Source organism: Amblyomma americanum, chromosome 8 (assembly GCF_052857255.1).
Source record: "Amblyomma americanum isolate KBUSLIRL-KWMA chromosome 8, ASM5285725v1, whole genome shotgun sequence".
In the NCBI taxonomy this organism is placed as follows: Eukaryota; Metazoa; Arthropoda; class Arachnida; order Ixodida; family Ixodidae; genus Amblyomma; species Amblyomma americanum.
In genome coordinates this window covers 11,274,504-11,396,399 of record NC_135504.1, presented here as the reverse complement: position 1 = coordinate 11,396,399, position 121,896 = coordinate 11,274,504, and the positions used below count along the sequence as shown (strand labels likewise).

The following is a 121,896-nucleotide window of genomic DNA, read 5'->3' as shown; positions in this document are numbered from 1 at the left end:
GTGCAGTGAAGGGCTCCAGATAATTTCGACCCCCTGGGGTTCTTTAACGTGCACTGACATCACAAAGTACACGGGCCTCTAAGATTTTACCTCCATTGAAATGCGACGACCGCAACCGGGATCGAGCCAGAGTCTTTCATGTCGGCAGCCGAGCATCTTAACCACTCAGCCACCATGGCGGGTCAAGAAAATTGTGAACGGGACAACTCAAATGCAAACACATACGGAAAAAAAAACAAAACAAAAAACTACACAAGTGAAGAGTCAGAAACAGAGATTCATTACCATTTTCGAAGAATGGCCGTTACGCTTTTGAAGTCATCATTATTAATCACACAAGCATTTGTTTTCCCTTAATAAAAGCTCAGTGCATTGTGCTTTAGATGTACAAAGGTGAGTGCACTTGCCTAGAGTGCTCGAGTAATGCTTTGTGGAGAAAGGAAGTGAAATTTTGAACCAGGCACCGAGTTTCACAGACACTACTTGCGCTCATGCGAAACTGAATGAACATACAAACAGTGCTGGCACAAGCATGATGCACTTAACAAAGAAGCTGCATTGCAACTTCACTTTATCTGCTCTGTGGCCCACTGTTCGACTGCTCTAGACAAGTATGCTCGCCTCTATATGTACAGGGTTATAAACTGGTGGAGTGAACATAGGAGCAAAGGGTGGGCTAAGCGAGAGCTCTGTGCTGCAGGAGAGTAACGCTCGAAAAGCACAGGAGCCATGATAGTTTTTGAAGGTGCCTGCCTTTGCTCACTAGTTCCAAGTAATTAATATGTGGCCTACCCGTGTGTTCCAAGTAATTAATATGTGGCCTACCCGTGTGTTCCCCGCCAGTGGACGATCGATGTACTACTCACATTTTATTTGTTCCACACAGTACACAACCACAGCCCACATGTGGTGTTCCACGATAATAAAAAAGTACATCACTTGGAGATAAAATGTGTTTTATAATGCAGCAAGGAAATGTGGATGAATGAAGTGAGAGGGGAGACTTTCCCTCTCTGTTTCCTGGTGTCCTAGCTCCAGTCGTCATTTTCCTCAAACAAATTTTGCGTGACCGTGAGCTCTTTGGGACTCTTCTTCAGCAGCTTCTGCTTGGACCCATCTGCAACGAGTGACGGCATGTTTTTCTTTAATGCTTCACGATGTCACCACGACCTCTGGCTCCAAATGCTTACCATCTTCTTCAATTTGCCTAGAAACAGTGAACACGAAAACCAGCCAAAACAAGATGAGTGGCTACAACGCTGACGCACATGAGCCCACGAAAGCCATGCACGTCTGAATATGACCACGTGAAACAAGTAACACAAGGCTGCTGTGACAGCCACGATTAGTTAACCCTTTGCAAAACTCTGGAAGTCAGCGGGGGGTTTGACTCAAACTGCTAGCTGGTTACCCAGTGGGTTTCTCAAATGGATACAAGCCATCGCCCGGCCTGGTGCTCGGCTTCCCAGGGTGCATGGCTCCGGAAAGGAGCTTGCGCGTTCAAAACCCATCACTATAGTCTTAAACAGGCATTTCGAAAGCACCATTTTTTTTCTAGTTTATTTAAGACAATAATACATAATTTTCTTTGGGGACGTGACTAAAGCCAGGAAACTGGCTGACGCTGTCACGCCACCCTGAGGCAAGCAGCGGTTGACACTCATGTACAGATAAAGAAGAAAAAAGAGACACTGTTTGGAAATGAATGAGAAACAAAATAAACATGTTTTACAGAGCACTCCCGAAGAAAAAGACAATATAAACCCGCCTTTTTAACACATCAAAAGTCTCTCCAGGCATAAAATACAAACAAGATTAATTATACAGTTCCACAAACAACGTATGGCTGGAAAAAAAAATCCAATATACACAACACATAAACAGAAAACATCCAAAATACATAAACATGACTGAAACTGTCGACTTGAAAAAAATTGTTAAAAAAGATTAGAGCGCTACTCTTCCTTCAAAAACATATTCTTCAGTATTTTCTTAACTTGGTTTAGAGAACGAGCATTTGTTAATACATTTTTAATCATTGGATAGTGGTTTATCAGATCTGGTATCTGATAGCTTAATCTTTGGTACACATAGTTCGTTCGCATTTGGAATTGATTATGATTATAATATTCTTCCTTAAGTCGTATGAGCTCCTTTTTTCATAATATTTTGATTCAAAAGCCTTTCATCGGACCGGTATTGATGATAAATTTCAAGTGTTAATTTGTATTTGTAGAGCCTACGTATTTCAAGAATCCCGTACGACTTGAAGTAAGGCGTGCAACTTTCCGACAGCTCTAAGTTACCGATAGCTCGTATTGCTCTTTTTTGAATTGATAGCAGGGAATCTAAATTTGTTTTAATTGTCGTTTGCCACACGAGTGAGCACTAGCAAAGGCGTGAGTGGATAAGAGAATAGTATATCTGTCGTTTGATACCAACTGGAAGATAACACCTTACTCTATTTAAGATTCCTAGAGTCCGAGAGAGATCAATTCTAAGTGCGTTAATATGCGCATTCCACAAAAGAGTTTCCTGGAAAGTAATACCTAAGAATCTGGCAGTCGAAGACTGATTCATGTCCATACTTTAAGCTTTAAAGATGGAAATGTATGCACTGTAGCGACTTTAGAACGGAATAGTACGTATATATTTTGTCTTGTTTATGTTCAGTGCGAGACGGTTACATCCCAGCCATGAGGTTAAGCTCAACTTCCAATTGTTCGCCTCCATAAATAATGCCTCTAAATCAATTCCAGAGAAGAACATATTCGTGTCGTCAGCACATAGCACCAGATTTGAAGTGCCCGGTATTATAACAATATCATTAATATACAGAAGAAATAAAACTGGCCCTAGGATGGACCCTTGTAGTACTCCGTATGACACACTGTTTGTTACTGCACGCGAGATTAAATAACTCCTAAGAAGGTTCAAAGCTGTACCCCTGATGCCATAATACGGAAGTTTTTTTAGGAGTATATCATGCTGGACGCTATCGAATGCTTTCTTGAAATTGAGGAATATACCAAGAGTTAATACTTTGTTTTTGATATTGAGCAGAAATTCTTCTTTTATTCCAGGTAGTGCTGCTTCAGGTGACTTATTTTTCTGAAAGCCAAATTGCTGCCTCACTATAATATTTTGCGAGGTGAGAAATCCAACGAGCCCTTTGTTTATAATGTGTTTGGCTATTTTGGCGAATACAGAAAGCACGGAGATTGGCCTATAATTGTTCAATTTATCAAATGAGCCTCCCTTATGTATAGCTGTCACACGAGCAAGTCTCATTTGGATGGGAAAACTCCCGTTGAGATAATTCGATTACAAATGTGTGCAATAGAGGTGCTCACTCGTTGACTCACAGCCTTCAGTGGTTTCGGTTTGATGTCATCACTTCCAGATGCACATCCGTCTGTTAGAGACATGATTGCATCATGCACCTCGCTGGAGTCAGTGGGGGATAAGAATATTGTATTCGGGTTGTTTGGAGTAATGAAACACTCACACGACATGCCAGAAATTGTATAGGTCCCATTGCTGGACGGAGCACCAGCAGCAAGAAAATGTACGTTAAACATGTTTGCTAGCTCTAGTTCAGATAGATCGCCATTCTGAAATTTCACTTTGTTAGTTTCTGCGTTTTTATAGATTATTTCTCTCACGGTTTGCCATACCAACCAAGTATTACCATTCGCCTGAAAAATATATACGAATAGTATTCAAACTTTGGTTACTTTATGTCCGAATTTAGCATGTTTCGTGCCTTCTTAAATGCGCGAGTCACTTTCATCTTTGGTTAGCAAGAATGTCTGGAAGAGTCTGTTTTTCTGTTCGATTCTTTTAAACAGTTCACGAGATATCCAGGGCTTGCATACTTTTTTATGCCTTTTACGAAGCCTAAGAGGAAAACATGAGGCATAAGCAGATACAAAACATGAAAAGAAAGCATCATAAGCGGCATCGGGGTCCAATAACTAAAGAAATGTTCCAGTTGACCTTGCTGAGCATGTCCTTAAACTTGTTAACATTGGGCTCGAAAAAGTCTCTAATTTGTGCTTCATATTCGGGGGCGATTGGGTGTTCGTAAGGTAACACACAATATATTGGCAAATGGTCACTTAAAAAGCTCACCGAAGTGCCCTATTTTATATTCTCGTGAGAAAATCTTGTAATACGTAGAACAAGAATGCTTTGGGAGGTTGATTGAATTCTAGTTAGCATGGTGATCATGTGGCGACCACCATGGCCTTTACTGCACAATGTGGAGTTCGGTCCCCCGCAGACTGATTTTCCATTGAGGGAGGGAAACTCGCTAAACCGTGGCAGCCTGGCATGTTTTGGGGGCAGAAATTAGACACAGCGCTGGATACTTCTACAGTCAGGATAATGCCGGGCATGTTTTCTGCATGCTTCTGCCATGCGTTGCAGGAGCAACGAAGGATTAGGCTCCTTGCCAAGTGTGAGCAGGGAATAAGGCTTTCAGTAGGTATGCAACGCTGCACCCAAAGCCTGCCGTTAATTCATGCCATGGTAAAGAGGTTTTTAGTATGCAGGGATGCCGTCTTTCGGAGTTTTGTAAAGGGTAAAGTTTATTACCTGTGCAGAGTACTTGTATTGGAATTTATGAATATAATTATTTCACCCTCCTGCCTTAAAAGCCAGCAGAGAAATCAATACTAAGGACACAAAGCACTTTGACTTCCATGGTTAGTTAGCTGGTGGTAAATTACCCAAGCAGTTGCCTGCAAAGTACAGCACAGCGAACTCATGCATTATTATTTGGCACCTCTGGCCTCCACACTAAAAGCTAGCAGAGAAATATGAGTACCAACCCACAAGGCACTGCGCTTTACATGGTTAGTTATCTCACTATCTACTGAAATATCTCACTAGCTAAAGAAATACTATGTAGCTGAAATATGGCAGAGGAATTAGACTTGAACCATGTAATACACACACCAAATGTCTGATGATCTGTCAGAATGACAAAGCAAACACCACAGAAAAGGATTATGCAATAAATGATCACAGAAAAGGTGTAACTGGAGGCCATAAAGGAAACCATTTCGCCACCAATTACAACTTCTGCACTTTTGCTCTGAAAACAGTGTCTTGTTTCTTAGAAAACAAAGGGGCACTGATTTTCCTGAGGAATATACTTCCGTTTGTTTCAAGGAAATAATTAAATACTTATTTTCTCATAAACAACAGATACAAACGCTATGACAAAACTAGATCGTAGAGCACGTTCACAGCTACAGCCTTTTATTCTTTGACCTGGTTCCGAAAACTGGCTGGGCACCAATGATGGGGTGCATGGTGGCACCAAATGATAGGAAATTGTTCCCCCAGGAACTATACTCTCCATTGCCACCAAAGGGATAAAAGTCACAGTGATGGTGCAGTCTGCGAAACTAGCAACTTGAGATTAGTGGGTCCTCATAAGCTTGCAAACTGCACTCTTTCAGCTTGTGCGAGTATATTCAGGGAGCCACCCACGTGACACCCACCGACTCTAAAATGCTAGCTTGATTGCTTAGCCTTGAAACACCACTAGCCTTGAAACGCACATTAGAGGAGGAAAATTGGGGGACACTTAAGTTCCACCTTTAAGAGTATGATGCGACAGCGGTTCCTCTTGCCCACGCAGACACGGACACTGTTGCCTCTTTCACAGTCACATTCATTATGTGAAAGACCACCGGAAATACAAATAAAGCCCGGCTTTAACCAAGCCGCACGAACGTGTCTGACTCGCAATCCGAGGGCCTGGGGGTCAGCGGTTTCGATGCGCCGCTGATGTGGCTGATTCCATCTATGAAAGCAATCGACTAGTCCTAATTTTTCTATCACGCTGATGGCAACGTCGACACCGGATTTTCTGCCAAACGAAACCTTCACGCTTTTGCATAAGAAACAAAGAAGAAAGCACACGAATGTGTCTTCCCAGCTGTTGCAACCTGGCAATAGGGAAGATTAGCCCTCGGAACGTGCTAGTGAGGCTGTTCATTATTTTTTTCTAATGTGTACTTTTCACAAGCATGTGCTCACCAATTTCATCTTTGGGCGCCGAAGCAGTGAAGCTAGGCACCGAGGAGCTCAAGGATGCAGACCTGCAGAAAAAGAAAGAAATGCTGCTTTGTACAGAGCCTTCCAGAAATGAGAGTCCCTCTGAAATAACTGCAAAAGCATGATTGTACGAACACATTTTACAGCGTTAGGTTTTCATACCCCCCCCCCCAATTTGATAGTCACTGTCTGCATGAAATGATGTCATATCATAACAAAACATGACATCATTTCATTCAGCAGCAGCTGTATATGTCAGGGGAATGTGGAAGAATGTGATGTGAGAATTATGTTCAGGATTCAGTCACATCACCTGTTAATGTGACGTCATGTGGCCCATGACTCGTGTGCACCATAGGTCATGTGAATTGCTATCCGATGTGCAGTCGTCCTCCGCACGAAATGTAGTCATCTCATTACAAGTCATGCCGACTCATACGTCGGGTGACTTGTTATGCGACGCCATTTCATGCACAGGATGACCATGCATCCCACAGCTAGTCACAGGACCTATGGATCACGAGTCATGGCTCAGGCAACTCTGGTCATGCAACTCAAGTCTTAAACACACTGTCTTGTCACATTCCCTCCTCCACATCTCCCTTACACAGTTGATGCTGAAACTAAGATCACATTGTGTGAACACCCAACTATTTAAAAAAATGTTTTAGCACAAATTGCAGGCACGTTAACTGCAGAAATTGAGGCATGTCATTATGTCCTCAGTAGGACAAAACAGACTGAAAAAATTCTGCACATATTAACAGGTTCTCATGCCATTGTCCTGCCACGTGCTTGCACCACTATGTTTCAGCACTCTTTCTTGGATATGGATAAAGCGGGTAGCAAAAGCATTTGAATACAGAAAACGTCATCTATTCCCACTTTGCTGTGTGATGTCAGTGCATGTTAAAGGTCCCCAGGTGGTCGAAATTATTCCCCAGCCATCCACTATGCAACCTCTTTCTCTCCCTCTTCTTTAACTCTCACCTTCCTCCCTTCCCTCACAGCACAGTTGAGCAGTCCACCAAGAAGTGAGACAGTTACAGTGCCATTTCCTTTCCTCAAAAATCACCAATTTTCACCAAAAATAAAGGAGTGTGACATCAAGTTCTGCATTTGCTTTAGTACAGGTGCAGCCATTTCTCAGGGGTGAGAGTGTGTTGCAGCCGCAAATAAGTCAGTCAAGGCAAAGCTATGCTATCAATACTTCTGTGTCAATGTCCATCAGTACTTTTTGTGCAAGAGCAGCAAAGCACTGGCACAGTTGCAGCTTCACCCAACAGCTTTTTTCCTTTGTCTGTTATTCACAAAGAACCTCTCCAACTGTTCTCACAACAGCAACACCCATTACTGATGGGTTAGTAATAGCTCCGTATACAGTTAAACCTCGCTACAATGAGGTTGAAGGAGCCCAGAGATTACTTCGTTATAGCTCGTGTTGATCAGCTTCCAAAGGGAATCGTTATTCCTTCGCTATAACGAGGTTCGGCTGTATATAATTACACCACCCCACTTAATACTAGAGTCACAATCGTAAATGCGTCTGCTGGATCGGTGTGTCGCCTAATTCTTCAACATCAAAGCTGTTCTGCCACTTACGACTGTGCCTGGCGTATGAACTGATGAACTGTACCTGGTTCACAGTGCACTGCTGACACTGTCCTCCCAATGTTTTGCAACATTGCACATTCAGCACCTCTTTTTGTGCAGTGTGACAACATTTAACGCAGATCAACAACATCAACAAAAATCGCGATTCTGAAACGTAGCGATAACACTTGAAGAAAAATGTTGGCATGTATACAGCTTGCAAGCATACATATACAGGGTTTGATTCAAAGCACACGCATGCAAACCTAGCCATCAAGGAATGCGATGTCCACAATGAACAGTTCTTCTGCAAGTACCATTCCATTTCTAGTCCACTCACTGTGTTTCTTTACACACTTCGATGCTAGGGAACAAATTATAAAGTCCATAGCCTAGATGGCTACAGCTCGACGCCACCTCGTTGCCAGCCGTTTCCTCCTCCCTGTGTGACCAACTTCAAATGAACTCCGGGGAAAAAAGAAGCTGGCTTGTATCAACAGGCCACCGCGATGTAATCACAAAGAGACCACTATGACCGAAACATGAGGTTTTGTAAGCTAGAAACAGCCATGAAATGAAATACAGGTATCGCCGTCATTGGCCGATTTCGACAGTAAGATGCATGCGTCGACGCCGATTTTCGGGCACAGATCACAGCGGCTATGCTACACCACCATTCACTTCAAAACAGTGAAAAACCATCCTTTTTGGTAAGGATGTCACGAGTTTGAATATACTGGCGGGAAGATTTGTAAATCAGATTCTCCTGCTGATAAATGCGTTGTTTGCTGCCAGACAAACATTAATGTTATCAGAAATTGCCAGAGAATTCATTTTTACTGAAAACTATAATCAGATGATGTTGCCCTCAGAGTCCCTCTAAGTAAAGGGACTATCAGGACAACTTAATATAATTTTCTCTTAGCAAAATTTGACTGCTTGGATTTCTATGGCTCTGCTAATGTTCGTTGGTAGCAAAAAAACATTTTCCTGGGATATTTAGATTAATAAACGAAAAATTTTCTCCCTGGCACTAGATTCAGACTCGTGATGTGGATGATGTTGAGAGAATTATCGACTGCGTGATCACTGCTCCAAAATGGGCGGCGGTGTGGTCTGGCCTCAGAGATCTGCAAGAAAGAAACTATATTTACGTCATCACAATTTGCTGGCGAAAATGGCTTACGGTGGTGATGACCAGTATTTATGTTTTTACAGCTTTGTCTTGCATTTTCGGCTTTTTATAGATAATAATAAAAGCTCTATTCTCAGAGAAAGAAGCTCCTCTGTCGTTAAAACATGGTAATCAATCGATACAAGCCAACCTCAACTTGCCTTCACTGTCCCCTTTAAGCAAACTGCAAATTTCCAGTACGCCAAGTATACTTTTTACTTGTTGCCATAGCAATTGCTTTACTATATGACCACCAAATGCTGTATGAATAATGAGAGGACTGATCTGGGCCTCTGTTGGCCCAGATCACGACAGGTATGTAAACAGGGAAAAAGACAAATGAACACAAGAGACAGACAGATGCCAACATGCCAGAGAAAGATGCCTAACAGATACTCAAGAGACTCATAAAAAAACATGACATCAGAGAAAAACGGCCATCCATGCATCTTTTCAGTGTCCTTCATCTGTACTTGTCTTTTGTGCTCTTTTACATTCCAGTGTGAATACAGTGCCATTGGCCTCTGCATTGCTTCATGTGCCTTGGAGCAGCGCGGAGTAGGGGCAGATAAGCTGGCCGCCTGGTGTGCTGACCTGAAACTACTAGCCCCTCTGAGAGGGCATCATCTGGTCATTGTCATAACCATTCCCTGACTGGAGCTCCACGTCTCGCCGCGAGAGGTGCGTCCTGATGGTGGTCCAGATACAGTCAATGAAGTCGTGATTCGGCACTGCTTTGGGGGGCCATGGCATCGAGGAGGAGTTCGAGCAGAGCTGCTCGAGTCTCTGAAGACACGCTTCCCTGGAGACCAAGAACAGGTTAGAGAGACTCCGGACGTTCCGCCATTCCAGTCAAGTCAAACAAGGAGCCCCAACTGTGCATGTCTGACAAAGTTATCAGAGACTGTTATGAAAGAAGTTGGCCTATTTGGTTCATTACATACAAATAAACATACAACAATCAACACGATAAAAAAAAACGGGACAAAGAGATGCAGAAAACAAAGGCACTCATGCTGTGTGCACCTCTTTGTACTGTTTTTCTTGCAATAATTTCATACGCAATGAAAGAACAAGTGGCACAAAGTGTTATAGGCAGATAAAACTCGAGAACAAAGTGGCTAATGCCCCTCAAAAGAGGCCCCCCCCGCCCATAGCACCCACTGAATGCCATGTCATCATGGTTATTCCTGCTGCAATTGCCAGCCACCTGCGAAGCCACACTAGCAGGAAAAGAGATGAACCACTAAGCCATCACAACCAACTGATGTCACTGGCTGCAAGGGCTTCATTTGAGAGGCATGAGCCGCTTCGCTCCTGAGTTGTATCTGACTACAGTTCGATCACATACTTACACATTATACTTCCCTATCCACCTTACTTAAAGGAATAATGAGGATCAACTGAAGTTTGCCTGCATCAATTATTAAAATCTAATGACAAGGAGACCACTCTCCTTAAAAATTGAGCACCGGTGAGCTAGAAGAGGCTAAGAAATTCAAATGCACTCTAAACGCACTGGCTACAGCACTACAGTATGTCTATGTTGTGTGACATAGAACAAGTTGGTATGCATGGCATATAGCATGGCACCTTGAAAGCCCCGTTAAACACAAAACAGTGGCGACAAGCACTCTGCAAGAAGGGATGGAAAACAATCAACTTGACTGTTGCGCAGCCGGTGGTAATGATTCATAGAGCTGCCCCTACTCCTTTGAGGGAAGTTTCCTAAAGGTGAAATAAATTTCCTATTCAGGGAAGTAATTAAGAACAATTATTGCCCACATCAGAACAGCCATGCAGTTGCGAGGGAAAGCTGTACAGCTTTTCTTCAAAAACTGACATATGAATTAAAATTTACAGAACTTCAGGACTCGAGTCAATGACAACTGGCTCACATGCAGGCTCTGCAACTTCATCATGAACAGTGTGTCAGAAAGTGGTCTACGCCTAAGCCTCCTTTATCACAGCATTTTTTAGAGTTTAAGAGGAAAGGCCATACTGAAAGGAAAACGGTTTAGACATATCAACATGCCAGTGAATAACTCCATGAAATACTAAACCAATGTCCCCTGCTGTAACTTGCTCTACCCACAGACCAGGGACCTTTATTGTAACATTGGTGCACCCCATTGACCATTCCAGCGCCTTCTCCAGGCCAATGCTGTTGTCAAGAAAGGTGGCTGTAACCGGTTATACCACACAAGAGATACTGAAGGTTTCTTTTTTTTTTTTTGTAGCAGAACGAATCACTGACCCATCATTGAAATAGCCTGGACAAAAATTAGTTGGCACCATCTCTGTCATGCCCCTTGAAAGCCAAGCTACCTGCCAGGGGACGTGCTCGTAACGTGAGGAAACCACTTTTCAAGGAAAAACTGGAAGGTCGGTTTCCAGTGGCCCCAGAATTCGAGCCAAGCACCTCTCACAAATGGAGGAGGCAGACACATTACCACCAGGTCATTAGTGCTAAAGCTGCTAGCAAATGTGCTGATTGTGTCTACCAGCTTCAACTACACATGTCACTCAGTGCAGTTTCAACAGTGTAACATGCCGTTATGTCACTCAGCAGAGTTTCAATAGCGTAACATGCCATTCTGCTAACATTTAATTCCTTTAGTGCACCGGCATATCTCATTAGGGGGAGTGGTTCCAAAACACACTGCCATTCTGGAACCCTGCCCCTTTTGAAACTGCCCTAAAGAATCCCTTTACCACTTGGTGTGCATGGAATAAAGGAATAAAAATCAATTTCCCCTTAGAACAGTACTTATCCTCATCATGAATGTCCTAGCACACTAAATTCATCTCCTGCACAAGTCATTAAAATTTTGGGAAACTTCCAAACAACCACAGTGTAAACATAACACTCTGCACCAAACGCACTTCTAAAATTGGCATAAATTTTTTGGCAAAAATGTCCATCAGGCAAACAAATATGGCATGTATGCATATCCACATTCAGGCAGTCCTGACTATCTGTAGCAATAATACACCGTGCCATAACTGGTGGTGGTACAAGGGCCTGTTCAGACAATTCACTCAGCACGACATTCTTAGAATTAAGGCAGTGAAATTAAAGCAGACGGAACAGGCTACAGGCGTCCATTTTGGTGCTTGAGGAACCCATTGTAGAGTCTATGTAACCCAGTTTGCAAACCCTAGATTTAGATAAACATCTGCTGGCATTTCACGCTAGGATATCTAATAGAATAAATACTGTCTATGGAGAAATGTCATCAGATGTTCAAAAGGATCTCCTAAAGATGTCATTGAGATTTATAGCCAAGTAGACTATTTTCGGGCCAAATAGGATAGGAATAACTTTATTAAAATGCCAGCAACCGATGGTTTAACGCGTCAGATAAACACCTGGCATTACACAGGCCACCAGCAGGGGTCGGAATTTCAAATGGAATGGACTCAGCAAAGAAACCTTCATCTGCTGGAATTCAAAAGGCTCTCCTACAAACATCTATAGAATATTAAACAGATAGACTGTCTTTAGAGAAACATCACTGGTATTCAACAAACACTCATAAGGAACTCTATAGAATTTCAAACAGAGTGGACTCACTTTAAACGGAAACTCAAGGGACTAGGAAAATATGTTCCTTTTATCAGGAGTTCCATTTACAGAGAGAGCAAGCAGAATGGCATATTAATAGCACAGCCTTGTTTTCAAAAGGATACGCAATGCATATGAATGTTTATTACAAAGTGCTGAAAATGACAGGAAAAAAATGTCTAATGCAAAACCACTCTTTCCACTTGTAAAGTATAGTGTAAATGGCCACTTATTCAGCAGTGAAAAAAAAAAAAAAATTACACAAACTTTTTGCTTTAGCTCTCACAGCCATTTTTTCTGAATGGTATCACCCATACTTGGGAGGCTTCACAAAAACAGCTCTAAGATTCGCTCTTGCTAAAGGAAGCTCTTCAGCATTTGTGCTGCCAATCCTGCTTGTACTGGAAAGGAAAACCGGATATAACCATGATCGATACCAAAATGGCACTGAGCTTTCCGAACTACCATATTTACCCAATTCTAAAGCGCATTTTTTTTCTTACGAAAACCCAACTTCAGAACACGATGCTTGTTATGGTAAGATACAAACCTGAAACAATGTTACAATCAGTCCCAGCGCCATTGCCATAACAACATGGCAGCTAAGCTATTTTCATCCTTTTCTGTTGAGATGTTACGAGAAGTTTTCAATTCGCATAGTTGGAAACTTAGTGACTTTAGGCCCAACAGAACATGTTTCCGCGCTCAGTGGATGCAGTGGAAGCCCCGAGGGTGAGGCGCAAGGCTTTCAGAAGCGCACTCTTATCACGCTCTCACGAGGAAGAGAGATAGGCGTTTAAGCTGGTGGCGCACGCCCGTAGCTTTCGCTGCATAGCCACAAAAAGCTGTCCGCGAGTATAGTACCTGCTTCCGCTAAGTTGCATAAAACTCCATGTGCTAAAAAAAAAGTAAACACATGTGGAGATCAGTTCCGTTAACAAAAATTGAAACTGCGCACTTCGGTCCGCTCACCATGGTGGCCACTTTCCCAGAAATGCGGTAGGTAGAGCAAGAAAAAATTTCTGGTAAATGACTTTACTTTACGTAACCTCTGGACAGTGCGCCGCGCTCCGCAGTTTTGGTTTTGTTACTATTGAGTGCCGTTTTCACTAGGCTTCGATCTAAAGGAGGCGCTATCTGGTGGTGGTGTAGCTCAGTAGTTTCGATTTCGACACCTTGTCACTATGCTGACCTGACCTTGTGATGCCCAGGACAATCGCACCTTCCATGGTGTCAAGACCGCGAAAGCAGTCCTTGGCTGCTTTTAGAAGGAAAGTAATCATAGCTGCCGAAAGCATTTGTTCCGCATCAAGCGCTGCTACATGGTCTGGATGAGATAGGGAGAGCTGCAGCTACTGTCGCCGGACAAGGGCATCTCTAGCCACACTGTGCAGTGGTGGACACTTGGGCTAGCATTCCCAGGGAGCTCGCCGGTTGTAATTTCAAGAAATGCGAGATATCAAACACAGTCGACAGTACCGAAGACACGTTTTTTTGGAAAGATGTCTGACAAGGGCTTTTTGGAAGACACTACACCCGACGACAACTATCACTTAAGCACCAACTACGGACACTTCCGAACCGTGCGTGTCTGCATAGCCTACACGCCCGCGTGCGTGCCGGAACCGGTTTGCGCATGCTCGCGGCGCAGGACACGAGTAGGCACGAGTGCGGCGCCCTATGTTGATGTGTATCTCGCAGATATTTGCCGCTTCTGCTACACGCATTGTATCTGGCGCGCTGGCGTACACAAATAATTGAAGTACGTTCAGCTTTCGGGACTTCCGGAGCATCGTTGAGCTGTCTGCCTTAGTGGCATTATATGCGGATCAAACTTGAAAATGAAAATTGGTTTTTGGGGAAAGGAAATGGCACAGTATCTGTCTCACATATCCCCAGAAACCTGAACCATGCCCGTAAGGGAAGGGATAAAGGAGGGAGTGAAAGAAGAAAGGAAGAAAGAGGTGCCGTAGTGGAGGTGCTCCAGAATAATTTCGACCACCTGGGGATCTTTAATGTGCACTGGCATCCTACAGCACATGGGCACCTATGCGCATTGCCTCCATCGAAATGATGCCGCCGCGGTCAGGTTCCGTTTTTGCTATGCCCAAATTACACCTCGTTTTATATGCAGGTCCGTATTATGCGCAGGTTTTTACAGTAACATGTAAAGCGAAAGCAAGGATGAACAAATTGTGCTCTTCTATTTTCTCAAACATGAAAATCAGGCACTCGTTGGAGTGGGCAGTGCATAAGAACCAGGCAATTTTGGTAGCTGAAGTTTCGGGTCTGCTTCTAGTTTCCTTTTAGTAGATGGCAAAAATATTCTGTTTCCGATCAATTAGATTTTATTTTACACTAAGCAATTTACATCTATTGAAATTCTCCTGCACATTAGACTCTCTTCAGGGTAATGTCTGCTGGTATTCAAATGGCTCTCATAAAGAAGTCTCCACAGAATTTAAAATACAGTAGATTGTCTTATGGACAGCCGCTGGCATTCGGCAAAATCTCGAACAGGCATAATTATGATTTGAAATCCACTGACTTCCGATGCTGAATCTTATGTGAAGGTAAGGTCGGTGTTCACCCACATATGAACAGCAACCTGTGGAATGCAACAACATACCTCTTGCGTTTGCGTGCTGTGCTCAGGTCTTCTTCCACAGGTGGTGTGGCATCCCCGCACGAGGGCGTCTTGGTCCTGCTTAGCGCCACGGTGGGTGCTAGCGGTGGTGCTGCTGCTGTTGTCGCTGCAGCCGCCATCGCAGGCGCACGTGATGACCTGGTCATGTAACTGGTGTAGCTCTGCAGCCGGTAGGGGTCGTGGGATGACGCCTTGCCACCCAGTTTCTTCAGAGCTGTCATTTCAGATGGTCACCACGGAGAGATGCAAGCGGAAAAAAGAAAAAAAGAATGTTGTCTGACATGAGCAATTTTATGCACTGGAGCTATTATGAAACACATGCTGCAAGTGACTGAACTCCACAATCCACCCAGTGATGGAACTGATGGAACTCAGCGCTTTCCATGCGCGTTCTCATGAAAGTGCTTATTCGTTACCTTGTGTTGCTAGGGGGGTGCTAGCCATGGCCACAAATGCTTGAGTGCAGTTGATCCAGTGGATTACAATTTGACCTGAGACAAAAAAAAACAACATTTCACTACAGTTCTCATCCACTTTTTGTATGCTTAAAGAAAGACAAAATTAAGAGAAAAGCAAGAAGTTAAAAACAATGCAGTGGATCTTTTGGTTTCTGCTGGTTCTTGCACCACATACAAATGCAAGTCATGTAAATACCTTCGCAGTACAGCCTTTCTTCTATATATTATTTTCTCTTTGTGAGCCAAGAAATAAAAGGAATACTTATGACTTACCAAAGCTACAGAAAAGCTGGTTGAGGTCGCTGGCACGCCATTCCATGGGAAATGTGATGTGCAGCACATGGCTGCGAGATGGAATCACTGCAAATGTCAAACAAGAGACAAGAGAGAGTTACTGTATACCGTTAAACGCGTGTAAGGGCCGCACTTTTTTTCCAGATATGAGGGCCAATTTTTGGGGTGTGGCCCGTACACGCGATTTACGAAAAAAAAAAAACTTTTTAAAAGTGGAAAAACATCAATCAGGAAATCAGCGGCATTTATTCTATGTTCAATCATCCCTCGTGGCGTATTCCCACTCCGAGCTGGTGCTGTGCTCCAGTGCACGCTCATCCCACAAGTCACGCAGCACGTCCGCTGTCAACGCGTAGCCGTTGTTCCGCGCTTCCACCACTAAGCAGAGCAGCTCTTCTTCCAGTTCAGGAAACTTGCAAGGCTTGCCTCGGAAAGTGCGCTTTTTGCAGCTGGTGTTCCTCAATGCGTCCTTTTGGTTGCACCATCGTCGGACGCACTTCTCGGCCACATCGAATTTCCTGCCCGCCGCATGCTTGCCGTATTCGATAGCAAACTCCCAGCCGTGTAGCTATTAAGGCGCTTGCCTTATCGTGCTAAAACTGCTAAAACTACAATGCTCTGCGGCAGTACACGAAAGCCACAAACCCGAGCCTTTGACAGCAACAAAACGCAAGAGCTGCTGATACTGATGCCGATATCCGTGGGCGGCACCTGGAAGCTCCTGTGCGCATGCGTCGCCTCCTCGATGAAGCGCACCATTGCTTACAGCCGAAGTTGCTCGCGGAGACCACGGCACATGCATTTCGAAGGCTATTCCCGCATGGGTTGTGTGGAAAGTTTGGGTGCGGCCCTTACAGGGATATTATTTTTTGCTAATATTTCCTTCTGGAAAACAGGGTGCGGCCATACTCGGGTGTGGCCCTTACATGCGTTTATATGGTATATCTATGACACTCTTTGGCCACAGATGCCTTTGCACCATAAAATTCTATAATAATCAGTTACAGTATACAGTGTACAGAGATATACACAAAGGGTTACCTTATGCTTAAAAAACCATGCTTTGCACTGTGCTTGTCCCAAATGCTGCTACATGGTGAGTCACTGTACGTGCTCCTCAGGTTGCAGACACACATACAGCTCTTAGGTACACAAGGACAGTTGTGCTGCCAATATGGCCAAGTTGGCAAAGTTTGAAAACATTGGCAAACATCGTGGCGTTTTTTAACGGGGACATCTCGGACTTGTTAGGTCATTTAACCTGCTCTTTCCTCACAGAAAAGATTGCCAGCACGCAACAGAGGTGACCGCACAGTAATGCTAGGCCTTGCGTAAAGCAACCTGCCAACGGCCACCGACATTGGCCGCGGTGCGCTTGCGGGTTGGAAAACTATGTGCAGTACCACGTGGCATGTCACTGCGTCTTGCCACGGTGTAGTTTACAGCTGGCGACAAATGTGAACTGGCATTCATATGGGCGCCAGCGATCCTCTCGTTTCCCGTCACTGTTTTAAGACATGCGGTGCGTACAGAAGCTGGGCTTGCTGCGCAGTGTGGCCAGGCTACGATTCCCTTGTTGAAGTGTGATGGTTGAGTTAGGGTAGACGGTAACTTACAGATGATCTGGTGCTCGAGTCGTACCCCATTCCCAGGATTGAGGAACTTTTTTTGAGGCTGACAGCGGGCAAGAATTTTACAAAACTCGATTCACACAAAGCCTACCAGCAGATCCCGTCAGATAAAGTGTCAAAAGCTGGCCACAAGCAATGCTTTAAAAATTTGTACCTATTCACAAGGCTGCAGTTTGGTGTTTTATCAGCACTGGCTCTATTTCAAGCGAGAGATATAGGAAAGCCTCCTGCACGACCATGATTACACTGCAGTGTACTTTGACAGTTTCCTGATCACATTTCCAAAGGCAACAACCAGTGGGCAAATGTGTACAGTCTTCGACCACCTGAAAATCATGGTAATGCAATTGAAGTCATCTGAGAGTTCTCGAAGCCAAAGGTACAGTACTTAGGCCATATCATTTGTGCAGCTGGGCTGCGATCAAGCCCGTCTAAGACTGAGGCCATGCTGAAAAGCCCGTGCACCTGGAGGGGTCAAGGAGTTACCACAGGTATGTTACTTTTACAGGCTTTTCCAAATCTATCACCGCACTACATCCTCTCCAGTGCTGTGGCAAGTACAGCATTATGGTCAGGATGTCAGATCAACCTCGGGCCACACAGAAAACAGTACAACGTGTGTTTCCATGAACTCGGTGTCCAAGGGAACAGTCACTGTGCCAACATCCCTACAAAGTGAAGCTCTTTTTGCTGCACGAGGCACTTTGGGGTGTCCGAAACAAAGGCCGTGGCAAGTAACCATGAGTGGTGGCCCACCTTGAATAGCAACATAGCCAGTCATGCCCTGGCCCTCCGTGGAGGAACCTTGCGTGTGGCCTATGCAGGGCCAGACAGCTAGTTTTTTATTGCAGTGGGAGAATTCTCAAAATGAATGGAAGTACAGTTAAACCTGGATGTAATGAGCCTCTATGTACAGAATTCCTGGATTTAACGAAGTTTTTGAATTCCCCAACGCTGCCCCATTGAAGCCCATGCATTTTCGACCTTGATGTAACGAACGCGTTGCGGCAGTTAACCTTGATGTAACGAACTTGCAAAACTGATCAGTCATTACTTTTTGCACTTTTAAGGAATATTCAGCCGAAGAAATGCACTAGATTAGTGAATATTAATACTGTAAGGAGCCAGCAGCTACGCGAACGCCTGGGATTGCTGCGACTGAGAAAAGTTAGCGATGATGATGGCGGCGGCTAGCGCCGCTCCGTGTCTAACGTAGCAGCCTTTTCAGGCTTTGCTTGTCTAGCGTGACATGAGGTAGCATTTGTAGCAGCAGTTGATTTCTTTGCAGCATTTTTTTTGTATAGATTTGAGGACAAGCATTCTTATTTTTTGATTTTCATTTGTTTCAACGGCTCAGACACTTTCTGTATAAGAATGCACTTTAAAAGCAACGCTGATGGCCGGTTCTTTCATTGCCAGGATGGGGGAAGGGAGAGGGGGGAGCGACTATGCGACAACAACGACGACGTGTTGCATTCACCATTTTGCATGTTGTCCCTCATCTGTAGGGTGGCTAAAACGACTAGCCACCTTAGTCTGCACGTGTGCGTGTGTCAACTGTTCTCTGGTGCTGGTTCGTCAAAATTTTTTTTTGAGGTGCTAGGCCTGCCTGTCGGCGTGCAGTCATGCGTCTCCGGTTGTAACTGCGTCGTCAGTTGGTCGTGATAAGTTCTACTGCCAGAAAAGGAAAAGTTCTGTCTTTTGATGACAAACTCGCAATTTTAAATGCAGTCTCCGCGGGTGAGAAGAAGGACATTGCCGCCCGTTTCAGCATTCCAGCGAGCACCCTATCAACGATTTTGAGTGCGGAACACACCATAACGATTCTGCTGTGCCCCAACCTCGACGGCACAGACAAGCGAGTCCCGCTAGTTGTCAGCAAAAGTGCCCGTCCCAGGTGTTTTAAGGGAACGAAGCATATGCCCGTGAAGTATGTGGCGAATTCCAAAGCTTGGATGACTTGGCCAATATTTTCTGAGAGGTTAAAGGAATTTAACCAGGAAGCCAGGTGGCAAGGCCGTCAAGTTTGCCTACTGCTGGATAATTGCTCGGCGCACCACGTCGAAGGCCTGCAGTTGTCGAACATCGAACTGCATTACTTCCCGGCCAACTGCACGTCCCTAATACAACCCCTGGACAAAGGGGTCATTAACAGTTTTAAATGCTGTTACCGGCGCTGAATAATCCTGAAGATACTTCTTGACATCCGGCTGGAACGAAAGATGAAGACTGACATCTATCAAGCAGTCGAGATGCTTGCTGCCTCCTGGCAAGAGGTCACGGCAGAAGTTATCGCGAACTGCTTTTTAAAGGTCGGAATAGCCAAAAACGCACAGGCTAGTGCCGAGGAGGAGGAGGAGGAAGACCTTTCTATTCCGTCTGATCTGGCCGAAGCGTGGAATGAGCTACACACTAACGGTGGTGTACCCGACGACTTTGAACTGAGCGACTTTTTGTTTGCTGACAATGCCGCGATGGCTACAGAAGAAATGACGGATGCAGCACTAGCTGAAAGCGTGCCAGATCCCTATGGCGGTGATGATGGTGCCTGTGAGGCAGATCCGTGTGACGTGCCTACTGCAAAGGAGGTGATGAACGCAATGGACGGTTTGCACCGTTTCGTCGGCTCACGCGACGATGAAGGAGCTTTACACGATTTAGCTTTTTAGAGCGGCGTGTTGTGCCTTCACTCGTGCAGAAAAAAGCAAGCAGAAATTACGCAGTTTTTCACTGTAAAATAAACACTTGAAGGGCAAGTTCACCTTCACGGATATCTTGAGCCGTTTGGTTTCGTTTCTGCATCAGTTGTACGAGCCTGTATGTAACGAAAAATTGCGAGCTTTTGTCAACTTCGTTATATCCAGGTTTAACTGTATTTCCAGTCTCTACACCATCTTCTAAAGTGGTTGTTGCAAGCAAACAGATTGTGGAGTAGTGATCCCTGCAAATGATTGCGAAAGACTGGTCCTGGGGATCTTTGTACTTGTATTGCCGCATGCTCTTAGCTGGCAGGTCTACACCTTATAAGATTGCTGCCTTCAGAGTTCTTGATAGGGCGGATACTGAAAACTGCATTGGACCTGCTACACCCAGACCCCAAGGCTAAGATGCCACAGAAGCAGCTTAAGCAGGAGATCGGATAAGATCCAGGGGCAAAAGCCAGACATTTGGGCCAACCTGGAGTGCGGGCGTTTACAAGGAGCTTCAGTGCTGATATGTCCTGACTACCTGCTGTCATCAACGAGCAACGCAATCCTTCCGTGGATGTACTAAAAGATGGACAGTGTTTGACATGAGATGTAGATAGTCTCCATGGTGATCTAACACCGTCCACTCCAGCAGCCCCCATAGCCCTAGATGTCGCTCCAAGCCCCAACACAATTCAACAGCAACTTACTTCAGACTGCCTTGAACATACCAATTGTGGGCACGAAGAGAAACCACTAAACTCACTATTACAGCACCCAGCACTATTGTTTCACGTTGAAGCACCAGAATGCAATGACCTGTTTTGTGCCGCTGGTCTTGACACCGTTTGGGCTACTCTAATAAAAGGGGGGCAGGATAAGTCTAGTTTGCTACTGCAGCTTCCAAGGGCGTCACTGTTTGAAGGAAATAAATATGGCACACATGATCCAGCTTGGTAACTAACTGCCTTAACCTGTCCCAGCTACACGTGTGTGTCACTTTCAGTCTGACGGCGGCTGGCATGGCCAGAGACTATGTTGTCAGCTTGGTGCACTTTGTCGGGAGTGCCCTGTACCTTGCCCCTCTGATAAATGACTACTGACGTCACCCCTCCAGTAAGGAAGTATGGTAGCTCTACAGCAGCTTTGTCATGTCAGAATTATGTGAAACTACCGTACTAGGCACTTTTTCGCTCAACTTAATAAAATTCAAGGATCAGTCTGCAAAGTAGAGTTTGTTACTGCTACATGGTTCCCCTTCTTTTATTTAATGCCTGGCTAAGTCTTACAGGTACAGCAAAATATGCTGATCATGGGCGAGAACAGTTTTTTTGCAATGCATGCATTATTTTTGCGTGCTTTGTGAGGGAAACGGTTGTTTTTAGCTCAAGCTACATACGTGCATGAATATTTAAACTATTCAGAAGTGCTGTGTTCGAAACTACAGCAGAATCTCAGTGATATGAACACGGCTGACACGAATTTCATGATGATACAAATTTGCAAAATTCCCCGGCCAAATGTATTGTGTACAATGTGCAGAATTTCGGATGTTGATACGAACACGCAAACCGCGACCGCACCCCTGAACATTAAACGCTGCATGCACACCGCTGAAGTCACGATTGCTAATCGTGCGGTACACACAGTGCGCATGGAGCGGTGGTGCGCGGCCCGCACATCGCCAAAGTCGCAATCGCTAATCGTTCGGTACACACTGCGAGTAGCGAGCTGTGGCTGCATAGCAGTGAATAAATCCTGTGAGCTGAAAACAGATCTGTGCGAATGCCTTTTTCCATTCTCTCGTTCCTACCACTCGAACTCCTTCCTCGGCACATCTTAATGTTGCCAACATCTACCACTGGAGAGAATAAAGTCATTCTTCCGCAACATATTTAATGTTCGGACAGCAGTCCCCCCCCCCATCACAAGAATGGCAGAATATGTGCTTTGCTGGATGCAATGATGCTGCTTCTAATAAATCACCAAAATGTATAAATGCCACTATCCACATGCAGTCAATGAATGAGTAATTCACCTTCGTTTCCAGCCATGTTCAGGGATGGTATGTCTTGTGAGAACATCATGTGGACCCTGGAATGTGCACACGCAAAGTAGAAGTGAAGTTGAAGTTTCCAAACAGCAAAGAAGGGCCTCTAGAGGTACTGCTCATGCACGGAAGATCAAACATTTAAAGTGTAGCAATACGTACCTGTTTATATATGGCTTCAAGATGGGACTGCTAGCCTTTAGCTCTGTCGTGTGGTCCTTGCTCTTGCCTGCAAGGATAGAGGGATTTCGAAAACAAACCCAAAAACTACTTTTCTGCTGGCAGTCGTTCCTCACATCGTACATAATAGGTCCTAGAGATGATGATGATGTTTGATGCAGTGCAGAGCCCAACACCCCCTTAGATATGGCAGGAATTCTCAAGGTTGGTTCCTTTTAGAAAAGGAACTGAAGAAGGGTGGTAATTTGGGCCTGTTGGCCTGAATTACCACCCTTCATCAGTTCCTTCTGGAGTGCTTCTAGAGTGATTTTCAGGTTCCTACAAAGTCCTAAATATATCTATGCTCAACCCTCACCTTTCCTTTAGCCTGCTTTATTATTTTGGAACTGACCATGATGTAGTTGCTTACAGCAGACTTTATAACTACAGAGCCAGTCATTATTATTGAATTTGGCCATCTTTTTTTTTTAAGCTGGCTGCGTGAGATTAGCATGTCTGCGGGGATGGGTGGCCATAGCTGGCGCAGGACAGGGTTAACTGGAGAATAGTGGGAGAGCCCTTTGTCCTGCAATGGACATAGTTAGTACGATGATGATAATGATGATGACGAAATAAGCTGAACTCCTCAGGAGATGCAGTAGCATGGGGGGACCATTGGGCCCACTGCGTCGCACTCACCCAGCTGGTGGCAGAGGCCCATGAAGCACAAGCCTGTGACGAGAGCATCATAGCCCGCCTCGTGGAACTTGGCGGCATTCAAGTCATAGCCGTAGCCAGGATCGTGCTCTGGAAAAAAGGGGGGAGGGCAACAGCCGAAATAGTTGGTGGTCTCTGCTTCTTCTATGTAACCAGACTCAAAATGTTTCACAACGCAAACCCTGGCCTGCCTAGCCTCAAGAACTGGAGTGACAACAAATGAAGAAGCGGCAATCGCATAGCAGTTTTTTTCAAGCTTCGCGTGACGTGTTTTGAATGTTAAGTCACAGCTACCGTTTGGCTGTTAAAACCGGGTCCCAAACAGCACGAATTTCAATTGTACATTAGTTGGTGGGCATAGGTGAATACCATGAGGTCATCCATGAATACTGATCTCTTGTGCATTTTTACAAAGAAGAAGACTTGCACCCAAAGCCTGGTGTCTACACTCCTTTGAACACCGACAGTTGCACAGGTTTTTCTCTGGGTTGCTTTCAACTTCTATTCCACTAGATGGCACTGCAATCACAACTTCTCGAGGGTGGCTCCATTGGGCTTCAATGGTCTTGGATGGCCTCTTTTGCCCCCCAAGACCATTCCAGCAAAGGCACGGCACTATCGGGGCACCTGCATTCCATGCACCTTTGAACAAAAGGATCCATTTCTCAAAGGGCTCTGCGGTGCCCGTTGTCAGGAGTGCGAGAGTGAACTGCAGACAGGTCATTAAAAAGCAACTTCCTTTCTCACAACCTAAGATGAGAGACCGCATAAGCTCATCATTGTGCCAAAAGCATAGACAACAGCAATGTCCACAGAGGCAAATCCAAAATTCCAATATGAGAATTGGTTTTTGCGGAAAGGGCACAATAACTGTCTCCTTTCTCCATGGACACCTCAAACGCGATGTGAGGGAAGGGAAGAAAGTGGTAGTGAAAAGTGAAAGAAGAGAAAAATAGAATATTTTCGACCACCTGGGGATCTTTAATGTGCACTATCATTGATTGACACCAATAATGGCGCTAATAACCAGCCAGCAAGGAGGGATGTCCTCTGTGGCTTAGACGCCACTGCCTTGCATAGAATGGAAAACAGGGAGGAGGTCGGGGATTGTCAGAGCTATCTGCTTCCCAAACATTTTCTTTAGGCCCGCTTGCTAATCGTTACCCCAGGAACAAACTTTCTCCTTCACTTGCGTGACGTGCGTCTGCCAAAATCTTGCACAGAGCAGGTTTCTACAGTGGTGGCAAGGGGCACGCATTGCAGCATGGTGGCACGGAAATACTCATCCGTTCAAACCATGGTTTGCAGCATGACCTGCAGGCCACGCAAATGACATCATGAGCAGTGTGTGGTGTGCCACGGTCATCTGAGGTGTGGACAGGTTGGGCGCACGGCTCTGGTTTAAGTACAAAACTAATATTATAACTTGTAGGAGAAACAAAGCAGAGGGCAACAGTAGTGATTTTTCTTTTTTTCAAGTCGGTTTTATCTCGGTAAAGTGATCCCTTGAAGTTGACGGATTTTTTGGACTGTTCAATTATTCGGACCATTCTTCAGGTCCCGCTGAGTCTGATAAACCGGTTGCTGACTGTAGTAGGCACAGTGAGTACCTATGGCATTTAGGACGGTCAACAAAATGCCCTGCTATTGATCATAGAAGGTGATACTTCTAGACGCAATGGGAAATAAATTTCTAAGCTCACTGAATGAACAAAATTATATGGTTAAATTTTACAATTTTTACTCCCTGTGCCTTGTATACAGCAAGTGGCGCTGAAAGTTCAACAACTGTTCTGCCATTGTGCTACAGCGTGTAGCTGTGTCACTGCTTAATGTTCAGCTTCTTAACTGAAATAAAATTTGCAAGGGTAGACGTGCGGGCTAGTTGGTGGTTCATACAGTAAAACCTCGATAATTCGAACTCTGTTAATTCGAAATCCCGGATAATTTGAAGGTTTTCTGCGGTCCCATATTTTCAAAGTAAATTTGGCCGGATAATTCGAACAGGCGGCCTGCGCCAGCCCGGTTTAATTCGAAAATTTTGGGTGCTATGTGGCAATGCCTAATCCATGTTTCGCCCGCAAACCCGGCGAAACGACAGCCCTACGGAGCCGCGAGGCAAAGCCACATAGCAATGGCGATGATTTACAGGCGAAGCGCCCCAGCCGGAGCACTTTCGGCACAAAAATTGGTCCACAGTGCGCCCCGCGGACGTCCGAAACGTGCGCCTGCAGAGGAGATGTGCTTCACTGCACTGCAATGCAGCGGGCATACCGGTTTTTATCACGTGATCTTGCCCCCACTCCATCCCACGGCGTGCTTCACCCTCTCTTCGCACAGCATCGGCGGGAGCACGTGTTCCATACCGCGACCGCTCTTCCCCCGTGCCTCCGACGCTGCAAGTACGCTGCCCCCATCGCCAAGCAGGTCTCGCCTGCGCCATTTCTTTGTGTTGTGCGTGGCGGTTGGAGGTCGGCTACTGTACCGTTGTTTTTTTTGGGCTGTGCAGAAATGCTAGCTTTGTGACCGTACCAGCGAACGAAATGCCTAAGTACAAGACTTTAACGCTGCAGCAGAAGTTCTGCTTGATCCAAGAAGCAGGCAAGAACGCTTGTTCCGAGACAGAGTTGGCTAAAAAGCACGGCGTGCCTCTCGACGTCGTCCATAATACTGAGCAACAAGTCAAATATACTAGAGGCTTACGGCAAGACATATTCTTCGAAGCGGTCACGAGTGCGGGCTCCCATGTATCAAGATGTGGAATCTGCTCTACTACGCTCTGGCTGCAGAAAGCAAACACAGCCCACCTTCCCGTCAATGGAACGCTACTGCGGGAGAAGGCCAACGACCTAGCTCTACAACTTGGGCATGAAGAATTCAAATGCAGTAACGGATGGTTTTGCCGTTTTAAAGAACGCAATAATTTGACTTTTCTCACCGCATGTGGTGGGAGCGGCAGCACTAACGAGAGCGTTGTCGAGGATTGGAAAAAGCACACTTTGGCGCCGCTGCTTAGCGAGTACGGTGCAGACAACGTTTACAGCCTGGACAAGGCTGCACTTTTTTATAAGATGCTGCCAACAAAAACATTCGCAGTGAAGAACACTGCAATCAAGGGTAGAAAACAGGCCAAGGACAGGATTACTGTGCTGTTCGACGCGAACATGTGCGGTAAAAACAAGCTGCCGCTACTGGTTGTCGGTAAGACGGGGAAGCCTCGCTACTTCAAAAATGCAATTCGTCTACAGGCACAGTAAGAAAGCCTGGGTGACCGGTGCAATATTTGAGGAGTACGTGCGGCAACTTGACCGCAAGTTCGCGGCCACAGGCAGGAATGTCCTATTTGTCGTCGACAACTGCCCGGCACATGGCGACATCCCACATCTCCAGGCCATCAGGATGGTATTTTTACCTCCAAACATGACTTCGATCTCACAGCCGATGGACCAAGGCGTCATTCACCACACAAGGAAGATTTATCGGCACCACCTGCTCAAGTGCATTCTCCTTTGCTATGACAATGGCAAGGAGTACTCCGTCGACCTCCTCGGAGCCATATGTCTCATGGTGTACGCTTGGAAACAAGTGGAGCCCACACTGATCAGGAAGTGTTTCAAACATGCTGGTTTTTCCAGTGAAAGCACTGTTGATGCCGATGCAGACTACACATGTACGCTTGACTAAGAAGGAGCAGAGTATTGCGACCACATTAATGCACTCTGCACAGAGGAGGGTGAGTATCTGAACTTTGAGAGTGATGAGCAGACAGGCTACTCGGACTTGGAGAGTGAGATTACTGCTGTTGCGAACATGTGCGATGACAGCGACGACGACACCGACAAGCCTCCCCGAGCACCTGCTCTCGGTGAAGTTATCAGATCACTGAACGTTGTCCGCAGTTTTGTTGAGTGCCATGGTGGAAGTTCTGAAATGTTTCACCTAGTTGACCAACTCGAGAACATGACTTTCAGAGCTGCGAACTACCGGACGCGACAAACCAGCATTTCTGATTACTTTCAGTAATTCAAAATATGCCGAATAAAGGTAGCGCGTTCGTGCAAAAAATTTTTTTACCTGAGGCGTATTTCTTAGTGTGTTCGGTTAATTCGAAAACCCGCTTAATTCGAATATTTCTCGCGGTCCCAATGACTTCGAATTAACAAGGTTGTACTGTACTTCTTTTAAACAGCGCAAAAGACGCGGACGCAGAAGGGACACACAACAACTGTATGTTCTGCGCTGTGTGTGTCCCTTCTGCGCCCGTGTCTTTTGCGCTGTTTAAACCAAGTATGAAATAAAGTGTCTTTGTTAGCCTTGGAGGAGTTCTGTGTGACAAGGGCATTATGGCATGAATAAGAACTGAACAGAAGCAAAATGGAACAAGCTGGTGACGTGCGTCTCACCCACGGGTGGCACACAGGACGGCCTCCCTTGAAGCTGTTTCAGCAGCGGTCCCAGGGCCGTAGATGAAAGTGAGTCCTGCATGACATAAAGCCAGACAGCAAGAGGAATGAAGCAAAAATTAAACTGCGGTGGTCACAGAGCCTTGGACGAGAGAGGGCACAGGAGCCTGACTCTCAAATCTCTTATTAAAGGAACAGTGAGGAAGACTCCGCCCAATTTTCTTCTTACCAAAAATAGTTTGTTTGGATCTTCGCGGCTATGACGATTTTTGGCCGGCAAGTTGAACGAAACAATGCAGATAGGGACGTGACATGCCTGTGTAGTCGTGTCACGCCCGCCTTGCGCTGTTTCTTTCACTTAATGATGCTTGTCAGGCAGCAAAAGACCCATTTATTGCACAGAAAATTAAATTTAAAAGTGGAACGTGTTGCTGCTTTTAACTGCGACTGGACCGCTGCGCAGGTGTTGCTTTAAGCGGTGACTCCATGGTCACCTGCTAGGCGTATGCATTGCGTGCCCTGCGCCACCCCGCATCAGGCGTCGGAAAGGGGCACCCATCTACGTGTGTCTTGTGCTAACTCCCTTTCGTGCTCGCACCATTGTGCTTGCTACAAATTTCACGTGCTACAAATTCCGTGGAGCAGCTGTAGTCACCTCAACCTCAACCTGCGGAAGTCAAGGGAGCAACACATCCTCCAATTTTGATTTCAGCACACACACAAGTGCAGACACTTAGCAGACAGAGATCTGGGCACTGCACTCGCACCTGCGTGCGTCTGCTACTGTGCACATGCGCAGACCGGCTACACCATATGTGCAGGTGTGCAGGCACGTGGCGCATACACCTAGGTGTCCAGGAAGTTGGGGCTTTGGCTGTGCGCGCGCCGCAGTGCATTCCCTGAGGCGGTACCCTGAACCGAAACCACATGAAACAAGTGTTCCAAAAAGATATTCGCTTCAGACGAATACTTCTGAGATTTTGAACCCTAAACATTCAAATCAAAACAAATATCGTATACTTTACTACTAGACTGAATATCCGAAATTATTGCATATTCGCACACTCCTACATTTCAGCTGTGTTACAAGTGGTCCGCTGTAAGACTCAAAAGTAAACTTTATATGGCCTGAAAACTTGTGCATTTGGCTGTACCATGTACATCCACTGTCAAAGGTTTACGGAACACAATATCAGCAACAGAGCTTAATTTCAATGCCACCTTTACACGATGCCAGGAACAGATATAGATATGAAGCCCAATTATGTGTGTGCAAAGTACGCACTGAACCATTAAAATCAACCAACACGCCCTGGATGCACAGACATCAATTTTTCTTACCAAAATCATGTTTGATGAATTTTCAGGATATGTATACCTCCATAAATCTTTTTTTTTGTGTGTGTGATGTTATCTGGTCACTCGCAGCAATGGCAGCCGATCCTGCAATATCCTCCTGGGGCCCAAAGAGTAAACAATGTCATCAAATTGTTTCAAACTCTTGAAAAAATAATTTGGATTTCAAAACATGATTGAAATTTTTGTTGTGTTCTGAATTTCTGGCTATGGGCTGGGAATTGTCTAATATGAAGAAAAACATGAAAATTCCATAGTATAGAAGACAAAGAAGAAAATCTTTGCTCTGATGTGCACTGACTGCACTGATACGAATGCTAATAAGCCACCTTTTGGAATACCTTTAAATAGAGCCGCTCTTATATCTACTACGTAAGCAGTGCCCCTGTTACAGCGCAAAAAAACCAGAATCTGTCTGTCCGTCTTTAGTCTCAGAGAGTGAAGGCTCTGTTCTTCAGAAGCTCCAGCACTGATTCTACCTCCTCACCTCCCACCCATTCACAGCCACCACTGATCCACCTGCCCACCGTCACCCTCCAGAGGCGCCATCCTCCACACACCCAACTCTACCCTCCAGAAGTGCCTCCTACAACCAACCCCCTAAACTCCACACTCCACAAGGCCTCAACTCACTAGAAGAAGCCCACACAGCAGCGGAACAAAAAATTACACCGAAATCGATTTCAATGACACACCAGCCACCTATTCATCTGACCCCACCAGCTAGGGGGCTGCCCACCAGCCCACCTCCAAGCTCCAGAAGCACTACCAACCACCGAACACCGCCCACTTTTACCCTCGAGAAAAATTCTGCAGTGTGCTTGTGAAGCCGCAGTTTAGACTAAAAGCACTCATTAGAGTAAAAGTATCAATGTAATTACCAAGGGTAAATCCAACTGCTTTCACAGAGCCATCGCATCAGATGTCTGATCCTCTCATAAATTTGTTGTTGTAGACCACCATCATAAACCTTACACTGACTCTCACCCGTTTGAAAGCTACTGAAGAGGCAGGAAGCAACGCTACATTGACTATACTATCTAAATAGCAGCAAGGGTTGTAAAGGTAGTTGTGAAATAACTCTTCACGACACTACACTTCTTCCTATGGCTGATTCTATCGTCCAATTTAATGGACAAATTTTCCACGGCCAAACGTCTGGGGAGGCTTTGTTCTTGCCCTTGATTAGCCTTTACGCGTCTCTTTGTGACTGCGAAAATCGGAACCTTTCTCTTTTGCACACGCTTTTCACTGTGTAACCCGAACCACAAGCACTCACTCCGACCCTCAACAAAGAGGTTCGAAACGCAGTCCCACCTTGATGACGCTGTCGCTAGCCAGCACCTTGGTGTCGACCAGGTTTGGAAAGGCAGCCCTCACCATGCTCTTGAACTCGTTGTAATCCTGCCAAGGAAGGGAAATTCAATTGCCCCCATTAAAGTGGGCTGCCTCAGCACGGTGGAAAGCTGAGCAGAAATTTGGGGAGATTCATGCTGCAACACGTGAAATGTGCGAACACAAGAAGAGGGAGGGCTGAGGGAGAGCACAAACGCTTCCTTGCAACTTAATATTTATTTGTAGGGGTGTAGGGATATTAAGATTCTCGAATATGAATATGAAGAAAAAATAACTTCGAATATTGAGTACCGTATAAATGCGTGTAAGGGCAGCACTATATTTCTCCAGATTTGAGGGCAAATTTCCGGGGTGCGGCCCATACACGCGATATTAGAAAAAATTTTTTTTTTGAAGTAAAAACACACCAATTAGGAAATCAGTGGCATTTATTATATGTTCAATTGTCACTCGTGCAGTATTCCGACTCCGAGCTGGTGCACACTCATCCCACAAGAAGTCGCGCAGCACGTCCGCTGTCAACGCGCAGTCGTTCCGCGCTTCCATCACTTAGAAGAGCAGCTCTTCTTCCAGTTCAGAAAACTTGCAAGGCTTGCCTCAGAAAGCGCGCTTTTTGCAACTTGTGTTCCTCAATGCATCCTTTTGGTTGCACCGTTGTCGGACGCACTTCTCGGCCACGTTGAATTTCCTGCCTGGCGCACGCTTGCCGTGTTCGACAGCAAACTCCCAGCCGTGTAGCTATTAAGGTGCTTGCCCATCGTACTAAAACTGCAACACACGGTGGCCTCGGGCGACATCCGTGGGCAGCACCTGGAAGCTCCTGTGCGAATGCGTCGCCTCTGCGATCAAATGCACCGTTGCTCCCAGCCGCAACTGATTGCGGAGGCTGTTCCCGCGTGGGGCGTGGAAAGTTTGGGTGCGGCCCTTACACATATATTATTTTCTTTTTAATATTTCCTTTGGGAAAACGGTGCGGCCCATACAGGGATGGGGCCCTTACAGGCTTATTTCAGAAAATGTTGCTGCCCTTAATTTTTCTCAAAACGCATTTACTCTTTACAACTGAAATAAACTCAACTGGAATGACTCAGCACCATATAAAAAGACATGGTGTGCACAGAAATGTATACTACTTATACACCTCAATTAGACAGCATAACAGTATCCAACCTGTAATGTGGTCACCCAAAAAGAAATCTATAAAATGACAAGACTGGCAACAAAAAGTAAAATGATGGCTAGTAAAACCTCATAAATTCGAAAATGAAGGGACAGAAAGAAATGCCCGTGTTATCCAAAGGTCAGTTTATAAAACACTCCGTGGCCCCTGGACATAAAAAAAAAAAACTGCCGAAAATGCGAAAATCCAGCAAAGCCTTATGAGGCGGCTCCATTGCGCAAGCACCTATAAGCCCGTGACAAGCATCCAGCTTTAAAGTGCTGGAAGAACAACGCGAATGTAAGCGAGGGGAGAACACTTACTGGCGTCAGAACAGCGAGACTGCTTCCAGAAAGAAAAGCAAATAACCGCAGCATGCCAGTCGGTGCCTGAAAGCAGCATGCAGCTGGGACTGGACTACCGGTGAATGCGCGGGCTGACAGCTGCCATCCCCACGGGAAGTGGCGAAGTTCAGAAACCGAAACTACCAGGCTATTTTTTGGCCTAGCGACAGGGGCCCTCTGATCGTTGTCTTGCCGACCGTTGCCCCTATCTAAGATGTGCCCAGGTGACAATTCACCATGCAGTAGATCCAAAAGAAAAATATTCGACAGAAGTCTGGCTGGTTGGGGAACAAATGCACTATGCAATAGGTGGGATTTTTACACAATCACTTGCCCTGCTTTAACATCTCAACTCGCCTTTTTACGAGCCTCATGCAAAGTTGCTTTCCCGCACATCATAAATGACCAAAACAAGATGGCAGACCTCATGCTGGGAGAGTTATGAGGCTACAGAATGAATGCCATGGGTGCGGATATCAAGTATGCAACATATTACGGAAAGGTAAATAAAAAGTGCGTTTTCGCATTTCGACTCTGCAAAGCAATTTGTCAACCATCTTGTTCGCAGCATGCGTGATAAGTGCCGAGACGCTCTACAGTCTGTAATGCAAGCACATAATACGAAAGCACTGGTGTTATCAACGAGGTGCAAAGGCGCACCATGGCATCAACAAGCAGTGGCTCCGATCCCTGCCCCTCGGTGTTGGTCAATTTCGTGGCCCGAACACTCAGAAATTCCCTTCTACTGCGCACTCCATAACGATAGCTGTCAGATTATCGTGTAATCATCACATGCGGATACAATCCACTAGCGTGATATGTTTCTTTTTTCCGACACTGTTTGAAAAAATAGCACCCAAACAGCAATACGGCAATGGATGAAAGCATCAGTGATGCAACGCAGTCACAGACTCGCCCCGAGAAACAAAATGGCAGCGCTTCCTTCCGTTCTATACTCCGTTTCATACATAGCTGTCTACACAGCCAAAGGTACGGAAGTAGTCCGTCAAAAAAAAACTAACAAAATGTGTCACTCCGCCTCGCGTCGTGGCTGAGTGGTACGAAGCGTGGGCATGTTTGTTCATTTTGTGAGGGGGCCGAGGTTCGATCCTCAGCGTAGGTTTGTTCTTTTTTTTATCTTTTTTCGGCGAATCTCTAGATAGAAAGTCTAAATGCGAGCCATATATAAGTGGCCTTTTTTGTTATCAAAATGAAATGACTTCTTTAATAAGAAGCGTGCTGTTAACTTTTTCCGCAGGGAAACGAAAGTGAAGTGAGAGTTGGCAACGGACGTGCTGAGAGGCGCTGTTTTTCGGTGTTCACGGATTTTTTCGCATGCTGCACACAATGAATCATTAATTGTGGGGTGATAGAATTCAGTGTGGCTTCAATTATTTTACTCCGCCAGAAAGACCTTCTTTCTTAAACCTCACAACTGTCCGAGGGCTCACTCCGGTCATCTCGCCCACAATTGCGAGAACGTCACGCACAGTCTTCTCGGGGTGGAGCTTCCTTATGCTTGCGTAGACATTAACTATCACCGCCTTGCAGTCTTTAGAAAACTTTGGAGACTTCACCTTGGAAAAGAGGCGAACAGGAGATGTTTTCGAAGTCGAAGCGGGGGAAGAAAACAAGCGAGCAGGTGACAGCGACGCCATTTTCACAAACAGACCTGCCGGCTCAGCTGCGAAAACCTGATACAGCCGGCGCCTGAGAAAACGAAAAATCTGCGTCACTCGGTTCTGGAAAACATAAAAGAAAAATCAATCTATTTGCAAAATAAAACACTTCCATCGGTCTACTATAATATCAACTACTGTTCACTTTGCTTGTCAATTCATTTCTATTTTTATTTTTGACGCACTATATTATGATGCGGACGAGGATCGCAAACAGGCACCGTAGCCTTGGCTGCGTAGACAGCTAAGTATGAAACGGAGTACAGTCGAACCCGGATATATCGAACCCGCATATTTCGAATTATTGGCTATATCGAACACACAGATTACCCCCTTGAAAATACTATGTAAAAGTATAGGACAATTGCGTAGTATATCGAATTCCATTTTCGTTGGACATTCGATATATCGAACGGCGCGCTGCGCCGCGCCCCTGGAAGGTGCGCTTTTCCCAAAGACATTCGTGTCCGGTCCTGAGAGGTAAACTTTTCCGCAGAGTCAGTCAGCAGGCTCCTCCTCTGCGCATGCGCGGCCGTCGCCTAGCGACGGAGACGGAGAGCCTTTCCCCCGTTCTTGCGCCCCACCGGCGCGAGCTCTCTCGCTCCTCCTCTACCGCCGGCGTGTGCATTGGGCAAGGGCATTGGAGCTCATCGAAGAGAGCGCGCGGCATGGAGACGCGGCAACGTTTCCAAGCCACGCTTCCTGGGAAAAGGGAGAGAGAGAGAGAGTGAAGGGTCGGCACGGTCGCTCGTGGGCCAGGGGAGACGAGAGAGCCAGAGAGGGCTCAAAAAACGAACATAGCGCCTTCGACGGCCGATCTTTTTCCCCGCTCTCTTCTTTCTTTTCCCTTTGTCGTTCCTTCGCAGCCCCGTTGACTGTCGCTCGAACAGGCTTCGCTCGGACTGCTCCATCTGCACATCGTGCGTGTTGTTGTGCGTACCTCTGTTTCAACGTGCCGTGTGTGATTGCAGTCATCTGGTGAGCTATGGCATCTGCGGACATAAAAAAGAGGAAGAATCTGGACTTTGCAAGAAAGCTTGAAGTAATCCGGCGTGTCGAGAATGGAGAAAAGAAGTCCTCCGTGGCAGACGCATTCGGCATTCCGCGGAGTACTTTAAGTACGTTGTTAAAGAACAAGCAGGACATCAAGCTTAAAGCAGGTGAGAAAAGTCGCTCGGGAGCGTGTCGTGTGCGCCCTGCTGCTTTTGACAAAGTGGAGAAGGCACTCTACACGTGGTTTCTTGAAATCCGAGCGAAAAATATTCCCGTGGATGGCCCGACCTTAATCGAAAAGGCCAAATGGTTTGCTACGGCTCTTGGCGAAGAGAACTTTTGCGGTGGCACTGGATGGCTGCAACGGTTTAAAAACCGCCACGGCATTGTAGGAAAGGCCATTTCAGGCGAAAGTGGGGCTGTCAGCAGCCAGGAGATGCAGCAGTGGCTTTCTGAGGAGTGGCCGAAGATCACTGAGAAGTTTTCGCCTGCAGAAATCTTTAATGCAGACGAAACTGGTCTCTTTTGGCAAATGTTGCCGAATAAGACACTCGCTCTTCGTGGAACCACATGCCACGGTGGTAAAATGAGCAAAGTGCGTGTGTCGGTGCTGCTTGCAGCCAACATGGACGGCTCGTGCAAGCTACGGCCGTTCGTGATCGGGAAGAGCAAGTCACCGCGCTGCTTCAAGAACTGTAAACAGCTTCCCGTCCGCTACGGTTGTAATAGGAAGGCCTGGATGACACGTCAACTTTTTGTTGAATGGCTGCAGGCTTGGGACGCTGAGTTGGGCAAGTTGGGCCGCCGAGTTTGCCTTCTGGTAGACAACTGTTCGGCCCATCAAACAACTTGCAAGCTGCAGCACATCGAATTGAAGTTTCTCCCGCCGAACACCACAGCGAGACTGCAGCCCCTCGACCAGGGTATCATAAAGGCATTCAAGGTAGGCTATCGGAAGCGACTTATTCAACGGCTCCTCATAAACCTCCGCATGGGAACCGATCTCAAGATTGACCTGCTTGGCGCGATCCAGATGATTACCGGCGCTTGGGGCGACGTGAAGCAGGCCACAGTAGCCAACTGTTTTGGCAAGGCAGGCCTTGAAGTGGCTAGAGATGAATGTCCGGAAGCTTTAGATGACGATGAGTGCTTGGAGGACGCGTTCCGCGACTTGTCCAATTTTTCCGGCACCGTCCCGCCCGAAGTTACTGTTGATGACTTCATTAACGCTGACAGCGAAGTTCAAGCGGTAGCCGACCTCGCTGATGAGGACATTGTGGCCGGAATAGCTGGCGTTCAAGACAGTGATTCCAGCGACAACGAGGGCAACTGTGTTTTTGAAGAAACGCGCCCGTGCACAGCCACTGAACTGGCGTCAGCGTTCAGCCTGATTCGGCGCTGTTGCGGCGAAATGGAAGGCACTGGGCTCTCGCACCTAGACAGTCTCGAGAAGATTGAAACTAGTGTTTTAAACTTCATTTCCCAGAGGAAAAAGCAGCCCAAAATTAGTGATTTTTTTCCGTGAAATAAAGCGCTTTCATATTGTGTGCACATGCTATGTGATTCGCGGCTGTTCCAATTGGTAAGCCACAATTTTTTATGATCGCGAGTGCTTTTTTGGCCTATATCTGTATATCGAATTTTCGCTATATCGAACTATTTTCCGATCCCCGTCGAATTCGATATATCCGGGTTCGACTGTATAGACCAGAAGTCGAAAAGCTATATGAGGAGGAAGAGCCTTGGGGGAGGGCAGGTTGGCGCTACTTAACCTGGTCGGCAGAAAACCTCATAGAGGGGCTTTAATCTAGGCACCACATTTAATTAGTTTTTTTAATCTAAGTGCTTTTGCTTCCTTGACAAGTGTAACCTACATTCACTTATCCTGCCTTTTTTCCCCTTGTCTGTTTTCATACTGTGAACTGCTAAATCCACGTTTCCTGACAAACACTGACCAAACCAAATATAATGTGTCCACTTCTGAGCATTCCCATGCCCACCCATAGTGGATGAATGACTGTAGCACCTTCTTCCCTCTAGGAAATTTTGAGCAACTCCGTAGTTCATGAAAAAGTTCGCTCTAAGAAGGTTCTCAGGTGTAAACACGAGTGCTCATTCCAAGCAGTACTCACTTTTGGCAGGTCGGCAACAAACTGTGCAAGCAGGTGCATGATGTCCAGAAGCATGTTGTGGCCAATGACTAGCTTGCCGCTCGACGCCAACACCTCCATAACCTTGCTGAAGCCGCATGCCAACTCCAGGTCCTCCTACAACAGGGCACATCCGTATGCTCAACTCACAATGCCATGCAGACACCACAGTAAGCACATCATCATCATCACTGCAGTTGGCAGTGAAGTCCACTACTATGCATGGATCACTCTATTACGCTGAATGCAGAACAGCATCACTTTGTGCAGTAGGGCACCTCTTTCACACCTTTTGTAGGGCTTGTTTAACCAGAGCTAATGGTACACCGAATCAACTGGGACTCACAACTCCATCGGGACTTGACTACCGCCGCGTTAAGTTGCTTCCGGCTTGCTGCGCCTGCGCCGACGCCATGCACGCTTCCAACAGAACAATTTTTGTTGCGGCTGTTATTGGAGTTCCATCAATGCTGCAATGCGAGCGCAAATCACTGTAGGTGCAAGAACGAAACTATGCAGTGGTAAAAAGCATTGGCAGAGACAGAAGGAGAAAAAAAATTGCTATTATGAGCAAAGGTTGGAAGGCAGTCCCTGAGAGGTTGGAGCTCTTAGTCCGGGGCCCCATTTGCCGCAGCTACCCGGGCGGTCCCCCCACTGGAGGATCGGGGCATTCCCATAATGGTAGAGGGTTGGACGTGTTCCACAAAGAGGGCAATTTTCAGAGTAGCGTATGGGATAAAATGTGTGCCTATGTGCAAGATGGGGAGGCTGCTTCCTCTTGATGGAGATTTTTGTGAGGTGGTGAGGACGTTCTGCGGGAAAGTCGGTAATGTTGGAGTATGTGCAAATATGTAGGTGAAGGGGGTGGGCTCTGCCTCCTCTGGGTTGGGATGGCCTTCATTGCAGAGCCGGAGCACAAGTTCTCGGGCTGAAACATGAACGTGCTAATAGCCGGGGAGAGACGCATGCCCAGGTGTCCAGATGAGGCAAGTTTTCGGTATGTGATGGGTGCGATGTAGGATCCTATGCACGATTGGGGAAATGCATGCTTGTGAGCAGTTGCAGTGGGCGGTTTGCAAGTCAGTGATGATAATTACCGACTGATCTGGTGGCCCTGTTCACACTGCCAGGGGTATGGTACATTCAGCGCACATTCTTCCACTTCTGTGCTATCTCCCTGGCTGTGGTGACTAGGTCACCCTTCCAGACAGCCATCGCCACTGTCAACATCACTGCCATAGGGTATGTTGCAGTATTCGTGAGATAGGGTGCAGGGCTTTTCCCCTCGCCTTGTGACTTCCCTCGTGGAATTCCATATGCATGCTTCTTGGTATTGGTGCAATGGAGATGTTGAGTTTCAATTCCGAGGCGATACATTTAATCCAAAGCATCTGGTATTGGAGGTCAGGTACCAGAGTTGCTGCAGTACATGTATGCCTACAGGAGTATATGTTTGAGTTTTCAAGCTGGTTTACAGTACGGACGTAGTGGTGACGGCAGTCGAAGCAGCGATGAATACGGACGAATGGATCTTCTAAAAGAACTGTTTATTGGGCTGACTTGCACCCAAAATGGACTGAATCACTCGGCGGCGGCGAAGTGACAAGCGTGCTCGGCGGTCGTCGAACAGAATGCCCGCCGCTGTCGGCCGTGCTCAATTTAAAGCTGATAGCGAACATTCGAGATAAAGGGCGCAAAGTTACTAGAACATTCCGGAACAACGTAGAATCAGCTTTGCCTGGCTGCGATCAATCGAGATAAATCTAGTCGCGTCTTGCGTCGCAGACAAAGTGATAAGGTGGTGTGGCGGCAGATTTGAAAAACGAATAAACACTGCAAATATTCGCGGCATTACTCCCCTCTCAAAGAAGCATCGACCCGATGCATTAAAACAAATAATGCGACTAGTAAGGGAAAAAAAACGGATCTTGCGAAAATAGAGCATGGAAATGCAGCGGCCTTTAGCGCGCATAATACGGCTTCAGACGGACTACATGGACAACTTCTGGTCGTACGCGGCGTCGCTGGGATGCAGTCATTGCGTCAGGGATGACTTCATAATCCAGTTCACCCAGCCGACGAAGAACCTTGTACGGGCCGAAATAGCGGCGCAAAAGCTTTTCACTCAATCCACGGCGGCGAATGGGCGTCCACACCCAGACTTGGTCTCCTGGCTTGTATTCCGCGTTGCGTCTTCGTAGGTTGTAGCGTCTGGCGTCGGACCGCTGCTGACCTTTGATCCGTAATCGGGCAAGCCTTCGAGCTTCTTCTGCGCGTTGAAGGTAGGCGGCAACGTCGACGTTCTCTTCTTCTGTAACGTTGGGCAGCATGGCGTCTAGCGTGGTCGTGGCATCCCTGCCATGGACGAGCCTAAAAGGCGTCATCTGGGTGGTCTCCTGCACTGCGGTGTTGTAGGCGAAGACGACGTAAGGCAGGATGACATCCCAGGTTTTATGTTCGGCATCGACATACATAGCGAGCATATCGGCGATGGTTTTGTTCAGGCGCTCGGTCAGTCCGTTGGTCTGCGGATGGTATGCAGTTGTCCTCCGGTGGCTGGTTTGGCTGTAGCGCAGGATGGCTTGCGTGAGTTCCGCCGTAAATGCTGTTCCTCTGTCCGTGATGAGCACATCGGGGGCGCCGTGTCGAAGAAGAATGCACTCCACGAAAAATTTGGCCACTTCTGCTGCTGTTCCGTTCGGTAGGGCTTTCGCCTCGGCGTAGCGGGTCAGGTAGTCGGTCGCTATGATGATCCACTTATTTCCAGATGTTGACGTTGGAAAAGGGCCAAGCAAGTCCATGCCAATCTGCTGAAAGGGTCTTGAGGGAGGTTCAATGGGGTTCAGAAATCCTGCTGGTCGTGTGGGAGGAGTCTTTCGTCGCTGACAATCTCGGCATGTTTTCACATAGTGTGCGACATCGGCAGACAGTCGGGGCCAGTAATACTTGTCTTGAATGCGGCGGAGGGTGCGAGTAAACCCGAGATGTCCAGCTGTCGGCTCGTCGTGTGAAGCCTGTAGAACTTCTTCGCGGAGACAAGTAGGTACAACAAGGAGGTAGGCTGTTTTGTTCGCTGTAAAGTTCTTCTTCACAAGGACCTCATTCTGCACACAGAAAGAAGACAGTCCTCGCTTGAATGAAGCGGGGGGTGAAGAAACCTTGCCTTCCAGGTACTCGATGAGGCCTTTTAGGTTGGGGTCCGAGCGTTGCTGCTGAGCAAAAGAGCTTGCGCTGATGGGTCCCAGGAAGGCGTCCTCATCGTCGTCCAGCGGCGGTGCATCTACAGGGGCTCGTGAGAGGCAATCGGCGTCAGTGTGCTTGCGTCCGGACTTGTAAACGACGGTGACGTCAAACTCCTGGAGACGCAGACTCCATCGAGCGAGTCGGCCAGAGGGATCCTTCAAATTGGCAAGCCAGCAGAGCGCGTGGTGGTCGCTGACCACCTTGAACGGCCGTCCGTAGAGGTAGGGGCGGAATTTTGACGTAGCCCAGATGATGGCAAGGCACTCCTTCTCAGTGGTCGAATAGTTAGCCTCGGCCTTGGAAAGGGAACGGCTAGCGTATGCGATGACCTTCTCCAGCCCGTCACTTTTTTGAACGAGAACGGCGCCTAGTCCCACGCTGCTTGCGTCGGTATGCACTTCAGTATCGGCGTTTTCATCAAAATGCGCAAGGATCGGTGGGGACTGTAAACGACGCTGAAGTTCCTTGAAGGCTTCTGCTTGCGGCGCTTCCCATTTAAACGGCACGTCTGCCTTCGTCAGTTGGGTCAGGGGCTCGGCGATGCGCGAAAAGTTTTTCACAAATCGTCGGTAATATGCGCATAGTCCGAGAAATCTGTGCACTGCTTTCTTATCGGCCGGCGGTTGAAACTGTTCAATAGCGGCTGTTTTCTGCGGGTCTGGGCGTACTCCTTCCTTGCTAACGATGTGGCCTAGAAACAGCAGCTCTTCGTAGGCAAAGTGGCATTTCTCTGCTTTCAAGGTTAGGCCAGACGACTTGATTGCGTCTAGTACTGTTCGAAGTCTTTTGAGGTGCTCTTCAAAGTTCGAGGCGAAGACAACGACGTCATCTAAATATACCAGACAAATCTGCCACTTCAGGCCTGCCAGCACTGTATCCATTACTCGCTGAAACGTCGCTGGTGCGGAACAGAGACCAAATGGCATCACCTTGAACTCAAACAGCCCATCCGGAGTTATGAATGCTGTCTTCTCGCGATCTCTTTCGTCGACCTCAATTTGCCAGTAGCCGCTCTTGAGGTCCATCGATGAGAAATATTTGGCGTTGCAGAGGCGGTCCAGTGTGTCGTCGATGCGGGGGAGGGGGTAGACGTCCTTCTTTGTTATGTTGTTCAAGCGGCGGTAATCCACGCAGAATCGAAGTGCGCCGTCTTTCTTTCTCACTAGAACAACCGGTGCCGCCCATGGGCTATTTGAAGGCTGGATGACGTCGTCGCGAAGCATTTGTTCGACTTGGTCCCGGATGGCTTGTCGTTCTCGCGGAGACACACGGTAGGGGCTTTGACGGAGAGGTCGGACGTGTTGATCCGTTATAATGCGATGCTTGGCAATTGGCGTCTGTCGCACCTTCGGCGATGTCGAAAAGCACTCACTGTAGTTTTGAAGCAGATTGCGGATCTGGTCTTGTCTGTTCCGGTGCAGGGCTGGGTTGATGTCGAAAGTGGGCGAGTTCTCTTGGTCAGGCGGATCTTCTGCGGAGGGGTCGGAGAGGGCGAAGGAATCTCGTACGTCAGATATTTCGTCGCAGAAAGCAATCGTCGTTCCTCTGTTAATATGCCTGTATTCTTCGCTGAAGTTAGTCAGCAGTACTTCGGCCTGGCCATTGCGGAAATGTGCGATGCCTCTTGCGATGCTGATTCCTCGGTCTAGTAGCAACTGCATGTTCCCCTCGATGATGGCTTCAGTGTTTATGGCTTTCGTGGCGCCTACGGTCACGATAACGCTTGAACGGGGTGGGACGCTCACTTCTTCTTCCAGGACACTTAGGGCAACGTGATTTTCCAGAGTTTTCATCGAAGCGATGGCTTCGTCCGTCGAAAGCGTGATCAGCTTGGATCGCAGGTCGATGATCGCCTGATGCTCATTAAGGAAATCCATACCCAAGATCACTTCGCGGGAGCATTGCGGTAGCACAACAAAGGTCGCAGGATAGGTATGTCCTTTGACAGTCACTCGCGCTGTGCATTGTCCTGATGGCGTAATGAGGTGGCCCCCAGCGGTGCGAATTTGTGGGCCGTCCCAAGCCGTTGTGACTTTTCTGAGCTGCGCAGCGAATGTTCCATTCATCACCGAGTAATCGGCTCCTGTGTCGACTAGAGCGGTAACTTTCCGGCCGTCGATAGTCACTTCTAGGTCGGAGGTCCTGGCTCTTGCATTGCATGTCGCTCTCGGCGTCGGGTCACGGCTTCGTCGCGTATGCGAGTCACGGGTTGGGCGTGTGGTTGAAGCTCCTCTGGGTGGCGGCGTCGATTTCAAGGTAGCTTGCGTCGTGGTCGAGGTTCTCATTGTGTGCGGCGTCGGTGCAGCGAGTGTCGGTTCTTCATGTGGCGTCGCGGGTGCAGCGTCTTCATGGGGCGTGGTCGGTGGAGGATCTTCGGCGTTTAGCTCGTGAGCAACCTCACCTCCAGAGGTTGCTGCCTTTAGTTTCCCCTACGGGGGCTGGGCGACCTTCCTCGTACCGCGGCTGCGTAGCTGCGGCGTGGCGACGCAAAGCGCGAGGTTGACGGCGATGGTGAGCGCGAAAAGCGGTTCGGCGTGTACTCTTCTCGACGCAGGTACTCGTCGATTTCGTGCGGACGTTGTCCGAAGCGTGGTCGTGGGGCGTTAACGGCAAATCCGCGAAGACCGATACGTCGGTACGGGCAGTGACGAAGAATATGGCCGGCCTCACCGCAATGGAAGCACAACGGCCGGTTGTCGGAAGTCCTCCAGGCGTCGCATTTCCTGGGGCTTGAGGGTCGGTCATAGGCTGGGCGGGCGGGGGCTGGGAGGCGGCGTTGTGGACCAAGTGGCTCATTTCGGGGAGGACGTGGGGGTTGTCGTTGGGGCTGAGCAGTCCTTACTGCAGCGGCGTAGGTCATGGCCTGGGGTTCTGTGGCCATCGGGGTGCCAAGTGCCTGTTGCACTTCTTCCCGTACCACGTCCATCAGAGTCGATGCTTGTGGCTGTGGGGAGGATGGCAGTAATCGGCGTAGCTCCTCTCGGACGATTTCGCGGATAACGTCCCGCAAGCTGTCGCTGGTGGTGGCCGGCGTGTCCAAACGGATTGCATAGGCAGAGGAAGGGCGGTTGTACTGCCGAGCTCGGACGTCGAGGGTCTTCTCAATCGTGCAGGCTTCCTGCATGAATTCCTCGACCGTTTTTGGCGGCTGACGGACGAGGCTGCCAAAGAGTTGTTCTTTTACGCCGCGCATTAAGAACTGAACTTTCTTTTCCTCGGTCATCCCGGGATCGGCGCGGCGAAATAGGCGCTTCATCTCCTCGACGTAGCTGCGGACGGGCTCATTCGGAAGCTGGATCCTGGACTCGAGGAGTCGTTCGGCTCTTTCTTTCCTCACGACACTGGTAAATACCTTCAATAGATCTCTCTTGAATAGCTCCCATGTCGTAAGGGACGACTCGTAGTTTTCGTACCACGTGCGTGCGGAGCCATCCAATGAGAAAAAAACGTGTCCAATCTTTGCCGCATCATCCCACTTGTTGAATGACGCCACGCGCTCAAATTGATCCAACCATTCTTCAGGGTCTTCGCCTAGGGATCCATTGAAAGTTGGCGGCACCCGCGGCTGCTGCAGTATAATCGGTGTCGACATCTTCGGCGAGATTGCGGTGCTCGTAGCCGCGTCTTTTCGCGGTCTTGTGCGGTCCGGCAGTTTCCCGAACTCAGGCTCCTCTCCCTGGAGACGTCGGCTGGCTCGCTGAGCTGCTGGCTCGTCCTCGGGTGCGAAGCGCTCAGGGCTGGCTTCACGACTTGAAGGGGGCGTCCGGAACATGGAAGGCTACCCCGCACCTCCACCAGATGTCACGTAGTGGTGACGGCAGTCGAAGCAGCGATGAATACGGACGAATGGATCTTCTAAAAGAACTGTTTATTGGGCTGACTTGCACCCAAAATGGACTGAATCACTCGGCGGCGGCGAAGCGACAAGCGTGCTCGGCGGTCGTCGAACAGAATGCCCGCCGCTGTCGGCCGTGCTCAATTTAAAGCTGATAGCGAACATTCGAGATAAAGGGCGCAAAGTTACTAGAACATTCCGGAACAACGTAGAATCAGCTTTGCCTGGCTGCGATCAATCGAGATAAATCTAGTCGCGTCTTGCGTCGCAGACAAAGTGATAAGGTGGTGTGGCGGCAGATTTGAAAAACGAAAAAACACTGCAAATATTCGCGGCACTATGCACGATTGGGGAAATGCATGCTTGTGAGCAGTTGCAGTGGGCGGTTTGCAAGTCAGTGATGATAATTACCGACTGATCTGGTGGCCCTGTTCACACTGCCAGGGGTATGGCACATTCAGCGCACATTCTTCCACTTCTGTGCTATCTCCCTGGCTGTGGTGACTAGGTCACCCTTCCAGACAGCCATCGCCACTGTCAACATCACTGCCATAGGGTATGTTGCAGTATTCGTGAGATAGGGTGCAGGGCTTTTCCCCTCGCCTTGTGACTTCCCTCGTGGAATTCCATATGCATGCTTCTTGGTATTGGTGCAATGGAGATGTTGAGTTTCAATTCCGAGGCGATACTTTTAATCCAAAGCATCTGGTATTGGAGGTCAGGTACCAGAGTTGCTGCAGTACATGTATGCCTACAGGAGTATATGTTTGAGTTTTCAAGCTGGTTTACAGTACGGACTTCAACAAGCTTGTGGACTGTATTGTGGATGCCTCATTGCAGCAGTTTGCTGGCTGTGGCGTAGACGCATAAGCTGGTGCCATTTTCACGGCTTTACAGACGAGATTATCCAGTTGTTGGTATTCAGTTTGGATTAGCCAATCGTAGGAGGCATGGCATGTAAGACTGCTGATGATAAGCATGCAGATAATTTGAAGGAGGATCTCCATTTCTTTATGATCACTGCGGAGGTTAGTTACACTTCTTATGTGAATTATTTGGTTTAGAAGCACAATGTCGATATTGCTCTCTTGTTCGCCTGCACATGTAGTCCCGAGTAACCAGAGCCTGTTGATCTTGTTAATGGGTTCTCCCTCAATACTGACTTTTACATCTGGTGTAGGGTCAGTCCTTCTCCTGAACTTTTTCATTACAAGCAAATCAGACATTTAGGCGGCACATGTTGGGTCTTCAGTTCGAGCTTAATTCAGCACTATACTGGATGCAGTGGCATGAGTCAGCTTCGAGGCTTTCACTTCTGTTATCTGCTTTTTTTTTTCTAGTCACCTGCAGCACAAGAACGGGCAGAAATAACCATGTGCTGCAGCTTTGCCCAGTTTGCATGCACTCCCTCCATGTTGCTGCCTCCCTTCCATCGATGGTTGCTCAGGCAGACAGAGAGTCATCGCACGGCATTTTGGACACATGCAGAATAATTGCAAGAGCCATACAGCCTGGCAAATTTTTAGAGAAGCATGTTGCACTTGCAAGGCTTAAAAAAAAGGACACAGTGGACAACACTGCACTAATTTTTCAAGCACTGTACTGAGCCAGTACATTCCCCCGCTGGTGCTTTGGGACTATGTTTCCACGGTGCCACGAAAAACATAGTAGCGGGGTTCTACTGTATAAAATATTCAACACCAGGCAGCAAGAGCCTGACTGCGCCCACTGCCGGACAAAGGCATCTCCCACAGCTCTCCAATTAACCCTGTTCTGTGCCAGCTGTGACCACCCTATCACTGCAAACTTCCTAATCTCATCCGCCCAACAAACTTTCTGCCGCCCCCTGCAACGCTTGCCTTCTCTTGGAATCCACTCAGTTACACTTAGCAAGCATTGGTTATCTTGCCTTCACATTACATGCCTTGCCCAAGCACATTCCTACTCCTTGATTTTGACTAGGATGTAATTAACTGGAGTTTGTTTCCTGGCCCACTCTCAATGATAAGGTTTATGGTTTATGGGGGGGTTTAACGCCCCAAAGCGACTCAGGCTACGAGGGACACCACAGTGGACGGTTCCGGAAATTTCCACCACGTGGGGTTCTTTAACATGCACTGACATCAAACAGTACACGTGCCTCTAGAATTTCGCCTCCATCAAAATGCGACCGCAACAGCCGTGATCAACCCGCGTCTTTTGGGTCAGCAGCTGAGCGCCATAACCACTCAGCCACCGCGGCGGCCACTCTCAAGATATTATCAATATGTTAAATATTATCATTGTTATCTTAAAGGAGTATAGACACGTAATTTTTCGTTGCATGTTTTCTCCTATGTATCAATGTGTAATATATTTGTCTAAGTAGATCACCATGCGGTATTCGTTCACCACTGATAAATAATTTGTAACTCAGTTTCTTCTGTCACCTGTTTCGGTTTTAATTTCAGGAGTTGAGCGCTTGCTTTGATGCCAAAGGTCTGTATAGGTTACATGAAGCATGAAGAAAAACGGCGGTATAATTGGTGCTCTTTCATTTGTTGTGTTCTGGCTCTTGGGGCAGGCTGGCTTCAGCGTTGAAGTGAATTAAAACAACGAAGCAGTGACTGTACTGCAGTTTTTCCCATGCTTCATGTGACTACGAAAATTTCGCGTCAAAGCCATCGCTCGACTGTTGAAACCGAAAATGAAACAGGTGAGAGAAGAAATTCGATTCTAAATCATTAAGCGGCCACAGGCGAATACCACATGATGATCCATGAATAGCGATGTGTTGCGCATCATTACAAATAATAATAATAATTGTTTTTTTGGGGGGAAAGGAAATGATGCAGTATCTGTCTCATATATCATTGGACACCTGAACCGCGCCGTAAGGGAAGGGATAAAGGAGGGAGTGAAAGAAGAAAGGAAGAAAGGGGTGCCGTAGTGGAGGGCTCCGGAATAATTTCGACCACCTGGGGATCTTTAACGTGCACTGACATCGCACAGCACATGGGCGCCTTAGCGTTTTGCCTCCATAAAAACGCAGCTGCCGCGGTCGGGTTCGAACCCGGGAACTCCGGATCAGTAGCCGAGCGCCCTAACCACTGAGCCAGCGCGGCGGGTTACATCATTACAAAGAAGACATGCAACTGAAATTTGGTATCTGCACTCCTTTAAATTAAATATCTTAACAGGCACCTAAACTTCCCTATCCCTGATTGCTCACCTTTGCCCAGGTGAAATGTCCATCCACAGAGGGACGGATGGATGGACAAAAATGTGTGAGCCCAGTAAAGAAGGAGTGGGGAAGTGAAAACGAAGACCAGATACATTCCATGCATTAAAGAAATACTGAGACCAACTACATATATTTTTCGCTCTACGTAAACTTTGACTTCTTGGGTTTCGTTGCTCGGTTGATATTTTTTGGCACCAGAAGACAGGTTGACTGGTGAGAAATTAGAATTTGAAAATGGCATCGTATATTTTTTTTCCTGCCATTCGAATGAAACCTGTGACGTTGACATGATGCCGAGACTGTTATGGACTCCTGTGACCACTTGCAACAAACGAATAGAGGCGCAGCCGAGCCTCAGACAACGCGTACACAAAACAATGGTACGGACATAATCGCAGTTTGGCAGTAAAAAATAGATAACGGCCCAATACCTTTACTTCATTCCTTGGTCTTTTTTATCTTTAAAAAAATCCACTTGCACTGAGAGCAGCCTCTGTACCATCAGAATGCGAAAATGTAATAATAGAGCCCAACTTCAATTTTCACCTCAACGCCCCATAAAACAAATTTGAAGCAAACAAAGAAGCAACAATGTAAAGAACCAACAAACAGCATGTTGTACAGGTGACAAAAACTATAGTTAAGAGTCCAGTGCAGGCAGTGTGTTCATTCAGGTACAGGGACCACGACAGCATGGCTTGTCAAGTACAGATAGCTCCAACATAAAAGGGAACACGTTATCTGCATTGAACCAATTATTGCTCGACATGTGTGAGTGAAAGAGCACAGTTTCTCTTCAATTCTAAATAAACTGCCTCTGGATGGATAGCGCCCAAGACACTGCAAAACGTTGCACCGAGGCACTCCCAAGTGAAAGTGGAGACCTTTTAATGCTTTCGCATCTTGCTTTTACGGTGAACTTAAGTGTCCCCCAACAGAGCTAAAGTAACTGCAAAACTCGATCTTGTGTGCATACTGCGGGTTCATTTTAATATTGGAGCCACCTGAGGGGGGACGCTCACCCGTTCCTGCTTGTGCTTCAGTTCCAACTGGGCACGCTGCTCCTCGGCGGAACAGGCCAACCGCACGGCGATGTGTGCCCCATCACCACAGGTCTCTGTGCCCAACTGCACCTTGTCACCAAAACGCGCCTTCACCTCCTGGTAGATGAGCTTGCGCTTGAACGCGTTGCACTCCGGCAGGTGCAGGATGCTGCCACCAGCTTTGGCAGCCCCAACCTCGGCGGAGGAGTCCTTGACCACCTCGGGCTCTTCTTCAACATCCTCGTCCATTTCGACCTCCATGCCGGAGGCAGCAGGTGGAGCGTCGTCCAGGAACTTCCCCACTGACTCCCTGTCATCAGGAGACAAAAAATAAAGCATGACAAGAAAAAATTTAACGCTCCAATTTGAAGCTGGCAACATGATCAAGCATGAAAATGTAAAGGTGCCACCACACGCAAACTTAATACGGATGCCCGAGTGCGTGGGTTGCACTGACATCCGCGTCGCGGAGCTTTGGCCGTTTAGTCCGAGACCAAGCAGTTATCCATGTACATACCTCAACTGCTACCTTTCCTTCACCACAGCTCACATCTATGCTAGCAGAAGGATCGATTTGGGTTCTCAAACTGGGTATTGGGTTCCTTGGAGCAAGGTAGAAAGAACTTAAATGACTGGAAAGGTGGAGGCGTCAGTCAGAGGAAATGTGACCCTAGCCTGTACTCCCCACTTGAGATGTACATGGCGAAAAAAGAATCATAAAAATTGGGGGGGAAAAGGTTTCTTTTTCACTGACCAAAAGAAGGAAGAAAATCGCCAAAATTTCCAAAATAGAGTTTTCTGCAGAGAATCCCTTCACCACGCACTGTACAATTTGGTCTAAACGAGCTGTTTGGGAGACTGTCATGCACCTGGAGCCATCCACATGATGGCGATGTCTTTGTATAGGAACGAACTGCTGACGTCAGTCACAAGTCAGCTACTCCAAATTCCCACATTTCCTCCCATTAAGTGAAAGAAATTTGTCGGAGTTTGGTGATGTGCATATGAAGCTGCGCAAAAGGCTTGCATAAGAGCGCATGCAAAAACCTGTCTACGTTAACTCGAACCTCCCCGTGGAAAAATGTGCACAAGCAAGCATTTCCCAATCCAGCAGTGACGAGTAAGATTTTACTGCATGGAATAAATCACCATCCTTTCCTGAAAATGCTTTTGCAGCATCTTTGTTTTCATGAATAAAGATATGGTAATTCTTTACTTATTTCTAAGCAACAAAAGAAATGCGGTCAATGAAACTGTGTCATCTTATTTCTGTACAAAGTTTCGCATCTTCCTGAAAAAAAAAACAAACAGGAAGAAATGTAATTTCTTACATTTTACATCTCTATTCTCCACTAGAAAAAGGAAGGAAATGAAAGGGAGAGGAGGAGTGTAGAAGGCCAGTGATGACATCATGAAAAAATGAGATGGAAGAAGCATCCTTGGTGCACTTTTTGGTTTCATGAAGCACCTGAATTCATGCATTCGTCAACTCCTGCTGTTCCTTGACCTGACTTTATTTTGGGACTGACCATATGTGTCATGGCTCATAGCAGACTGATTCACTCAATTGACAATTTTCATGACCTACACACAGTGCCTCAGTTTGTCGTCCTCTCCGCTTTCTTCTCCGTAGTTTCTTCACAAGGACTGGTCACACTCAGACGTTGAAAGGCTTATGTCTTCTATGAAATTCTGCAAGCGGGCTTTTCCACACATCACACATGATGAGAACACGATGGCCGACCACCTGCTTTAAACAGTTACGACGTGAAAGTGCATGGTTACTTTTTTTTTTGTCCCACTATGACCTGTTACATACCTAACCTCTACACCGACGGCACTACTTCTGTCGCCTTCACAACTCTTCTATCATGAGCTCTGCCATCTCGTTTTGGTCAACTATGACATGCGGGAAAGTCCATTTGCGGAATTTTACACGAGGCTGCCGAAGGGGGCCCGAGTTGAGGTGGGCACGTGAAGCAATAGCGTAAAAACTTGCCAAATTTCATGATGCAGCGTAACCCCCGCACTTCTGATGTGCGTGTAATGGCAGGCATGGAGACAATTGGAAGGCCCCTGTCACTAGGCAAGAAAATAGCCTAGCTGCATAGTCTCGGTTTCTGAGCTTCGCTGCTAACCTGCAGCGATCGTGGCAACTGGCCACGCATTTGCCAGCCTTCCAAGCCCATCTGCGTGGCACTTTTGGACACCCACTGACACGTCACTGGTAAGTTTTTTTTTCTTTAGAAGCAGTCTCGTCGTTCCGATGCCAATGTGTGTCCCTCTCGCTTACAACTGTGTTGTTCTTCCAGCCCGCTGAAACTGCACGCTCATCGTGAGTTCCCTCACTGTTTCTGCTCTGCAGCCTTCACATAAGGCTTCATCGCATTTTCTAATTTGAGGCAGTCTATATTTTTTTCCTTGGGCATTTCTTCTGGTCCTCAGAAGTCCATATTAACGAGGTATTACTAACCATCATGATATTTTTAGTTGCCAGTCATGTAACATTCATAGAATTCATTTTGTTACTCATTTTGCATGACTGTACCGGTTGCACACTGTTATGCTGTCTGATCAAACAGTATACAGTTGTGCGTACGTCATGTTCCTTTTTTATTATCCTGCTGAGTAAATCTAGGTTTCTTTATTACAATTTGCAAAGACCATGCACTATTTTTGAAAAAGAAACAAAATTAAGGAAAACAACATTTACCCACTTATCTTTTTCTGAACTTTTTTTCATACTGAATAAATATTCAGTACTCAAAGGCATTTTTTCTTCATATTCATAATAGGTTCTTATTCGAAAATTTAAATATTTTCCACACCGCCAATTTTTAGTCAACAATAATTGTATGAAGCTGTCCACAGCGTTCCTGCAATGAGTGAGAAAGCAGCGATGACTCACAACACTTCATCGATGAAGTCCTGGGCTTCCTTGGGGACGTTCACCTTGCACGATTTTGTGGGGCCATTGGTAGACCCAATGTCCTTCAGCTGCTGATCATGCCGCTCGCCCAACGCTTGGCTCAGCTGTATGGCTTCTTCAGACCTCAAGTAGGAGATGCCTGTAGCCACACAAGCGACACTCACTACATTAGCAAGGCCAGGCGGGCAAGTTAATAAGCACTGTGAGACATTGCCCCAACACAGCGCCCTTAAGGAGCCATCCAATTACCTTGCGAGCCAAGCACCATGAAAACTTGTTTGAGCAAACCAAGGTTCGAGCTAAAGAAAGCCCCTACCACTTAAAAGTCCTCTCATGATAAAAAAGATATCAGCTACCTTATTTACTCACATCCCAGAAAACGAATTCATATAGCAAATGCATCTTCCATATTAGCTTCCAGATTTCGGGCAAGGTTTTTTTTTTTTTTTGCCCAGAGAGTAAATCTTAGCCTGTGTGGTAAATGCAAATCCCAAATGAAGATCAGTTTTTTTTTTGTTGACAAAGAGTGCACTTGTTATGCATGTAAATATGGTATCCTTAAGCAAAGCACAAATGCTTCTTCCGCAGCAAAGATAAGCAGACAATGGAGCATTATTTGAAAGTTATGAATAGTTCATTTTTTTTCATCCCCAACCAGGTAATAAACATACATTCAACAAGAGTACTGATTGCCACCTATTTCTGGAACAGAAAAACCAAGCAACTGATAACAGCCCTCCTCCTTCCTATGTTTCTGAAAGGCTCACTCATATTTAGTATTCAACAGAACTGTTGTAAAGCCTCCAGTTTATGACAGCACTTGAAACAAAAAAGCTCACAATGCTGGAACTCTTCTAATGAAAAAAAAAAGAAGTTCATGCCTTTGCCAGTTTAGCCATACCGAGCTAACCTGTCGTTTGAGATCCGTAATAGCTGCAGTACATGAACTTGAAACTCTCCAATGCCACATCCTGTGCTTGTTCTATTTCTGCCTCAGCGAATTGAAATTTAAAAGGTATGTTTCCTAAAATTTCCTATTTACACCAATTAATGCTTTATTAAATAGTGTAAATTAATTGCTGTAATACTTTACTATTATTAACATAAAATCTTTTTCCAGCCACTCAGTTCACATTCGTAATGTCAGGACCACGAAAGGACTCCGTGACCACTGTGCCATTTTCCCACAAAAACGGCACTGATGTCACTGCTATTTGCTTGTGAAAAAGGTACACGGAGGCAATATCTAGCCGTCATTCACTTTATCTTCCCTTGCTTATAAAAGCTTCGTTTTCAGAGGAAGATAGCCTCCTTGGTATCAGAACAAAGTAACATACTGACACAAGCCAATTTCAATTTGTCCGCCCTGTGCTTTTAATGAATCCTATGCATGGCTAAAAGTATGTGAAAACTGCCTGACCATGAGCGAAGAGCTTGTTGAAGTCAAAGCCATGCTGACTCAGGAACTGTAAGCTGCTAGCCTGCGGATGAGATTGCAAGACAATTATGCAACGACAAAAACCAGAAACTATTTCCAAGTACAAAAAGTTGACGCAACGTGCAGAAGCAGCGAAGACGGTAACTTTGATCATGTACCACAGGCCTCACACAAAAAAGACACTGTGTGCGAAATAAATAACTTATAAAGTAGACTAATTCACACTTCCTTGATTTGAACCATGAAGTGTATAAAGAAGGGTTCCCTTAAATTGAAGTTTGTGTAGTTCCTACTTGTTGCCGATTCCCACCAAGTTTGAATAGTCGACACCCAACTAAACAGTTTATTTTCGTTTCCCTCCTAGTCTCTTGGCGCATACCTCTGATTTCTGCCCACGGATAATATTATTCACGTGGTGTTGTGATTTTGTGTTTTTTCATGCCCCTCCTGCTTGGGCCAATGCTGGCCTGCAGTATATTTAAATAAATAAATAAAATAAATTTTTTCTACTTTGAGGCTTTCTCTGCTCCTCAGAGCTTACCAAATCCTCTAAATAGTACACCTTCTTCTGTCGCTTACCTTCAACTTATTGATTAGCAACAGTTCTGCTTGTTCTACCATATTTATTGGGTTTGAGACTTGCATGCTCTGGCATCTCTGCTTTGCCTCTTCCACAACCATCACAACCACAATATTAGGTGCCTTTCTCTGTTTTCTGTACAGCTAGCCTTCAGCATGCACATACGAGCAAAATGCATTCTTTATGTGCACCTCACCCAAAAGAATATGGTAGGTATAGCACATCAGAAAAGGCAGCTACAAATAGATGACAACGAGATGATACTGAATAAACCTAAACGAAGCAATGCATTTGGAAACATGCCTGGCATCGGAACATTCTGTCCGGTGAACCACGAACTATTTGCCTTGGACAAATGTAGAAGTTGAACGCCTTGTATTTGTATCTGCAAAATGACAACAAAAAAATTTAGACACTTTCAACACTGCAGCTTACCCACACGGCATTCTTGGAAACTATTCCAGAGCCCTCCACTACAGCACCTCTTCGTTCCTTTCTTCTTTCACTCCCTCCTTTATCCCTTCCCTTACGGCGTGGTTCAGGTGTCCAATGATATATGAGACAGATACTGTGCCATTTCCTTTCCCCAAAAACCAATTATTATTATTATTATTATTATAAAGAAAGCTTTCTACAAGCAGTTATTCACTGGTGCAGTTACACCTGATGACTTTGGACGGTTTTCTGTTGGTGTGTCTAATAAACATGATCAGTCTGTGCTGGTGGCTCTCTGAAATGTCACGGAACTTTACAGAAATTCTAGTCACTTACAGAGACCTTAATCCCCCCCCCCAATTTATTAACACGCACTAACCACAAAAACGTTGCTTTCACTGAAAACAATACATTAATGAGTTAGAAGTGGCCCTAAAATGAAATACTAGTATGCCACCAGTGGCAATTTTTCAGAAGCGAACTACAAGGACGTCCATGCATTGTTTTTCAGTTGTGCATCTCTAAGGCTAGGGCAAACTGCAATTCACTTCCAGCCAGTTTGATCACTGACATCATCAATTTGAATATAGCGGTAGGAAAACAATACTGAACTTCTAAATGCATTACTTCAAGCAACAAACGAGTCTTCTACGAACAAATAAACATCAACATAGCCATGAAAAACCATGCAAAACTAATTTTACTAAGAACGAAAATTTTATGGAGTTATCCTATCACTTCAATGAACAGCAATGCAACTAGCAGCTGTTGCATTTAACTGCCAAAACTGTGCCGCATTATCAGGAGTGTGAAGGCCCAATTCATAATGGGTAACTGAATGGTAAAAATGCGCAATGTTCTGCTTGCCAAATGCACAGGTTAAACACGCACACCATTTGCTTCCGTGCTTGCCAACCTCTATTTTTTTTTTGTCTGTTTTTATTTTAAAACCAAATAATAATAATTATACCAATGTGAAACTCGAAAATTAGTATTCCAAATTAAATGATATTATCTTAAGCCCCGTCAAAGTGCACCTCTTTTTTACGAAAGGTTTAAGAGAATATTTTACTGCAGCTAGTTAGTGCATCTTTGTAAAGTTTCTTTTAGCACAAGAAGAAACCACACTTGCTCAAGACACGCTTTACTAACAACAAGGGTTATTTATGTATAAGTTAAATGACAAATGGTGTTCCTTCGCAGAAAATTAGATTTTACACGGATGACACATTTTAAACCCTCCCTGTCTCGGCTATTACACGATGTGTACACATAGAATAATTCCACAGTACTCATCAATTAATTTAGTAGAAGCCGAGCTTATAATAGTACTTTGGTTTGGGCTAGTTGGCACACATCCCTAATTTAAATAATTATCATACTCCTCTTTAGCAGGCTCAACTGTCTGTAATGAGTTACAACTGACTGACTGTCTGCACTACAGTTTTGTGATAATTCCATTACTTGAATGCCGATAGCCATTAGATTAAATTTGTCAAGTAGTTAATTTCTTGCATTCACATTTCTCAACAAAACAAGCAGCAGTCATCCAGGCAACCCACGCGCCAAGCTATGTCTCCGGCGGGGATAAATTATTTCATTTGCAGCGCCTCGTCCTGTGTTGTCGCCGTTATTTAAGTTAGGAACAAGTAAGCTTGGCTTGTCCGGTCTTTGTTCCGGTCTTTATGCTATAATATGAACTTAACGATTATCGACGGTCTCACAACGTAGCACAATGATCGGTGCTGCGAACTCACCCGCGTTTCGCCTTGTCGAATTGAAACGTGCAGACCCCGACTTGCACAGTGAGGAAATCTAGAGATGACTGAAACATGCAAATAAATGGGGGGAAAAAACAGACACATGTCACAATATTGGCAGGAAGCTTCAAGCGTTAGCGCAAAAAATGAACAAAAAAATGCCAGCATGCTTTCGGTTTCCTCAATGTCTTGCTTTCGCAGAGTTCACACTTTAAAGCTTGAAATTAAACACACTGCATGCCCGCTGTTTATACGGAGAACACATCGTCACAAGCTTTGCACGGATGAAATCAGTGAGTGAAAGTATTACCTCTTTCAGCTTCCGGTACCGTTCCTCTGGTGTGTCAAAAGCGTGAGTGCATTTCTCCAATTGAAGACCTGACAGCGAAGAAAGATCGTGCGCAGAGATAAGTCAAGTAACGTCAATTCACGCACGTTTACCGGTCTTACCCGTGAATTCGCAGTCAATGGCAACGAACGAAGCAGCTTGAACGGCTGCCTTGAGCACGCCAAGCTGCTCCTGGAAATCTGAGAGGTAGCAGAGAGAGGGATGCAAGCCGGCGTGAGACAAGTGTCGCGCAAAGGCTTTCGAGAATGCGTTTCTGGCATTAGCCTAGCTGTGGACTACTCACTTTCTGTGGTTACTTCCATGGTTCGCGGCACGACAGCAATAACGGGAATCTAAAGCTTCTGCGCGTCGGCGTTTGTTTCAGAGTGTCTGTGCGCTTGCGTGCTTCCAGGCGGCCGCCATTTTACCTTGTGAAAGCTGTTGCCTGTCTTGTCGTGGCAACCTGTCTTGCCTTAAAGTGACTTTCTTGTCTGGCTTGCGGTTCTCGGCTTTCAGACTTTCTCGGCTCTCAAATCGGTTTTTAAAAAATTAAACCAACCGAATCTCGAGATACAGATATCCAAGTAAAATTTTGTCAAAAAACATTCTCTGCGAACAAAAAAGCTCGCATGTAGTCTACTGATACTTGGTTTCTAATGGGCAAATCTGGCAGCATTCTTCAAGTCGGCTCGTTGGTCTAGGGGTATGATTCTCGCTTAGGGTGCGAGAGGTCCCGGGTTCAAATCCCGGACGAGCCCGCTTTTTTTTATTTTTAAATATAGCAACCGCAGGCTACATGACAGGGTCTGACGCTGGTCTACATGACGCTGGCCCCTGCTAAATCTGTCCATCGTTCACTAGAATCAGTGTATCGAACTCCTTACATTGGAAGTTATGCTAATGTTCAAGCTTAACAAATAACGGTATATGTTGCATCGTAAACATCACTTTCAAACTAAAATTATATGACAATGCTGTGTTATCGAACGACAGCAGCTTGTGCCAATGGAGTCACGTACTAATTATTCAGACAACACCAAACGTCTGAGGAGGTCCTAAATGCCAGAGCGCACTCATCCCGAACAGGACATTCTGAGTACCTTTTGACTGCTTTGATGGCTAAATATCTTCGTGAGGATATCCTCAGTTACTACTTTGCTGGACTACCCAAGGATGAAAATTCCTCAAATGTTCTACAATCGCCCTATCGCAGGACAGTAACGTGGGATTCAACTGCGATCAAAACAGCTTTATCTCTCGCACTCGGCTCTCAATATAATTAAAAACTGAACGTTCATTAAAAGATGTTTGTAAAATAGTGATATAATAGAGGAAACCATTGTGACCCCAAAAATTGTGTGCAGGCCTTGACGAGTTATCTTAAGATTATTTGCTCTTACACCTCGCCTTATATGCATCGCATGCTTCAGGTGAGGTTGGGCTGTTAGATTTTTGGACCACTGATCTTTTAAATTCAGGGGGCAGAATTCAACTCCAGAGAGAGCTATAGCTCGCGTGCTGTTCCTCTTCTGTTTGCTTATTCCGGTGAACTTCTCTTACATCACCTTTAAATACGGCACTCCTTGAACAAAAAAAGCTTTTGATAAAAATTCTTATGTAGTACTAAAACCGTACCCAAACATGTTCATCAAGGTATCCTGAGTATGCGCAACGGACGGAAAAATGTATCCCAGTTGGACTGTTTGAGGACCAGTTAGAGACAACCGGAGGACGTATGAGCATCCTGACGCGAACATCCTGATGTCATACTCAGGACGTCCTTGCGTTGTCTGTGTAAGGACAACACCTGCCTCTTCCCCACCCTCTAACCGTGCTTCACTAAATATTTTAATAATCACTGCTGCATTACTTTGAAGTTATTTCAAAGTTTACACCCAACCAGTGCTTAAAGTCTGGCTGTATTGAAAGGGGGGGTGGGGTCTAGTAACTGAGCGCAGGTGTAAAGGGAAATAATAAGGGAAATAGAGAAAGCTGCTGGCGGCTTGTCTCGCATATCGTTTTATGCAATGGGAAAGGGGAGAAAACATTTCTAAATGTGGATTTTTGCTTAGTTTGAGACACAGACCTGGAACAAGCGATCCCCATGCTTTCTCAGTGTGCTCGGCTGTATCTGACGTAAAACAGCTCGTGTACGTATGCAATGTTATTCGCGAAACCACTATTTTATAGTACTATCTTTTCTTAATCTAACTAATACTAATCTTTTGCCAATGTCCATACAGTAATGATATTTTAAACCAGTAAAACTTTGCATTCAAATATGTCGATGGTGCCTGCCATAATCTGCATACACAGCCCCAAAATTGCATTTTAAAGCTTGTCATATTGCACATTCACTACTATCGCTAATCAAAACCCTTAACAGATCTGTAACCTTGAGGCCCTAGACCGCAAAGAGCAACTACGATTCACGTGTGTAACAATTTCCTTGAGCGGCATGTTTCTATGGAAGCTACCAGCTGACATCAGTCTGCTGCTATCGTTATTGTCTTCTTCCAGCATGGGCTGCAATGCAGATACCGTCGCTGATTAGTGCCCGGCCATACTTTGTAACAACACATTGCATTGCTATGTTGGGCACCTTTATATTCTATATAAAAAAATTATTCTGATTACCTAGGCCACAACACTTGATTTCTTCAGGTGTTGATTACGGTCTGAAATCGTCCGTCGAGGCCGCTGGTTTTCTCCCTTGAGCGTAAGCGCTTTTGCCATGCAGTTTTCAGTATCCAAGCATTGTAATCCGCATCCGCGAGGCGCCACTGCTCATGCGCAGATCGTCCTGTGGACGCCAGATGGCGCCACGTGCCCGTCAGCTGCGAGCGCGCCAGCCGTGTCGGGACCAATCAGCGTGTACCCAGCGGTGCCCCGCGGAAGCGGATAACGGTAGCGGATCGCGCTATGCTATAACTCTCTAGCGCGCACGAAGCTCACGGGCACGTGGCGCCATCAGGCGCCTTCAGGGTGATCTGCGCATGCGCAATGGTGCCTCGCGGATGCGGATCACAGTAGCGGATCGCGCTGTGCTATAACTCTCTACTGATACGTACCGCTTGTACCGCTATCTTAGGTATTAAGCACATTCCACAGCACTTCTGTATACAGCTCCCCTGCTGGATCAGTTCAACGTTTCAGCGAGGACAGAGAACCAACTGAGCATGGGTTCAGAAAGTTGGCAAACCCGTGTAAGCAATTATTTCACAACGGGCTCAGTTCAAAACTTCTGTTTCATGTTGCTGTGAATGCCACTTTGGTCAGACGAGCTCCTTCATGACATGTCTGCAGACACGTACTGTCAATGTTTATGCATAATCTTGCGTTACGCTTTCGGTGTGGCGTTACCCTTTCCGTGTAAACTTAGGTTAGTTCTAGTTGTAGCAAAGACTGTTTCTTGTTGTTGCGGATATCTGATTTTAAACCACACCACCGCCCACTATAGCGTTCGCAGAGTCCATATTTCTTTCGTGATCAAAGTTACGAGCATGAATCGGGGGCGGGAAAAATGTTTCATGCTCAACAGCCATTTCTTCAGCAAAAAATACACATTTTGCTGGCGAAACAATGACCAGAGGCGCAATAAGGCAAAAGGTGTCATTTTATTGTGAAATAATACACGAAGTTGTTCAGTCCACTTTAAAACTATCTCACAGAGCTAGCGATGATTCTATAGCCGTAATCATAACGAAGACAAATAGGCCAGTGACCATATGTGAGACGCGTATACTCAGAGTAGTTTGGTCTTCTCCATTTAGTGTCGGTAAGTGGCGCTCATGTACTATATCAAAGTTAATTCATCTCCCATTTTTGCAAACCTGCTCTGAATCCAGCTTCTGCTCGTGAATAAAACTTCTTTCCCCTTCTGCTACGAGAACCGTCGTCTTCTCAGTCCTTTCGAGGCACTGTCCACGAAGACCAGAAGGATATATGACCTTTCTGCTATCATGAACCGAAAGCACCAAAATCTTACTCTGCCCGAAGAGAGGCGACAGAGATGTGTTTATTTACAGAGAAATACAGAGAGGTTGGTCTGAGCGACGATTCTCTGTCCTGCTACTTTATACAGGAGGAGTTGGAATGGGAAGAAAGAGGGTTGCTGTGAGTGACTATGTAAGCACAACAGGGCTGCAAATATATGTATAAAAAACATCAGTATAGAGCTCGCGTGAAACGAGGGACTGCGCGGACTGCCCGGAGGGCTTTCCTGGACGAGACTGCACGAAGATGAGCCGTTGGGATTTGTGAGGGGAGGGATACATGCGGTGTCCCGCAGAACATGTCTATTGTTGGTCTCACGCCGCGCTACGTCGCTCTGTCTTGAATACTACCCGTGTGGTGTCCGTGAAATACAAGCACGAGGCTAGTATATCACTGTGCTGACAACTATATGTCTAGCTTTTAGCAGTTACTGGTCGAATTCACGTTAAGTGTATCAGCTCTCGGGTGTCGTGATAAGCGGACGAATAATTTCTTGATACCCACTCTGCGCCTGACATATATCTCGAATTAGTTAAACGCAGTTGACACTTGAAGCTATTCGCATTAAAAACTGCTCCTTTGACATTTGACTACATTTTCGGGGAGTTTATATGTTGCAAATAATGTTCCCTCCTAAGGCATCTTTTACTCAGGACGCGAAAATATTATAAATTAGATTTAACCCGAAAGCGGACGGCTCTAGAAACTTCGGATACACCGGTCTCCGGACTATTTCGTCTGCCTTATATTCTTCAATGTTGACTGACAACGCGCAGAACACGGACGTCTTTAACATTTCGCCTCCATCGAAATGCTGCCGCCGCGGCCAGGCTTCGAGCCCTTTGGAACTTTGAAATTGCTCCTTTAATAGGACTAAAAAAAGTGTAAACAAATAAAATATATAGAAAGGCAGTTGAGGCCCGCGCAGTACTGCCTGTGACCTCGTGCTATGGAGCAGAGCGCCGGGTGTCCATGTGCGGCCTATGTTTGGAGCTCAGTTAAGCCTAAGAGAATCTGCTCCCCATGTGAGGAGTTCTCTCCTATAGGACAAAATGCGGCACTAACCCGTGGCAGTGGGATGACAGTTAACCATAGCAGACTGCATAGCGTTAATCTATTGCAGCACGGCGTGCCAGAAGAGAGTACAGACTAACGAGAACAAAGTGAAAAATTAGCTAGAGCCGTTCTGTAGTTCCACTGCACTCGCATTAAGTGCATTGCGTGAGATACACGAGCTGGAAAATCTGGGAGAAATCCGAGGATTATAGTTTCAAGACAGTGAGAAATCCCTATATCGCTTCGCTAAGAACATCCTCGACGATGGGAATTGAGCCACTCAGTATTGTGACTATGCGTTGGGTCTGAGACGCAGGCGCACGCACGCACGCACGCACGCACGCGCCCAATAAAGAAGACACGTGCAGCTCAAGGCAGCTTAGAGTAAGCCCCGAAATCCTGCGTTCCAATTAGGAAAGAAACTCGAGCCTGTAGTGTCCATCACGATGATTAAGTGGCCGAGAAGCTTTTCTTTGTAAGCGTGGATTATCTCGAAAAAGAAACGAGGTAACGGTCAGCACGAGAAAATAAGGGAGAAAAGAATCCGGCTATTGGAACTTAATTCGCAGGGCCGTGCAACGCGAGTTCGTACTGAACGAGTTTGTGCATTTTCCCCGGACTGCAGCACTTTGACCTTCCGGATCGAGGAAAAGCAGAAGCTATGGATATATAAAATATATATGTATGCTACGAAACGAGCTTACATGAAGCAGTAAGTCTTCGCGACTTGCTTGTTATTTCGTGGAGAACTTGTAACGCCACTGGCATGGATAACTTGCGGTGTTGAGAATGAACCAACAAACATGTGCTATGTTTTTTTCTACACGCAAAGGACGAAATCCGGAAGAAAACTTAAGTAGTACCTTGGAACGCGAACATTCAAAAACCACTCTTTACTCTGTGACTTGTCATTTGTTTAGCTTGCTCTGTGCTTTATAGTGTGCCTGGGGCCGTATTCTGCAGCGACTTATTTACTCATTCACTCTTTTCTTTCAGAGCGACAGCTGTTATGGGCATGCTTTTCGGTTCTGTGGTGTCGTTGGCGTAACCCGAAGGGCAAACGAGGTCCAAAGGGGAGTGGAGCCGTCTATGACACAAACTAACGTTTAGGCCGCTCGGGTTCCTGCGTAGAAGGCGCAGAAGCCACCTGCAGCGCCCCCATTGAGGCCAATGCGGCAAAATAGAACCTTAGTGGACCAGTATTCTTTTATTTATTTCAAAAGTACTGCCAGAGAGAGAGAGAGAGAGAGAGAGAAGTGGCAGAGGAAAGGCAGGGAGGTTAACCACAAGAATGTTCCGGTTGGCTACCCTGCGCTGGGAGAGAGGGATATAGGGGGCGTAAAAGGATAAGTGGAAGTAGAGCAATGCGGTTCGTTGCGAGCACAACAGACAATGACATAAGCGCTAAAAGTCAAAGGCTGCCGCAAAGTACTGCCAGCCCTAGCAGAATGCCGTTGGCAGGAGTGGGACGTACTATGGGGGACAAAAGTAACTTACCTCCCCTCTCCCGCATCCCTCTAAGTTCTGAATCGTGCCTGCGCCGGTCCCGACACGAGTGCGTTGTCAGGTGTGTCATCATCATGATGACACAGTCCCCTGAGTAGGTGTGAGGACCAAAAAAATAAAAAACCTTAAGAAAAGAACTAAAATATTCAAACAACTGAAATCACACGCGCGCAAAACGCTAAGATCATAATATCCGCACCACAGACGAACAATTTAGGAGCGGTGGTTAAGTACAGTAGGTTCATACGTTTATGAATGCTTCCGTGTCGATATGAAAAAGGCAATTTCGTGCGACAGAAAGTGCGTCGTCCCGTACTATATGAAGCCATACTTATGCTGATTATGAGGCGAGAAACGAGGTTAAAGATCGAAACAAACCCCGTGCACAACTCAATAAGATCCGTCCGTATCAGTGCGGAAGAGATGTCTGCATCGAAGCGTTTTTTTTTTTTTGCCTCACAGAGCGATTGCCAGAATTGGTAGATGTCACGCTAATGGAGGACGTAGGCAGCTTTGACCGTCTGCTCTGACATAGTCATTTGCACATTTCAATGACCAGTGGTATGTTTAGTTTTCGGCGCTTTGCTAACGCGATCCAACATTTTTGTTAGGCGCACCTGTATAATAAGTGAACATGTGATGAAAGGAGACACATTTGTGCGTGTGTGTTTCAGGATAAATTAAGCCTGCTTGTAATATCATGCTGGCCCGATTGGATCATTCATGTCCAATATTCTTGGATAAAAATTTTGAAAATTAGAAAATTATAAAGTACTGTTATGGAAATATTGAAGGCAATGGTTCATTCTTCCGACGTGCAGTAAATTTTTTTTTTTGAATTTTTCAATCGCTCGCATCGAGCAGTTAAGACTGACATAGAAAACCAATGGGGAACGCTTTTGACGATAGCAAAAACATTAGCAGGGAAAAAAATGCAAGCCTGCTGAAGGGAGATCTGCAGATATATTGTTATAGAGAAATCTTAGAATGTGTTAAAAAATTGCGTTCATTAACTCTTTCACGTTCAAAAATGCTTTTGTCCAGAATTCCTGGGTATGATACGACGCATAGCTACTGGTATGAAACATGGCACCAAATACATTTAACTATAGCATTTAACTATAGCTACAGTAGTTACCTTACAAGTGCATTTTGGTTTTCGGGTTTATGGTGACAACTACCGCTGTAATACTTCCTCCTCGAGGGGGAAAAAAAGCGGAAAAACTAATTTGTGATTATATTATCTGATATATCTTCTTACGGCAAGTAATGTCTGTGCAGGCTTCAAATTGTAATGACGAATTCACAGAAGCAGAACGCAAGCTTCGTTATGAAAATGAATTCCTTCTCTCTGGCTAACGAATCTGAGTGCTTCGACTTCGTATTGAACGTATTCGTCGGTGATAGCTGCGCAAAAATATTTAAATGACCGTGCTTCGCTGGTCGAAACGGTGCTGTGCTAGAGTGGCGTAAAAGAGTTTCTTGAAGGAAATTTTGATTTCATTCTATTTAATCTACTTGAATAGAGCACTGCATATTACGGGGCAAAAACGTGGACGCTAACGAAAAGGGTTCAGCTTAAGTTAAGGACAGCGCAGCGAGCTATGGATAGAAAAACGAAAGGTATAACGTTAGGCGACCGGAAGCGGGCAGAGTGGTTGAGAGAACAAACGCGGGTTAATTTCATCCTAGTCGAAATCAAGAAGAGGAAATGGGCTTAGGCAGGGCGTGTAATTCGAAAGCAAGATAACCGCTGGTCCTTAAGGGTAACGGAGTGGATTCCAAGAGAAGGCAAGCGTAGCAGGGGGCCGCAGAACGATAGGTGGGCGGATGAGATTAAGAAGTTTGCGAGGATACGCTGGATGCAGCTGGCAAAGGACAGTGTAACTGGAGAGATAAGGGAAAGGCCTTTGCCCTGCAGTGGGTGCAGTCAGGATGATGATGATGATGCATATTACTTACGGGGTGGAAAGAAACTCCATCCTTTGAGCGATGAGATGAAGTTGATTATGATATAATATGCCACATTTAGTCGCAATAAGAGGTTTCAATTGTATTCCCTGACTGTGGCATTTTTTTAAAAATGAATTTCTTGCGAGTTTCTTTTTCCGACCTTTGTTAGTAGCAAACGGTTGCGCCGGACATCTTGGATATTGCTGGAGGAGAAATAATAACAGCTTCCCAGAGAAGCATACAGTCCGCTTCTGTATACTACGAAGTAGGATGGCGGAACATTTAGCTGAAGAACGGGCTTTAAAACGAAAATAATGGAGAGCACATATAGAAGTCATGTGGTCATTGAGCGATGTCTTAATTAACATCAAGCTGTCCTGGCGTCCTAACAACCGGCTGGGTGTTTCATTAAAAACGTCTTCTCTGCGCACCCCTTCTATGAGGTCGCAGCACCACTACGCAAGGCGAATGTGGGCTCATATCGCAACCCAATAGACAATGACACCTTGTGGGCAAGTCGTGGCCTCATAAAGTGAATGGGGCAACTAGCCACGATGCCGGCTCGTGGGACAGCATTTTGGGAGTGCATTTCGCAAACATTGTACAGAAAGAAACCGCGAGTTCTCGCAGGTATTGGTGTCATAAAAAGAGTGGGGCAGCCGACGGCGACGCTGCTTTATAAGGCAGCATTATGAGGTCATTACGATAAGACAAACTCTTATCGGCACTGACCTCGACCGGTGTTTGGGAGGAAGAGCACCGGCTTGCAGCTTGACCACACAACACTGACACAGCTTTACAGTCCACGTGCAGACGATTACTAGATTTCTCAGCTGCTTCTGAATCAAGAGAACGAAGCTGATGCCGATGAAGAGCCCGTTTCTTCACTCCTGCTGCGTCGCTAAATAGAAAGGCAAGTGCGGACCAGGCTGATATGACACGTGACAATGTCAGATCGTGTAAAGCTTTACAAGTGACTCCGTGTAACCGTTCTTACTGAGTGTATATGCCGGACTTGTCTTATAACAGAAATCTTGGAAGCATTTCAAACAACAGACCAAGACTTGAACAGCTCTTGGGTTCGAAGTGGGAAACAGTGAATCCACCAGTGACGAAGCACGTTGTCGAGGAAACTCCGGAGAAGTTATTCCTTAGAATTTCACTGTCGTCTGTAGATGCTCTATTAATGTCCGAGAAGTCGCACGTGTTACGAAACCTCTGCACCAAGAAGGAACAGTGATCGATGAATAGAAGAACGGAGATTCGTCGAGGAAACCTGAGAAGGGATTTACAAGGACGCATACTCGACCTGAGGCGCCTTCCAGTTGATATTGGGCACGGAGAGAGCGCTGTATCATTCTGAGGACGCTAGACAGGGTTAACCGGCTGCCGAGAGAGGAAAAGTAAGCTGGCACGTATTTTTCTAGGTACAAGAAAAAACATCTTCCAGAATAGGCAGCTTGATCCGATCAGTGATTATGTATAGCCTATGGAGACATATAGGTACTGTGTGAGGTACTCCACGGTTCAGCCACAGGTTTCTTGCTCAAACTACGACGATTCTCGAAAGGAGCTTGTGGCTGGCAGCAAGTTGAGCGGTGGCTTGTACTTTGTTGGTGGAAGAAGCCATTCGGCGCTATCGCAATCAAGCCTGCCGCAGAGCTTGCTCTAGGGACACCGGACAACGCAGACCTCGTTGGCTTCTGCCTCCAAGGCAGAGGACTTATAGTGTGATTTCTCTGTGGAGAACAGCGCAGCAGATTTAGAGACTTACCGATAACGATAGCTGAGGTAGACGTACGCAGCGATGGACGTCACGAGCGTGATCGGCGACTACGGCAAGTTCCAGAGGAACGTCTACCTCTTCTGCCTGCTCAGAGGGGCCCCCAATGGTCTTCACCTTGTCATCTACAGTTTCTTCCTACCGGCAGTGGAGCACTGGTGCGCTAGGCCTGAAGGCATCGCTGGGAACCTAACTACCGAGCAGTGGAAGGCAATGATGCTGCCCAACTCGTCCTCTGGAGCCGATGCTGCAATGCTTCGATCCAGTCGGTGCCGAACGTTTGACTTCGAGGTTTCTGGGGACGGGCTTCCGGTACTCGGGGACACTCCTGTTCCCTGCCAACGTTGGGAGTACGGCCAGAGCTACTACCGGAGTTCCCTGGTGCAGGAAGTAAGTACATAAAAAAATTCTGATTCTTTTCCACTAGAAAACGAGAGAAAAAAGGAAAGATAAGATGACAGCATATACCTTCCGCTCAAGGTGAGCTAATGTAGCACACTTGCAAGGGCTACTGCGCCTTGATAACACAAAAAGGTTCAGGGAAGCTTCTTATTATAACTATGAGACTTCCGGTAAAAAAACTATCGCACCTGCGGCGAGTGGGCAGGTTAAGATAACACTGCATGTGAATCATGTAGATTATTCATGCAGTGGGACCTTGTGTGCGACCGCGCTTGGATGAGAAGCTTGGTCCAAACGGCCACGATGGCTGGAATGCTCGTTGGAACTCTGCTCTCGTCCCTCGGAGACAGGTAAGTTTTGCGTGTGGTAATTATTTGTATGTTACGAGATCTTAGCAGCCTCGAGTGCCAAGCAGTTTGAAGGACGTTACAAAGACGTATCTTCTAGGGGAGACGAGCAAAGCGTTGCACGGGGAGAATACAGGGGCGTGACGTCGTTACATACTGGCAACCTCTCATAATGTCATGAAGGACATCTCGACGAAATGATGGCACAGTCGATTATGGACATCACAGAAAAATCAACAAACGTTTAAAAAAACGCGGCCGCCAATTCTCCTAGGAGTCCTATCTCATTTCAAGATTCGCTGATGACATTGCCTTACTGAGTCACTCAGGAGGTGAACTGCAAATCATGATGAATGAGTTAGACAGACAGAGCAGTACGGTGTGTCTAAAGATTAACATGCTGAAAACCAAAGTAATGTTCAACAGTCTAGCAAGGGAACAGCAGTTCACAATTGGCAATGAGATGCTGGAAATGTTCAACAGTCTAGCAAGGGAACAGCAGTTCACAATTGGCAATGAGATGCTGGAAGTGGTAGAGGACTTCGTCTACTTAGGGCAGGTAGTGACAGCTGATCCGGATCATGAGAGGGAAATAACTAGAAGGATAAGAATGGGGTGGAGTGCATATGGCACGTTCTCTCATATCATGAATAGCAGGTTGCCAATGTCCCTCAAGAGAAATGTGCACAGCAGCTGTATCTTACCGGTATTCACCTACGGGGCAGAACCGTGGAGGCTAACGAAAAGGGTTCAGCTTAAGTTAAGGACAACACAGCGAGCCGTGGAAAGGAAAATGATAGGTGTAACGTTAAGAGACCGGAAGCGGGCAGAGTGGGTGGGGGAACAAACACGTGTTAATGACATCCTAGTCGAAATCAAGGGCATGTACTGCGAATGCAAGATAACTGCTGGTCCTTAAGGGTGACGGTGTGGATTACAAGAGAGGGCAAGCGTAGCAGGGGGCGGCAGAAGGTTAGGTGGGCGGATGAGATTAGGAAGTTTGCAGAAATAGGGTGGGCGCAGCTGGCAAAAGAGAAGGTTAATTGGAGAGACATGGTAGAGGCCTTTGCCCTGCAGTTTGTATATCCAGGCTGATGATGATAATGGTGACGTAAGAGGTGCTCTACTTTGTATTTCTTTTATCTGTCCCCTATTCTATGAGTCCCAACACCGACTTCGCCTACATGTCGGTATACCTGCAAAAGATTCACTGTACCACGGCACCAGGCACCACCATTCGGGAATTGCACAGCTGTGGGGGATGTGCATCATTTACTTTCAAGGTGCCCACGGTGTCGTGACAAGTTTGAGAAAGGGCAGTGCATACTTAAGGGATAAAATGTACCACTTGACAATGGCGTCCTTTTTATGTATGCAGGCGGTTCTCAAATTGAGCTACGCGCTGTAACTAAACGACGCTTGAACGAAACGAGGACGCTTGACATCTGGGCTAGTGCTGGGAGAAACTTTCCCGTTTTATTTAGAGGCAATCGGAACAGTTGCCGCCATATTGAATGTAGAGCTAATATCGTCTCCAAATTAACACCAGCAAACGCCACAATGTGTTATGACGTCTTGGAATAAGCAAATGCTTAGGCGGAGTTAGGGAGCTTGTAACGAAACTGGCGTTAATGTATTCGACATGTGTAATGCGTTCGCAGCACTTTTAAGAGCTTTAACTAGTGTTTTCGGTTGACTTCAAACCTGTGAAATCATGCAAAAATATCTGCGTTCTTCTCTTTTTCTCTCTTCCTTTTGCTGCATGGTTGCGGTCGACAATGCCAGGCTGGGGCGTCGGCCGATGGTGATAGCTGGCTTCGCGTGCAGTTTCGTAGGCAGCGTGTGTGTGGCGGTGTCTCCGTGGTTCTCACTCCTCCTGGTATCCAGGGGGCTTCTGGGCCTCGGCCTTGGTCTGGCACAGACCGCGTCCTTCTGCCTCTGTGAGTTGAGCAGTTGTTTTCTACTTTATGCCCTGTTTTTCACTTTATCATGATAGGTGGCGTTTGCGGGAAACGCCCTCACGGCAAACTCCCTCAGACATTGGCGCGAAAAAGATGTTAATGTTGATAACATCTATACAGGCAATTGCACTCCTGCCGCAAAGGAAGCTCTAGATGTGAATGTTATGCACACATAAACACTAGCCTAAAACGAAGTGGGACATACATATTGTCAGTGTACTGTAGCTGTAAGAAAAAAGCTTGAACGTTACATACACATCTACATTGCCATAAAATAATGTTGACGACCACAATAAATACTGCCACAGTCTTAAAAGAACTTTCCGACGTTAATGTCACCGACGTTGGCGTAAATGATGTTGGAGATACTCACACAGACAATCGCCACTGTGGGTGTAGAAGAACCTTTCGATGTCAATATTATGCATATATCCTTAGTCAGAAACATAGAAGCTGTAAGGTTTGGTTTTGGACCACGTTGTGCCACCGCTCTTGTAACATCAATACAGCTCCGAAGCTTTTGGAAGACGAGAAGATTAGTTGGCATTGCTTTAGAGAGATTTAGAGTGCTGGCAACGCAAACAAAATAAACCACACGGTCTTGACGCAAACTCGGTGGCCTACTAATTTGTGGCAAAAGTTGCGCGTTAATGTAACATGGGAGCGCAGAGAACCTTCATGCAACTGCAAATGACAAAACACGCCTTTCTCTTGCTCAATTTCTTTGAAAACAGTGTACTTGAAGCATACTCTGGGCATCATTATTAGTTTTCTCGTGTAGTCGTCTTCGTCGGGCCCCTAACGCGGTCGTCTAACAGCTGCACGCAGATACGGGTGTGGATGATAGATAGCGCAGAATGCGCTGTTAAGAGAATTTACAACTCTCTGAATCTTAATGGCGCTAGCGAGAGAACGTTAAAAGGATAACAGACGAGAAAACATCACCAGACGCACCAGAAAACGAAAGGAGATAACTAAAAGGAGAGCCCTGCTTCTACCCTTTGTGCTCCTTTGTGTTAGCGGGCTGCTCTGTTCACGCTGTAATTTTTTATCATAAAGTCTTATCAGCCAGTCAAACAGGCCGTAATTAGGAGGAGGAGGTAATGATAACATAACAAGGAAGCTGCTATGAGACGCTAGGAAGTGTTTTTTGGGCCATAAATGGAGAATGGCAAATAAGAGAGTAAATCAGGAAGTGGTGCACGTGCCGATGAATAATCGGGGCGTGTCACGACGTCGTGACTATAACGAAGCACTAACCCGAGCTACTGCAAATCTTGTTCATTTCTTATTGTGGCCAGTCTTCAACTGCTTGTTATCTTTCTTGATGCAACCCGGGCTACTGGCTCAAGTGAAGGGCGAAGAGAAGCGCTGATGAGGAGAAATAGGTCGACGCGCGATGGGCAAAAATCTAAACAGAAAGAGGCATATCCGTCTTGTAGGATTCCACAAAGAGCGAAACACTTCAGGAGTGCAAACTGCTGGGCTAGTTGGTTCATATTGCATAGAAAAGGAACCAGCGAAAATAGACGCAAGACAAGAACAAAGGAGGCACACACCACAACGCTGGACTTACAACTGATTTATTGCGATGAAGAATTGCTCATTTTAAAAGAAATTTCCTGCCTGCGCACCCCCCTTACAGACAATACACTTTTCGCTGGTTCCTTTTCTATGTAAGCGAAACACTTCTGTGTTTATAAATTCTGCACACCTTCTTGTGAATGCCAGTTGATGACCTGTGGCGCTCAGACTGTAATGCAGATACCAGACTTAGGTACAGCCGCATTCTTTGCACAACTCTGTATCTGCTGGCTATTTGAATTATGAATCAAATGTGACCATTTGCACTTCATCCTTTACAGTGATGGAGGTTATCGGTCCGAAGAAGAGGACTACTACAGCAGTGGCGTTCAGCCTGGGCTTTGCTCTGGGCATCATCCTACTGCCTGGCTTCGCTTGGTTCCTCCAGGACTGGAGAACGTTGCAAGGCGCCATTACTGTGCCTCTTCTGATCTTCGTAATTTGGTCGTGGTAAGGAAAAAAGAAAATTGAAAATGAAAATTGGTTTTGGGCAACAGGATATGGGCTCCGCCGCGGTGGCTCAGTGGTTAGGGCGCTCGACTACTGATCCGGAGTTCCCGGGTTCAAACTCGACCGCGGCGGCTGCGTTTTTATGGAGGAAAAACGCTAAGGCGCCCGTGTGCTGTGCGATGTCAGTGCACGTTACAGATCCCCAGGTGGTCGAAATTATTCCGGAGCCCTCCGCTACGGCCCCTCTTCCTTCCTTTCTTCTTTCACTCCCTCCTTTATCCTTTCTCTTACGGCGCGGTTCAGGTGTCCAACGATATATGAGACAGATACTGCGCCATTTCCTTTCCCCAAAAACCAATTATTATATAACAGGAAATGGCGCAGTATCTGTCTCACATATCGGTGGACACCTGAACCTCGCCGTAAGGGAAGGGATAAAGGAGGGAGTGAAAGAAGAAAGGAAGAGAGAGGCGCCGTAGTGGAGGGCTCCGGAATAATTTCGACCATCTGGGGATCTTTAACGTGCACTGACATCGCACAGCACACAGGCGCCTTCGCGTTTCGCCTCCATCGAAACGCTGCCGCCGCGGTCGGGTTCGAACCCGGGTACACCGGATCAGTAGAAAGGTTTTTTTGCTGCATGTAAATGATTGCACGAGCATTTATTTCACTCTAATATCGCTTTTACGCGGGAATGTAATACGAATGGTAGATAAGCGATGGTCGCTTAGGTTTACGGAATGTATTGCATGATAGGGCAAACGCCGCTGGGAGGACCAGTCAGGCGGGCGGACGAGATTAAGAAGTTTGCAAGAATATAAGGGGACCGCAGCTTGCGCAAGACCGGTTTTATTGGAGACATGTGAAAGAAGAACTTGCCCTTCATTGGGCGTAGTGAGATTGATGATGATGGTGATGATGATGAAGAAGATGATGATGAAGTGCTCCTTTCGCTGTTCCAACTTAACGCTACTCCGCAGTGTTTAATTATGCTCAGATAAGATATTTGTATATAGTATGCCTGATAGTTTGTAATGCGAGTCGAATAAGAAGAAATCGCACGTTCTGTGTACTAGTCCCTAGTTTCACCTTAAACTTATTCTCTTCTGTACTTCACTCCCTGCTCTAGCTCTCGACCCGCGCCTGGAGGGTACGAAACATAAAGTAAAGAAGAGGGGGGGGGGGTTCTATTACATGGCCCGGCTGACAGTTCGCGACTAGTTATGGAGCGAAACGGCACTTGGAGAAATGGTACATGCATCCCGCAGGTACTTGCCCGAATCTCCGCGTTGGCTGATAGCTACGGGGAAGATGTCTGCTGCCCGAAAGGCGATACTCAAAGCCTGTAAGGACAACGGGCTACGAATTGACGACGTCGATTCCGTGCTTGCACAGCTGAGGAATAAGATCTTACAGGTAGGCAAGAGCCCTGTTTTTGGAAGCCTGCAGAATTCGGTGTTGATAACTTCTTTGCTAGCAACCTCGTGCGTGATTGAGATGCTAAGGTTCAACTGGACGATAAGAAAAGTTGCTAGTTTTATTCAGACTTCTGTTTTTTTTTTCTAAGCACTGTTCGGCTCTCCGCCAGAAAGCGATCTTTTTGTTTACTCTTGAGCTATGATGGCAATGAATTTATTAATATTTCCGGAGCGAGGCATCCCAAATTTCGAAGAAAGAACAAGCCGTTGGTTTGGCTTGAACAGTTCAGTGCGCGGATTGATGAAGCGATGAGAAAATAAAATTGGCAGTGGCTTAACTTGGCTAACCCTGGAATTCAGCGAAAAGCAAGCACGCTTCCTAAGCATCTGAGGCTCGTCCATGGCAGCTCGGCTACACGCTCTCGACAGCCGTTCTTTATATACCCACATGACCACGTGGCTATGACGCGGTATCACATGGTCTTACGACAGCCCCATCGGGTGTCATCACGTGGCTTCACGTCACCCCATCGGATGTTCTTACGTCAAAGGTCAGCCCAAAGGTAATCCAATATCAAAGGTCAAAGGTCAACTTAAGGTTATGGGTTCAAGGGATTGACACCATAACTGTATCAGATATAGTCACACACGGCTAACGTGGCTGGGCTGAAGGTCGTTCAAGGTCATTATCCAGCCTACGCTACGACTGCTTTACCTAGCGTAGTGAAGCTTTTCGTTTCAAAGCGTGAATACTTGCATGGATGGTTAGAGCTCAGGAAATGGCTTGTAGGTGGGAGTTGTAGGTGTGTGCCCGGAGTAGTGGCCGCTTGAAAGTGCTCCGGAATACACGCCTTCCGGGCCCAGGGGTGCAAAGGAGGTGCCCCTATACGCTCCGATACGCCAGGGGTGACGGCGCTTCTCACCGACACATTTATTGTTGAGGTTTCGACCGCAGTGGCGCAAGGAATGGCCCACATTTTTTGAACCATAGCGGCGAGTGTAACGGCTATTTTAGAAGTTCTAAAAACTGATACGGTTTTTACTTACGACCGGCTACAAAATTTTATCAGTAATCAGGCGTCTATCATAAATAGTCAGAAAGTTAACTATTAGAATTTAGTTAATCACTGTACCAGTTAACACAATTCGCCTGTTTTTTGACGTCCGCCAACACGGGCATAACTATGGCGTAAAAAAGCTTCTCTTTACCTCAAAAACCCTATTTTTAATAATTACTGGCGGGCTTCCCTGAAACACGTTTTATATTAGCGTATACTTTGTGGTGCAAGGATCCTTTTCAGCGTTAAATATACAAGTAAGATGCCTATGATTAGTTAATCTGGGCTCACCGTTCCCTGCTTCCTAGCAAGAAGAGGAAGCCAAGAACAGGGCCAGCTGCTTGGACCTTGTCAGGAGCCGGAAGGTGTTCCTCTACACCTGCGCACTGGTATACGCCTCGTGAGTTACCCGATTTTACGCATTTCTACACTGCAGCGCTTACCCTTTATTTTATTGCGTTGGCGGAACAAATGATTTGCATTGAAAAGCTTTCCAGAAGTCACTGCTTAATTGTCTTGGCGCCTTGCCTCAGTAGCAAAACAGGGAACTTGTTTTAAGCCTCACAAAGGGTATGCCATGGGACAAGCTATCTTCAATCCAATAGTTCGAAACATTGTAAGTGGCGAAATTTTTGTTTCACCTCGTTGCCTTGTTTCAGAACAATTATGTTTTGTAGAAGAAGTTTGCTGAATCGTAATCCTCTTTTTAGCATGCCGTTATTTATATTTGTGTCAGCGCGTTTACATTGCACTGCAACTTTTTTATGCTATGCAAACTAGTAACCTGTTTTAGACTCACTTTAAAAACGTAACAGCACACTGAATTTCTCGGAAGTCTTGCCTACTAAAACATTTCTATCTTGAAAACGCACGGCCTCCTTTCGTTCGTATTATGTCACGCAGTTAAAAATGTCACTGCCTAGGCATTTGTTTAGAGAGAGGAAATAAAAAATAAGCATAGAGGGCTTCACTAAAGTTAAAGGGAAGAACCGTGATCTGTGCGCTTCAGTGCCAAAAAAGCAGTGATATTTTCCTCTAGTTGGCGGCAAGCGAAAAGTGAGACGGAAAATAGACGACTGAACAAAAGTACAGACGAATTCGCGCTTCGTCTGTATACTTTCGTTTCTTACTGCCCGTTATGTTTAGTGGGTACTTAGTGCTGTGGGCCGGGACACAATTTTCTTATTTATTTTTTCTTAGTCCCAATATAATCTATGTATTCTTTCACTAGACAGTTATACTTAGTGGTGCGGGGTGGGCCATATTTTGCTTGTTTTTTTTAGTACCAATACAATCTACGTATTCCTTCACTGTCGTCTTGTAACCATTTTGGCGCGATTCTCTGCAAAATGAACAAAATATTGCCTCATTCTTACCTTGGCGCACAGAACACGAGTATAAACAATGTGAGATTAGTTCAAGTTCGACCATAGCCTCCAAGTTCCTAGTAACAGCGTAACAGCAGCTGATATTTAGCGCTCCTTACTTTGGTTATCCAGTTTTGCTATCGTATTGCCGCTACAGAGCGCTTTATTCTCATATAGTTACGATACGCCCGCAAGACATGCCGCTGCAGTTGCAATGCTTTCCGCTGTTTATCTCACTATTAAAACTTGACGTTACTAAATATATTTCCTTTTCTAAAGCAAGATCGACGCGTCACAAACATTCTAATACACTTAACGAGTACCCTTTCCATACTGACTGCTTCAAATACTCATTTTTTCCATTTGCCACTCGTGAATGGAACAGTCTAAACCCTTCAATAACTAGCAGCTCATCGTTAGGAAAGTTCAGCGCTGCTATGGAGAGCTCGGTACTTAATTAGCAAATATTTTTGCGTGTGTGTTTTCTGTGTTGCTAATATTGCTCTATTCTGGTGCCTTTTTAATGTTAACTTTGTTCAAGTATACACAGACTACCAGTATTGTTTTCGGAACTATTGCGATGTAACTTCTGTCATGACGCCTATTGTGAGATTAATTTGCCTAGTTTCGATATGGTTATGATACAGTTCGTTGTATTGTTATTCTGCGTTGTTGTATTTTTGGCTGTATTTTCATAGTTAATTCAAGTGCCTCTGCTTTACCCTTACTATTAGTTGTCTATTTTACGATCTTCACCAAAACGATGTATTTTTTGAACTGTTATTACTAACCCTATTTTGCCTTCCTGCAACAATCCCAAATGGGATTAGCAGTATATATATATATATATATATATATATATATATATATATATATATATATATATATATATATATATATATATATATATATATATATATATATATATTTATATATATATATAAATATATATATATATATAAATAAATAAATACCTGATTATCCTATGTAAATAAAGAACGAGAAAATGGGTAAGAGCATGTAAATAGGATGAATAAGTTGGTTTCCGAACGCTCTCATTTTAAGAGAGCTGGCAGAGACGAGGACACAAAGGACATCGTATACCGGCGTGGTGGTCTTAAGACCACCGCGCCACAATCACAATGGTCACAATGGTTTAAACCATTGTGACTTTGCGCCGCACTGCTAATGGGTGGCGCTGTCTTTTCAGTGCGGCGAGTGGCATGGTCTTCTACGGCCTGCAGCTGTCGGTGACCAACCTAGGTGGCGATCCGTACCTGACTTTCGTGATAGCCGCTGCCGCCGAATTACCCGTGGCGATCCTTTGCTACGCGGCCATCCGCTGGTGTCGGAGGAAGGTTACCATGGTGTCCGTGTACGCCACTGCCGGCGCATGCGCACTGGGCGTGTCCCTCATTGCACCAGGTATGTGCGAACGGGACAACGCTGTCATTGCTATCACTGCATTGCCGTCGTAATTGGTTTGTGCGCTCTTGGTACCGCGTGTACCCGTGTACAGACCGCAGCAAAAGTTTGTGCGTGTGCTCTAGAACAAACTCTTTCTAACGCGGCCTTGTGATCCTTTTACCTATAGATATCTGAAGGTGAAGCATGTACTTGCAGGCATTTCAGGCCAGCAAGTGCATGTACAGCGCGCAATAAATGCTTTCCCGCACACTCGCATTCTGTAAACTTTTGCGGCCGACTGTGCAATTTTACCCCCAAAAGACCCCCAAAAAACCAATCTTCAATTTCACGTGCCAGAGTGGGTGCACTGCCAGGTTTAGTAGTAGTTCAACCGCAACTATTTTTTTCTCTGGACATATGGTAAGGTGATAATTGATAATTAGTTTTTGGGGAAAGGAAATGGCGCAGTATCAGACTCGCATCTCGGCTGACACCTGAACCACGCCGTAAGGGAAGGGAAAAAGGAGGGAGTGAGAGAAGACAGGAAGAAAGAGGTGCCGTAGTGGAGGGCTCCGGAATAATTTCGACCACCTGGGGATCTTTAACGTGCATTGACATCGCACACCACACGGGGGCCTTTTGCGTTTTTCCTCCATAAAAAACGGAGCCGCCGCGGTCGGGTACGAACCCGGGAACTCCGGATCAGTAGTCGAGCGCCCTAACCACTGAGCCACCGCGGCGGGGCTTCCACGCGGCATTAATTCTTTTCTACGCACGCAGATATGGTGGCCCCACGCCAGGGATTCGCCATCGTGGGAAAAATGCTGGCATCTGCCTCGCTCACGTTCATCTGGATCTTTGCTGCCGAGGTGTTTCCGACGCTTTACCGCACCGTAGGCGTCAGCGCCTGCCTCGTCGGCACCCGCGTCGGTTCTTCCACTGCCCCTTTCTTGTTGGAGCTGGTATGCAGCGAAGTGTCATGTTTCTTAATTGCGGAGCCCATCTATACGAAAGCCAGTTGTATGCGTCAAAGATTGCAATTCAGCAGGGAATACGGAGAGCCTCAGATAACTGGTCCCAGTTTGGACATGGTGACTCTGATTGGCTTAGACGAACCACTAGAGTACTTGGTAGAGGCGAAGGAAATTCCTCAGACCTGCATTCCGTATATCGCAGCCTATGCTTGAGATCGGAAGTCATCTACGATGCAGGTCTGAAGCCATCTACGAGATACCGCTCAAGTGTTGGCGTGTCTACATTGGCCAGACAGGCCGTTGTTTCAAACCGAGAGAGAGAGCACAAAGGACTATAAAAACAATGAAAGAGGGAACCTCCCTGATCACTGCAGAGATTGGAAAGATTGCGAACCGGTGCTGGGAGAGGAAAAATTTACCGGTAAAGTAAGAGAGAGAGAGAGAGAGAGAGAGAGAGATTTTTTTAGATGGTCATGTGTAGATCATGTCATTCCATCTTGTTATCGTGTTCCAAAATGTTATCATGCTTTGTTTTGTGAGTAGTAATTCACTGGCTTTTATGCACAGTTATGATCTTTTTCTGTACATATTTTTTCCTGTAGGCTTGTTCTGGCTATGATAACGCACTGATGTTGATAATGTGCTGGCGTATAAAGGTGGTGTTTTCCGCAATAAACTCAGTTGGTAGTAGACGCTGTTTCTGTCTCCGTGCCTTCATGTGTTTGTTCCTTTGCGCCATTCAAATTTGATGAGACCATCTAAACCGCGGATGTTGTGGCTTGCTTGCAAGTTATGACTTCGGCTGTCTCCTTTCTTCTTTGGCTCTTCTTTTTTTCACGCTATTAGTTTTCAGGGATGAAGAATGCAAAGTTTCTGTTTCCCGCAGAGAACCTACCTCACCGACTCTGTGCCCATGGGCGTACTGGCCGGCATCGCCTGTCTCGCATCCCTGCTCATGTTCGTGCTTCCAGAGACGTTCAGGGTAACGCTACCGGACACGATACGCGAATCCAAGCAGCTGGGGAAGTCCAGGTAAGCAGATCGCGAACCGAAACTCCAGAGCAAGTTCAGTCCGAAAAACAAAAATAAATGGAATAAAAAACTGGCGATCATGGCTGGTTTTTTTCTTCTCTGCGGGCCTTACAATTTTTTGACAGTGTATAGACTGTCTATAGAATTTTTGCTACAAAGTCTATAGACTCTCTATATAGACAAACCCTAGATAAGTCTATTGAAAATACAAATCCTATAGACCGTTTATAGACAATCTATAAATTTACGGCCATACACTTTTAGTAGACTTTTGTCTTTAGACAGCCTATAGACTATGAATAGACAAAAACAAATATTTATAGGAAGGCAGTAGTCTATAAGGAGCCTACAGACTGTCAATAGACCATTTTTATACAGGTGCCCAGAAAAGTTTTTGGAACACGATAATTGCAACAAAGCCTAATTAGTGGGCGGCCTAAGAATGCAGGCATGAAGCAAAGTGTGCGCTTTGTTGTTCCCAGTGCGACCTGCACAACGCATCCCTGAGTGCCTGGCTGTTCTTCTAGACAGCGAAGAAATCGATGGTTTTCGTGATTTCGGTGTTCCGAAAACTTCTGTGGGCACCTGCACGTATGTGTCCCTGTCCTGGCAGTCGTGTTGCCATAGATAGTATCATAGCCTCTTTCGCACGATTGTCCTTTTCTGCGCTTGATGACGCTGCTCGTGGTACTAGAGGTTCAGAAAGAGCGCTCCACGCCCCGGCTTCTACAGAGGGAGTAATGCTTGCTCGTTATGTTTTGCAGGACGGTGGAGAAGCAGGGCCCTTCTAACGACACGACGGAGGAGGCCAAACTGCGACTTCCACTGGCCGAAGTGGCGTGCGTGGCTGATGGCGTCGACGTGAAGCACGGTGTCCCCTGAGAGCTCGGGTTTTTGGAAGCGCGTGTTCAGAGTGCTCGTTAAAAGAATCTCGGTCGCCTGCATTGGTGGAGGCAGCTCCTAGGAACGCAGGCACGCTGAAGCAGAAAAGCTTGAGCGTCGCCTGCGTTTCTTCCCTTCCCGCCTTTTTGTTCCGAGCAGAACTCGCCTGACAGGCGCAGACGCACACTTTCCTGCTGCCCGCGCACTTTCTCGATGTTTCTTTTTATTTAATGCTAGTCTATTTCTTCTTCCCGTTTACACCCAGCCACGATTCTTCCAGCATTCTTGGACAAAAATTTTGGATAGTAAAATTCTGTAAGCTACTGTTACGGAAACATCGAAGGTAATGGTCAAGTCTTCCAAGCAGTAGCAAAGAGTTTTCTTTTAAAGGCTTTTTGTCGCTGGTATCGGACAGTTAAGACTGCCACAGCAAACCAATGGGGAACGCTTTTGGCGATAGCAAGAACGTTAATAGCGAAAAAAGGCAAGCCTGCGCACGGGAGATGTGCGGATGTATTGATTGTTGTAGTGAAATACATATGACATATGACAAAATCACAGGGTTGCACTTAAGTCTACTTAAGAGCGCAAATGCGAAAGCCCTTCCCTTTCCGCTCTTTCTCCCTCCATTGTTCACTTTTTTAATTTTTTGGTGTATTTTTAATTTCGGGGTTTATTTTACTTTATTTTTATTTTTCTATCTTTTCGAGTTCTTGATTCTTATTTTACATATTCATTTATTTTACTTTTCGGTCTATATTTTTAATTTCTTGATTTTTTATTTCATTCCATGTATGTTGCTTAAGAACTGTTGGTTCATCAACTTTTACATTTTTGTTTTATTCACCATACAGCTTATGACTGACAGTTCGTGCGGACAATTTCCGTCCACAAACTCCCGCCTACAACTTCTCCCTACAACTTCCGTCTATAGCTTCCGTCCACGTCACTCATGGGCCAAGAAAAGGCGTAAGCCTTTCTTGGCCCATGAGTATTGATGTAGCTAAACCGAGCAGACGTACGAAAGCATGCATGTGGTTAGCCTGGTATCGACACGATTTGACCTACAGTCCTTGCAGATGCGCTGCCATGTTGGCAGCGCACGCGTCAACAACTGCGTCTTCCGGGTCTTCAGAGTGTCGTAGTGGACGAAGCCAGCGCATGGCGTGGAGGAGGCCTGTAGAGGACAAGGAGAGGAGGCGACGGGACGCGCCGGCGCCGGCAGCGGGTCGGACACACCTGATGCCTCGCGCATTAACGCCGTTCGCCGGTAACATGAGATGCCTCGCACCTGCACGGCGCGGCATCATTGAAACGCTTAGTCGCTCTGCTCCCTGTCTCTCCCTCTCTCGTTGCTTCCGCTCTCTCCTTTCGAATACGATTTTGTTTTGTGAAGAATAAAATCAAGTCTGCTCGGAATCTCCACGCTGTCAGCACGTCTCTTTTCATCGTGCAGCGAGGACGAAGCCCTAGCTATAAAACTGGGATGACAGCGTGGAGATTCCGAGCAGACTTGATTTTATTCTTCACAAAACTAAATTTCTGAGGACACTCAAGTCTACTTACGTGCAGGAATGCGAAAGCATGAACTGTCTAGAACGCGGGTTTTGTTCCATTGCGCCTCTAGGCATTGCATGTTTTGTTTTTATTCAATTTTAATTTCTGTTTCTTTTTAAAATTTCTTATTCAGTTATCTATTTTTATTTTTAACTTTGTTATTTTTTTCTTTTTCTACATATTCCTATTTTAACTAATATTTAACTAATTTCTAATTACAAGTTAATGACTAATTACTAATCACTCATTACTTAGTAATTCCTAAGAGTACGAGTTATAGCATGTGCACCATTGATGACGTCATAGTGTGACAGATTTCGCGGACGGACGGACGGACGACGATGAGCCATTAAAGGCTTTCGCCTTGAAAACGAATTCGAAGGGAGAGCATGAGCCCCGCCGCGGTGGCTCAGTGGTTAGGGCGCTCGACTACTGATCCGGAGTTCCCCGGTTCGAACTCGACCGCGGCGGCTGCGTTTTTATGGAGGAAAAACGCATAGGCGCCCGTGTGCTGTGCGATGTCAGTGCACGTTAAAGATCCCCAGGTGGTCGAAATTATTCCGGAGCCCTCCACTACGGCACCTTTCTTCCTTTCTTCTTTCACTCCCTCCCTTATCCCTTCCCTTACGGCGCGGTTCAGGTGTCCAACGATATGTGAGACAGATACTGCGCCATTTCCTTTCCCCAAAAACCAATTATTATTATTAAGGGAGAGCATGGAAACAACGAAGGAGAGAGAGAGAGAGAGGAAGTAGAGCGACTAGGCGTTTTAATGATACCGCGCCACGCAGGTGTGAGGCATCTCAAGTAATCGGCGAGCGGCACGGATGCGCGATGCATCTCGTGTGTCCGACCCACGCCGGCGCCGGCGCGTTCCGTCGCCTCCTCTGCTCGTCATCTGCAAGGACAATAGGCGCATGCGCAGTCCTGGTGGCACATACAGCGAGGAGACAACGCTGCATGAAGCTGGCGCCATTACTTAATGAGCGCACTGGCGACAGAGGTCCCGTGGGGCCATCTACCAGCGCGGCCAGCAACCAGCTCCGGTCGTGCGGGTCGTCCTCAAGCTCAAGCTTCATCTGTTTTCTTGGCTGGGGTTTATCATCATAATCATGATCAGCCTGACTATGATAAGTGCAGGGAGGGCAAAGGCCTCTTTCATGACTCTCTAATTAATATGGAACATGGTACCAGCGCAAGAAACAAGGACGAAGTGAGAAGAAAGACAACACGAACGCCGGCGTTCGTGTTGTCTTTCTTCTCCCTTCGTCCTTGTTTCTTGCGCTGGTACCATGTTCCATAATAATGCAAACCAACTAGCCCAGCTGTCTAACCTTAGTCTCCAATTAACCCTGTCCTTTGCCAGCTGTGGCCACCGTAACCCCGCAAACTTCTTGATCTCATCCGCACACCTAACTTCCTGCCGCCCCCTGCTATGCTTGCCTTCTCTTGGAATCCACTCCGTTACCCTTAATGACCAGAGGTTATCTTGCCTTCGCAGTACATGCCCTTGATTCCGTCTAGGATGTCATTAACACGCGTTTGTTCCCTCACCCACTCTGCCCGCTTCCGGTCTCTTAACGTTACACCTATCATTTTTCTTTCCATGGCTCGCTGCGTTGTCGTTAGATTAAGCTGAACCTTTTTCGTTAGCCCCCACGTTTTTGCCCAGTAGGTGAGTACCGCTAAGATACAGCTGTTGTACATTTTTATCTTGAGGAATATTGGTAAACTGCTTTTCATGATCTGAGAGAACCTGCCATATGCGCTTCACCAAATTGTTATTCTTCCAGTTATTTCCCTCTCGTAGTCCGATCAGCGGTTGCTACCTGCCCTGAGTAGGCGTATTCCCTTCCCACTTCCAGCACCTCGCTATCATTTGTGAACTGCTGTTCCTTTGCTAGACTTGAACATTACTTTGGTTTTCTGCATGTTGATTTTTATCACTTTTTATTGTTTAGTTGTGTTCTTAGTTTACTGGTACAAGAAAATAAAGGGTCCCAGACAAAAGGCGCTTCATTGCTCCTGACTGGGTCCAAGACTCCATACAAACTGTACGCGGAGAAAACTGCGCTGTTCAACAAGATATACAATTCAACTTTTACTCAAATATAGAGCAGAAAAAAAGAAAAAAAAGTGAAAGTAAACAACGGAAGCATATACACAAAGCATACGTATAAAGCAGCAAACAAAGTTTGTTATACTAACAATGCTGACCTCTTACCTGGCGGCACACACACGCAACTACACATAAAGAATGAAACGAAAAAAAAAAGCAAACTGAAACCACCAAATGGATGTCTTAAAAAAGTGCATATTTTATTTCTCAGTTAAAAGAGTAAGTACTGCGTCTCTCATAGCCTGAGTCGCTTTGGGACGTTAAACCCCATAAACCATGAAAGAGTAAGTACCATAAGCCTACAAAAACGTTGTTTTAGTCAAATCACCCTTAAAATCAGCTGCAGTCGAGTGCCGTTCAATTGTTATCTTAAGATCCTTATTGCTATTCGAAAGCATAGGTATTTGATATTTTAGACTTTGTTCACCATAATTTGTTCGCAGCTTCGGACCTCTGCAATTATCGTTCTGAGATTAAAGACATGATTCATTACCATAAACGTTAGTTCGAAATTTTGACGATCCTTTCTTATTTCCGTTTACATGCACGTCGCAAGCTTGCGCTTGTAAGGCTGGTAAACCGCCAATAATCGGTTGCGGTCTCAGAATGACTGCATACTTTTACTATGGCTTAATCCTTCTAGGGCTCTAATTGGCTTTTTTGTGCCATAAATATGTTTTCATATTATGAGCAGTAGTGGCGTCCTTATCAGGAGACAATGATGAATATGAGAATGAATCACTGAAAAGTAAAGAATGGCTCTGAATTTGTTCGGAATTTGATTATTTATTTTCATTAATGCTCCTATTATCCTGGATAGTTTAACTTTGAGGTAATTAATATGCTTATTCCATGATAGGAGCTCAGGAAAAAAAAACACCTAGGAATTTAACATTCTAATTAATATGCTTATTCCATGATAGGAGCTTAGGAAAAAAAAACACCTAGGAATTTAACATTCTAATTCATTTGCAGCAAGTCATTCAGAAAGTTCACGCAGCCAGTTATTTGCATCTATTTCAAGCTTTGATAGGTTAGTGCTAGAAAAGAAAACACTGGTGTCATCGACATACAGGAGTATTTTTTGCGTGCGTGGGATACAGCAGATGTCGTTTATGTAAAAAAGAAAAGGCAGCGGTCCTAAAATGGAACATTGAGGTACACCCGATAATATAGGCTCAAGGGTCGAGGAGATTGCACCGTATATCACACACTGTTTCCTATCTTTTAGGTTGTTTTCTATATGCTAAGTGCGCGTCCTCGTATGACGTAGCTGGGAAGTTTGTTTATTAAGATATGGTGTTTGACGGAATCAATAGCTTTCCTTATATAAAATAAAATTCCAGTTGTTCTTAATTTTTGTTCAATATTTTTTATGAGCCTTTCTTTCACATACAAGAGCGCTAGTTCTGTAGATTTCTTCTTTTGGAGTCCGAACAGGTATGTTGAAATCAACTTGTGTTTATCTAAATAGTCCGAGTCGAAAATAGATAACGCGTTCTAGAACTTTCGAAAAAATACCTAGGACTGATATTGGCCGATAATTGTTGAAATCATCTTTGGCATCACCTTTGTGAATAACACTTACTCGGGTTATTTTGACCTCATCCGGGGACCGTCCGTCCTAAAGCACGAAGTTTCGTACATGACTGAGCGGGCGAGGAGTCGTGGAAGCAACAGATTTAATTGGTTCAGCTTTAATCTCGTCCAGACCTGCTGCGTTATTATTATCCAAGGGGTTAATAGATTCTATAATTTCCAACTCATTCGTAGGCTTTAAGAAAACGCTGTATCTTGCTTGTGTATGAACGTAACCAGTGGGATCACTTGCTCGCGTAGTGAGGCTCTTAAATTTACCGGGAGATAAAAAGTGCTTATCGAATTCATCCGGCAACTCAGTCGTAGTAAGGGTTGCTCCATCGATAGCCAATTCTTCGGGTAAAATATCGACGCTGCATGTACCGCTAACCTCTTTGTAGGCTTTCCAAAATCTGTGCTGATTGTTAATATTGTCAAACTTGCGGAAATAATAGTTATCTTTGGCCTTTCTGATCTTAGAGTTGACTTTATGTTGAAATTTCTTGTGTTCATTGAATTTTAACTATCCTTTGTTTTTGAAAACTCCTCGTATAACTTGTTTCTTTTTTGCATGCTAATATAGTGTGCCGAAGATATCCAAGGCTTTCTTGCCTTTTTATGGTTTTTCCAAATGCAGAGCGGTAAAGCGCGATCATATAGGTCGACCACTATCCTGTAAAAGCGAAAGGAAGAAGATGCTGTGTTACTGCCATTAATGGCCTCAGACCAGTTAGTGTGCCCAATCGGAGATTTAAATGCATCTACTGTTGCTTCGTTAACTTTTCTTAATTGAAACGACGGTTAAGATACGCGCCAAGATGAACGGCATTCCAAGACACAAAAAAATAGGCAAATGGTCGCTTACATCAATCGCTAAAACACCGGAATGAAGGTTTTCTTGTGTATATTAGTAAAACAAACATCAATTTCTGTTTCAGTAGACGGTGTGATCCTTGTGGCAGTGTTAATAAGGCTTTAAAATCTATATGATAACATAGCAGAAAGATATTCACATTGAGCATGACTGACAGACAGCAAATCAATGTCTATGTCTGCAATAATCACTGCCTTGAACGCCGATGTACGTACATATATCAGCACATTTTCCGCATGTTTGAGAAAACTGAATATTTCCTGAAGAAGACCTGTAGACAAGTGTGATTACTACATCAGTACATCTAACTGTGCGCATTTCTCAGCCGCATGTTAATAATGAGCACTCGGGTAAAACGGAATATTGCAAACAACATTGAACATAAATAGACACTCCGCCAACCCCGCCTATTTTGCCTATACACTCCCATGTGCTTATAGTCTGGAAAACAATACGCTTCATTTGATGCAGAATACCATGTTTCCGTAAAACATAAGACGTCAAAATACACTGCTTATGAATCGAAGTACAATTCAAGCTGTCCACCCTTACAGCGCAAGCTGCACTCATTCAGGCGGAAGATAGATAATAAACTATGGGTCACTTTGTGGTGATTTACATGGTCATTAAATTCTTGAATTGAATAAGCCATTCCATTCATGATATTCATCCCATCTAGAACCCTTATCCAAGACGGTTTCCTTAACACGGTGTTCATGTTATTTTGTTGAGGTCGTCCTCCGAAGCAATTCTGATCGTGGTTCACCAGACTCTTTCCTGACGAGTATTTCACCATTAGTTTGCCAAGCAAACTGGTATAGTTTCTTTCTTGTGTTCGAGCGCGTGTGAGCTAAGGGGTCTTTTGTTGTAGGCCGTCAGATTCGCATAGAAATGGAGCTTACTGTGGTCTGTGCAGTCTTTAAGTTGTTTTGCTTTGCTTTTCCATTCATACTTCATTTGTTTGGAATTAAAGCCAATGAGAATGGCAGGAGTCTGGTCATCGCGTGTAGGCAACCTATGAATGGCTTCAACATCACATTGTCTTAACTGGTGCACTGCCAGTGATACACTAAATTCATTGATAACAAAAAATAAATCTTCCTTATCCTTTACCGAAATGGCATGTACATTTAGATTCAGCTTCCTTCCATATTGGTCAAGTTGGTTCAAATCCTTCTTCAGTAGTTTAATTTTCTTCATGCGGTTTGCTTGAGCGCTCTATGTTCTCAATCCAATCTTGAAGGTTCGCTATTCTTTTATCCTGTTTGTCTAGTCTGGTTTTAAATTCATCATATTTGTTTGATAATACCTGCACAGACGTATCAGTATCATCAACTCTCTGTTTCATGCCCAATATGGCGTCTAATTTTGCAGCAGGTGGAGTAAATAGCATTAGGTTGCTATTGATAGCTGCAAGCTGTTCTTCCACACTACATGTCATTTTTTCCTCATCATTTTCAGGGCTCACAGCATTCCTAGTCTCAAGCGTTGCACATGTGGTGCATTTCCATTCGCTTTTAGCTTCAGTACTCATGCATTTGTAGGCTTTAACAAGAACGCCTGCACACTTTTCTACAAGGTGCGAGGACTCGGATTCACAATATTTTAGAAAATTAGTGGTCTCCGTGAATGACTTAGCACATGACTGACAAGAGCTAGCCAACTCAGTGCCCGTGCTAGAGACCCAGACATAGTTACTACCACGGCACAGCACACTGACAGAGGCAACAGCGGCAGAGAAGAAGATAGTATCTAGATTAGCCAAGAATGAAAGTACACCAACCTGCGGAAAGCAAGAATAGTTCTTCAAGCGGGACGTAAAATAAAATCGCCTGCCGTGGCTGCCCCCGGGTACAGAATGATGTTCGCGGTGGGCGGATTCCAGCCATCAAAGTTGCTTAATAAAAATAATTAATAATAATTGGTTTTTTGGGGAAAGGAAATGGCGCAGTATCTGTCTCATATATCTTTGGACACCTGAACCGCGCCGTAAGGGAAGGGTTAAAGGAGGGAGTGAAAGAAGAAAGTAAGAAAGAGGTGCCGTAGTGGAGGGCTCCGGAATAATTTCGACCACCTGGGGATCTTTAACGTGCACTGACATCGCACAGCACACGGGCGCCTTAGCGTTTTTCCTCCATAAAAGCGCAGCCGCCGCGGTCGGGTTCGAACCCGGGAACTCCGGATCAGTAGTCGAGCGCCCTAACCACTGAGCCACCGCGGCGGGGCCAAAGTTGCTTCGAAAATCACGTGCTCAAGACCCGTCCGCCGCTTGGTGTGGTGCTCAAATTCGTTGCTCGATGAGCCGGTCAGTTATGCTCGAAGATGAAACCTTGCATGCGCAGGAACTGTACTGTTTATGTTCGATTCTGAGCAAGTTGGCTTTCGCAGTCTCCTGCTCACGAAGTACGCAGGCCGGGCAGTTGAATCTGCGGAAAACAAGAAGAGTTCTTGAAGCGGGACGTACAATAAAGCTGCCTGCCGCTGCTACCCCAGGTACAGAATTTTAGGACCTACCGGTGTGCTCTGCCTGTCTGACTCATTTATCATCCAGAAGAGCAGCGTGGGCTTGTTGGTGACCCATCTTGAAGTAACAGCGCAAAAAAAAACAACACAGACGGGAAACACTATGTACCTCATCTGTGTTGTTTGGCTGGGATTGAATTGTCTGGCTGGGGTTGGAGCTTGTTAAAGAGTGCTATTCGCAGTAAAAATGGCGTTCATAAAGTCTTTCCCGACGAAAAATGCCTTTGTTCAGAATTGTCCATTATGGTTAGCTCACACAGGAACCCTAGTTGACTTTCCCTTCCTTGTCGTCTCTTTCTGTCCAGCCCCAGAAAATCTGAACAAGCGCTCCTAGTTTGTCTGGCTGCCGCCTTCTACTGCTTGGCGCTGAACATCAAAAATGACCTCGGGTGTTCAGAATGTTTGGTACATCCAATAGATTTCCGATGGTCGTCAAAAGTACTCGCTGTGAGCCCAGGAAGCATTTTATCAGAGAGGATCTGCAGCGTATAGGACGAGTAGGCTATCAGTGTCAACGTCACCTTGCACCGTCTAACCTCACTCTTTACTTTTCTCTCAACTGCAGATCAGAATATTTCCTTTTAGTTACCCAGTTTTCGCCACTGGCAGCCGACAGATGGCGCTAGTTGGCGATGTCCAGGAAAATGGACGTGGTGCTCTAGTGCCCCAAGGATCGAAATCTGAGGCCTACCAGGATGATAAAAAAAAAAAAACTTTGTCCTGTCGCGCGGTGGCCTGCGAAGCTTGATATGTTCGCGCCGCCGCGAGTGCGAATCCCATTAGCAAATATTTATTTGTTTTATTTTCATTTATTAATTTATCTCCGAAGATTGGCAGAGCGGGAGCGAAGCTACCCGTGAAATGGCCATACAGCCTTTACCGAAGCAGATCATAGGTTTTCATTGCTCTGGGCTGAGTGCTTTGCGGGTCAGCCTTATGACTGTGTTAAACTTCGTAGCGAAGATACCGTTGAAGAATAGGGAGCTATTTTCTTTCTACCTCAGAAAATAGATGAGGAGATGAAGGCCTGTGGTTTCTGCGGCAGCAACGTCGACGAATGCCATTGTAGCGCCTGTGGTAATGCGATTCTGACAGGCGCGGGTCCCGTAGGCCATGTTGGCAAAATAGTGCAGTAGCAGTAGCATTTTTGGTTAAACGGCGCAGCAGCTACTGAGGCCATAATAGGCCAAACTCAAGGTGCATCAGTCGTTGGAGGCCCGTAAATGTTAATGCCTAAAACAACAAGGAAAGGTTAAACATATCCGGTAATGAATTGAAAATTGTCCTGAATACAACGAAAGTGAATTATGAATAAGAATATCACAAAAAAAACGTAAAAATGTACTGATCTATATTTGGCGGCTCGTCGTCGAATAAATATGGCGAGTGAAACAAGATGTATCCAGAAACGTAATTAATGCAATGGCTATTTAGCCTTTTGAAGAAGGGGGGATACGTTACGACTGCCGTCACTTTCTTGATCCCAGAAAATCGGCAGCATTTTCTTTCCGACGCAAAAAGGCGTCACAGCCGAGCTGCAGGGTTGTCAGGGCAGACGAAATGGGTGCCGAGCGGTGACCCCACAGCGATTAATGACCTTTGGGGCTGACGACTTCAAAGATTTCAACTATAGGGCGATTTGTCTAATGAACATGCAGAGAATTAATGCCTTGTGAATTGCGTCTTAAACACAAGTCTCCAACAAAATGCAGAAACGCACACAAAAATGTGTAGTGGTGTCATAAATAGAACGAGGCACCAGAGGATGCCTTTACGAGGAACAACAGCATAAGACGCTGAGATAAGATAAAAACTTGTGGCCGTTGCCGCTAATAACGGCCACGTGCAAGAATGTTTACTTGGGGCCGAGGAGGAAGATTACACAGTGACACCGATACGAAGGCCGAGTACGAGTTCCGACGTGGTTTCTCAGCTGTGGAAGCTTAAAGAGAGCACAGAGGCTTCAACGAAAGCTGGCTGACGTGGTTTTGTGGCGTCGTAGCCCGGCAAAGCTGAGTCTGGACGTAGATGCAGAGTTTGACACGGATTCAGCTGACTGTCGAAACAGGATTGTAACGTGTGGAATGCATAAGCTAGACGGAGTAAAACCTGACCAAATTTAGAGTTTGTAAGAAGTTAAGAGTTTGAAGATGCGACCTTGATTGAATAGCACAGACTTTGCCCTCTGAATGCAATCAGTGCAATGTATAAGACACCAGAGCCTTCAGTAAAGTTCCAGAGGAATTTGTGAGCTAGAGAGCACTGTCACCAACTCACGCGCGCGACGGTTTGCTTGTAACAGAGAATATCTTGGACAAACATGACTCCCGGTGGGTGTACTAGTATACAGTATTGCTGTATCCAGCTGTACCTGGAGTCACCTTCAAAATTACTTGAAAACATAACGCAGATTGACGGCTTTTGACTAGACCGGGACGATAGCAACACCGGTACTTTTAATTCGTACCTGAGACAGATGTTTTTGAGCCTCTGCTCGTCTTGACCGTGCTTTTGTATGTAACCGTCTTCGAGTGGAAGGCCGGCAGATTCTGACTTGAGAGAAGGAAAGCCAGATTGAGAGAGTGTGGGTTGACGTACCCAAGTTGCCCGTTTCCTGATTCTCCTTGAGTGATACCAAGGACTCGCAATAGCCCTCGGTTAGGAGAGGATTTTTCGCACATCTAGGTCGCTGGCTGGTGAGGGAAAAAGCGCCGCAGGGTGGTGAAACTAACGATGTTCCTTGTCACGATACGACTAGGTCCTTATAATGCGACGCGGCCTTGCTTTCCTGAAGAAAGTGCAATAATTGTGCTGTTATCACGTAGCAGAGCGTGGGTAAGATCAAGACAACAAGCGAGAGAGAGTGAATTTCTTTAACGCAAAAGCAGTTCCGATGTTCAGAATACATAAAAATTGCAGCGTGCTTGGCCAGAGATTCTTGGTATGTGCAGGGAGGCGGAGTGGCGTAATGTGCCTATTCTTCCACAAGGAGTGGTTTCGAGCCGAGATTTAGGACAGAGGCTAGGTGATGGTGGCTTAGGCCTGCAGGTGGCCCCAGACTGCCCGACTGTTAACGGCACAGCCTTCGGATCTGGTGTGCGCACATCAACATGGACGTGACGAGCGTGATCGGGGAGGATGGAAAGTTTCAGCGGAACGTGTACTTATTCTTCCTCTTGCGAGAAGTGCCGAGCGGACTTCACCTCGTCATCTACAGCTTCTTCCTCCCGACAGTAGAGCACTGGTGTGCTAGGCCTTCAAGCATCGCTTCAAACGTAACCACCGAACAGTGGAAAGCTTTTGTGCTGCCCAACTCAACGCTTGACGCAGACTCCTCGGCGTTTCGCTTTAGTCAGTGTCACGCCCCTATTCCTGAGGTGGCTGGAAGCGGCGTGTTTTTCTATAAGAACGTAACGATGCCCTGCGAGCGTTGGGAGTACGGCCAGAGCTACTACAGGAATTCTTTGGTGCAGGAAGTGAGTACAAAGTCATCCTCCGATTCATTTTCATAAATGGACATATGTTCTAGTTACCGATGCGTTTATTTCTAGTAGCAAGTGGCTTCATTCCTATGCAGTATTTGCTATCTCAGCAGACACTTCGTATACTTTTGGGAACTTCCATTAAAACGTAATCTATCATCAATATAAGGTTCCGAGCTGTTGACCGATTTTGTCGAACCCTGCCATTCGCCACGTAAAATAGTTCTTTGGCAGTGAGAACGACCGGCCTAGTCTTGAGGTAGATGAGAGCTTGTCGCCAGAACCGTGCCAGTAATTTATATGAATTACGAATAATTGCGATAAATATGTGTGCTTCTCTGTGGCTGCATTGCTGCGCTACGAAAAACTTTAACTACTATTACTTTAGCAGTACTAAACAGCGCGTAATTTCTACGCTCAATGCGTCAGGTTATACGTTGGTAGAAGATACCAGCTGTTTAGTTCTGCCAGCATCTCATGAAAAGAAGCCAATTAAATAAAAAAATTACAAAGGTAACGTAGAGAAGACAGGAATTAAAAGGGAAACAGATATGCTGGTTAGAAAATGAAGTCTCCCGCTGTGTCGGCGCAATGCGCCCATTTTCAGCAATATACTTTTCCCTAACCTAACCAGACCTGGCCTGCGACGTAAGCATAGTTGCGGATGATTTAGGTCATCTGGACTTCTTAGCGTGCAGCAAGCACGTGAACGAACGTACGCATGCATTTGGACATTTCGTAGAGAACGAAACGTAACTGCAATTCGGAGAGAGCTGACCCTAGACTTTGTGCTGGGGAGTAGAGCGCCACAGCTACAAAGCCACCGCTGCACACAGGACTTTCAGATGTAGAGGATTGATGTATAAGTAAGATGAAACAAGGTCAATGTATAGAGCAACAACAATAATAACTGCCAGTAATGATGTAATATTAGCAATGTAGTAAAGGTTGTCCGACTGGGCACTACTTCGCAAGCTTTTGTCAGAATGGCCTGCGGTCAGTAGAGTTCCCATGAGCACACACGAGAGTCGGAGCTTTCAATCTGTTATGAACGCCTTGTTCCTTGAGCGCCAGATTCTGAATGTTCCGGACGCGAACGTTCATCTTACAACTATAACAACACCGCCGGCAGTTTACCATTCAATATCTTACATACGACATTGCAGACTCTGTTTATGCACAGTTCCTTGCCCACTAGGCCCAATTGCCACGTCGTATACTCATCAGAACAGCTTGAGTTGACCCTGTACTGGTTCTGCGATTCAACAAGAGTAAGAATTAGTGTGCGTGACACTTGGTAATCGTGCACAATGATGAGAAATGCAGGATACGTCTACGTACCGTGTGCGTACCTCCAATGCAGTTCAGGAGAGCAAGCTGCCGGGCTAGGTGGTGATGCATGATGTTTAGTAGGAAGCGCAAAAAAAAAGAACGGACGAGGGACGGTGTAGAAGACACAAAAACACGTTCACGAGCGAAGTCGGACAAAACAACTGGCCAAAATATATGCCTTAAGACAGATTCAGACAACTTATATTCGTCCGCCATACTTCATTTTGCATGGTCTTTAGCCCTTACCTTGTGTCAGCCTACAGCGATAAGGAATAAAAGCAGAGGCGGAAGATTCCCGAGTAACGTTCGGTTCACTTGCTGAAACTGAAAAGGGCGAAATGGTGACAAGAAGCTTGTGTGTGGACGACGTGACGTTTCATTCCCCTACGCAGTGGGACCTCGTATGTGATCGCGCTTGGACGCGAAGCCTGGTGCAGACTGTCACGATGGTTGGAATGCTTGTTGGGACATTGATATCTTCCATCGCAGACAGGTAAGACCTGCTTTCTTGGAGTTGGCGTTTGTTAGGTTAATAACTGCCGGCAAAGCCCAGTACCTTCAACATATGTTAAAAAGTTACTCAAAGGTATATAATTATGCTGATGAAAATTATTAGTGCTATTAGTTTTCAATACGTTCATTTCCTCCACTGCCTGTTATTGTACACTTCTGTGTTCGCACACCTGTGTGTTCGCAGGACTGATCAAAAATGAATAAAAAAAGCGATTACGAATAAAAATTGAGTAAGAATAGAATCGAAATTTGAATAGAACCAGAATTGTAATACATCGTCAAGTGAAAGAAAAATGCATCGCTTTTCGTGCTCATGAATCCAATTGATCGCCCCTAATTTTTTTTAGCCATATGGCCATCTAAGACAAACTATTGCTTATTTTAAAGCAATAGTGTTAAAGCTCGCCCATTCGAATGGCTAAGGGTTAAAGGTATCGAAACTGATTAATGCACAGGACGCTAACCACGTCTACTAGAAATCTCAAATTGAAGTCTTTGTTTTTTTTACGCTTTGTATTCTTTAAGAAAAGTGACTTTGGTTCTATTTGATGACCGCCTGAAATGACAAGCTACCACATTACGCTGAGCCCTTCAGGCCGACGGTCAACACGACATCGTAATTGTAGACACCAAAGTAATTTCTAAAACAACTTTTCTGCCGCAATGAAACTTGATGGTATTAGCAATTTATAGAACGAGGGGACCCCATCGCTAAGGGGAACAGAGGAACAGCGCGGCATCAGTGCGCTTGCGCAGAACGCTAACCCAAGGCCGTCAGCTTTCTTTACATTAGTACCTTTATAATTAAAAAAACTTAATAAATGAAATTCAGGCACTGTCATATGATTTTTCATTGCGCCTGGAAGCTGCGGGTACGTGATCTGTGATCTCTGACTACGGATCTCTGAGGTTATCCGACACAGCCATTCACTCTAAAACAGTATACATAGAGTCATTGGTTTTGACGTGACGAGTTTGGATCCAGTGAGGGCCAAAAAAATGTGAATTTTGCAACCCAGTAATTTTTCAAGCCATCAGCTCGTCTTTTCTTGCCGGACAAAGATCAACCCTACAAAGAGGAGACATGAAATCAAATTTTACCAATGGAAATAATTAATTGCATTAGTCCTCACTGTCCATTTAAACAGGTATGCATCCGTTCAGGCGTTTTGCCCCCCGCAGGCTGGGGCGCCGACCTGTGCTGATAGCTGGCTTTATGACCAGCCTTCTCGGCAGCCTGTGCGTGGCCGTGTCTCCGTGGTTCTTGTTGCTGCTGGCCTCCAGAGGACTGCTGGGTGTGGGTCTCGGTCTGGGCCAGTCTGCATCCTTCTGTCTCCGTGAGTTCGCGCGTGTGACAGCTGTGGACGAGCCATCAGCTCGCACACGCTTCACCAGATAGTGTCCATTTAAATGTACTGTTGAAATCTCGAACACGTAAACTTTACGAATAGAATAGTAATAAGCAGTAGCTGCTGAGCAAGAAACGGACGCTGAACCTGGAAGAATAGCATAATTAGATCCACAACGTTAGTATTGTAAAATCTTATTCAGTCTTTCGTACTCCGCCGCTGCCGTCACGTGCCCACCGTTATTTATCACCAAAACTCAAAATCATATGCCGTTGTGACAACTGTACTCAACTTTTATGATTACCCCAACCTCTTATGTACTATCCCGAAAGGAGTCTTTAAGGTACATACATGAAAGAAGTAAGAACTAAATTTGTGAGACTAGGATTATAGAATGCCTTTCGGAGATTATACGAATTAAGCTGGCGCCATAATACACAATTTTAACATGCTCACAAATACAAGTGTCTTCCGGCAATTGGGCAAGATATGCGGCTTCATTGAGTTCAGTAAAACGCCGGAAGTGGCCATGGATGCTGGGAATGAAGCTCGGTTTACAGCAATCCAGTATTACGAAACTATAAAGATCATAGTGCTGATGCTTCAACAATAGCACTTCAGTGATTAAAAAGGACTAGGCTACTTTGTTAGGTTTAGTCACTACTGAACCTGTTAACGCCGCTGATGGCAATATTCTCTAATTCAGAATAAGCTGAGGACAAGAAAGTACACTGCAAAAGGGGACTCAGTTCTTTGACTGTATGATAAATAAAAGAACGCATGATAGAGACAATAAAAATAACAAAGGTGAGTGGTAAGGATGAATCCGAAGATTACGACAAGATTGAATGAGCATACGGACAGCAAAAAAGTTCACCACCAAGCAGAACATACGAGGTAGAAAAACACTAAATACATTTAAAAACAAAACCGCTGCCTAAGGCGTCATCGTACATGGAAAATATGTGGATGCAACAACATTTCCAGCAATCCATATAAGTTCCGGCAGCTGCTGACATCCTATTTGAAAACATGATGTGGAGAAATTTTTGCCCGCTTCTGTTTGCCTCTGTTTACTGTTGTTGTTTTCATACTTTGTTAACGCTTATTTAAATGTTTTGTGTATATATCCTGCTGATCACTGATTGTGACAATGTTTGACAGTGACCTACGTTGTTGTGTTCGATGTCCCCCCCCCCCCCCCCCCCCCCTTTTTGTAATGCCTCTCCCAGCGGTCTTTAAGGGCCAATAGATGATGATGATGATAATATTGCATATCGTAAGCGTGATTATATAATCTGGTGCTTTGCAAAGGAAGTAAAGTGACTGGATCTTAGCGAAGACAGCAAACAAGAAAGGTGGCGAATTGTGTTTCGGAACAAAAACTTGTCCGTTAGCGTGGCGGAATACTTGGTTTACTCGTTGAGCAAGTCACCCATTAGCCGGTTTCCGCTGATTCGTTGCCCCCCGCTTTGCAGTGATGGAGGTGATTGGTCCCCGGAAGAGAACGACCGCAGCCCTGGTTCTGACGCTCGGCTTCGCTGTGGGCATCATGATGCTCCCTGGCTTTGCGTGGCTCCTTCAGGACTGGAGGACACTGCAGGGAGTGCTCAGCATTCCCCTCCTGGTCCTTGTAGTCTGGGCGTGGTAAGGACAAACCGAAACTCATGAATGCATTGTATGGCTGTATAGTCACGAGTGGTGAAGACAATCAATAATAATAATAATTGGTTTTTTGGGGGGAAAGGAAATGGCGCAGTATCTGTCTCATATATCGTTGGACACCTGAACCGCGCCGTAAGGGAAGAGATAAAGGAGGGAGTGAAAGAAGAAAGGAAGAGATAGGTACCGTAGTGGAGGGCTCAGGAATAATTTCGACCACCTGGGGATCTTTAACGCGCACTGACATCACACAGCACACAGGCGCTTTAGCGTTCTGCCTCCATAAAAACGCAGCCGCCGCGGTCGGGTTCGAACCCGGGAACTCCGGATCAGTATTCGAGCGCCCTAACCACTGAGCCACCGCGGCGGGGCAAGACAATCAAGGAAAACAAGAACTCACAAGGAAGCTTGCAAAGCAAGACGTGTACCTGTCAGCTGACGGAATCATAATGCCTGTCTATAAGCCGAGCTCATGTACCGTGACGCAGAGCATCCTGTATAACAAGCGTACAGGTGTAGATCCTCGTGAAGAAGTCCCAAAAGGTGCGTAGTCGAGTGGCGTCTAGCCGCCAGGTAACTGGTACCCGTGGCGAACAGAATAATGATAATGCCACGCGCAGGAGGCGACAAAGAAATTCACCACTCAAAAAGCAAACAGACAAAAACTCGTACAGTATATACCGTAATATTCAGCATGTATGGCCTATCCTATGACATGCAATGCTCATTTGACCGGTGTTTCAGAATGTCTGGCGTAGTGAAACAAAACTGCGAGTTTTAATTTACGACAGCATGATAACATGTCCTCTACAACGTGTATTTTCAGCTCCAGATCATTATAAAGAATTGATTAATGCTGTGCAGGAAAACAGGAAAATAAACTGCTTTCGGCCGCATTGAAAGAAACAGTGATAGCGAGAAAGAGAGGCCAAAGATTATTTTTCCGTATGTTGTACTAAATTAAAATCGCCCGCTGTGCTGACCTCGGTGGTCGTGAGATGAGGATCACATTTATTTTCACAGACCTATACACCGCTTTCAAAAGGGTACATGAAAAAAAAAACTGTTTAAATGCAATTTGCTTAGGCCAACACATCCGATGTACAGGAACCGTTGTGACTCCCAGAATGAAAATCCGCGAATCCAAACAATCTGAGACAAAGATATACCGCTCCTACGAAGAGCAATCCATGCATGCATAACATAGTAAAAGGAAACAAACATTTACAAACATTTACACACATTTGTCCGCCGTTCCAGTTGTCGTTTTTGTCATTGTGTAGCTCATTATTCACATAAAAAAACTAAAAAAACAGACACACATATTGCGAAAACAAGTTCAAATAGGATTCGCTTAATAAAATATTTAGTTTTAACGGCAATATCCCCCAAAATCAACAGTAGGGCAGTAAGAGAAAACATTGAAAACAGAAACCAGCATCTTATCACTGTGCAACATTTGCGATAAATAATAGATAATATTGCAGGTTATTATATGTTATTGCGATGGTCATTTTTCCGTTGCGCTTTTCGCAAGACATGAAGAGGAAAACTTAGATACAGACAATAAAAGCGTAAGTATAGTATAATGCTGTATAAAAAAATCACATGTCTACAATACATTGTTTCGGTTGTTTAGAGGGGCTCTGAAACGCCTCCCGAGGAGAGCACATTAACTCGCTTAATCACTGCACTGTGTTGCCATGAAAACCAGAGCTAAATAATACCCTTCCACACGCAGCAGACGACCCACAATCGCGCGTCAAAATTGGCGAGCCGTTCCCGGAGACTTTTTCATGCTCGCACCCTCCTCCGTTCCCCGCATCTGCGTAGACAAGGTGAGAGGTGGCCATTGGTTAGATTCTTTCAGACGTCAGGATGCTGCCGTGGCGGCGGCCAATAAACCGCTTAGCTCTGGCGGGTCGGGAAGCTCCGCTCCCAGAGTGGTGTACGGCGAAGGAGCGCCTACCTTCCAGCGTGCAATAAGTGACGAGAGGAGAGGGAAAGGCGCGAAGACGCTGAAATTAAAATTTTAACTACAGATAACTCAGCTTCTACAAAGCGCATGTAAAAAATTTTTGCTGGACACTATTAGTGAAGCGGCGTGCTTCAATATCCCAGGCATGCCGCAACTTTATTAGAGCCCCCTTTACAGCCCGTTTAAAGTACTCACAGTTAGCCTATGTTCTTTTAATATTGATACATGTTTATGACTAAAACAGCAATTTGTAGTTAATAGAGAAGCTGGGGATGACCCTTGATTCGGGACTACGCATGCGTACTGAATGACCTATTGAACTAAGAGAAGCGGTACTCTCAAGCAAACCGTAAAAAAGGCTTTCGAAAATTGCAAAGAGCACAATACTCTTAAATTGTGAGTATGGTCAACTGAGATGGCATTGCTACTTCGAGCCGGCGACGAAGTTTAAAATGAATCAAGAAGGAAGAGAATTAAAGTAGAATGTTTATATTAGCCGGTATTAGAAAAAATTCTGGCGAGGAAAGTGTAGACATGTAATTCTTCTGTCCTGCTCAATTTTTACCTACGCTATGGGCGGTTTTCCACAGGTTGTTTCGTATGCACGTGTTGTACGGATAGTCATCAGTACGGAGGCCAAAGGATCATCCTCAACCAACTAAGCTCGAAAAATCAGGCGCTAACAATGAAGGAAAAATAGCATAGGTTACTGTCATTGCTCACAAGCTTCCTGTTCTTCGTTATTCGAACTCGGATATAAAGCAGACCAATTAGCAGAAAAAAGCAGACGACTGCTGGCCGTCGACTATATGGGAAGTTTTTCAGAAAGACATGCGAACCAAAAGCACGGTGCTGCAAGGAAGTATTCCATGTCAACCGTCCTTCAAACTATTGATAATCGTTAACCGGATCTGGAGAAGGTGTAAAGGTGACAGTTGATATAATTTATTACGGGATATGACTCGCCGCTCAGATTACAGAAAAAGATTAAAGAGGATTGCCTGTTCGTCAACCTTCTTGACAACTGCGTTGCCAAAATAGACTCAACTTCAAAGCCAAGATTCGTAACGTTCGGATGCACTTTAATTCGGCTGGCTAAAAATCGTGCAAGTTATTGACTGACTTGTGCGCACCACGTACATGCTTAGACTTTAAGGAATGATTGTTTCAAAGCATGTATTAACTTCAGCAAAGCCGTCGATTAGTTACTTGTTGATTGAAAATTGATTTTGTGCTTCGCATTCACAGGTACCTGCCCGAGTCTCCTCGTTGGCTCATAGCCACTGGGAGGATGTCTGCTGCCCGTAAGGTGATATTGAAAGCGTGTGCGGACAACGGACTACCACTAGACGACCCGGATTCAGTACTAGCACAGCTCCGGAAAAAGATCTTGCAGGTATGCTGCAGCCGTCGCCTTGCGCTCGAATATATAGCATGCCTAAGTAGCAATGCTTAATTTTGAAATCAAAGCGGCTTCATGCTAGTCGGCCGAATTTGAGTAAGGCTGAATGTTCCTTAACAAAACTATTGTATGACTCTTATTCATCGTCCTTGTTTTATTAAGAATTAAGATGTGTCATTTAGTCGTAACAGAGACAGAAGGCTTCATCCAGGACCTTGCTATAGAAGCGGCTTGCTTTGCGACTACCATGTGCAATCTCGGACCCTTTCTGTGCGTGATTTGGGGGCGGCTTATTTGTCGATCTGATGTAGTCATAAACGGCAATGCATAGAGAATTGTTCTGGTCCTGGTAGCGGAGTGTACCTCAAATAACGCTGTATCATTTTCTTAATATCCTGTACTCTTATGATATTGGTGCTCGCCCTTACTGAACACCCTAATTGTCCTCGCGACTCTTAGCAAGAAGAGGAAGCCAGGAAAAGGGCAAGCTGCTTGGATCTTGTCCGGAGCCGAAAGGTTTTCCTCTACACTTGCGTGTTGGTCTATGCCTCGTAAGTGATGCAGTAAAACGCTACATGTTGTGTTTCCTGGCGTGTTGCCTGCATGGCTTCATGTCCTATTGCTTACATGGTGTTCCAGAACATAGGGAGCTGCTGTTAATCGTGTTGTTCTACACGTGACCTCTAAGAGTCCGGTCGGCAATGATGTCGAGGTGAGCGTCATTCTGAGGAATAGGAAGTCCACAGCGGAGCTATTGAAATGGTTTACAATTCAGGCTTGCTCCCCGCGGCTGCGACGCTAGGAAAGAAGGCACGAAGAAGTCTAAGCGTGTAGCAAGTCTAGTCTTCCGATCTGCACACATGTTTCGAAATGTATAGCTCTCAGCTGACACATGAGAACGGGCTTGCGGCGAAGTAGCGAAATACCAACACTCGACGCCATGAGCGCTCCGGGGAGTGGCGTGGTTTATTCAGGGCTATAGGTTTGCAGCGCACAGCTGCAATATGCCGCCTTCTAAATAACGCATTCTGTGATTTTTTCACTGTCTGTTAAGCGCATCTTGCTTGAGCTTACTAAGAGCTCTGTACCTGATCGCCGTGTTCCTAATAAGCGACACTTTACACAACAGTCTGCTTTCAAACGATTGTGAGCCTCATGCTTGGTAAACCTGCCCATTGATAAAGGAATATATGTACAAAAATGGCAGGCTTATTCAGATTTTTCCTTTCGGAACCGGAGCTTTTTTGGATGTGTTGAGCAGCAACAAGTAATATTAAACAGCTCCCATTCCTGCAGCGGCACTTATTTCGTGGACAATACAAATGTCAGACAGCATTCACGACGGGCCTGTGAGTACAAAGCCTTTCCTGCTAGGGCCGCCGGCGGCATGATCTTCTACGGCCTGCAGCTCTCGGTGACCAACTTGGGCGGCGACCCGTACCTGACCTTCGTGATTGCCGCCTCAGCCGAGTTCCCCGTGGCAGTCATCTGCTACGCAGCGGTTCGCTGGTGCCGGAGGAGGCCCATCGTGGTACTAGTGTATGCCGTCACCGGCGCATGCGCACTCGGAGTGTCCCTCCTGCCTCCAGGTACACCCACCCCTAAAAGCCGGCGGTTTTGTTGGAGGAGGACTTGATTGTAAACAAGGAGGAGGACTTTCTCGGGATGCTTATTTTGTTCCATGCCTGGACGATTAACATGAAGGGGAAAAAAGCAAAAAAAAAACTCATAGGAAGCGTTTCGACATACAGCAGCAACAGCGACCTCTTTCGTTTACCTTTACGGCCTGCGGGCACGCCAAAGTCGACTTTACGCATAGACTGAGCCCCTGCACTGGACAATAACACATGTCACGGGCCCTCACGTGGAGCCGATTTTCTGCCTTTTTATTTTTGACTAGTCTTCAAAATTGCCACATGACTTTCCCTCCTGACTTTGTCTTTAGACTGTTCTTTAGATTTATATTTTTTAAGGCGTCTTTCGATTCTCTTTAATGCAGTATGTCTTTCCAATTCGCGCAGCGTGGGTGGTCCCCCGCCAGGCATGCGCTATCACGGGCAAGATGCTGGGGTCCGTCTCCCTTTCGATGGGATGGATCTTCGCAGCGGAGGTGTTCCCAACGCTCTACCGGTCCGTTGGTGTCAGCGCCTGCTTCGTCGGCACCCGTGTTGGATCGTCGGTGGTCCCGTTCTTGCTGGAGATGGTATGGCGATAGATTGGCAGGATCATGAGCATCATGAGCGGTTGAACTTATAATGCCCATTGGATGCTGATGTCGCGCAATTCCTTACTTCGTCCGGAATTCCACACTGAGCGAAGAATGAGGTGTTGAATTGTGACAAAAGCAATTGTGTAGTTACATACATTCTTTGCACATATTCTCTCTTTGTCGCGGCGCCGGAATATTGAAGGTGCCCTGCTCTTGCGTGTCAACCTTGATAAGCATTTTTTTTCTACCTGATGGTCGTTGCTTTCCTGTACCGACCGTGGTTTTCAGCGCCATTTTCCGCACCTATAGAAATGCTGTTGAGACCGCAGCGGTTGCCTAGAGGTTGAGCATCCACCTCGCATGATGGAGGTGCAGGGTTCGATCCTCAATTCCACCAGGCACCCACCGGTGATACAATGGTTACAAGCTTCCCCTGGCCTGATGCTCGGTTTATTCAGGGTGAAATGCTTTGGGAATGGGTCTTTGACTCAACCTTGATCAAAAGAAAATATCTTGTGCCATGGCGCTCTTTGTCCGCAGATGCCCTTGCGCCATAAAAATTCACTATCATCATCATCATCATCATCATAAAAATGCTGTTGCTGCAGTGTATAACCGTGAGCAGAGAAGGCTCTACACACTTCATTAAGTGTACCGGAGATCCGGAAAGTGATTACTCCGGAAAAAAATTGCATGGGGCCACTAAAATCATCCAAGATCTCTGAGTGGTGTAAGCTGATATACGCCGATTTCTCATAGCATGATGAATGCTGCCATTATCTTATAGCGTGACAGTTTGCTAACGAAATTTGATTGTCCGCGGTACCTGATGTGCATTTTCAGTTTAAAAAGAACTGCTGCCTGTGGCAGGGAACATCGCCGCGTGGCATTCAATATCACACTCGTGTCCTCCTAGGTGAAATCGAAGAACTGGGCAATCGGGTCATCAGAGAATGACTGCCTTGCTGGTCCTACACTAAGGGCCCCAATTGGTGAGAATGTTTTCACTAGGCGATATTACCTGCGGCTAGCATTCTTACCAATCTTAGACTTCTATCAACCATTGGGCCTGGCTGACTTTCAAAGGGCTGCTCGGCAATAGGCCATATTAACACTATCAGATGGCAGCGTACTGTGACGTGCGTAGAGAACTTCCATGTATAGCTTTCGGATATTACGAGAAAAAGTTTGACTCTGTCACCATGCTCTCATGCCTATGCAAAGTGTCGAACAGGCATATGCTATATTGGTACTAGGAAATATTGTGACGAAGAAGACGAAGCTTTCAGTGGCGTGGGACAGAGCGCTCGCGCTAGCCCAGTGGCCATTAAATCGCCTCTTGGCCATCGTTCATCGCGCCTCATTCTTCGGCTGGCCGTCACGTAACATTCGGTGGAGGTGCGGGGCTTCATCGACATCCTGGTCCGGGAGCTTCAACGTCCTCGTCAGGCTGATCGTCGGCTGTGAGTTCTTGGTCCTCGCCGCCCGGCTGTGCCCCAGCCTGCCAGAACCGAACCGACCTCGCCGTGTAAATGGAAGCGTAAATATTGGTAGCGTCGGATACTGCATCCGTTTTTAACAACACTTCTTTAGCGTTTCTCGTCAGAAAGACGGTGAAAGGTGCTTCGTACTTCATGTGTAGGGCACAGGGAGGCCGCAGGTTCAGCAGTTCCCGTCTTTTGTGTGCTGCCGCCAGAATTATGCTTCCAGTGAGTATGGGTGAATTGGGACTGTACTAGGCCCAAAGACCGGGATCACGTGACTGCACGTGGCGGCTTTCGAGGGCACCCACTTCTGCGGCACACACGTTCCCGATAGCTTAAGTCTGTCCTGGCAGGATTATGTTTTGCTAGTGACAGAACCCTGGAGTTTGGATGTATATGACAGGAGCGAATGACTCCGATTCGGAAGGTACGATAATGGGTACCTGAGAAGAGGTTCTGCGAAGAAATGGAGAACGTTCTGTTTTGCAGAAAGCCTACCTTTCTGACTCAGTGACCATGGGCACCTTGGCCGGCATTGCACTCCTGGCTGCGGGGCTGGTTTTGCTGCTGCCTGAAACGTACAGGGTGACGCTGCCAGATACGATACGCGAATCCAAGCAGCTGGGGAATTCGAGGTGAGCGTGCCAATAACCAAGCAGCATCAATGCCTGATAACCTCGACGGAAATAAATTTGTACACTTACTGTGCTACGATAAAATCCCAGTCAAGGCTGGCACCTAGCTAGATTCTTAGACCTCATAGCCTCACTTCGGAAAGCAATGCTCATAGAAGCTACTTTCAAGGAAGGCGTAAATAAAAAAATAAAGAAAGATATAATTAATTGACTGATTGGAGACCTAAAACAAAAATAAAAACATTTTTGCTCATCCAATTGGGAAAATAAGTGATCGTGGTGCCTATATCACAGTTTACATGAGAGCGACTGCCCCATCTCACACGCATAACATTATTACTAATGAAGCCTGCATGAGCCGTCTCTGGGCCCCTCATGGATTTTTTGGTACTAGTACACCTGGATCAAATTAAGACATTTCACACATCGCAAAGACAGCTGACTCTCACACACCTGACCCTTGTAAATGTTGCAAACAACGATGTCATTCTTAGGGTTTTCAGTGTGACGACATTTACATAACGAACCTTGCTACTCAGTAATCGCTGTTATAAAAAAATACTTCATCATATAAAATGTCGTCGTCACCATGCCGGCGATGTACTCAAGGCTTCTGCACTGTTTTGAAGGCAACAGTATAGGACTGCGATTGTTAATATAAGTGGAAGTCTCAGAGCACCACATGGGAAAACACTCCACCACGTTTGAATTGTATAAAAATTGCTCTTTTTTCAATGTGTTATGAGCACTTAGACAATAACATGCCAAAGGCGCACTGTCAACTTCTTTTCTTGTGTCTTGCAGCTGCTTAGCTTGTTTTTTTTTTACCGTTGAATATTTGTTGACTTGCGGCATTCATACATTCACAGCGTTGTCAGTTCTATTGCTTGTCACATATCACAGCGTTGTCATATCTAGGTGACAAAGTGTGTGCTGGGACAAGCAATACGATTAAAAAATACAATGTCCCTGCCCGTGGCTCGAAGTTGACAGAATATGTGGTTTCTGCTTCTTTTGTAGGCGAAAGGTGACGAAAAACTTTTCGAACCACGCTGGGATGGACCCTGAGCAGCAGTTTCCATTGACTGCAGTGCCCTCTGCTGACGGCGACTTGAAACTCTGTGGCACCTGACCGCCGTACCATCACCAGCGCCTGAAGCGACTGCTTTGCCTCAATTCATAATGCCGCTGTTGACACCATTTAAACACGCACGTTCTGAAAGTACGCGTAGAACGGTTCAACCACACCAGGGTAAAAATGAGCAATTTACGAAGAAAAAAGACTGAAGTTATTTTCGCATATACGTTATAAAACTGCCGGTATCTTTTAAAGCATTCAAGTTCAAAGTTCCCAGTCACCAGCGTCGGTTGCCTCCTTTCGTGCTCGGTGTGTTTTGTAGAATATGACGCTCCAGAAATAATTTTCAGGTACCTCTGCTCCTTTGCCAGTGCAAAATTGTGCCCTGTTGAAGAAAATCCTGAAAAACGGCGACAATTGCAGTCGTCTACTAATGAATGCTTTCTTGCACCCGAGAACTTCGCATTGCCGGAATAATAAAGATTGGAAGAAACATTCAGTGCACGACTCGTGCTCTGGGTCACTGCAACTGCTTATAAACTGTGCCACCTTTTGCTCACTTGAAGAAAAAAAAAGAGGTAGTGATTACAGCACTCCTAAGCGAATGATCAACGCGAGCTGATCCATATCGTGCTTTTGCAATTGTTGCATTTTCTTTAAAGGCTCCTGTTACGCATGAGTGTGTTTCTGTTTTTGGAGAGCTAGACCAAGTGCTTTACGGGGCACACAGCTGAGCATGTTGTCTTGCGGGGCATGTGCGGGCAGTGTCCCTAGAGCGTCCGTCCTCGGTTATAGACCCTTAGGAATTTGCCGTTTCGGTTTACCGCATACGGAAGCGTTCAGGGCTTGACAGTCCACACTAGCTGCATTCATTGCCCTCTCACAATGCGACTGATGGGGAGCATCGCCGCAGGCGTCTTTATCACAAGAGCGGCGGCTGCTAGTGCTCAGGCGCAGAGGGTGCCGCGCCATCTATGCTTTTCAGGATATTTTCTTTAGTGGCGTTTTAAGGCCTATTGACGGCGTCTTACTACGACCCTCCGTCCCATCTGGCAACGACGAAGTCAAGCGCGGGGCCTGAAGCACGGGCAGTGTTTACGGGATTGAGGGCGCTCTGTCCACGCCGCCGCCGCCATCGCCGCCCGCCGACGCAGCTCGGCATGGAGGCGGGGAAACATCGCTTTAACAGCTAGCGCTGCGAAATCCCTGAAAAATGCATTAGATGGGTGTATGAGCTGCCTGATATGCCACAACGTTTTAGTAAACGCTTAAGTCGAAACATGTTACTTGTATGTTCAAGTTCAAGGTGCCCACATTGCCTTCAGCACATCTCGTTGTGATAGACTTCGCCAAACGTGATGCAGTATCACCCTCGGTTCACTTGCGCGAGAAGACGGCATTCTATGTTTAACGCTCGCCGTCGACCTCTCAGTGGCTCTGAAGTTGTAGACGTTCGAGTACAAATCGTGCAAAAATCAGGGAAGCAAACAGAGTTAGGAGATCACAAATTCAAGCTGTAAGTACCCACGAGGGCGTGACAAGCACTCTGACCATAAGCGTACCATAATATTGAAAAGCGCCATAATGTTCAAACAAAAGTGCTTAGGTGATCACAGTGCGATGCGAGAAATCTGCGGTGGCAGTGTTGGTTGTGCACTTTGCTTCCGGGGACCCCGTAGAATATCTGATACGGGTCCCAATTGGACTTATTTTTGGAAATGTGGCGGAGTGTTTTAAGGTTGTTTCACTTCCGCCACCGATTGGCCCGGTATTGCACGGCCTCCAGGATCGGCCTGGGCCATTATACCGCGCGTCTTTTCTATCCTGTATTTCTATCCCATCTTTGAACTCTCCTACTATTTGCACGTGATAGCGATTGTGGCTCGGCTTGAGCCAGTGGGCAGGCCTGTGCAGTTTCCTTTTCTTTCTTCCTGGCAGCAACAGACAGACAGAAAATGATCTTCTTCTCGTTGCACTTTTGATTGGTATTTCGTCGTCGCTTTTAATGCGGAAGGAAAATATATGGCTCATCACAGCGAAACCGAGTGTTGTCCAGACAAAACGGTCCGAAAATTCTCATGACGTCAACAGCACAGCTACCATAGCAACCATAAGAGAGTCAATACAAGACTGAATGTAGACATGGTACCCAGTGGCCTTTCGGTCAAAGGCCTGTAGGGTGTAAGCCTTTAGGCTAAAATTATTCAGTTCAAGGGTGGTTAGAGTGAAGTCCTTTAGGGTAAAGGCCTTTAGGTCAAGGCTGGTTAGGGTGAAGACCTTTAGGGTGAAGACCCAGGGGTCTTTAAGGGTCAATAAATGATGAAGAAGGCATTCATCCTAAATGCTTTTGACCTAAAGGCCTTCACCCTAAATGCTTTTGACGTAAAGGCCGTCAACCTGAAGGCCTTTACCGTGAAAGTCTTCAACTTGATGGCCTTCACCATAAAGGCATTTACCTTAAAAGCATTTGAGACTTAGTAGTAGGTGCTAACTCGTACTAACCAGTACACAAATATAGTTAACTAGTAGCCCACAATGAGACAAATGCTTTCGCATTCACAGCAAGTGAGTTGTCGTGAGTGCCCTCCGCAATTTTTCGTTTCAGCGTTGCCTGGACTTCTCGTGGCTGACGGTGCCTGGAAGATGGATGTGAATGAACGAATGGTTGGGAGGGCCTTCTGGAAGTGGGTGGTTGGGCATGGGTGAGTCTCCTGTACGGTTAACGTTTGTTGTTTGGTGTAGAGTGAGGATTTTGGAGGGGGTAATGGGTAGAGAGTAAAAGTGGGAAGAACCGGCGGAGTCCCTTCTGGAGGCTGAAGCGGCATCACACAACACCAGATGGACATAAGTTGCGAAGATGAAGGTAGTAATGCTAACGCATTAAAAACTTACTGAAAGAAGTCACACTCGCAGTGATCTTTATTAAATATCTAACCTCAAAGTCCAGATATAATTCGTATATTGTGCGGATAAAATGTTTCAATCTGTGTCCTGCCAAACCCTTAGCGTCGTCAGGAGTGCTCGAAACTCTGTGCCCCCTGAATTAAAAGGTAGTTTTATTGCAGCTTCTACTTCACGTGACCATTTTGCACTCGTTTCTCGGAAAAAGGCACCCTGGCGGATGTTTTCTCAGAGAAGCTTTCAGAGCGGGATGTCCACCGTCCACTAGGCGTCGCTGTCCATCGGGACGTGACGTCGCTGCCAGATTCTGCCTCAGATCTTGACTGGTAGGGTGTTGTTGACCAAGGCTCCAAAGAAAACGAATCACTGGGTGCCTGAAAAAAAAATAAAACGACAAAACGAGGGAACGCAGGCATCATGTTGGAACCATTTTAAATGCAAAGCCAGTGGCCCGAAAATATGCACTATAGCTCAATGAATTATGTTATCACTGTAATTGCAGACATTAGCTGTCTGATCCTACGCCTTTTAAGACTGGAAGCTACCTCATGGCTGCAAGCAGGGAAATTGGCAGCGACGTTCGAAACACCCTTATCTTAAATAGCATCCCCCTCATATTTCTAATTTCTTTCTTTCTTTCTTTCTTTCTTTCGTTCTTTCTTTCTTTCTTCCTTTCTTTCTTTCTAATCCACTAACACATTTCGAAACACCCAAACTGATGGTTTATAGTTTATGGGGGTTTAACGTCCCAAAGCGACTCTGGCTATGAGGGAGCCGCAGTGGAGGGCTCCGGAAATTTCGACCACCTGGGGTTCTTTAGCGTGCACTGACATCACTAAACACACGGACCTTTAGAATTTCGCCTCCATCGAAACCCAAAATGAAATGACCATGGTTGATTAGGAGGCAATGAAGACCTCTTCCAGCGCTTACAACTGGAGAATCGAATGGAAGAGACTGCCAAGTCTCTGCTGACAGGCGTTCCGAAGGCTCGTCCCTAGGCACAGGTGGCGGTGGCGGCACAGGAGGTGCGTCACCATCGTCCCTGGCCGGCTTGTAGACCGGAGGTTCCGGCACCAAAGATCGCCGTGGCAGCATCCGGGTGTCTCGAAGGATGGTGACCGACGCAGGATCCTCAAGTCGCGTGCTTATCAGGAGACTGGGCGAAACCAGTCGCAGAAATTGTGGCTCGACCGGTTGCTCAAGGTCGGCCTCCTGCAAAAGGTGGCGATACGTCATTATCGCTGCGAAGACGAAGCTGGGCACGAGTTATGCTATACACAACCGAGAGATGAACGCCAGAACTGGTTAATTATTGCTCCCAGAATTCTGGGAAAAATAAACCGAAATCGGAGGGTTTGTGTCGATGCCTCACTTCTACTTTCAGGAAGAAAGGGAGGAAGAACCTGCTTATGAAGAAAGCGGCAGGGGAATTTTCGCGAGAGGCACTATTGCGTTTGTCGAAGTAAATACCTTCGACATTGCTATAGCGCGAAAACAGAACGCAAAAGGACGATAGTTGTCATAGAACACTGTGCTGGACATGTGCAGCGCTTTTCATAAAAGAACTTTTTTTTTTGTTTCCCGCTCTGTTTTCTTGCTACTAACCATGTCGGAACAATTTAACAAGCTCTAACTGGTTAAACTTTCGTCTTCTGCTATTGCTACCAGAATATACTTGCGTCACTAAAGCTGCGCTAAACACAGAAGAACTCCCCCAGTTTACGTAAGGAACAGTGGTGAATGCAAAAGATCAGAAGAAAATTACTGCCTTTTATAGAAAGAGCCAAGCAGACGATACATACGCAGGTTTTTCAGCGTTTTGAAATTATTACCGCTAGGAAGTACCGTATTACCACGAATACTCGTGCTCACTTTGTGGAAAGTGAATTTTTGGTTCGTTTCATTCCGTTTCTTTTTTTTCGACACCGCCCCCGTTTTACAGTACCTCGCTGCTACACTCATCATGGCCATCTCACTCGTAATTATTATATACCCAAAATTTTTATTTCTCTGCCTGAGTCAATCTTTTCAGTTTCTTCGCTATCACAAGTAACTAATTTCTTAAAAACTCTTAGGTCGGTAACTTAAACTGTTTCTTGGTTCTTGTTAAATTTTGGTATTAAGGTTATTCTTGTTTGCTTGTTTAGTCACGCCTGTTTTGGAATACATTTGTCCATTCACCGACTACCAGGTACTGCTCTACAAGCATTTATGACTTGGGCAAACGTGTCTTAAAATTGCAAACATGTTTTCTGAAAAATAAAGGAGTTTACTATTATTACTGAACGCGCGTTTTCTCTTCAAGCATCTATGAACATTTGGGGGGACTGCTTGTCATGCGCGGAAAAATATTGTTAAAAATCTTCTCTTTGGCAGCCAAACCTGGAAGTGTGTTCATAACGCGAGTACGTGAATTATGCGAACAAATAAGGTATTTTAATGTTTATATTGACTTTGGTTCATCAAAACGAGTTTATGCGTGCACCAATTACCATTTGTCAGCAGTGGCAGCCCAGGGGATCCGCGCTAAACGCTACTCCGCTTTTTGGCAGAACTTCCGTCCACACCGCAACATTGCTGGCTTTACAAAGGTGTCTACGCGAGATTAGGGGCCTGACTGCGTGACGTCGGCCGAATCATATAGCAGCTTGAATCCACCCGTGGTGCTTGAGGCAAAGGACAAGCCAAGATAAAGAGGCTCACTGCACTTTCTGTTTGTTATCGAGTTCAAGGCGGATATGCAGAACTTTTTTCCTTTTATGAGCAATGCCTAGAATTCATGTTAGCAATGGCTATTTCATATTTTCTGGACGCAAATTCAACATGAACATGGTGGAAAGCACAAACCTACAGAAATCTATGAAATTGCTTCTTAACTCAAATTGGTGCCATAATTCAATTGCATTACCTGCAAGAGAGGTACAAGACAGTGAAACATTAGTAGACCTTTTTATAACAAACCTTGACAATACAAACATTACGACAACGGTCATATTGTCAGATCTTAGTGACCATCTCCCGATATTTTTCATGGCAAACAAACATGGTTTCGAAACCGAGAAAACGCCCCAGTCTGTTGTATACAGACCTATCACAAGGAATGTCTGGACAGCTTTAGAAATGAGTTGCTGCAATCTGACTTTAGGTGGTTGCTGAAAATCTAAAATTCGGAGGATGCATATGACATGTTTATGAATAAAATCTTACTGGTGTACAAGAAACATTTTGCGATAAAATTTTGGACCCTGGGTAAAAAAATCCCCAGACCTTGAATAACGCCTGAGCTTCATAGGAAAATAAACTGTATGAACATGCTCTATCGTCATGTTGTGAAGACAAAGGATCCAAATCTTTTTAAGAAATATAAAATATATCAGAATAAGCTGGATGCCGATATTAAGAGAAAACGGTCAAAAGTGACCTGCTGTGGAAAAAAATAAATAAAATTCTAAAGCCTATGAATTTGCAACCAGGAATAAGAAAACTCTCAGTAAATTACATGCAAATATCTGGCAATGAACTAGCTAATTTCTTTAACAATTGTTTCCTTCAATACTTTCATTCTGGTGTACATAATGAGTTCGTCGGCTTTATGCCCATCCAGGGCACCTCTTCCGCATTTCTTAAACACGTATTTCAGTCAAGTCATGTTAGTTTCTTCTTCCCTTAAAAACCACTCTAGTTGTGACGCTGAATATATGCAAATTCGCCCCATTAAATATGCCCTCGACATTCTGTGTCCTTACGTAACTTTAATTTTTAACCTTTGTTTATCGAGCGCCTCATTTCCGAAACGAATGCAAATTGGCAAAGTAACTGTTCTGTTAAAAAAAGGACGACGTTAATGATATGAATAACTATCGACCTGTTTCCGTATTCCCTATATTTTCCAAAGGATTAGAAAAACTCCACACATAAATTTCCAGTTTCTTCGATAAACAGAATTCAATCTCACCTGCGCAGTTTGGTAAAAAAATCAAATCTACGTAATTGGCCTTGCTTCAGTGAAAATAATTTATTTTATCCCAATTTGAAGAAAAAACATGTATTCTTGGAACATGTTTGTTTAAAAAGCTTTTCACTGCATTCATCACGGTACATTATTTAAAAATCTTGAAATCTATTAAATCCATGTGCACCTCTTGCAACTTGATCAGTCATCTCTTAATTATAGAAAGTTTTCTAAAATTGAATCCTATCAATCTGAGTTAGGAGCATTAAATAGAGGCGGTCCTCAGGGCAGTACTGTGGGTCCACTGCTATTCAGTATTTACTATAATGACCATAAAATCGTTTCTATTGAGTCAAAATATGCTACATTGTGGATGAAACCTTCGAAAATGATCAGTAGTAAACCAGTTAAGGTTTAACGTCAATAAAACGAAAGCTATTCTATTTAGGCCAAAATGAAACAAATAAAAAATCCGGTAAGTTTAAAGTACGGAGAAGGAGAACTAAAAATAGACGATATGATCAAAATCCTGGGAGTAACTTTTTCCCAAAACATGTTGTGGCACAACCATGTTGACTCCGTTTTAACACGGTCACCTCGTTTAGTTAGAGTCACATAACGGCTTAGGATATGTTTGCCATTTCAATTAAGAATTCTTCTCTATAAATGTCTTTTTTATTCCTATCTGATTTACTGCTTTCTGGTTTGGGGGACAACTAAACATACAAATTTGCAGAAGATATTTATTCTCCAAAAAAAGTTTCTCAGGATTCTTTATGACGTCATATAACAGCCACCGAAAGCTATTTCCAGAAAGCTGGAATAATGCCAGTCTTTATAATTAAAAGTTAACTGTTACCTTCAAACGAGAAATAACTGAAAATCGAAAGTTTATAGAGGAATAATTATTGTTAGTAGAGAGCGTTGCAACATGCGCTACCCGTCACAAAGAAAAATACAATGTTATAACACCTTGCACTAAATACCTTATGGAAAAATTGTCGTTCACCTTGCAAGCACTCCTTCATCAGTGCAGTGAAGCTCGTATTGACATTTTCAAAAAGTAAACAAGAAATACCCTAATATTATGCACTCGTGCCAAAACCATCCCATTGAATTTTTGTTTTCATGGCATGCGTACATTTGTAGGTTTATTAATGTTTTACTCCTAGGTTATATTTTCATTGGAGATGTTGTAAATATTGAAAATTTGTGTTCACGATTCAGAAGCTGCAATTAATGCATTCTGAGTGTTTCCTCTCGCTAACTGTCGCCTTGTAAGAGAGGGCTCTGGGCTTTGGTCAAGATGCCATTTTCTCGGGCAGGTTTTATCTGTAGCCCCATATATCTTTTTTATGGAAATAAACTATTTGATTGATTGACTGATTGATTTCGAGTCAGCAAACTTTCGCTTAAGATAACATTTCCTCGGGGTCCCCTGGAATTTGTTCAAGTGGTTCTTCTTTGTCAGGCTTTATAACATGTTTCCCCTCGCCACCTCCCTGACGAAATAAAGTGGACACGTTCCAGGCCGTTCAAGCCCCAACTATTAGGAACAGGCAAGGCGCGTTACTGAGTGGTTAACGGGCTCCGCAAGGCATTGTCTAAGCCGCCAAGGGTTGGTCCTATAATCTTGCGTCAATCAAGAAAACAAAGCATGAAGAAAACGAGCATTGAGAAGGGAGGATTAGGAAGGAGGGTGGCGAAGGGGGACGTTGCCCCTAATAGGTTCGGCGAACAGCGGTGCGCAACTTGGAGGGCACGGGCATCCGCATTTACGCAGACGAACTCTACCTTTACGCTCCACCTGCTCCTTTTCTGGCGTTCACTGTTTGCAGCTCTCTTCAGGCGGATGTCCACCGTTTCTGTTGAGAGGTGGAAGTGCGCCAATGCCTTCGTCTCTGTAGCAAGTGCTCAGTGTCGAAAGGTTCTTAGTGTCGCTGAGGTGATCTACCTCTCTCTGTTTTCGTTCAGCGTGTCAGAGCATCGCGGTAGAGAAGGAGTCTCCATCGGGGCAGAGAGACAGGATAAATATCTAAACTCAGCCTATCCTATCCAGATCCTGGCGTTCGGGGCAGATTCATGTCTCCTTCAAGCGTCGTGCCGTGTCTATAGATATCCCCGACTTCTTCTGTATACAGGTGCACTCGAGAGTTCGGCAAACACGGTGCACCGAAGTGGATACTCCTCTTGCTCTCCAACTACAACGAAAGGACGGGGTGGGGGCCTTTACCCTGTCTCTTGCGTCTTGCTGACCTTTTCCGCAGGTAGACGACAGGTAAATATAGGCGAGAGGGATCGCGCCACAGACACAGAAAGTGAGTGCTTTTCCGAGCGATGGAGTCTCTGGGTTTCCTTTCGCGTGTTAAGACGCTCTTCCCGGGGGAAAAAAACTGACATCATTCAAATCAGACCTGGACGACGCGCAGAGCGTGAATATCATCATTCGTCCTGATTCCAGGTGTCGACAGGATTGGTGCAAGGAAGGGGAGACAATTAAAGGCATCGTAGCAGTGTTAGCAAACTTTTTGTTAGTAGTGCATGGCGACCGGACCTATGCTACTTGTACCTAAAAGTGGTCTTGTTCAGGGACGTGTGCGAAAAATAGTTCTATACATGTGATCGGGTGCGTTAAGGCTCGGGTCGCCAGGATCAGGCTACCGCCAATGCTTGGTTATTCATTTCAATCGGCACTCCTATTTTTTTGCAGTTGAAATTTGTACGGCATCGAGATATGAACGTCGGTACTCTAGAACGCTCGGCGGATGTGCTACCGCGTGCCTTCGATCATGGCGGCCTGGATGCGGACGGGGCGCAATTGGAAACTGAACCTCGCAACGTTTAACGCTGGAAGCTTATCCTGTTAGGCCAGCCTAGCACTCCATATAGGGTAATAAATGGGGTGTCATAGGGCTTAGTGAGGTTAGGAGAACAAATGAAGCATATGCAGTGTTAGAGAGAGGACACATACTATGATGTTGGCGCTAACAGACCGTAGATGTCTAGGCTTGGGACACCTGATCAATTAGAATATATCTGGCAACATAGAGGAATTTTAAAGCATTAACACAAAGGGTAGCGGTTATTGTAATTAAGTTAAATAAGCGGTACAAACTGAAAGCTGTACAGGGCTATGCAGCAACATCCACTCATTACGAAGAGATAGCCGAAAGGTTTTATTAAGACATGGAATCAGGATTGAGTACAGTAAAAACGCGGTACACTGTTCTAATGGTCGATATGAATGCAGGCAAGAAGCTGGCAGACGACCAGGTAGCGAGGGACTGAGGCGCTTGTTTCGTCTGTCTTCCACCTGCGTTGTCTGTTTTGCGCATCGTCTTTTTCAAAACTATGCACTAACTAGCCCCCAAGAGTGTATTACGGCATAGGTTCTAGGAATAAGCAGGATAGCGTTATTGGTAAGAGTTCACACAACGAAATAGTTTACGGTCATGAACACTTCCTTCCGCAGACGGTAGACACGAAACTGGACTTGGAAGAGCCCGAACGGCGAAATAAAAAAATTGGCGGTGGTTTAGCTCTGGTTAAACCTGGAGTGACGCGATAGCTACAGCTGGCCGAGTGGAGCTTGCTCAACAGCTGCTCCGCATCACGTGACCAGCCACGGCGCCACGCGAACCACGTGACCAACCACGTGACAGCATAGCGGCGCAGCCACGCTGAAGGCTCGAAATGCTACCGTAATGTAGCTATCGCTACAAAATGAAATGATCTGAATATTGAGCCTGCATTCTGACATAGCGGCGGATGGGGGAGTGTTCGACAAGATGAGATGTAGTGACCATAGAATAGTGAGATTTAGAGTTAACCTACACTTGAACAACGAACGGAAGAAGGTTCTCTACTGGAAGAGGAAACCTTCTGCTAGCTTTCAAGGTCACTGGGTCTTTAATAGTGCCGTAATGGCTCTATTATGCGGCTGAAGGGAATAGCCTTTGACCTTGAGACTTTTGACCGAGCCTGTACATCATAAGAGACAAGGACGGCGGTGTAATCACAAATATCGATAGGACAACTAAAATAGACGATGGATTCGGTACAGATTTTTAGAGTAGCTGAAACAGTCATAATACTAACGACGGAGCCTGTGGTGTGTACTGTTAGAGGATAATTACAGTAGAGATTAGAGTACTCATCTAATACTCTTTCCGACCGCCTGGATATATTTCAAAAAGCCATGTCATGTTCTCGAACGAATTGAAAACTGTGGTATTTTAGCTGCTTCTCACATGTGTACATGATCGATGTTTTTTCTCCCTCTCTTCTCTTTTTTCCTCGCGTCGTGAATTGTACTTTAATCGGGTGCCAGGGAGTACCACACAAGTCCAGCACTCTCGGACATCAGATCCAATTGTGAGTTAACCGAGGAATATTGGAAGGTACTGTTATGGAAATATTGAAGGCAATAATTCATTCTTCCGAAGCATGCGACAATTTTTCTTAAAAGTTTGTCCACGTCTGGCATACGGTAGTTAAGACTGCCACTGAAAACCTATGGGGAATGTTCTTGACGTAAGCAAAAACGTTAACAGCAAAGAAATGCGAACCTACCGAGGGAAGATCTGCGGGTATATTGATTTTTATAGTGCAATTTCACGATATATGAAAAAAAAATACTGATCATAAACAACTTCTTGTCGAAAAATGCGCTTGTCCAGAATTTCTGGATATGTTTGAATGTTTCGGCATGCTTCCTTCGTAATTTGCGCGCTTTTTTTTGTAGCGTGAGCTTACACTGGTCGAGGTTGAGCAGTTTCGCGTGGCTCCTGGAGAGCCGTGCTGCGCATGAGCTAGGAGCAGTGACGTCACACGGCGCAAAGCTGGCGCGCTGGAGCCGCCGCGCGCGCCTCGCCGGCCTGCGCATTCCAGAGGAGTGACGTCATAGCCGCGGAAGACGCACTGGCGCCGGCGCGTGCCCAGCTGTGCGCCTCCATTGCGCAGTAGCCAAATCTGACGCTGCGCCGGAGCCGCTTGATAGCGCCTCTCATTTTGTGCGCATGCGCAGAGGTATCAGTAGGGGTATGCATATAGCGGGGCGTTTGCCAGTGTGGTATAGCTATGGAGGAGAGCGAAATTGCTGCTCACGCTACGTATATCCTGGCATAGCCGAGCTAAGCCACCGCTAAATTTTTATTTACGGGCTTCGCTGAAGCATGATATTCTTTATTTTTTATTCAATAATTACCCCGCACTTTTTATCGTCGTTTTTATGTTTACTTTTTTATCGTCTTGACAGATAAACGCTCTGTTGTTCTCATTGTTCCTGTTTTTGTGAGAATATTTCTAAGTTGTTTTCTGTATGGTGCGCCAGTATGAAAACCCTGGGGTTGTTTCTTTTTAGGGAACAAATCTCTATCTATTTTAGTCACTTTCTATATCAGTCTCTATTTCAGGTACCCTAGGATACGTTAACTAGAGATTGATTTCTTTATTGATCGATTCATTTATTATTATCATTAAATTGGCGCATGAGCAAAGTCTCCTGCCAAGTTTTCAGACACACGGTACGGCGTTTGCTGTAGGACACAAGAAAATGATCTCCAGCAAATAGCATAGTTAGTGTTGTGGTACCGAGCTGTTTTTCTCAACATCGGAAGAAACTGCCCCGCGGAGTCCCAGCCGGCATTTACCGAGAGAATCAACGCCACCGCTTCTACGCTCTCATGACAGCACAACCTGCGGAGTCTCGTTACCTATGGAGCAGTTCTCGCGAGTGAAACGCGATCCTGAGAGAAGCCGCACCGAGTAGAGCAATATACGAGGCGAACGACGTGAATGTTTTATCGTGCGGTTGGCACGCAGAAGCAAAGTGCGCTAACAGATATGTGTAGAGAAACTAGAAATGAAACGGCTAAAACAAGCGTCGTGGTCTAATCAAAAGAAGGAGCCAAACATGATGCCTTTTTTTCTCCTCTCTGCGTCCAAGATAACGCGGGACAAATTTCATCAACCTCCTCGGTGTTGCCGGATCGCGTCGATACGAGCCACTCTTTTCCGTTGCGCATGTGAGGCCGTGAGCATGCTTTATTCATTCAAGCTGCTGCTAGCTGGAGCGCACCTCTGCGCGGAATTGGGCACACCGACGGTCTATCGTCCATGCGTGTGGTATATGAATGGAAACACATTTTTTTCTCTGCCGCCGGATCCAATTTTTATATAGTGGAGGGAACGGGTAGGGACGTAATAAACAACATTTTGAATAATGGGCATTTATGCAAGTGCCTGGTTTCACGTAAGTGGCGAAAATTGGGCTCTTCAAGACTAAAGTGAAAACAATGGAGAGAGCAGAATAAAAACGGCGTAATATTTCCTTCTCTGTTTTGTTTACACATCGAGATTTAATGAAGTTTACTTCTTATAGAGTGGGCTCCTTTTTCTATGTTTCTTCATCTTCTTGTACCTCTGCCCTTTTACTAAGTCACATCACTAGTGCCTGTGTGTGTGTCGCCTCTCTTGTCCTTGTTTGCGCTATAAACCTCTCTACATCAATATGACCTACCAACTGGCCAAGCAGGAAGTTTTCATGACACTTAGGCTAATCGCCAGCTACAGAAAATGTTGTATTGGCAGGCCGGCACTAGCGCTGACTTCTGGTGACGTTAGGTTCATACGAAAATGACTAGACGCTGGTGAATAGAAGAACAAAAACGTAACTCATTCGCTTTTCCAATCGTATCACTCAAGTACCATTGAGCATCCTTTTTTCTTGAATAAAAATACAGATGACAGGAGCGCTACATATCGTGTTATTCCGCACATCTTTGCCCATTCGGTCTTTATTAAGCGCATTCAAATTACAATTATACTTCATTATGCGCTTATAGCTCCGCTGTTTACTGGCTAGTGCTCCCCTCCACAAATATAATGCTTTCGCAATTAGGTCTTTGAGGATTTCTGAGCAAACAAACGAGACGGCAGTGAGCCACGGGTAAGTAGGACAACAGATGAGGCATGAAATTTGAGAAAAAAAAGAAAATCTGCACCTTAATGCAGGACGAACAAGTGACGATGGACATTGCATGATGGCGACCATCACTGCGTCAATATCGAAACTAAGGCGTCTGCTCTGGTGCTCCAAGTCCGAGAATACTTTACCTTTACAGTGCCTGTGGTCATGATTCCCAGCAGCAAATCTCTCTTTGCCTTCGGATTTGTGTATCTTAGTGAAGCCACTACTTCAGCAGACCTAATAATCTCAATAAAATGCCACTACTTCAGCAGACCTATAAATCTCAGTAAAATGCCACTACTTCAGCAGACCTATAAATCTCAATAAAATGCCAGTACTTCAGCAGACCTATAAATATCAATAAAATGCCAGTACTTCAGCAGACATATAAATCTCAATAAAATACAGAGACAGCCAGTGAAGTCACCCCGTGACTAAAAAATGCATTGCCTGACGGCGCAGTTACAGTTTCCAATCTTTTCGTTCAGAGCAATTATTATTGTTCTAAACAATTTTCTTCCCCTGAAAGTGGTTTTTGCATATTTTTATGTTGTTTGCAGAATCCGCCTCCAGGATTTCGAACTGTGTTGCTTCATGCCATTTTTGTGTATTTTAGGAATATCATCCTTAGTTTTTGTCACTCACGTGTATTGCTGCACGTGAGTGACAAGTATATCGTGACAGAAAAAGTTTCTTTTCATAAGTAACTCCAGCAAGCCGATTACTGTTTTTCTCCTGTGGCAAACTCGAAACACGGCATAACGTCCAACTTGCGTCACTGCTCTATATATAACTAACAAGTGCGCAACAATTATCTCTGCCCTTCTATACAGCAAAGCCTTCGTTCTGGAACGACAAAGCCATTCATGACGGCCGGCAAACACGCGACGACCTCACCGACAGTATCTCCCGCGAACCTAAGCTCCGATAAGCGAATGAACGCTGTCGCGCATTCGAAGCGTTACGCTTCGCTGGACCGTGTTCATCGGGAAAGTTTCAGCCGTGGGGTGGAAGGGGAAAGAAAGGTAGAAAAAAAGGTAGAGTCCCTCCCCTAGCAACCGCGGGTGGGTGTGATGAAGGCCGACAACAAGCGTAACTGGCTTCCCGCTCATCCCGGAAGCTTCTGTCAAGTGTGCATCATGCCACGTCAGTCTCGTTGATTGCATTAGCTGTGGTTACATGTGTTGTTGGTTTACTATTGGCTGCGAACACTTCGGGTATTTTTTTTTTTGCCCTTGGCATCGCGTAATGTGAAGTGATGTGGCAGGACTTGTTATGGATGGTAATCTCGGAAGCCAAATGGCTCACACTCACTACGGGAGATTGCTCTGGTATCAGGCGGTGACAACAAAGTGCTCGAAAGGAACTTGTCTAAATGTAAGCTTAACAGACGTAATGAGTTTAGAAGATCTGTATTGTGCTGTCTTTTTTTCTTTTACTGCAATAGCATGAGGAAACTCATAGGGAAAATTGCGCAGTCTGTCACATATATCTCAGTACCGGAAATGACGTCCCCAGAGAAGTGACAACCATGCGTTTTGATGTATCTACAATGCGTCCTTGTTCCCACCTCTAGAAACTTTCGGGGAAACATCTAACCAACAGTTGAGTAGCTAGAAGCGATGTCTGGTTGTGTGCAGAGAGACGTGTAGGGGTCCACAAACTCAACCATCAAAGAATGACACAAAACTCGGTGTAAACGCATCCACAGCTTCTAAAGCCATCCCACAGCCAACACACAGTGAAATTAAGTGTCCCTGTAAATACTTTTCTTCTCCAAAATCTCCCGATACGCTACGCTTCGTACGCATTTTGGATATCGGGTACTGCCCATCGTATACCAAATCCTCGGAACTCCTGTGTACGTGATACAAGTTATGATACTGGTATACATTTCATACAATGTGAAAATGGTGCGCGGTTTGATACGTGATTCGCCACGTTACACAGAAAAGAGCTTCTGTATGCTGCGACAAGCTACTACAAATATTTTGCGAGCGACTTATAGTGCATATATTATTTGACTTCTCACTTTACGTGACGCATGATCGTCTGTTGGAAACTGAGCATGCAAGACTTTGCGTCATAAACTCGTTATCAACTATTAACTATACAAAATGTTCGAAATAGCAAGCAGGTGGGGGGCGGGTACCAAGGGAATACATTGCGCAGTACTGAAACAATGGCACAGATACGTTAGCTATACGCAGGGCGTAATATTTTTTTCGATTGCTTTCGTCTCACCCGATGCGAAAGGACTTCCACTGCTGTCATCGACGACGCAGTAATGCAGAGAGAGCGAGCATTTTTTTTTTTAGCTTGAGTGCGCTGTTCTATGTATCTGCGGTAAGTGCTAACTTCCCCGTCGAGAGAAAGCTCTACAGTGGACTTCCTTTATGCTGCGCCGGCGAGCAACGATAACTGACCCTTTCTGGTGACGGCGAGACGTGCCTTTCTCCGATGTGCCTCTTGGCCAGACAAGCGGAGGCCACGATTACAGACGCGGCAGCCAGGAACATCGCTGTCAGAGCACCCAGCAGGGCGGGCGAGTACGACGTGCCTGCAATGCCGAGGTGGACACACTGGCTACAGCGTACGCCTTCGCGCCAAAGTTGAAGCGCTTCGAGAACGGTTCAACAGAATATGACTTCTTGGACAGGTTGGTGCACGCTTGACAGTGCATTACAGCGCAGGCGTAACAAGGGTGAAATAGCAGAAAGGACAATGCCTTTATGCATTTTTTTAAAGGTTTGAGCCGTGCCTACGCTGGCGCCACTTTAAAGCAATTCGTTTGTCTCACTTGAAATCAACTTTCGCCGCAGCGAACTGTGTTCGATATTCTCAAAGCCTTTAAGGCAAGCAGCCATGGCCCAAGCAGAAGAGTTGTGAAAACTGTGTCAGGTTTATAACTCAATTATTGCAAGCATGCGCAATGCTTTCGCAGCAGCTTGTTTCATCTTATGAAGGGACAAGCACCACTGCCTAACGGCATGAACTGTTCTGTGGGGCCAGATACCGGCTGTATGTTTTGTTTCCTGAGCTTATTATCGACCGAACGCCCTCCCCAGTAGCTATGACATTCGGCTGCTGGTCTTAAAGACGGACGTGTGATTAAATCCTTGCAACGGCGGCCAGGTATCGATCGAAGCGCAGTGCAGAAGACAACCGTGCTCTGCGAGAAATAAGACAGTTTTAGTACTGTCATACGGTAAGTACACCAGCTAAGGTAACTGCGACTATATGGCACATGCGCTAGGCATGCACAACAACGGTAGCAACGGTATTGGACGTATGGCAGCGCGACTGTGCTAAAACTCTCTATTAGTGCACGTTAAAGGGCCTCAGCTGCGCTATTAATTCAAACGGAGGCGTTTACTATGGTGCCTCTCACAGCCCAGCATTTCGGACAAAAAATCTCTCGTATCAAAAACGTATAAACCTATTACGAAGACACAGCAAGACAACACAGGCGTGCGCGTAGTGTTGCGGGTCTTCGTACCCGATCAACAGTTTTCAAGCCAACGTACCAAACGAACAAAGAATACCAATGAAGATAATTTGGTGTATAATAACTGCTCATGTTCATCGTACCACACGAGGCTCGATGCAAACAACCAGTCATAAGCCATTATAGAACTTTACATAAGCTATAGCAAGCTTTTGTTTCTCGTACTGTTGGCTACGACGAAGGTAGCAAGCGAGGAAATAAATGAAAAAAAAAATATGTATTAGCCCAGCTAATCCAGGATATACAAAGCGAAAAGCGAGATTGAAGTCTCCACTGACCCAGGGAGCCGGTTTTTCGCCTTTCATTT

General features: G+C 45.7%; 3 protein-coding genes and 1 non-coding gene across 5 annotated transcripts; 3 read left to right on the top strand and 1 right to left on the bottom strand.

Moving 5' to 3' along the window:
* Positions 1 to 854: 854 nt before the first annotated feature.
* LOC144100913 (poly(A)-specific ribonuclease PARN-like) lies at positions 855 to 55,764 on the bottom strand. Of its 2 annotated transcripts, XR_013307891.1 has the most exons (20): positions 55,609 to 55,764; positions 55,427 to 55,504; positions 55,287 to 55,354; positions 54,974 to 55,041; positions 53,085 to 53,166; positions 52,184 to 52,244; positions 50,743 to 50,902; positions 47,814 to 48,144; positions 36,473 to 36,607; positions 30,127 to 30,213; positions 27,454 to 27,529; positions 23,033 to 23,140; positions 22,337 to 22,403; positions 22,163 to 22,218; positions 15,786 to 15,872; positions 15,471 to 15,545; positions 15,037 to 15,268; positions 9,434 to 9,641; positions 6,055 to 6,116; positions 855 to 1,117 (listed from the first exon to the last, which is right to left on the bottom strand). XR_013307891.1 is itself a non-coding variant. In XM_077633827.1 (19 exons), the coding sequence occupies exons 1-19, from the start codon at positions 55,625 to 55,627 to the stop codon at positions 1,029 to 1,031; spliced, it is 1,941 nt and encodes a 646-aa protein (XP_077489953.1). In that variant the 5' UTR covers positions 55,628 to 55,764; the 3' UTR covers positions 855 to 1,028. The 2 variants fall into 2 exon arrangements, 1 of the variants encoding a protein (XP_077489953.1); XM_077633827.1 differs by lacking the exon at positions 9,434 to 9,641.
* A 226-nt stretch (positions 55,765 to 55,990) lies between these two features.
* Positions 55,991 to 56,062, top strand: TRNAP-AGG (transfer RNA proline (anticodon AGG)). Its single transcript has one exon. It is a non-coding gene; the product is annotated as a tRNA-Pro (tRNA).
* An 8,514-nt stretch (positions 56,063 to 64,576) lies between these two features.
* LOC144100912 (organic cation transporter protein-like) lies at positions 64,577 to 87,830 on the top strand. The gene is made up of 11 exons (XM_077633826.1): positions 64,577 to 65,988; positions 66,250 to 66,350; positions 68,133 to 68,287; positions 70,174 to 70,342; positions 71,611 to 71,758; positions 73,127 to 73,218; positions 75,396 to 75,610; positions 76,373 to 76,554; positions 77,453 to 77,598; positions 78,363 to 78,655; positions 86,757 to 87,830. The coding sequence occupies exons 1-10, from the start codon at positions 65,623 to 65,625 to the stop codon at positions 78,478 to 78,480; spliced, it is 1,692 nt and encodes a 563-aa protein (XP_077489952.1). The 5' UTR covers positions 64,577 to 65,622; the 3' UTR covers positions 78,481 to 78,655; positions 86,757 to 87,830.
* Positions 87,831 to 89,736: 1,906 nt separating this feature from the next.
* On the top strand, positions 89,737 to 104,789 carry LOC144100044 (solute carrier family 22 member 7-like). The gene is made up of 10 exons (XM_077633092.1): positions 89,737 to 90,607; positions 92,338 to 92,438; positions 93,641 to 93,795; positions 95,286 to 95,454; positions 98,696 to 98,843; positions 99,309 to 99,400; positions 100,224 to 100,438; positions 100,871 to 101,052; positions 103,032 to 103,177; positions 104,198 to 104,789. The coding sequence occupies exons 1-10, from the start codon at positions 90,242 to 90,244 to the stop codon at positions 104,307 to 104,309; spliced, it is 1,686 nt and encodes a 561-aa protein (XP_077489218.1). The 5' UTR covers positions 89,737 to 90,241; the 3' UTR covers positions 104,310 to 104,789.
* The last annotated feature ends 17,107 nt before the right edge of the window (positions 104,790 to 121,896 follow it).

Bases quoted from the DNA above. Each gene is read 5' to 3' on its own strand.
- LOC144100044 (XM_077633092.1), top strand. From the start codon at position 90,242: ATGGACGTGACGAGCGTGATCGGGGAGGATGGAAAGTTTCAGCGGAAC. The intron at 92,439-93,640 runs GTAAGACCTGCT...TGCCCCCCGCAG, and splicing joins ATATCTTCCATCGCAGACAG to GCTGGGGCGCCGACCTGTGC. The intron at 99,401-100,223 runs GTAAGTGATGCA...CTTTCCTGCTAG, and splicing joins TGCGTGTTGGTCTATGCCTC to GGCCGCCGGCGGCATGATCT.
- LOC144100912 (XM_077633826.1), top strand. From the start codon at position 65,623: ATGGACGTCACGAGCGTGATCGGCGACTACGGCAAGTTCCAGAGGAAC. The intron at 66,351-68,132 runs GTAAGTTTTGCG...CGACAATGCCAG, and splicing joins CTCTCGTCCCTCGGAGACAG to GCTGGGGCGTCGGCCGATGG. The intron at 76,555-77,452 runs GTATGCAGCGAA...TGTTTCCCGCAG, and splicing joins CCCCTTTCTTGTTGGAGCTG to AGAACCTACCTCACCGACTC.
- LOC144100913 (XM_077633827.1), bottom strand. The intron at 55,355-55,426 runs GTAAGACCGGTA...CTTCGCTGTCAG, and splicing joins CATTGACTGCGAATTCACGG to GTCTTCAATTGGAGAAATGC. The intron at 15,546-15,785 runs GTAAGTCATAAG...TTTTTGTCTCAG, and splicing joins CCAGCTTTTCTGTAGCTTTG to GTCAAATTGTAATCCACTGG.